This window comes from Corylus avellana, chromosome 1 (assembly GCF_965113065.1).
Source record: "Corylus avellana chromosome 1, dhCorAvel1.hap1.2, whole genome shotgun sequence".
Taxonomy (NCBI): Eukaryota; Viridiplantae; Streptophyta; class Magnoliopsida; order Fagales; family Betulaceae; genus Corylus; species Corylus avellana.
Genome location: NC_142490.1, coordinates 2,471,967 through 2,599,584, shown reverse-complemented (window position 1 = coordinate 2,599,584; position 127,618 = coordinate 2,471,967). Strand labels below are relative to the sequence as shown.

The 127,618-nt window shown below is 36.1% G+C and overlaps 10 protein-coding genes, 2 long non-coding RNA genes, 1 other non-coding gene and 2 pseudogenes across 19 annotated transcripts; 6 read left to right on the top strand and 9 right to left on the bottom strand.

The window, feature by feature from the left end:
• The first annotated feature begins 6,954 nt into the window (after nucleotides 1–6,954).
• Nucleotides 6,955–9,777, top strand: LOC132170576 (transcription factor GTE7). The gene is made up of 3 exons (XM_059581600.2): nucleotides 6,955–8,665; nucleotides 8,778–8,994; nucleotides 9,091–9,777. The coding sequence occupies exons 1-3, from the start codon at nucleotides 7,166–7,168 to the stop codon at nucleotides 9,180–9,182; spliced, it is 1,809 nt and encodes a 602-aa protein (XP_059437583.1). The 5' UTR covers nucleotides 6,955–7,165; the 3' UTR covers nucleotides 9,183–9,777.
• Nucleotides 9,778–10,794: 1,017 nt separating this feature from the next.
• LOC132168869 (uncharacterized) lies at nucleotides 10,795–17,741 on the bottom strand. 3 transcript variants are annotated; one of them, XR_009438935.2, is made up of 4 exons: nucleotides 17,704–17,741; nucleotides 16,207–17,559; nucleotides 12,952–13,075; nucleotides 10,795–11,154 (listed from the first exon to the last, which is right to left on the bottom strand). It is a non-coding gene; the product is annotated as an uncharacterized LOC132168869 (long non-coding RNA). The 3 variants fall into 3 exon arrangements; XR_015910429.1 differs by lacking the exon at nucleotides 10,795–11,154 and having other exon boundaries at nucleotides 12,619–13,075; nucleotides 16,207–16,313; nucleotides 17,220–17,559; XR_015910418.1 differs by lacking the exon at nucleotides 10,795–11,154 and having other exon boundaries at nucleotides 12,619–13,075.
• An 824-nt stretch (nucleotides 17,742–18,565) lies between these two features.
• Nucleotides 18,566–25,613, bottom strand: LOC132168868 (glycine-rich domain-containing protein 1). Of its 3 annotated transcripts, none has more exons than XM_059579945.2 (9): nucleotides 25,560–25,613; nucleotides 24,536–24,705; nucleotides 24,026–24,143; nucleotides 23,642–23,896; nucleotides 22,548–23,003; nucleotides 21,512–22,050; nucleotides 20,296–20,494; nucleotides 19,480–19,635; nucleotides 18,566–19,391 (listed from the first exon to the last, which is right to left on the bottom strand). In XM_059579945.2, the coding sequence occupies exons 2-9, from the start codon at nucleotides 24,691–24,693 to the stop codon at nucleotides 18,813–18,815; spliced, it is 2,460 nt and encodes an 819-aa protein (XP_059435928.2). In that variant the 5' UTR covers nucleotides 24,694–24,705; nucleotides 25,560–25,613; the 3' UTR covers nucleotides 18,566–18,812. The 3 variants fall into 3 exon arrangements, with proteins under 3 accessions (XP_059435928.2, XP_059435927.2, XP_059435929.2); XM_059579944.2 differs by lacking the exon at nucleotides 25,560–25,613 and adding an exon at nucleotides 25,196–25,539; XM_059579946.2 differs by lacking the exon at nucleotides 25,560–25,613 and having other exon boundaries at nucleotides 24,536–24,925.
• A 2,162-nt stretch (nucleotides 25,614–27,775) lies between these two features.
• Nucleotides 27,776–31,364, bottom strand: LOC132168484 (endoribonuclease E-like protein). The gene is made up of 6 exons (XM_088518474.1): nucleotides 31,090–31,364; nucleotides 30,503–30,780; nucleotides 29,940–30,105; nucleotides 29,443–29,687; nucleotides 28,298–28,485; nucleotides 27,776–28,175 (listed from the first exon to the last, which is right to left on the bottom strand). Exons 1-6 carry the CDS (start codon nucleotides 31,322–31,324, stop codon nucleotides 27,968–27,970), a joined length of 1,320 nt encoding a protein of 439 aa, XP_088374600.1. The 5' UTR covers nucleotides 31,325–31,364; the 3' UTR covers nucleotides 27,776–27,967.
• Nucleotides 31,365–33,324: 1,960 nt separating this feature from the next.
• LOC132168483 (ABC transporter G family member STR2-like) lies at nucleotides 33,325–36,945 on the top strand (annotated as a pseudogene).
• Nucleotides 36,946–41,836: 4,891 nt separating this feature from the next.
• LOC132172529 (nodulation receptor kinase) lies at nucleotides 41,837–49,424 on the top strand. The gene is made up of 15 exons (XM_059584044.2): nucleotides 41,837–41,933; nucleotides 42,810–43,338; nucleotides 44,181–44,677; nucleotides 44,757–44,907; nucleotides 45,053–45,124; nucleotides 45,795–45,863; nucleotides 45,984–46,055; nucleotides 46,189–46,257; nucleotides 46,347–46,528; nucleotides 46,912–47,138; nucleotides 47,232–47,358; nucleotides 47,434–47,502; nucleotides 47,859–48,048; nucleotides 48,312–48,444; nucleotides 48,783–49,424. Exons 1-15 carry the CDS (start codon nucleotides 41,837–41,839, stop codon nucleotides 49,128–49,130), a joined length of 2,832 nt encoding a protein of 943 aa, XP_059440027.2. The 3' UTR covers nucleotides 49,131–49,424.
• A 2,185-nt stretch (nucleotides 49,425–51,609) lies between these two features.
• On the bottom strand, nucleotides 51,610–52,561 carry BRK1 (BRICK1). The gene is made up of 2 exons (XM_059579909.2): nucleotides 52,157–52,561; nucleotides 51,610–51,895 (listed from the first exon to the last, which is right to left on the bottom strand). Exons 1-2 carry the CDS (start codon nucleotides 52,287–52,289, stop codon nucleotides 51,771–51,773), a joined length of 258 nt encoding a protein of 85 aa, XP_059435892.1. The 5' UTR covers nucleotides 52,290–52,561; the 3' UTR covers nucleotides 51,610–51,770.
• A 1,204-nt stretch (nucleotides 52,562–53,765) lies between these two features.
• Nucleotides 53,766–62,811, bottom strand: LOC132168847 (putative cytosolic oligopeptidase A). Its single transcript, XM_059579908.2, has 17 exons — nucleotides 62,381–62,811; nucleotides 62,111–62,278; nucleotides 61,592–61,715; nucleotides 60,999–61,075; nucleotides 60,287–60,430; nucleotides 59,934–60,164; nucleotides 59,780–59,870; nucleotides 59,406–59,527; nucleotides 58,890–58,997; nucleotides 58,526–58,771; nucleotides 57,526–57,671; nucleotides 56,965–57,082; nucleotides 55,615–55,774; nucleotides 55,476–55,507; nucleotides 55,275–55,340; nucleotides 54,357–54,428; nucleotides 53,766–54,223 (listed from the first exon to the last, which is right to left on the bottom strand). Exons 1-17 carry the CDS (start codon nucleotides 62,780–62,782, stop codon nucleotides 54,137–54,139), a joined length of 2,394 nt encoding a protein of 797 aa, XP_059435891.2. The 5' UTR covers nucleotides 62,783–62,811; the 3' UTR covers nucleotides 53,766–54,136.
• A 568-nt stretch (nucleotides 62,812–63,379) lies between these two features.
• Nucleotides 63,380–64,870, bottom strand: DIM1B (Ribosomal RNA adenine dimethylase family protein). Its single transcript, XM_059583025.2, has 2 exons — nucleotides 64,299–64,870; nucleotides 63,380–64,180 (listed from the first exon to the last, which is right to left on the bottom strand). Exons 1-2 carry the CDS (start codon nucleotides 64,701–64,703, stop codon nucleotides 63,422–63,424), a joined length of 1,164 nt encoding a protein of 387 aa, XP_059439008.2. The 5' UTR covers nucleotides 64,704–64,870; the 3' UTR covers nucleotides 63,380–63,421.
• A 728-nt stretch (nucleotides 64,871–65,598) lies between these two features.
• Nucleotides 65,599–72,261, bottom strand: SHM1 (serine transhydroxymethyltransferase 1). The gene is made up of 16 exons (XM_059581514.2): nucleotides 72,063–72,261; nucleotides 71,925–71,975; nucleotides 71,742–71,828; nucleotides 70,910–71,031; nucleotides 70,687–70,763; nucleotides 70,217–70,341; nucleotides 69,778–69,870; nucleotides 69,565–69,657; nucleotides 69,251–69,448; nucleotides 68,990–69,094; nucleotides 68,263–68,328; nucleotides 68,008–68,085; nucleotides 67,618–67,729; nucleotides 67,426–67,536; nucleotides 67,091–67,260; nucleotides 65,599–65,799 (listed from the first exon to the last, which is right to left on the bottom strand). The coding sequence occupies exons 1-15, from the start codon at nucleotides 72,150–72,152 to the stop codon at nucleotides 67,112–67,114; spliced, it is 1,557 nt and encodes a 518-aa protein (XP_059437497.1). The 5' UTR covers nucleotides 72,153–72,261; the 3' UTR covers nucleotides 65,599–65,799; nucleotides 67,091–67,111.
• Nucleotides 72,262–73,401: 1,140 nt separating this feature from the next.
• On the bottom strand, nucleotides 73,402–73,475 carry TRNAN-GUU (transfer RNA asparagine (anticodon GUU)). The gene has a single exon. It is a non-coding gene; the product is annotated as a tRNA-Asn (tRNA).
• A 6,587-nt stretch (nucleotides 73,476–80,062) lies between these two features.
• LOC132170693 (uncharacterized) lies at nucleotides 80,063–87,320 on the top strand. Of its 3 annotated transcripts, none has more exons than XR_009438983.2 (3): nucleotides 80,063–80,127; nucleotides 84,208–84,485; nucleotides 87,154–87,320. It is a non-coding gene; the product is annotated as an uncharacterized LOC132170693 (long non-coding RNA). The 3 variants fall into 3 exon arrangements; XR_009438984.2 differs by having other exon boundaries at nucleotides 80,082–80,127; nucleotides 84,184–84,485; XR_015912616.1 differs by lacking the exons at nucleotides 84,208–84,485; nucleotides 87,154–87,320 and adding an exon at nucleotides 81,928–82,241 and having other exon boundaries at nucleotides 80,073–80,127.
• Nucleotides 80,145–91,386, bottom strand: AGL21 (AGAMOUS-like 21). The gene is made up of 8 exons (XM_059581770.2): nucleotides 91,329–91,386; nucleotides 91,032–91,247; nucleotides 87,332–87,410; nucleotides 83,769–83,830; nucleotides 82,523–82,622; nucleotides 82,364–82,405; nucleotides 82,172–82,255; nucleotides 80,145–82,039 (listed from the first exon to the last, which is right to left on the bottom strand). Exons 2-8 carry the CDS (start codon nucleotides 91,211–91,213, stop codon nucleotides 81,896–81,898), a joined length of 693 nt encoding a protein of 230 aa, XP_059437753.2. The 5' UTR covers nucleotides 91,214–91,247; nucleotides 91,329–91,386; the 3' UTR covers nucleotides 80,145–81,895.
• Nucleotides 91,387–105,970: 14,584 nt separating this feature from the next.
• LOC132172535 (L-type lectin-domain containing receptor kinase IX.1) lies at nucleotides 105,971–107,899 on the top strand. Its single transcript, XM_059584048.2, has one exon. The coding sequence runs from the start codon at nucleotides 105,971–105,973 to the stop codon at nucleotides 107,897–107,899; it is 1,929 nt and encodes a 642-aa protein (XP_059440031.2).
• Nucleotides 107,900–110,115: 2,216 nt separating this feature from the next.
• LOC132172366 (L-type lectin-domain containing receptor kinase IX.1-like) lies at nucleotides 110,116–112,098 on the top strand (annotated as a pseudogene).
• Nucleotides 112,099–127,618: the final 15,520 nt, after the last annotated feature.

The window sequence follows — 127,618 nt, the reverse complement described above, 5'->3', positions numbered from 1 at the left end:
TGAGATAGAATCCATTTCTCAGGCCTCATATGATGTGGGTATATATATATGATTTTGAAGATTTAGAAACTGTCTTTCTCAAGTGTCAATTAATACATATGCTACCGAAAGTACGTACAACACTACTCCACCAGATAACTCCTACCCCTGTTGATACAATTTCCTGGGTTCCCTCTATTTGCTCCATCACATAACAATGTAGCTCATTTTCAATTATATTCCCAATCCCCGAATAAAGTTGAAAAATATTTGGAATATTATAACTCCCTCATAAACTCACGCAACAATCCACAATATTGCCACGTGGATTTTGTTATCCATTTGCCTAATAATCTTAATTGTTTGGTAGTTGACCAATGCCACTTGGTTTGTCATGTCCATTTTTTTTTTTTTTGACATGTCCACACAAGGGAAGGGGGAAGGGGGATTCGAACTAGTGACCTCCGCTTCATGAGGCGTGGTTCACAGCCAATTGAGCTACTCCTTGGGGACTTGTCATGTCCATTTGTAAAAGACTCAAAAGACAAAAAATTGTAACACCCCTATCAACACTCGATAAAATTTACTACACCATATCATAAAAGATCATTTTGTTGTCAATATTCTAATCTTATGATAAAATACATAAAGAAAACACATTTAATTGCTTATTATAAGTTTTCACATTTAATTTCCCTAGATCATAAATAGGGCCTCTTGCATGCTTAAAGCTCATGAATTTTCTTAATGTCACCAAGTGATTGTTAATAAAATAAAGGGAAAAATATATTTTACCTCCTTAAATTATTCATCAATTTGCACTTTGGCCTTCAATGTTTAAAAAATGACATTTAACCTCCCAAAATTTATAAATTGTTGCAATTTGACCATTTTAACTTCTTTTTTTTTTTTTTTCCAAAATACCCCCATCCCAAGTTTTTTTTAAAAAAAATTAAAGGGTGTACGGTCACCCCTTAATTTTTAAATTTAATTTTTTTTTTTTAAGACTTGGAATGGGGGCATTTTGAAAAAAAAAAAAATGGTTGAATTGTAACAATTTAAAAATTTAAAAAGTCAAATATCATTTTTTAAATATTGAAAGTCAAAATATAAATTAATAAATAGTTAAGGGGGTAAAATACAATTTTTTTCCCACAATAAATATTACCCATTTGATTTAAAATGGAGATGAGCATGCTTCTAAATCTAAGCTATTTTCATGTTTTTTTTTAAAAAAAAAATTCTAAAAAGCTATTTTCATTTAAACAGCCAGTCACGCCCGAGGTGGGTTTTGCTCAGCTGTCTGGGCCAAGATAAAAAGGAGTAACAATCATATTTCACGATTTGGGCACTCCAAGCCTTTTCTAATAAATTAAATTAAATGACAAGCTGTCATCCTTAGAAAATTCCAAGATCACCGTACAATCTTTCACGTGTCATGCCCGCTTAAAACTTGCCACCTATTTGATTCTGACGGCACCGCGCAGAATTCAAACGTCTAGAGCTCTGCAACGCAATAGGGCGTGTCTGGCTGGGAGCAAAAGTGCTCAATTTATAAACAAAAAAAATGCTGGACTGCCCAAATCATTTTTAAAGAAGAAAAAGACAGGGGTGAGAGAGAGAGAGAAAGAGATAAAGTAAGAGAGAGAAAAAAAAAAAGAAAAAAGACTTTTTCAAAACCCAATATATGAGAGATGCTGATGATGTATGCAGTGGGTGTGTGTTGAATTTTGAAACCAGCTCTGGGCTTTTGAGGATTTCTCTTCCCCAAAACTCTCACTTTCATTATACCCTTCAGTTTTCTTTGTTATTCAGAGGTAAAAGGTTTGGTCTGTGTGTTTGTGAAGCAGACATGAGTGACCCCAAGTATGCATATCCCTACCCTGCACAAGGTATGCTCTTTCTTTTTTTTTTCCTTCTTAATTAATCTTTTCTTTTCTATTTTCAAACAAGTTTCTACCACCTTCCTCTCTTTACCTATATATTTTCTCTTATGTTACTTCCATTCTGGGATCAAATCCTTCCTTCTTTCTCCTGATTTTTGAACTAGCTAGCTAGAGTTGAAGTAACTACAAAATAGAAAAAGGAAAATAGTGGGTCAACTTTACCTTTGGTTATTTATCAGTTTTCATCTTTTTATGCATCTCTCTTTGTAAGTATATTTCTTTTGGCATAGTATGCTCATAAGTTGCTGTTTTGAGTAATTATTGTTTGTCCCACATGGTTTTAGTTTCAAAAAAATTCTTCCCCTGTTTCTCTTAATCAATTTATTTACTTATCAGGTTATTATCAAGGACCCCCTGTAATGGCACCTCCACAATATGCTGCTCCACCGCCCAGAAGAGAAGCAGGTTTCCTTGAGGGATGGTAATTAAGTGTCTCAATCCATGCATGCGTGTGATATATTTTGTTTTCATTCTAAAAGTAAAATCTAACACAACATCTCAGTAGCTTGATTACACAAAAATTCCTTTCTTGTTTTGTTTTGTTTTGTTACAGTCTAGCAGCTCTCTGTTGCTGTTGCCTGATTGACGAATGTTGCTGCGACCCTTCCATCATCTTTGTCAGCTAATCATCCTGTAATCCCATGCACCAATAATTTCCCACTTATAAATATATATAGTATAATTGAAGGTGCATGTTCGTGTTGGATCACTTATTATTCCTGAACTTTTAAACTTATAGTTTGTATTATCTCTTGATCTTTGTGGTGGTTTGTAATTCCGTTATGATGTTGTGTTTTTTTTTTTGTTTAAAAAAAAAAAAAAAAAAAACTTATTTAGAAAGTAAAAGGAAAATTTTGTGGATGAGGGAACGACTCCATTGATAATTCTGTTTGGGAGACGAGAAAATCCAACTTGCAGGAATCTTGTGAGGCTAGTATGACGAGCAACTTTCACAATCAATCTCGGGTTCGTCTTTGACAAAGTGGCACGTATTTCAGAATGAGTTATTTATCCCAACTCACTGCAAGCGACTGCCGCGCAGTTTTTCCAAAACCGTGGGGTCCAGTTCATAGAATTCTTGCGGTGGCATTGACTCATTGAGCTACTTTTAGCCGAAAGAAAGAAAAGTTATATATTAGTTAAATGGAAAAATGATTTGTATAATTGTGGGCTGGGCTCAATTATTAATTTATTATCCTTTTGAAATTTAAATTTGGTTGATTTATTATATATGCATGTGGGTGTGTCATGGGAGTATGTGATGCTCATTGCTCCAGCGCATGCTAGACTTTATGCCACCTCAATTTGGATGGTGTTTTTGAAAATACTATATGTTATTTGAGATGGGTAATATTATAATAGTGAAAAGGAGTAAAATTAGGAATTTAGGGTCGGAAAACATTAGATAATGGTTGATATCCTCAGTTTAGGGCTTTCAAGAGTTTTTTCCTATTTAACGAATCTATGATTAGTGCTCTAACAAGTAAGATTACCTTAACTATAACAAGTGGTAACTGGGTTAAATATGAAGTACAATGGGCCTCGAAGCACAAGTACAAAGTTTCTCTCCGAAGTCAATTTAATGATAAGAGAGCCTTTATGATTCAGACTATGAGTGATGATAGAGAGCACACCTGGCCGTTAGGCGTAAATTTTCTTTTTAATTTTTTTTTATTTTAATTATAAAGAAAAAAAAAATTTACGCCCAGCATGCATACAGTTTATGCACGCTGGGCGTGCTTCCTATCATCACTCTTTAGACTATATGCAAACTATCACTTTTACAACACTCAATCAGCATGTGTTACATCGTCATTTTAAGAAAATTGGTAACAACTAAAATGAGAACAAACACAGCAAATCAAAGTAAAAAATAATACCAAAAAGATCCTTGGCCGCTAGACCCACGCTGTGGGTCTGGCTTGAGACCCATGCCGTGGGTTTGGCCAGACCCATTGGCCTGGGTCTCTTCGGCCATGACCAGATTCCAAACCTGTTGTGATCCGACGAAATTTGCCTCAAAATCTGTTTCTAATGCGTCAAAGCTTATTTTTAATGCCTCAAAACTCATTTCTAATACCTTAAAATTCGTTTTTGGATTCAAATCTAAAACCTAGAGATAGAAGGTTAATTCTTTAAAAATTTTATCACCTTAAAGGCCAAAAATCGGCGTAGGTCTATTGTGGTTCACGAAGGGGTATGGCCAAACCCCTTCTCAAGTTCTTTTAGCTTTTCTCTTTTTCTTTCCCCAACACATCTAGTGCATGTGAACTTAGGTTATTTTGGTGCAATTTTTGAGTTTTTACTTAGGTGTCAATCAGGCATTAGGGGTTATAAAACATGGGTTTTAAGGATGCTCCTGACCAAATTAAACACTAATGATAAATAGACCACATGATATTTTTTGGATTAATCTATTCTTATGTTGGCATATACTAATAACTATGAGGGCATGGAATTAGTAATTGTCTAATATGCGAGATGGTTAAAATTTCTCTCTCTCTCTATATATATTGTTTTGGAATTGCATTAATGAAAACTTATTAAAAGTTATATGATGAAAACAATTATCTTAAAAATCACTCGTAGCAAGGCCCATGTGTACATGATCAAAAAGAAAATCCGGTTCAAACCGACCCATTTTGTATATATATATATAGAAATGATTAAGGGAACCTTACATGCAATCCAAACACATGATCTCTTCAATGCCTCCTGGGTGAGGCCTAAACATCGAAAACCCTTTAACCTTTGTATCAAGAGAAGCAGATTGGGCTGAGCACTTGGGAAGCTAAATTTTAAAATAACTTTTGAGGCGTGGTTATATGAAGGAGTGAACAAATTCACTTCGTAAAATGACCAAAAGGTCCTCATTTCACCTCATTTACAAAGAAATTTCACTATTTTTGGTTCTCTATCTTGAAGGAGAAAAATGTAAATTACGCTTGCAAAATTTTCAAACAGCAATTAAGACCTATCATGTCACCTATGGTCATAACACACTTTAGAAAAAACCAAGGTCTACATCAAATTTGCAGCAAATTTGCCAAATCGTAGCACAGTGCTGTGGCAAAGCTATGTTGTTTGCCAAACATTACCTATATCTTTTCAACTTTAGCAATCTTTGTTTTAATAGAAAAAAAAGATAGTTGGAGCTTGAATATATAAAACTAAAAAGATGGGAAATAGTTAATCCGCTGAAGAGAGAAACAAGCTCTCAATAACAGTATTTGATAGGCCAAAAAATAAAACAGAAAGGGTTAAAACGTGTCATATCATGTTTTGAGAGGCTATCTAATGAATTTTCTTCTGAAAATTTTGGTGGCTAGCTTAGGAACAACTTGGATTGGGCCTAAAAATTGTATGTAGTTTGTCTACTCTAACCTTCGACATCTCAAACATTTATAAGAAACATATGTTATGGAAATGCTATTTTAACTCATAGTTTTGTTTGTGTCTCATGGGATGGATTCCTTGTGTCATCCATCCCCATAGGAGAAAGTGATGGGGATGAAGGAAAACAGGCATATAAGCTGAAACAGGGAGTTGTCTTCTACTTGATTAGACTTTTATAATATCGGCCACTAGAATCATTCTATCACCACGCCCAACTCATCACTTCAATAACTCTCACGGAAAAAAAAATAAATAAATAAATAAATTCCCAACTCTCTTCTTAAGGAGGCCTGGCAACCCAATCACCCTCCCACCCCCTCAGACCAACGACCAACGACCAAGACCAACCAAAGTCTTCCCAATAAATTCTGCTAAATCACCCAATCACTCACTTGACAAAGACTAAATAATCACTCTTAACTTTTCAATCAATAATTAAACCCCATGAAAATGATGCATCCCTCCATTATTGGTTTACCGTTATTCTTACCATTCTTATTGTTATTAATGTGATTACATCTCCAGCACTAAGATTGTTTTATTGTATTAGCTTTAATAGATCTCAAATTGCTAGTAATTCGATCGGGACACAATATGAGTCTGAAGAGTTCAAACTTTTCTACCCATTTGCTGCAGACCGTTTCTGTTTGTTTGCCTTTACATGTGTAAAGCAACATGTGATATTCAAAAAAGGCTGTTTTGTTCATTAAAGTATGAAAATGACTCTTTACTCTATACTTTTTTTTTTAATTTTGTTTTCTCCCTTCTTTCTTAGTTTTTTATTGAATCAAAATAAATGGTAACTTCCAATTGAAAGTCCACTGCTTGCCAATGCCATTAAAGCTGGGTTCAGGCATTCAATTGTAATGCCCAGATCAGATAAATTGTTTTTTGTCTTTATTTTTTATTTTTTCCAAGCTTGCGTTGCGTTTAATGGCAACTCGTCCTTTTTTTGGCTAATAAAATAAATCTGATGATGGTACTGTGGTTCGCCACGTGTACCATAGAAAAGTTCCTAGGATGCATTGCTCCCCAAACACAAACTGTGCACCCAGTATCTCCATCCACCGCACACGCACCAGATCAGAATCCCTATCCATCGACGCCACAATGCGTCACTGAGAGACACAGAGAGAGGACCATGCCCAACAACACCATCACCACGTCTAACTGTCCACGTGGCATCCAATCAAAAGCCCATTTGCGGCGCTGACCTGGCAAAAATCCAGCAGCGATGGATTTTTGGCGGGAGAAGATATTTATTTATCTTAGCGGGGCGGGGCCGGCTCTTTCCCTATCGTACCAGACGGACCCCACGTCCAGGTCAGCCCCACGCCAGGACCCCGGTCCCACCCAATATTTGTAATACGAAAATGTTTTTGTTTTGCCCTCCAAAACGAAAAACCCCCCAGATTTTAAATTCCCTCCCGCAACCCAACGGCTGATACTATCCCACGTGTTCCAACCAAGAGGCAGGAACTCACCGATGACAGATGGCACGGACTACAGATCGGGCAGGTTGAAAATAGATCTACACCGCTAGATCGAAGATCAGCGGATGAGAACCTGCCCGAGACGTGGCCGGGCAGATCTGGACGTCTTTAAGAAGAGGGCCTGCCCCTCCTCTCGTTCCTCATTCTGGCGAGGGTCTGTGAAACCCTCTCTCTCTCTCTCTCTCTCTCTTCATCTCACCATTTCTCTGCTTTTTCCTGTTTTGCCATTTTCTTGGAATTATTTTCCCTCCGGTCGTCGTTGAAATTTCCGACGTAATTCCCGGCGACCAAATCATGTCGAGGTTTATCGCCGGCGATTAGCCGGGGACCTGACGGATCTGGCCCATTCGAATGGCGTCAGCCCTTTTGGCAAGTCGAAATGAACCGTCTTGGGGCGAACGCAAGGTTTATATGAGGAAATACGCCAACACAGCCTCCAATAATCCTCTCCTTAAGCTCAACCCTAACCCAAACCCCAACCCGTATCAGAATCCGAGCTTTAGCAGGCAATTATATGTCCCAACCCGGCAGAGTAAGGGGTCGGTGGCGCCGTCCGTGTCTGACGATACGGCGTCGCCGCCTCGGAAATCGATGAGCCTGAACGAGACGAAGGATTCTGAGTCACGTGGAGGCCACGTGACCTTCAATCTCGCGGCCTTCTCGAGGCATGAGCTGGCGGACCTGAAGAAGCGCCTCATCTCGGAGCTCGAGCAGGTCCGGAGCCTCTTGACCCGGATCGACTCCGAAGACTTGGGGTCCCGGTCCGGATACCTGGCGTCTAAGCCTCCGCCTCTTCAGCTAAACGACGTTGTGGACTCACCCAAGCACAAAGAGAAGAGGACGCCAAAGGCGAACCAGGCATATCCCTCGTCGGAGTTCCTGACCGCCGGAAAGACCAAGAAGGCGGGTCCGAAGAGCTCTGGCATCAAACGGCCCAACCCGTTTGGGTCGGGCAAAGATCTGAAGCGCCCGGCGCTGGACCACCCCGACACCGAGAAGCTCAACGCCATCATGATGAAACGGTGTGCTCAGATCTTGAGCAAGCTGATGAAGCACAAGTTCGGATGGGTCTTCAACACGCCGGTTGACACCGTCAAACTGGGACTCCACGATTACCACAAGATCATCAAGGCCCCGATGGATCTCGGCACCGTCAAGTCCAATCTGGACAAGAATATCTACTCTTCGCCGCTTGATTTCGCGGCCGACGTGAGGCTCACCTTCAACAATGCCCTAGCCTACAACCCTAAGGGCACCGATGTCAATTTAATGGCGAGCCAGCTCTTATCCTTGTTTGACGAAATGTTCAACCCGGCGTACCACAAGTTTGCGGCCGAACAGCGCCGAGTTTCAACCACAATACAAGAGCCACGGCCTAGGGTTTCGACTCAACAGCCACAGAGGCTTGCATCTGGTCCTGTGCCGGTGGCGATTGCGAAGAAATCAGAGACATTACCACTGCCAGCTCCGCCACAGCCAATGCCGGCTCCAGTTCTGGTTCCAGCTCCAAAGGCGAGGCCGGTGAAGCTGCCTAAGCCGAAGGCGAAGGATCTGAACAAGAGGGAGATGAGCTTCGAAGAGAAAGCGAAGTTGGGGGTGAGTCTGCAGAATCTGCCTCAGGAGAAGATGGGGCAGTTTGTGCAGATTATTCGGAAGAGGAATGGCCATTTAGCGCAGGAGGACGACGAGATCGAGCTCGACATCGAGACCATCGATACGGAGACGCTTTGGGAGCTGGACCGGTTTGTGACGTACCATAAGAAGATGGTGAGCAAGTTGAAACGACAAGGGCTTTTCATTCAAAACAACAGCAATACCCAGGTTTCGGCTGAAACCCAGATTGGAAACAAGGTAATAATAATGATGGCATTGCAATGTTGTGCTTCGAAGGCTATGGGTTTTTTGTTTTTGTTTTTAAAGCTTGATTTTGAGTGGTATGGGCGTTGTTGGTTTTGAATTGTAGTCCCCGGTGGTGAGCGAGGCGGTGGCGGAGGCGGTTCCAGCGCAGAAGAGCAAAAAAGTGGAAATTGGGGAGGAGGATGTGGACATTGGAGAGGAGATTCCTATGGGAAACTTTCCACCTGTGGTGATTGACAAAGAGGATGCTACTGCTTGTGCCAGTAGTGGGTCTAGCAGCTCTAGCGGTTCAAGCTCTAGTAGCGATTCCTCTTCCTCTAGCGGTAATGAAACTTAACACAACTTCTCTGTTTTCGTGGTGGAACTGTTGTGGTGTGTTTTTTCCCCTTTTCAGATGCTAATTTGAGCATGTGTTGCAGGTTCTGATTCTGGGAGTTCTTCAGCCAGTGACTCCGATGCGGACAGCGTGCAGTCACCGTTTGTTGAATCAAAAGAAGCTCAGGGGAGCTGAAGTTCTTCAGTGTGCAGTAGGATTAGTTTGTGAGATGGAGAAGCTCAAGCTTACCCAGAAGAAATTGATTGTAGACTACGGTAGTGGGTGAGAAGATTAAGGAAGTGGGTTTCGTTTGCATTGTTGCTTTTTGGTGTCAATGGTGCCGGATTGAACGAGGGGCCGAAGAGGGAAAACTCGGGTTGCTTTGGTGTGTGGTTCTGTAAAAAGTAAATGACCAGTTAAGGAGCAGCAGTAGATAGAGAGGAATGAGAAAAAAGCTTAGGTGAGAGAGAGAGAGAGAGAGAGAGAGAGAGAGAGTAGAGTAGTGAGGTAGGTGTAGGTTTTTTCTTCTTTTAGTGGGGGGACTGTAACAGAGGAGGAGGGAGGAGGAGGAAGAAATGGGATAATTTTTTGTAGCATACAAAACAACCACATGATTTTCAGAGTGGTCAAGAAGAAGCAATAGCAGAAAACATGTACAGTGAAGAAAATCATCATCTAAAACACAAGGCAAATGAATAGTTTGACCTCTTTACCCTATTTTTGAAGGGCACGGCAATGCATGCTTTTTCCTTATCTGTCAACACTACTTTATTAAAGCTTTTTTACTTTACTCTTTTTTTTGCACTTTTTTCCCCTCTAGCCTTGAGCCTTCTCACTTGTTTTATTATTAACTGAATTATGCTACACGATTCATTAAGTTTAAGGTAAACCAACTACAAATCATTATTATTATGGAACCCAACCTATGGACTATAGGATACCTCTTTCGGGAATGTCCCAAAAAAACAAAAAAAAGAATGGTTCTATTGGGGGATTGGTCTCTTCTCTCAAGTCTATCCAAAAAGATTAGACTAACAAACTAGTAGGGAATATACAGAAGGATGATGATGGTCTAAGATTATATAATTAAAGTTTATTAATACCTACACTAAGTAACCAAACCACCATTTAATAAGCTTCGGTCTTCACTCAGCTGTGGGGCCAAACTTTTGTGAGAAGTATTTGACGTCATCATGCTTGGGACTGGTGGTTGATTGATTGATGCTTGGACATCCGAGGGGGAATTTGGAATTTGGTCTTGAATCTCATATTAAAGAAAATTAGCCTTTAATAGCTCAATGTATGTATATGATAGATACAAAAGGCACTACGTTTTTTGTTTTATAATATAAAATACAAATATATTAACACACAATAATACATGCTTAAAATTATTAAAAGAGCATATATTACTTAGCATCGCTAAGGGATACATGACACCTTTAAAGATTAGGTAAGAAAATCTTTAACCAAATTTGGAGAAATTTTTTATTAAAAACAAAAAACGCCATTCAAAATACAAAAATGTTGACTGCAAATTCTTTGGAATTTTTAGCACCATTTATTAAATTTTTTGTTTTCTCTTCTCAAAACAAAAATATTAATAAAAATAATTCAATTTTATATCACATCAAAACACTTTGAAACCTAAAATAATAAAAAAAAATAAAAAAACACGTCACAGAACACAGCAAAACATAGCCACCATGTCTTACTATCATTAAAAATGAATACGTCAGTGAAAATCAGCTTCTTCTCGCTAATCACAATATGAAACAAAGACAATGCAAGACTCTTCGACAAAACTGAGAAAGAAAATGTATAAAAGTTCGTCATAAAGTAGAATGAACACGACATTTGGTTGGTAACATGAAAGACGTAAGTGAGAAATGTGTCCCTCGAATCTCCAGGCTTTTACACGTATGCATGAAATACCAAAAGAGGACAATCCGACTTGATTAGAGTTTCAACCACCCAAAAGAATTTGGTTGAGTTTGGTAAACGAGCTTGATGATGTTAAAAACCAATGAAAGGTAAAGAGAGAATAAAAGCCATCGGGGGCCATCTTCTTCGTCCTATCAAATTTCTTTTAGGAAACTTCCCGGAAAAGGGCAAAGGAGTAAAGCGGTGAAGGTGATGACCTTTGGTCCACGATTAGGATCGCACCCTATCAAAAACAGAAAACAGACTTTGCTATTTCATACAAACTATCAAAAACATCAAGATTCAATGACTCGAGAGTGAAATCCTCAAAATTCCACCTAGAGCATTCACACTCGGCTAGTCAAATTTAACTGCATCCGGCTAGCTATTTTATCCTAAAAATTGGTGAGCTGCTAAAGTACATGTGCTCTCACGTTAAAAAAATAACAGACATGCACACGACTATGATGGAATGTAAGAGATTTGAATAAGAAAGAATATTTAAATAGAATGGTGAAAGTTGATAGTTAAAATAGATAGTGTGATGTTGATGCTTTGGAAAAGTGGATAATTTAAATAGAAACGTGTGATTTTTTTTTTAGTTAAAATGGATAGAAAATCCGGTTAGGTGCTAAGAAAAAGCTGAAAATGTTAACCCCATATGCATATGGATATGCAGTCACTTGACCTTCACTTAATGACAATCGCTACAAGATGGTTATGCTTTCTATAATATAAACTAAAGAACTCCAATATCCATGTGCCAAAATAGTGAATACTGTTTGGAAACAATTCCTAGTGATTAAATTACCCATTGGCATTAAAATTCAAGTAAAATCAGTGTTCATAATGTTCATAATCCCTCCATTCTAGATGTCTGGCCCTTTGGCTAAGATCAAGAGCGGTCTTCTCTTTCTCTGTGTGTGTCAATTTCCGTACTTTTAGAACATCTTGGGTAGGGGTGGGCAGATTAACCGATTACCGATTACCGACCGATTAACGACTTTAACCGAACCGATATTAACCGTAACCGATAGTTATCGGTCGGTAATCGGTTAAAAATTTTATACCGATAAGCTTATCGGTCGGTTAAAATTTTTTTATCGGTTAACCGATATGACCGATATGACCGATAAGTTATTTTAATTTTTAATTTTTTTAAATTTTATATTTATTATTAAAAGTTAAAACCAAAACGACGTCGAATTTCCTTCCAATGAAGAATTTCAATTTTGCCATTTTGAATCAGATAAAGCTTGATTTTTTGGTTGACATATTTTGTTCATTGGAACGAAATGGGCTTCCAGAAGCTAGAACAGTAGAAACGATTTTGCATTTCTGCTCATGGAGCAATCTCAGATGATGCTCCCAGTAAGAGAAAGAGTTTATTATATTAATATAAACTAAAAAAAAAAAAAAAAAAAGCCTAATAAAAAGCCTAATAAAAAGCCCACAAAACTCAATCTAACAATTCTCAAATTAATTTTTGGCCCAATTAGCAATCAGTAAAAAAGCCCAATAAAAAGCCCACAAAAAGCCCAAACCGGTTTAACCGACCGATTACCGATTTGACCGATAATTTTCGGTTAAGACTTCTTATCGGTCGGTAATCGGTTAAGATTTGGTTAACCAATAACTTATCGGTTAACCGACCGATAAGTCCATTAACCGGTCTTAACCGACCGATACCCAGCCCTAATCTTGGGACTAGTCTCTCTACCTTAACCACAAAATTATTACCCTACATACATGGTTGTCCCTTCGTCCCATCCCATACGGTGCGACAATCAACAAGACCAACTACTCAATCAATCTAACATGTGATCATCTATATCAACATTGAAAGAGGTCTCTCTATCAGTGATCACATGCGAACAAAACAGTACTATGTAGTAATGGTTTGTAAATTAGCAGTAAAGTGCCTTAACACTATTTACCATGTAAAACTTTTTTAAGTCCTTTTCACCACTAACTGCTGAACCAACCGCATTTATTTTCAATACTAGAATGACACAATGGAGCATAATGAGGATACACCTACCTTTATCATCTTTCGGATTGAACTGAACAATTTTGCAAAGGTTGATACACCGCTCCTGGTAGCAGTGAACAAGCTTGTGTATTGATCTAAATCTGGATTGAGGTTACGTCTCTGACTTGTCTGCCTATGTGTCATAAAACACAAACAAAAAGCACTTGAATTTGCAAGTTAGAAGTAAAATAAAAATAAAGTTTATTAAGATGAATCAAATCCCTTGTTAATTAGAGGTAGAAGATAACTAGCAATGGGTTCAGCAAGAGTGAGGCTTACAGGCTAGTTGAGTTACCGTTAGATAAGATGATTTCAATTTTTGAACCCAATCTTAAACTTTCAGTTCCCATTCATATGGTTCGAAGCAGAATCGTTTCCCCTAAATGATTGAAGACAGAAGCTACAATCAAGTAGGGGTAAGACCAAAAATGTTTCTAAGCAGTTTTAGAAGCTGTGACATCTCAGATGAATGACTAATTAGTGCAAAAACATAACAAGCAATCGTTTTCTAGTTTGTCAATGTAATGCCCCGCCCTAAATTCAAGGGCAGAAGTGGAGCAATTCTGCCCTTGAATTTCGGGCTGGGCGTTACAGTCGTTGCTAAGCTTTTGCAGGAAAATACAAGTGTCTTCTAATTTGCTACATCAGCAGAGAAACAAAACAGTTTGATGGCGACTAAAGCCTCTTTTGTTTGCTCTACACCAATTTGAGGCATTTATTATGCTTTCAATCCAAATGGCACTTTATGTTTAGAGATGTCAACCTAAGTCTAGTCTTAATAGTAATTAGTATGTCATGTCTGAATATAATAATCTTGATAAAATTAGTTAAGCACCTAAGAGAGTGGCATGGGCCTGCCAGTAATAACTAGCATCCAGGCCCACAATACAAAATATAATATGAATAAGCAGTAATGATGGCTCAAAGACAACCTACCTGACAGGTTATTGTTGGAGCTAAGTTTTGCGCAAGGGATAAAAGGAGGGAGACTGAGAAACAAAGGATCCTGGGAGCATAGATGATCTTCATTAACAATGGCCATTGGTTGCAGGGCACTAAATTAAAATTTTCTCTAACCAATAACGTTAACAAATGTTGCATTCTGTAATTATTTTTGTTTTTTTACTTCCTTTCTTTTTTTTTGCCACTTTTTTTTCTCACTTTTATTCCTTTCCCTTTTATTCTTCTAGCATCTAATAAAGACAGCCTGGTAACAGTTAACATGACTTGTAAGCAGTATTTGAGTCTACCATAAATATGGACACAGCTGATTCTGGGCCCCTTTCTCCTCTAGATTGGCTCTAAATATTCATGGGTGGTACAAGCTTCTTTTTTGGAAAATCCTTTTGAATAGCCTCTCCCCAAAGGGCAAATTTATTTCGGTTCATTCCTCCCCAAGATAAGCAGTCTAACAACTCAAAAAACTGCTAGCCAAATTTGGTACTATCACTCCAAAAGGATTACTTAAGTTGCAATTAGAGCTCCTTAAAATTACTTATAAAACTCAGTCTCACCTAGTGAAAAACCAATGTGACACTTGGTACCCATGAGCATTAGGAAAAGCGGTAGTCAATTTTGGGCTATCATTCTAAAATGATTAGTCAAGTTGCAATTGGAGTTTATTAAAATCACTTATAAAATGTTAGTCTCATCTAGTAAGGAACCGATATAGGACATAGCATCTATGAGTATCTTTATAATCCACCCACTCAATATATATAATTTCTAATGACCCAGAGAAAACACTAGCCACATCTGTTCTATCATTCCAAAAGGATTAGTTAAGTTGTAATTGGAGATCCTTAAAATCACTTATAATACTTAGTTTCACATAGCAAGGAACCAACATGGAACTTAGCATCCATGAGCATATTTATAATCTATCCATTCAATATGGGCAATCCACCAACCCAATGTGAGACTAATTTTCTGGGGGTGTCACAAGCAAAGTCTCTAATGCCCTCTGTCACTCGAGTACAAAGAATCTTGAGCATCTCTTCTTAGCTTGTCACTTCTCAAGCCTATCTTTGAATGGGTTAAAATCATCTTGAACCCCCCTCTACTATTAATTTAGCGGATGACCTCCATTTTAGGCTCTTTGCTGTTTCTGCTTTGGAACTTATTTGTTTAACAAGGAATAGGCTCATCCATGATAATTCTGTTCCCTCAGCCTTGCAGCTTGGCTCCCTTGACAAAAAGGTGAGCCTTTGACCATCTTCACGTGTGGGAATCTATCTCCCCTGCTCCTCAGATCATCCCTTTAGCTTTGCTTGGTTGTTTATCTTACTCACAAACAAAAAAAAACCTTACTATCCTTATCTCAAATTTGGTTTCTTCAAATCTTGAAAGACACAGCACTGAAGCTAGGAAATCCAACAAAACAACCTATATTGGTTTTTGGCTCTTGATAAAAATTGAAGATCTGAAACTGTGGTGGTTGATTTATGGAAATTTTCTGAACAACTGAGGAAGTGTTGATTTTCACTCTTCACATCCAAGCGAGGTATACACGTAGGACTGACTATAACATGCACTAGTTAGAGGGAAAACTACAGGATGCATACTATTTGATCTGCTGCTTTTTTCACTACACACTCCACAGATTGATAAATTTTTACTTTCACAATGAAGGTCATCTGCAGTATTTGCTGCATTGAAAGTTGGCCTTCCTTTTGGCACGCATTAGCAACTCTTCAAAAGATGCAACGATTTGCTACTTTCTAAATAGAAAATGAAACATACCTCATCTGTGATAAAATTGAAGTCAGCTATGGATTCTGTTAAATTGTTTATCTCAAGGCCTACAAGTATCACCAAGATCATCATGCTCACGACTCCATTATCTAACTATCAACCTTCCATGACAGCCTAGGACATGTACGACCGTCAAAGCCATCACCAGTACCGCCTCAAAAATGATTATCTCCACAACATTAGTTTAAACGTTAAACTACGCCTTAGCACCGCTATTGATAAGGAGAAACATATATTACTACTGTACAAAAGTTGGCAGAATAGGATTGCCTTTCAAGAGATGTTGCGGAGTTAAACAGTTAAGTAACAAATGGGGTATCAAAATAAAAGGCAGCAAACCTACATAAAAGATTGAAACTAAAGCAAGGTAATATAGTCACTTAGGGCTATTAAACAAAGAGATACCAAGATTGAAAATAGCAAGGTAATATAGTCACTCAGGGCTGTTAAACAATGAGATATAACCATGAATAATTAATAGAAAGGAGGCACTATATAATTTTCACATACCTTCAAATGGTTGATCGATAGTTGTTCTTTTGATGGATAAGAGAATTTTTGTTTAATTTTCCAATGTTCTATAATCTGCAATGCTGCTGCAACTGCACTACTTCACACTGATATTTATGTATTATTCAATAGCCAGATTATTGAAGAATCTTCTCTTGAGACAACCAACTAGTTTGAAACCAGCTACACTTGGTTTTAAAAAGAAAAGGAAAAAAAGCAATAAACAGACACAATATATCTTGACTTTACTTCCGCTAAGCAGAGCCAATATCTTTAGAGAAATGCTACATGTACTACTAATCTGTATATTTCACGTCAATGGTTATTTTCACTGTTACATCAAGATTTCTCATATCTTTATTACTAGATAGTAATGCTGGCCAAAAACTTGCCCTTTTTGCATAATAGGACCTCCCACAATTTGAATCTACATTTTTGTTTTGAGAAATCGCTAGCAGGTATTCATAAAGTGTACTTACGGTTGGATATTTTTTTTTCTTCTCATGATGCTTCACTAGTCTATTAAATCGGTTAAACAGATCAGTGAAATCATAAGCCATAGTAGACAGACTTTACCTGGAAATAAAGGCTTGTCATTCAACAGAACGAATTAGAAAAAACTTTAAGCCTCAAACAATCCAAGAAACAATGCCAGCCACTTAAGTTACAGTCACTGATGATATGGAGGCTATTATTAAGGTCACTATAAGATAACAATTAGCCACGGGCAGTTAGTGTAGATACATCTCTCATAACGTGAAGCAAAACTCTGGATACGTATGAGAATCGCTACGATCTCTACATACTGCGTTGGTTCTTAAGATCTCAGCCAAGTAAAGGGAGGAGAAAAGGGTTCTTCTAAAGAAGAAGTCCACCCACATGAACTGGATAATAGCCCCATAAAAAATAAAAAATAAGAAACAAACAAAAAGAGTTCTGCAGAGGTTATCTCAACAAATCCATAACAGAAAGAGCACAAGAGCCACTTGAGGATGGGAGAGTGAGGCCCATACCTGTGCTTCTGGTTCAAAATGGTATTTGCTAGCACTGGAATCAGTATTGAGGGTCAGGTAACCTGAAATGAAAGATAAGGTGGCATCATCCCTGTTTTGCCCAAATGCCCAAACCTGATGAAAACTACATTTAAATTAATACGACTTAGAAATCTGAATCAACTTACAAAAAAAGTAGAAATAAGTTGAGAAAGAGAAAGATGATTGTAATCGTGCAGGGCGGGAGACAAATCATATCATGCATCCCTCAGATTGAGACAGTGCTGTGTGTGTGTGTGTGCAGTTTCAACTCGAACCCAGATTGACAACTAGCCCGACGTCTATCTCTGACTCATGGCAGCTTCAGAGTAATTTTACACAACCCGATTGGAAATCAAGAACCCCAATATCAGATATAAAGGAAAACAAACAAAGAATTGCAGGGAATATGAAAAAAAATTGAAATATTGTTTGAATAATATGAGGTAAACGATTGGGAACATACTTGAGATATCTCTGGAACCAAAAATGGTATACAAATGGTTTTATTACCATTGATGTTCATTGAACAACAGAACAAACGATCAGTACTAAAAATGAGAAATGAACCTTAACAATCAAAAAAATTTCTTTTACCAAAAATGGACGTAAATGTCTGGTCTGTCATAAAAGTAACATATGGAAAGGCAGAATTAAATGCGTCAGATTAACAAAAGAGGAAATAAAAAAAAAAAAAAAAAAAAAAAAAGTAAATTTATAATATTTAATGTTGTGGGTTACTTTTCTTTTTTCTTCACGGTTAAGATTTTGGCGTTGAAGATTGAACGAGTTTGAACGGGTCAAAACCCACCACTCCAAAAGCAGGATTCATGAATTAAACCTAGTGGCAAAGCTGACCACTTCAGACGTTTTTTTACGGTTGGATAGAGCTCGAGTCCATATTCGGTTGAAACTGAACCCCTTGTAATTGAAGCATGGGTCTCATAATAGGACACGAAAAACACGTGTTCTAATTCCAACTAATCCAATTCTACCCCGTTATTCTCTCAATAAATCAACCTCGTCAAGTGTATTAAAATTGAACATGAAGCTTGTAAACCACTGTAAAGGGAATTTGACACAATTGCCAACCAAAACTTGAGGCATCAAATGATGCTGCCTTTTACCCTTCCCTCCTTCATTGTTCTGCCTCATCTTAGCTTGGTGATGATGCGACATTACCTGCCAGACGACATATTTACACACAAATGGAGAGTAGGATTTGCTGGTCTTACGACTTTTCATGTTGTGTGGGGGCTGCTAAGAAGCAAGGCATTTTATACTAATAATCAGTATTCAATTGAATGAGAATTTCTTGGAATGCAATCAATTCATACCAAACTCATAACAATTAATATAATAAGAGTTAATACTTCATATACATGAAAGAAATGTGCAAAGGATGACCAATGCAAGGATTTGACGGTTTTGAAGAACAAATTATTGACCAAATACACCGTAAAGAACACAGCTTTATTAGATAGCTGTAGTTGGTACAATAGACATTGTACACTGTATAGATAACTTTATATATTGCATGAGCTTCTTGCTAATCTCGCATGATGCGCGAGCACATCAAGCGGCCACTGTTTTACTGGCATCGATGGATATTTCTTTTGAGTGTTCATCAGCGCAGGAGTTACTAGCTTTATTTTCATACGCAGATTTACTGCCACACCCACCACTACCACCACACCCACCGCAGCCACCACTCTTCACCATGTTTCCACACCCACCGCCGCAACCACCACCACACCCACCGCAGCCACCACTCTTCACCATGTTTCCACAGCCACCGCCACAACCACCACCACCACAACCACCACCACAGCCACCACAGCCACCGCTCTTCACCATGTTTCCACAGCCACTACCACAGCCACTACCACAACCTCCACTAGACAAGCTGTCTTTTTCTGGTATTGCAGCCTTTTCTTCAGCCATGTCCACACTCAACTCTACTTCATTTGCTACAGAAGTGGTCAGATTGGTTCTCATGTCTTCCTCATGGAAACCATTGACTGTTTCAGTTGGGCTATCCATCTCCAAAATTTTGCAATTTACACCAAATCCATTATATCCTTCCCTCTTGAAGATATCAGTGAGTATAAATGCGGATATAATTCCAGGCATCGCCATCCATTCTTCCTTGACCTATTCAATTTTAAACAATGATAATAAGAAAAGGTCATGTATGTCAAACATTTTTAATTCACAAACTTGGTAGTTGGCAGCATTTTACCTTGAAAAGTCCTGATTTCAACTCAAGTAATGCCACTGCTTTTCCATACGGATCTTCCCTAGAGAATTCAACTGCTGTCATAAAGTCCTGTTCACTTGTATGCTTCTGACAATGTTTGGGTTCATATTCCAGCTTTCTGCCAGAGAAGAATTTTACCTGCAGCAAGAAAATAAATTCAACAGATAAAAAATACAAGTCCCTTCAAAAGATTATCTTAAGTTCAGTCCTATCCTGAAGGCAACAAATCTATCAGGCGATAAATGCCATAATAATGCTACAGTAACTCGGACACAAATGTGCAATACAGCACAAACATAGACATCTAAATAAAAATGCAAACGCTTTGCCAAAAGAATTAATACATAAATTAAAGAAATAAAAAAAAAACTAAAAGAAAAGGGCAATTTTCCCGCAACACATAACTGACATAAGGACATTGCACGTACAGATGCACTAAAAGGATGGTCAGAAAGGTATGCATGCAAACCCTGTAAAAGTTCAAGAGGAAAAATTCCCCATATGGTATATCACAATAATTTCAGCATAGTTTCATAAATTTCGAGTCTCTGGCACTGCTCTGCTAGTCTCTAGAGAGTGGGTAAGTTAAGCAAGCACTACTCTATCACCAAATCTGCTCCAATTGGTAGTTTCTTAAAAAAACTTAAAACGGTGTTAAAAGTGTGACCCACCATGTGGAAGCTACTCTTATTCAAGATGTTCTGGCTATCTGAAAAGCAAGTCTGCCATAACACGGTTTTGCAAAATCCTAAAATTTCTAGAATGATGAGGCAATGAAGAACCAGAACTGATGCATACCTTCCTACTGCCCATGAGCTCAAAGAGATGGCCATCGTCACCCGATTTCTTTTGAAGATGAAGGGACCAGCGAGAATCCATTAAAGACCATGCAGTTCCGACAAACTCTGCAAGAGTGTGTGTTTCACCAGAAAAAGTAATGCCAATCACCTCCTTCCTAGGAATGCAGTTTTCTCTCGCCCTGTCATTCTTTGAGTCTCTGAAGTGCAATTTATATAGGCAAAAATTCAAAATTCACAGCTTCAGAATATCTTATAGCATCTAAAACCACCAGTGAATCATACACTATTTCAATATTCTAAAAATAATAGCAAATCTTACAGCAACACTGATTTCAAGATATCAATTCCCTCAACTTGGAAGGGCCAATAAATTATCATAGCAAATTAGAACGGTTAAAACACTATATTTAGTCAATAATATGAGAACTTTGTTTCGAGTATATTAATCTAGTTTAATTGATTCCTTCCAGAACTGCAACTATTAAAGATCTCCAGATAACCCGTATTTCTCACTTGCTCAGATTTGAATATTATATCGAAACATTGGAAATCAAAGTCTCTGGAAGCAAGTTATTTAAAATGGGGCAATGAACCAATGCTGGCATAAAAAGGTTCTCTTCGCCAGCATGCGAAGATTATACAACAATAAAATTGTATGATTACAATGGAAGACTATACAACAATAAAGGCTCAACCTCTCTAATTTAAACCAACCATACGAAGATTATACATTATAAAGTTCAGGTTCAGGAAATGAAGATTTATAAGATGAGAGAAGAACGGTATACCCTAGCCTCAACCTCCACCCATTGAATTTTAAAACTGAGATAGAATGTCCCCACCAATATGGGAATTGAATTTTATGTCTGTTTATTAGAATGTGCATGTTTGCCCAAGGGTTCTTATTCTTAAGAATCAAATAATAATAATAACAATAATACTCACCAATCCAAGTTCTCCTATGCAATTATAAAGTGCTTAGCATAGGCTCAACCTACCTAGCAAGACTAACATCCATATCTTAACAATATAGATTACAGGGTCATTAATCTGAACAACACACACACATACATGCATGCGATCATAAATCATAAGCAATATATTTGTGCAAACATACAGAATCCTACCCATGTACATACACATACATATAGTTCAGAAGAGTTGGAAGGTAGTGTTAACCCATTGTGTAGCAGAAATTGCGGGCAAAATTGTACCTCATTTGGAGGCTGATGACCTCTGCATCAGTTTCATCAATGACAAGCGTTGAGCTCTTGGCGTGCTGAACTTTTCCCGGTAGTGGGAAGAAACAAGAACTTTTTGAAAATGGTCGAGAACGAATCATGCGAAGCACATGTGGTGCTGAAGATGGAACAGTGAAAGAGACAGCAACTCGAAGGCAGATTGGTTTTGAGATCTTATTGCTAGAACTTGGCACCAACTCCAACCATTTTTCCACTGAAAGTTTAGAGACTGGGACCAGAAATTCTTGGAGAGAGAGTGAAGTAGAACCCAATATTTTTGGAGCCCTAGTTATTGGTAAGTTGGAAGTTGAGTGGGATATGAGTTCAAAGAGCAGCTCTCCTGTCGGTTCACATTGAAAAGAAGCAACCTGTTTCTCTCCAGACTCGGACAAAATACTCAGTTTGCGCTTAGCATTAAAGAGTGCATCAGGTTGTCTCTTACAAAATGAAACAAAGAGACTTCCCTTGTGCCCCTCTGGTAAGTTCCTAACTTCGACAAACTCCAGAAGGGCCTGAGAAAGGAATTTGAAAAAAAAAATGATAGCTTTCAACAAAAATGGCTCAGGCTGCATACCCCAACATAATACATGAACATTTATTATATAGAACCAGAAGCTATAAGCAGCTCATTACTCGCGCTAAATCATAGGATTGACAATCAGGAAATACTGTCAACAGAATACCTTTGTTTTTTTTTTTAAAAAAAAAAATCTCATAATTTTGTCATAAGTGCTAGTATTAATTTTTATTTTGGCACAAGTTTTGCATCTTTAAACACAATCATAAATTATCTAAAATAATAATACTAATCCTGCGCAATGTAATGAGACTTTTTCTGTCCAAAAAAAGAAAAGAAAAAGAGTACTCCATGAAGACACTTATGACTTCTATAGAGTAACATGTTAGGCTCCAAGAGAGACAGAGGGAGAGATCCAATGACATGCAACAGATAGAAAATAAAAGAATACCAGATCTGGGAGATGGCATAAAAGAGGTGATTGGAGACTACCTCCACAACCTTCAGCTGGGGAAGCTGAATTGTATTCTGAAACTCGTTGGACGCATCTACCTCCTTGCCAATCATGTTTGATAAGCAAGGAGTGGTTGTGAGAGGAGATGGGGCACTGCCCCTATGCATTGCCCCAGCTTTCCAATACCTTGTACCAAATGTCTCTTCCCACTGCTTGGTAGTTCCAGAAAAACCAGTATCCAGTTTCTTCCCTTTAGTTCTGTCTGAGTCCATGTCATCATGCTCCAAAACCTTTCCAAGTACTTCTTTGAGATCTTTACAATAAGAAGCAGGATGCAACTGATGAGTGTGCCAGATGAGGTCAATGTCGTAGGTAGGAACGCAAAAGCGTTTTATAGACTTCTCCCTGTTTCTCTTAATTAGGTGCAAAAATCCTTTATACCTAGCAACAGCTCCTTCAAGAAAGAGATCATTATTCATATGGGGTCTGGATACCTGTCACAAATATGTGGAAGGAAACTTACACTTTTGGAAAACAAGAGATACATCATGTGATAACTGATATGTGTACGAGTCCCGGCAGGCATCTTTGAAGCAATGGTTAACAACGTAAAAAATATTAATTAGAATTATAATCAAGCCAAAGTAGATGGCCTAGAAAATACACCGTGCTATTTGACCATTCAACTTACATTGTAAGGGGTGCTGGCACTTCCATTAATTATAAAGAATTTATCACTTCACACTATTTATTAACTTGCCTTTCATCATCAATGGATTCATTGACTATCAAGTCACTACAAAGCCTCATAAAGCCAATGATCTGAGACAATATCAAGATTGAGATCTCAGAAATGAAAGTTCCTTGTAACACCCACATTATGGAGCTATATAACAACTTACTTCCAAATCATGCATCTCAAAAATGGACCATTGATTAAGGGCAATTCCAATATGAAGGCATCATATGATCCTGTCATAAACTGATATTGCTAATACAATTGAAGTAGTAAGTCCAAAAATCATCCACCTTATCTTTTAATCACAAATTGAAGACATTAGGAAGTAGGACCTCAGTTGCCCAAATTTATGGGCTACACTTCAAAAAAACAAAAGTTCATTATCACTATTACCTGGTAAAAGAAAGGACTCTGCCTTTTAACTGCCGAAACCAGATCATATTTAGTGCACTTTTGAACACCAGGAAGTGTCTCGGAGATATTTTCTGAGAATGCTTGAGTTATGTTGAAGTTGTAGGGTTCTTCTGGATACAGTCTATTCCAAATTTCTTCTGTTTGTCTTTTACAAGTGCCTTGAATGGAAGACACGACATTAGAATTGTCAAGGATTCTTCCATAAAGTTCCTCACAGTCAGATTTGTATTGTACCTGAATAACAAAACCACAAAAAAGAGAATTAAAGTTAAAAAAGAGCTTAGCAATCCGACTTCAATGAGAAAAGAGAAACTGAATAGAAAAAGAAAATGATAATTCTATGTTTTTGGTGTAGAAGCCTACTGGATTAAGCCTGTGACAATGCCAAACCCATTCACAATCAAGAGGAACAACCAAAGGCCCTTCAGAAATCCGGGACTCAGAATGCTTGGCAAGTAAGGGAAGCCAACAAGCATTATACCTGAAATTAGCATATTCATGATTCAGAACTTCTATTTGGAGTATTTATAGAAAACTCTAAATGCATGTACTAATGCATACTACCATAAATAATATTTATATAGGAATTACTATTATGGTTCATGGATTCAAACCTTCTTCTCCTTAAATTAGATAGGCATATTCAAACCTTTAGAAACGAAAGCTCATAAACTTGATCTTATTTTGCCTTGACAAATTAAGTACAAAAAGACTTTAACAGCAACAGGAAGCCCAAAACAAACAAATTTACACCACTATTCCCTAATAAAGAACCCCCCCACCCCTCCAAAAAAGAAAAGAAATGTATGTGTGATTACACATTGGATGAAATTGCGCAACAAAATGCAAAAACTGTTTGTCAGAATGCTTTACCTGTAGATGGCCCTCTTGAGGTCAGGGCCATCATAGAGGTAACGATTCCTATCAACAGCGGCAAGAAACTGAAGCTGCTGTTTGGCCGCAACCACAAGGTCAACACTTGTCAAAATCTTTTGCGCTTCATTCCACTCAAACTCTTGCTCCCCTTCCATATTCTCTCAAATCTAACCAAAGAAATACCACCTTTCAGCAACTACATGATATAATAAAAACTTACAATTCATAGTAATCTATAACACTAACAGCATGAGTTCATCCACATAGTACATCAGAACCAAATACCCAATACACAAAGATCCCAAAATCGTAACTGAATTTAATAGATGAATCAAATTCTTAGCTGTAGTTTAGTTCCAAATTGGGTATCAATGTTCATAATCAACTACACTCCTTTTTTTTTTTTTTTTGCCAAGCATTAATCACCTATAGAACAAGCGCTAATCAGAGAAGTGAAAAAATGGAGAGAGATCTTCATAATTCATAAACTTACAAAGAGCATCCAAACTATATAGAATTCAAATTGAACCCATAATTATTTAGAAACTAAATCGAATTGAAATGTCAAAGCACCACACCAGACATGAAAGAATCAAAATTTTTACATCTAAGAATTTTTAGAATTTATAAAAATAAATAAATATATATAACTCTTACCAACTTTTTGCTCGCCGAGAAAACTGAAGACAAATGAAAGAAAAGAAAACACAGACGCAAATTTCATATGAAAACGAAAAAAAAAATCAAACTCAACAACACAAAGACATCAACTATCTCAGCATACTAGACACTTTGTTTCGTTCTCCAGGATTGGAAACAACGAAAATCCCAACATGTAAATTTTATACTCATTTCTTTTGTCAACGTTTTCTTGGAAACCAAACAGAACTAAATCTCCAACTCCTTCGATATTCGCCAACACCAATTGGATTTACAACAAACACAAATATTTCTCTACAATTACATTAAAAAAATCGCAATTCAACTAGAAATTAAGAAAGTCAAATCAAAATATCAACACCTTCTTTACGTTGCTTTGCGTACTCTGTTTCTTCTTTTAATTTTCCTAATCAAAATTGTACGTCAAATCTATTTATAGTGGTCTGGGAAACGTACAAATTTTCGAAGTGACCAAATTATCCTTGCCTGAACCAACGAATTAACTGCCGAGGTTAACTTTCTTTTGAGATTTTTCTTGGTCATTAGGGTGTTACACAAGGATATATACATCCTTATAATTTTAAATAAATTGTAAATTTTTAAATTATAAAATTTAGGTCATTAATTTTTGTTCACAATTTTTTGTTACCAAAAACTTAATAAAAATATACTTAAATTCTCAACTGTAACATACCACATTTTTTATGTGTGACATTTTTCAATCATTTCAATTCCTAAAAACAGTCTAAATTTCATAATTTATTTAAAATTATAAGATCGTTTCCCAAGCATTTTGATGCCTATAAGTGACATTTCCTAGCGTTTGGATCAAATAGCATCCTTGTTGATACAAGCAAGTTATGTGACTTACATAATAAAATACAGCATCGAATGTATTATCTAAGAATGACTTTTATTTAAGATTAATGTCATCAATTATTGAAATATTTGTTATGAATGTTAGTAAAGGAAAATATGATTCATAAAGCTTGATTTAGAATGAATAATGAATTGGAAATTGAGAGGAAAAGAGTCCATATATATATATAAGAGTTGTTTTGATTACTTTAATGGATTTTGAGATAAAGATGTGATATTTGAGAGGTTGTGAAAATGTTAGATATTGTATTATAATGAAGAAGACGTCGAATTTAATAGCTAAAAAAAAAAAAAAAAAATCCGATTTCAAACAAAAAGTACTTTGAATTATTCCATATATATATATATATATATATATGTGTGTGTGTGTGTGTGTGTGTGTGTGTGTTTCTTTTTACCTACGTCTTGGAAGAAGCAAGGAAAGGATGAAACTTGTATGATGAAACATCCTCCTCACTTTCTTCATTTTCTACAATAATTATTGTAACCATGGGTAGAGGACAAATTTGTAAATTTGAAGCTGGTGACTGCCCAGTGCATGTCAAAGTGGGCATAACAATTATTTTATTTATTTATTTATTAAGAAATTAGGTGCATAATTTGATGGGTAGGGTAGGGGACAAAGGAGTTAGCTGAAGATGCTCAACCTTTTTAAACAGAAGAAAACAAGGAAGTACGTAAGCAAAACATGAACCCTCCAATCCTCGTCCTTCACGATCCACGACATACATGTGTTTCCTTTTTCGGTTTTTTGGGCATGCAACAGATAATTTGGTGGTAGTACAACAAAAGTTATCTATGTATGTATCGTACCAATATCCGCAGTACGTAGTAATTATGATTAAGTTTTTTCAATTCAATTTAGAGTAAAACCTTATCCATTCCCACATATCCCACGCAAAAGCAATTATTTTGATGAAACTTTGTCCAGTTTAGAGTAAATCATGTTGCTTTTTCTAGAAAAGGAGGGGAAAATGGTTATATCTTCATTAAAACCATTTGCCAAACTACACCAAATTGGCACTGAAGATTATCTTACCCCTCTTCCAAGTGCGACCACTTATACCTGAGTCAACTATGGAGCTAAAGATGCATGATTGTTACCTTTCAATTGTGGGATTCATGGGTCACAACTTAAAGCATAGAACTGCAAATTTATGCTTAAGATGAACTTGACAACTGATAGTAGTGTGACGCAGGACACAACTGAAGTTGTTATGAGAACTTACGATAATAAACAAAAACTAAAGATTGAAGGTGAAAGAATATTTAAGAAGAGAGGAAATAACAAATAGAGAATAGAAAACCCTGGCCGTCCCAAAGAAAAACAGAGAATAACTATGAAAAAACTAAAATTTGAATAAAACTCGAAGTGTTGAATCAAGCCCACAAGTTGGGCTTATATAGCTGAAGCAAAACAACTTTTTGCCAAAATGGCAAAAGTCTAGAGATTTCATAAAATCTAATTACATAATAACATAGAGATCGTAAATTCTGATAATAAAATTACTACTAAAATGGGAAAAGAAATATTTTCTAAGACGACAAAATATCTAAAAATCGTGATCCATAGGGAAAACAATGAATTTTGGACCCGAAAACGGCGCTCACCAAGCATAGCTGGGTGGCTACGAAGTGCACGCCAAAAGAGCTTTATAGATTGGGGTCATATGAGCGATTCTAATCTTCATAGCAAAAGTTACACTCGATTTACTGCCATAAGTGCATAATTGCCACAATTATGTCTGATTTTATAGTCTTACTGTTCTTGCACTGATCTTCTCCAACAAGATATTCTAGCACCATTAATTCAATATCTGACAACCCCGCAGCTGCCGATCCTCCTGTGTCATAGTGCTATTGGTGAAAATGAGCAGCACCTCACAACTCCTATGACTTAGTGTCCCCTTCTGTTTTAGAATCTTGAGACCTACCGTGCTCCAAATATTCTTCTTCAATAGTTTCCTTGAGGATGAACAGCCTCTGTATAACCACAGGCTGAGTCAATTGTCTGGCTTCCCTAATGTCGGTTTCTTCCTTATTGAGATTGTATGCATCAAGCATGATCTTAATCCATTTGTGCAGCTCCTTGGGAGTTCTGCTCAACCAGAGAGAAAAATGAATAAATAAATCCAAAAAAGTAGGCCGAACAAAAAATCTGATTTCAGAAACTAACTTAAGGTTAGTACTGCAATGTAAAAAAGCAAGAAGCTCTATTACGTGTATAAAGCATAAGGCTCCTTGGCTTCACGTTCATCACCCGGGGAGAAAGCTGTTGCCAGTGCTGAGAATCGCTCTTCAGGATCTGTGATGTTCAGCAAATGCTTAAGTAGCTTTATTTCTTTTGGCTCAATGCTCTTAAGACTGCTCTTTGTGGCTTTATATAAACAATACATTATTTCTTTGACCTGAAATTACATGTCTAAGCTTAACAATACAAAACAAGGAAACACTCGAGCAAAGGAAGGCATACAAAAACAGTGCAATGAAAAAAAAAATTACAAAGCAAAGCTTGATTTTAAAGCATCAGGTTTCATGGGGTTCTAGATATTTTCTGTGTGACTTAATAACTTTATAATCAACGTCAAGCATCTAACCATCTCATAGATGCGGTTATAGCCTTTATTTGGGATCTGCAAAGCAAGAGGAAGCCAAGCCTCTCAAGGCACATGTCGTGCTTGCTAAATATGTAGACTCATCTGTCACACTAGAACTGCAAAATTTGGTTTGTTATCAAGGACATATCTGGGCAATGAAGTTGAAACCATTCCACTGTCTGCACGTAAATGGCAACACAAAACAAATAATTGGGTCCATCTGGGAAACCTAGACAAACTTTAAAATGGTTCTACTTGTCGTTTTCGCCATTCTATTCAGAAACATGCTACACGAACACTTTCAAATGAGCTAAATGTTTTGTTGGACAATGACCTTGTGACAGAGGGTGGACTACTTTAGTACCCAAATAAGAATTATGCTCATTAAGTTGTTTTGGTTTTCCGGGCATGTTCATTAAGTTTTTGCTCATATGCATAGAGTGCTATCCTATACTATCTAATCTACAAAATTTCGAAGGTTTTATGCTCTAGAATATATGACGTATTTTAAAAAATGTGCTCATCATTCATAATGATGAAACATATTTTAAAACCATCACTAATGTACCACAAATGTCACATTAAACTGGAAAAAAAAAAAAAAAAAATTGAGATACCAAGCAATCAAACATTATCTATTTTAGATGACAATTCATATTGAAGCCTTGTCCATCTTGCTTAGGCATTTTGTGACCCATTAATTAGTTGGGAAAGGGATCCCCATGGTCCACAAAGAGCAATTCCTCAGCTCAAGGTGGCCACTCCTACCTCATTTTTCATAGTTGTGGACTCCTTTGCTGAAGCCCAAGCACTATTTATCAACAGGATCAAGGAGGAATCAAGTTCCTTCGCCTTGGCAAGGCTTTTAATCTTCTCACATGCCACTTCCATTGATGGAGAGTTGAGGATATCATCAAATTTGGCCTGGGCAGCATCTAATGTATCCACATATTCCAGCGTATTATCATAAGCACTGACAGCAGACAGGCATCTGGTCCCCAGTCTAGCCACCGCTGCTCGACAAAATGGGACAATAATATAAGAGACATAAAACCAAGCTACATAAAAGTTCAGGAGAGACTTTTGTAAAGAATTCAAGCAGATTTATTTTAGGCGAGACAAAATCGAAGTTGCAGTATATTATAGCTTGTTTTCATTCTTGTCAGTGAAACCTCCTATGCATCATTCAACATCCTTATTGAACATAAGTGGAAGCCAATTAGCCAATTTGCTTCAACATTTTCATCCAAGGATAAAAAGGTTACCATCACGATCCTCCAAAGTGTCATAAGTCTGCGATAGTACATCGAGGTAGCTAAAAAATTCCCCCGTGAAGTCTTTGCGCCGACGTGTAACAATTGCATTAATATCAGTTGGGTTGTCTTGGATCTCCTTAAGAAGTTCACTATGTCCTTCCATTTCATCATCAATCTGCAATGCTCACTCCTGATGAAACAGAACAGGAAAAATACCTCTACACCCAAACGAGTATCTGTATATTTAATTATTAACCCTATGTTTGGTTGTTGATAAGGTAGCAAAATTAACAAAATTACAGTTTCAATCTTTTTTGATGAGTAAAATTACAGTCTTCAATCTGAAAACTCCACTGCATAGGGAACCAAGAAAACCAAAACTGCACCGAACCAAGTCTGATACAACCATTTGGTTAACTTGGGGGTAAGTTCCTCACTTTTATGGAAACTAAAGTAACATATAAAATCAGGTTCAAAATCTCTTTTTTCCTAAGCTTTTTTCAGCAACCAAACAAACTGCAAGTAAACAAAGTATAAGTACAAATACATGCAAAATATGCACATTGTTCTACCTTTTTAACCTTTCTTCCAAGTGAAATCAATTTCTGCTTCATAGTAGGATCGCTTTCCGCTTCTGCCCGCGAACGACACCGATTGTAGAAGGTTTCCCTATACTTCTTCCACTCCTCCCTGAACACCAAATACTTCCTCCATTCCTTTGTCTTGGGCTTCTCATTCAAAAATACCTCAATAATCTTGTCACAAAACTGAGTTATGGTGTAACCCTCTGCAAGCTCAACCTCTACTTGCTCTTCCACTTGAGCGGTGGCTATGTCACTGACTTGAACACCTGAGTACCATTCTTTTATTCTAAGAGACCCACAAAATGAACTAACAAAATCTATTGAGAACACCTGTAAAAACCCCACATTCGCAAAACACAGACACACTTCTGACTTTCCTTCAATTGCTTAGAAAACCTTGAAAGTAATACAAACCCAGTCATACTTTTTTATGCGTTATTCTGTTTTGGACTTCAAGAAAGTAACAAGATTTATAAGGAAAAAGCAAAGACAAGAAAAGAAAGATTCACAGACACCAAATAGTGGCAAGAAAGTGAGAGAAAAACAGCACAGCAAACAAAGAAAGTAATACTCACTGGTGATGGGTTCGAAATGGGCATTCTGGGATTTGAAACTGTGAATTGTTGTTCTACTCCTTTTGTCCTTGGACTTAAGGCTGTGTTTGGAGTGCGGGAAAAGGGAGGCAGAGAATATTGGGGGAATTGTAGGAGAGAGGAATTCAGTGAAAGGAAAGGAATTGATGTTTCTGGGGTTGAAGATAGAGGGTTTTGCTGCGGAGGTTGAGAGCTCCATACCCAATAAGCTGCTCATGCTTTGTTGTAAACCTGCATTGCTTTGCTTGAAGCAGAGTGCGAAAGGATAGCAAATGCTCTTCGCGTTTTCCTTTGAACAGTGTATACACGCTTCAAATCGGCGTCGTTTTAGCTTATTTTGTCGTATATGGTGTAATTTTTAAATACTTTATTTTAATTTTTCTAATCAAGGAGGTAAAAACCAGACATATTAACAATTTGATTCAATTTCTCTTGTTTAGAACATGTATTCCAAGACACATGATGTTAAATAGGCGAGATCTTTTACAAAGTTTAGGTTGGTAAAGTTAAAAACATAACTAAAATATGTAATTATCATTTATTAATGTTAAGATAGTTTTTTAAAATTGGATTAGAGGGATTTTTTTTTTCAACTCATTCTATTCAACTAACATATATCATGCGATTCGCACATCATTTTTTAGATTTACATGCTTAATTAAATAACAAATATGAGTTTAATAGATTCAAATTCTTCCGGCCTAATTTTATATATATATATATATATATATATACCCGTTAAGTGTTATATATGATAGCGCTTTGAGCTGTTACCCGTACGTATATAGGAGGATGAAGATCGATATACCCCATCCCAAACAAATGAAGCTTGCAACTATAACTACCGAATGCATGTGGTGGTCTAGTGGCGGTAAGCGGTAGGTTTTAGGGTCTAATTCTATGAAAAACGCTTGTAATTATTTTCACACCACATGCATGCTTGGTGTTCACAGGTGCTTTCGGTGGGCCGGGGTTAGATTATGTCATGGCTAAATCAATATGAGGGAGCGTCTACGAACTCCTCAGCTAGACTTATTTTGTCATTAATTTCCAACAAATGAGTGCTATTATGATCATGCTAAAATATGATCCACTCTATTTTAAATGTTGTAAAGATTTAAAGTTTATGCATCTAAATAATTAATATACATAATGTTACCCAATCACGCTCAGATAAAAAAACTACTCCGATAGTGTAGAACAACACATATGATCACTGTATGAGAGAGAGAGAGAGGGAGTGGCATAATATTGGCAAAAACATCATGAGTTGCATAATTATTTAAGGAATTAATAGCAAGGACGTCTTCTTGATTTGCATCTTGAAAGCTCCGTTCAGAAGGACGTATTATTTGTTACAAAAGTATATGATCTACGCGCCAATAATAACGCAATCTTTTTCTTTTTTTTTTTTTAATTTACTTCTAAGAATATATAATATACGTATTAACTTGATTAAAACTCAATTGATAGACCTTTAACCTTCAATTCAGCCTCTTTTTCTTCGGACAAGGGTTTTGAAAGAGTCTCTTATCCGTATAGAAAGGGCCCACTCAGACAGGGGCTCTTCTATGAAACTTTTTTATCCAAATCCTAACTTTGTAATTTGTACGGCCATGCTTATAATTTGTTAATCAAAGTTTTTTTTTTTTTTATTTGACATGTTTGCAAGGAAAAGAACGTTAATCAAGAAAAAAATAATAATCCTAATATATTAGAATAATATGTTTAATTATTAACAAAACTTGTGTCATTTCATAAACATTCTAAAGAGTGGGGAGGTTCCTAAATGGACGGTCCAATATATTTGCATGCTCGGCGAAAGTAAACGTACGTCCAAAAAAATGGGATAAAGCCGGGCAACTGGAGTGCTAAAATGCACCCACTTATGTCAAAACACAGACGAACGATGATGGAAACAAGAAAACATTTCTTCTTTCGAATCAAACGACTGGAAACGGATTCTTCAATGAAGACAGTCTCGCGTTCACTTTGGAATTATCTCCTCACCAGCTGTATCCTCCTCTCCGGATCCTCCTTTTAATTCCCTCCATCAGCTCCCATCCCCGAACTTGGGAGACCCCAAAAAGAGAAAAACAAAAATATATTAACACCAACAATAGTTTTCTCTCCATCTCCCTCTCTCTCTCTCTCTCTATGCCATAAAAAAGTTGTCAAAGAATTAAGTATATACGTACGGACAATATATCATTATCAATGGCTCGTACCAACAGCGATCGTCGCGAGACGGTGATCGACATAGGGAAGCCAGTTCACTTCACCGGCAGGCTTGAGTTTGCGAGCCTTACTTACACGGTGACGAAGAAGAAGAAGATTGAAAAGAAATGGCGGAAGCAAGAAGTAGCCTTGTTGAGTAGAATTACTGGGTATGCGCCCAAGGGGTGCATCACTGCAGTCATGGGTCCTAGCGGTGCAGGGAAGTCTACGTTCTTGGATGGATTGGCTGGGCGGATAGCGAGCGGGAGTCTTCAGGGGAGGGTGTCCATGGACGGCGCGGGGCTTGATTAAAAGCACTTCCGCATGTATCATGCAGGATGATAGGCTCTTCCCAATGCTTACTGTGTATGAGACTTTGATGTTTGCTGCTGATTTTCGGCTCGGGGCTATCTCAATGGCTGACAAGGCGTAACGTGTCGAAAAGCTCATCGACCAGCTTGGATTGTCAGTAAGTTCGTTTTCATCCCACTCCTGTATGTTTAACGTTTAAATTTTGTATTAGATTCGTGTCGAGTTTGTCTACCTACAATTAATCCTTATAAAACGTAGGAATAACTTTACTTTAAACTCCTGAATTATTACGCGATTTAATAAGTCCTCATAAACTTCAGAATCTCTCAATTTGAACCCTTGAACTTTCAATTGCAATTAATTTGAACCAATCCGTCAAATTTTAAACGTTAAAAGTGAGATAATAACGTTTATACTCTTGACTTTTTTATAAAATTTCAAATTTACCCTTAATTCTAAATTAAAAAAATAAATAAATAAAAAATGAAAATCATGGATATTTTGGTATTTTTAGATATTGCCGTTAAAAGTTAATGGTTAAATCTGACGGATGAGTTCAAATTGACTGCAATTGAAAGTTCAAGGGTTTAAATTGAGAGGTTTTGAAGTTTGAGAGACTTGTCAAATCGCGTGGTAATTCAAGAATTTAAAGTGAAGTTACCCCTAAAACTTATTTGGAACTGATCAACCTTGTTAAGTCTTGAATAAGTTATGAATATTTGTTAAATCACCACTTAATTCCTAATGAGAGAGAGACAAAATTCAAAATCAGGTATTTTATTCTAATATCATATTAAATTAGTATTTATTCCAAAGGCTTAAATGGATAGAAATGAATGAATTAATTTACATTTACATTCTAACATTATTCATATACGTGATTTAATTTTTTTTGGACTGTTTATGTTATAGTCATGTCGGAACACCTACATTAGGTGATGAGGGGACCAGAGGAGTGTCCGGTGGAGAGCGTCGCAGAGTCTCCATAGGTGTGGACATAATTCATGGACCATCATTGCTCTTCCTGGACGAGCCCACCTCGGGCCTAGACTCAACCAGCGCTCACAGCGTCATCGAAAAGGTGCACCACATTGCACGCTCAGGCAGCACCGTGATCCTCACAATCCACCAGCCCTCGTGGAGAATCCAGTTGCTGCTCGACCATCTCATAATCCTGGCACGTGGGCAGCTCATGTATCAAGGATCGCCCAAAGATGTCACCCGCCATTTGTTGCGGATGGGGTGGAAAGTCCCCAAGGGAGAGAACTCAATAGAGCACTTGATCGATGTAATACAAGAGTATGATCAATCTGAACTTGGCGTCGAGGTACTAACTGAATTTGCACGTACCGGTTTGAAGCCGCTGGCATTGGCAGAGGAGGATCTATCACTATTGGTTTCAACTATCGCATCGTCGCCTACTCCGTCGCGTCTCGGCAGTCATCTCGCGGAAGGGAGTCAAAAGAAGGGAAAGTCCAGAAAGCCACAAACTAATGCTTATGACGATTATGATCACAGTTTGAGAATCCCTTATAATTCAAGGTCATTGGCTAGTAGCGACCATGGAGTCATGCAATTACTGAGGCTTACACCTTCCCGGACAAGTCAAAAAGGGCCAATCTCAATAAGGTAAAGAACACAAGTTCTAAATTTAGGGATGGCAATTTTACTATTAGGATTTTGTATACTCATATTCATGTCAATCTCGAGTCAACCCGCTACATGTCAAGTCAAACAGGTCATTCTTTTATGGGTTAGATACCTTATTCACCCATGTGGTTTAACTTCTTTATTTTTTAACCTCTAAGATTTACTTTTTATCACAGGAGGTCTCTCTGGTTTGCCTAAAGACGGAGATGATTCCTCCGCAAAAATTGGACAGAATTTTGATAGAGAGACCATCCCCGTCTTTAGGCAAACCAGAGGGACCTTCTTCGATAAAAAGTAAACTCTAAGGGTCAAAAAATAAAGAAGTTAAACCGCAAGGGTGAATAAAGTATTTAACCCTTCTTTTATTTGATTTAGTTTTTAAATCACGGGTTCAATCGGACCAATTTATTAAATGTGTTATACGGATCGAATCAACCCAATACGACCTGTTTATTAAACAGGTCATGTCATGTCATTTGCTTGAGTCGTATCAAAAACTTATTCAAAGTTCACGAGTCTAATCCGTTTAACTAAACATTTCCCTTAACGGATTGGTTGACCCTACAAGCCAACCCAGTTTGCGAGCCCAATATTTTTCATATTTTACCATATTCAAATTCTTCTTTGATTACATTTGCTCTCTCTCTCTCTCTCTCTCTCTTTGTGACACCCGGCATTTATGAATACTCGAGCGAAATCCTGCCGAGGTCCCCGACACCTCATAGCAGTGAGTACACCGTCAATGAAAATGACTATCTCACCCCTGATAATGCTCCGAAGAACTCCATGGCGCACAAGCATCTGGGCCCGAAGTTTGTGAATTCATTCTTCTCCGAGACTCTCATACTCATGTGCCGGAACTTCAAGAACATCCATCGCACACCGGAGCTTTTCCTCTCAAGACTCGTCGTCCTCACCATAATGGGTTTCATGATGGCCACCATGTTCATCAAACCCAAACAAGACTCACAAGGAATCACAAACCGCATCAGCTTCTTCATCTTCACCGTTTGCCTCTTCTTCTTCTCTTCAAACGACGCAGTCCCGGCCTTCATCCAAGAGCGCTTAATTTTCGTCCGGGAGTCTTCCCACAACGCCTACAGAGCCTCGTCGTACACCATTGCCGGTCTCGTCACTTACCTTCCTTTTCTTGCCCTTCAGGCCGCCGTCTACGCCGCCATTGTTTGGAAAGCTCTGGAGCTCCGAGGCCCGTTCTTATATTTCTTGATCTTTCTCTACGTTTCCCTTCTTTCAACAAACTCGTTTGTGGTGTTCGTCAGCTCGGTGGTGCCGAACTATATATTGGGTTATGCGGCGGTGATTGCTTTCACCGCCCTCTTCTTCCTGTTCTGCAGCTACTTCTTGAATAGCCACGACATTCCCAAGTACTGGAAATGGATGAACACGATTTCCACAATGACGTATCCGTATGAAGGGCTGTTGATGAACCAATATTCGACGAATCATACTTTTGGAATCAACCCCGCCGACAGCTACAACATAATAGGGTTCCAAATTTTGAAAAGCCTTGAAATCGATCCTGCTGCCGAGGAATCGAAGAAGTGGGAATTAGTGCTCATGATGTTGGGTTGGGCTGTTCTATATAGGATTTTGTTTTACGTGATTCTACGTTTTGGGTCCAAGAACCAGAGGAAGTAGAAGAAGATGTAATTGATATTTGCTTAATTTGGAAGCATATTGTTGTAATTGTCTTTCCAAAACTCAACTGTTTAATATGTTTCTTCTTTTTCCGTATTATCTCTGGTTGTGTTTGTAAATTGCGAGGATTTATTGTTGAATGTAACATCAGTGACTCTGGAGATCAAAAACCAAAATTTGTTGCAAATTGTCCTGCTTTTCTATTGATATCAATGAAATGGTGCCCGATTTTGAAGGCAAAAAAATCTTGATGCAATATGATTTAGTGGGCTGCAGCGAAGAACATCAATAAGCAGCGGATATATATTTATAAATCTTAAAACTATCAAGTAATCAAAGAAATCTTTTTAAAACAATGGATACTATATAAGGTTTAAGGAAAAAACACGAAACTCAACTCTGAGTATTCTTATTCATCAAAATCAATAATAAACAACAACTTATTTTCTATGGAGGTTATAAGCATATATTTATAGCATCAAACCCAAAACCTAATAAAATATGACATAAATACCTTCTAAACCCTAAACCTAATAAAATAACGAAATAAAGACTCTCAAAACTCTAACTCTAACCCTAATAAAACAACATAAAGTCAGCTAGAAAATAATAAAATGCAAAAAAATCGGTAATCATATTCTTGACATTCATTTAACATACTTATTTAATTCGTATGTCAACGACCGAAAAAGAAAGAAAGTGTTAACTGCATAAAATATGTAATATCAACTAATGTAAAACGAGTGTGAAGAATATTCATCATTACTCTGCACATCTTTGTGCCTCTTGCACACTTGAAATTCGTTATCTCAAAAGCATGTTTAATTAGTGTTTATGATTGTTAAGTGTGCTTGCTTACTGGCTAGATGAGAGTACCGAGCTTTATAAATGATTTTAATAAGCTACAATTGTAATTTAACTGATTCTCAAAAAATAAAAAAATAAAAATTGTAATTTAATTGATCAAATTTAAAGTGATAATATATAACTCAAATGTAATTAGCGGAGCCAGCTTAATTAGTTTCATTATTATCACCATTACTAACAAAAATTAATAGCAGAAAGAAAACAAAACTTAATTAGATTAGAGTGAAAAATGTTGTGCATGACTTTACTTATTCGATAATATACCACAATTAACAAAATCGAAAAATAAGTAAAAATAAAAAATAAGATCGAATAAAGGCCGATGCAAAAGTTTTTGGCCTATATGTTGTAAAGGAGTAGTGACAAATTTTGATGCTTTGAATATGCCAATGACTTGTTGTAAGCATCAATTTGCTTGTTGCTGTTGGGGCAGGCCCAGTTTTATTAAACAATACATATATTCTTTTGAGAAATGATATCTTCACGCAACAAAATGTTTCTTTCGTACTACCCACTCTACGAATAGATGTAGAAATTAATTGACAAAGACCACCCAACCCATGTACTCACAAAAAAAATAAATAAAAAGACCACCCAATCCAACCCACGACTTGATTTTGTTTTTCATTATATATATATTAAAAGGAAAAATGAAAAAAAAGAAAATTACCCCAATGACCTTTTAGCTTCTTCTTATTGGATGTTCATTCGCAAAGGCATCTTTACTTAGGGTATGTTTGAAATTGAGTTTGAGGGATTTAAAAGTATTTTTAACGCTCAAAAAATTTGTTTGAAGAAAAAAGTATTCATTTGGTAAAAAATTTAAAAGCACTTTTAAGGGTTCAAAAAGCTTAAAAATGACCAAAACGCATTTTTGACAAAAGCTTAAAAATAAAGCCTTTACCCATAAACTCTTTTTAACTTAAAAACTTTATTTCCCAAACGCAATCTCAAACAGACTCTTAATCTACATGATTTTACTTGTTTGGCAATGTTTAGAATTATGAGCTGACCAAAATGCCCTTGATTGTGTCTTGTATGACTGAAAACACACAAGGACATCACCGTCAACTTTCTTTTTCAAATAAATGAGATGGTACCATAACAAATACAACCCAAAACAGTATAAAAAAAAACACACACACACGGGCTGTCAAAAAATGGAGGCCTCAAAACATTTGCAAATGAGATGTTTTTCACTAGCGTTCCTTGGTCAAGTTTGTCGAGTTTATCTTCTAAAATTTTGAACTATTCATTTAAAATGAACGGCTCATATTGAAGTTGTTTCACCCCATACAATACCATAAGTTTTGTAGCCATAGAAAGACCATATATATAATATCTCATTACAAAAATTTTAACATTTAACGACATTTAAATAGTGACGTTTTTAGAAAACACCACTAAAATGCAATTTTTTTTTTTAATTACTGTTTAAACGTCACTATTTATAAATAGTGACGTTTGAATAATGTTACTATTCACGCGCGAATGGCGAAGGATTCAACTCTGCACAATGGGATTATAGATAAGTAAAGGATTCAACTTGTAGCCAATAATATTAATACTAGTTCAACGTGATCAAGCAATTAAGCATAATGAAAAGAATTAAAGACTATTCAGCACAATTAACTTGGGTATTTTTCAAGAACATATCTTTCAGCTTTGTATAGCACGAAGCTTCCTAGACATATATAATATAATAACTTTGGAAAGATTGAATAAAAGAAAAAATGGCTTGGACAATGTAAAGGGATTGACCCACATGATTTAGCTAAATGGGCCGCTTCCAATCTTGTTTTTGAAAGCATTCCCACAAGATCTCTCATTCTTTCTTCCATTTGGATCAAGAGTGATAAAGATCCTTCCCTGTAGCATTTTTTTCCCTTATTCAATTAAAAAAAAAAAAAGGGGATTGACCAAGTAAAACGTGCGCATATATCAGGAATATCACCATCTTTGTAATTAGCTGTAAAACAGAACAGGGCAAATAGTGACCACTTTTCAATCAAGATTACAACTCATCCTATTATTTTTAAAAATTAGTGGAAATTGACAGTCTAAACGTGTTTATTGGTAAGGTAATTCTTTTCATTAGTTGGATATTTAGCGACTCTCTTGCCTTTGCTAAATTCACATTAATTAATTAACCCACTTGAGATTTTTAATAACTGGAAAAATGTTATTATACAGCCCCCTCCAAGACATCTGATAAAATTTGATTTATTATATTCCTTGAGATGGTTAATGGGGCTGCTAAAAATATTGCCAGGATTTTTTTTCCCTCTCTCAGAGCAAACATGAAAAAGAGTAGTAGAAAACACACTTACGGTTGTTAAAATATTTATTAATTAATTAAATAATTGTTTTTTTTTTAATTTGTTTTTTTACTAATTTAAGCTTTTCAAACCCCCCCCCCCCCCCCTCCGCCCCAAAAAAAAAGAAAGAAAAAAAGAAGAAGCTTTTAAGATAATTGTTGATATGTGTCAATTCGTGATTGGAGACCGGAGAGTGTTAAATTTTTATTAGTGGCAAACGTGTAAATATTTTGTAAAAGAGTTGTAAGTGTATCATTATTAATATACAATATAATTCAGCACAATTATTCCGAATACACCACATTTCTAGACAATTCTCTAATATTTATACATTTGTATCTTCTACTAAGTACTATTAAGGGCATGTTGTACTTAGAGTGCGTTTGACCCCACGATTTTGTAGGTCATATGCGTGTTTTTAAAAATAATCGCCAAAAGTTTCCAATTTGGGAGTGTATTTGGAAAAAAAAAATTGACAATTTAAAAACGTATTAAAACTCGAACCACAATTTTACCAAATACTTTATTGTGCTTTTAAAATCGCCTTTTGCGTTTTAAAAACGATATATTTTTCCGAGTTTTCTAATGCTTGGTTTGGAATTTTGGTGGCACATAACATATTGGCTAGGTTGGGGATTCATACATTCTATACAAGGAAAAAAAGCAAACATTAAAAAAGATTACATATACACAACTCAATTTGTAAAATATCCGTAGGATATATAATATGCATGACAGTTGGTTGAAAACAATTTTTGAGAGTCCAATGGATTTTTAAACAGAATTACCGAATTATATATCAATATATCAAGATAATTTTGTACCTTTTTTTGTTAAGTAAATTGAAGAGGGACACTTAAAAAACAATATATTTAGACATAACTGCCCCAAAACCTACTTCAAAAGTAACATTCTTAAATTCATCACCCCCTGAACTATATTAAATAGATGTATTAATTAATTATAAAGATTCTTGTACGTTAACGTTGACGCAGCAATATATCCAAATGTAATTATTAGTAAGACTTGCTTCATAAGCAAGAGAGTGACTCACTGATCTTAATTAATTCCCCTTTTTACTGAAAATTACAACTATTTCTAAACCATTAATATATGTCAAAATATATATATATATATATATATATATATATATATATATCTATTGATTTAATTAGAGAAGCCAAACCCATTTCCATGAAGTTTCAAGCATGGTAAACAGACAAAGAGAGGGACGAAGGTGGACCAATGAAGGTTGCTCCACCTAATTATTTTAAAACAAATTAGTTAAATAGAGTCATGACCCCAACCAACAAAAGAAAACAACAATTATAATATCTCAAATTAAATTAATTAAACAATTACAGTGATAATCAAATTTGAATTATTCTAAATCAAGCTCTTTCATCATCTTCCTAGCTTCCCCCTATTCTCCAATGATTCCAACATTTGAAGTCAAACCCCCCATGTTGTTCTTTAGTAACCTTCTTGTGATGCTCTTTTGTCTTGGCAGCTCTAGATGATGATGCTTCTTTTGTAAAGAGCTTTCTTTGTGTACGTTAGAATGTTGTCTTCTCTGTGAGTTATAGGAATTCTTCATGGATTTCCAAAAGATTTTGTTGGTGGTTAGTGGAAGTTGAAAACTTATTCAGTTGGTCTGGACATGAGCTTGATGATCCAATGGGGAAGCTTCCATACAATATAAGATGATGATGGAGGGATCGGATAATTGGATTTTGAGACTGCAGGTTGAGTGGTTTTTCCTTTGCTTCTTCATACTTGTTCGATCAACTTGTGGACAAGAAGGTTAGTATATGTATTTGTATACATTTTTCTTTATTAGATCATCAATGGTATGATAATGACTACTAATTTGTTGAGAAGGTTTAATATTTTTATTAGATCATCCAGTTTTGATATAATTAAATACCTTAAGATCTGGGTTAAGAATCTATGTTGAGAGGGAAAATGATCCATCTCTTACTAATAATTAAGCTATACAAAAGTTCATATATATATAACATTTTGCAAGTCAAACTAATTAACTGCAAAAATTGTGACACTTAAAATCATTTTGAAGAGATTAACAACTGAATTAAGGATTATGCAAAGTCATGAGCTCAAGGTAATTGGCTAAATCCATGTGATAATGATTTTGATTATTATAAACGCAGATTCACTAGGCAAAGATGGGGAACTACTTTTAGAAGAAATCTACTTGCATATTTCAGTTGTGTCTAAGATGGATCATCTTAACACGCTGCATGCCCTAAACCACCCTGCCCTCATCACCAACCAGGGGATCTCCTCCATCATTTCCTACACACGATCTTCATTTTTTCAGTTTCCTCTAAACGGGAAGTTAGGAAAGTTAACAAAAGTGTTAATTTCTATGCTCCATCACCATATGGCAAAATGAACCGTCTTCATTTTCACGTCTCACCAGCTCCGCCTGTCTATCCTCATCGACAAGGAGAAGGATCACCCTAGATCTTTGCTTGTTCTTTGCTTGCTTTCCAAAAAAAAAAAAAAAAAAGGAAAAAAAAAAAGATGATCTAAACAAAGACTAGTTACAATATTTGACCTGAAGTGATTTTTGTTAAAATTGCTTTTATGTGCTAATTCATGCATGCTAACCTAAAAATACAAATAATTAAATCTTTCTAATGTAATTTCATGCAGAATTTGTGAGCTTAGCATGCTGTGCTGATTCAAACTTCACGGACCAAAACACCACTATAAATTGGAAACCAGATGATAGCTGGTTCCCTAACAGAGCAGGTTGCCTATATGAAGTGAAAGAAGCACTGAGCAAACATGAGGACTATGGTAGAGCCCGAATATTCGACATAGATTCAGGGAAGAGATGTTATAGATTAACAATTACTAAGGAGCAAGATTATCTAGTAAGGGGTACATTTCTTTTTGGTGATTCACTGAGGACAACTTTGGACACTTCCTTTGATGTTTTGGTCGGTGTTACCGGAATAAGCCAAGTAAACTCGTCGGAGGACTCAGAAGTGGAGGGGATTTTTAGAGCTACTAAGGACCATATAGACTTCTGCTTAGAGAAGGTGCAGGGAGATCCTTACATTTCAAAACTTGAACTAAGGCCTCTGCAAAATTTGAACTATCTGCTGGGCTTTCCTTCTACAACTGTTCTTAAAAGCATTTGTAGAATTGATGTGGGGAACACAGAAGGGAACATCAGGTATGCTTCTACTCTCTTTGAAGCTAATATATAAATAAAAATGAGAAAATGGATCATCTTAAATGGCTCTGATATAATACGAGCAAGAGTAAAAAGATAAACAATAATGTTAGAAATCACACTTTTACCCTTTTTCTTTCTTTAAAGATTGTAACTTGGTTGGAGTATTAGAGAATTATTCGAGTAGAAAAATCATGGGTATTATTGTCCTAATAAGTTGTCAAATATTGAATAGAAAGATTTAAGGATTTAGAACAACTTTTTGATAAGTTGAACAAATACTGAATGGAAAAATCAAAGGATTGATTCTATGATTTCCTTCATTAATTAATTAAAACACTTTCCATATATGTATGATATTGTCTTATATCTTAAACCTGACACAAGAACCCACATAAATGGCCATCTTCATCTCTTCCTCCTCATAATCTTGTTTAAGGGAGCCAGTTTTTGTCCTTGCCTCCTAATATAAAAGGCAACTCACATTTCTTTATGCTTATTTATATATTGTTATTATATTGTGGTAGCACATGGCGAGCAATGCACCTAAGAATAGTTGACAAAGCAAACAAAAGTCTGATAGAGATCGATCAATTTTGCTCTACAGTAACTATCAGAGAAATTTTGAGGCTTATTTGTCTAAACAAGTCTTTGACAGTCCAGTCACCTATTCGGGCAGATATCCCAATAGAGCCATGAGATTCTCATTTGCTAACGATTCGGACAGTTGAGAATCCAAATACCAAAAAGTTACAAATCACCCTCAAATTCGCTTTAATTGAAGAAACACCTAAGCAAATGCTCAGCTCACATGCCCATGTTTGACATTTGCAAAATCTCAGGTACCCATTGGACAAAAGCGACAGAATATGGAAACCAGATACAAATTCAATGGCCAATGGATCAATACTCTCTGCCAACCTTTCCAACTACAGTGCTAACAAAGTGACACCACCTCTAGATGTCCTTCAAACAGCTCTATACCATTCTGAGCTATTGGAGTTCCAAGAATCCCTCGACCAAAGGGACTATGAGTACCGTGTGTTTCTCTACTTCTTTGAGCTCAATGGGACTTCTAGACCTGGGGATAGGGTGTTTGATATTTACATTAACAATGAGAAAGTAAAGGGAAATTTTGATATATTGGCAAATGGGTCCAAGTACAAAGAGGTTGTTATGGATGTTAGAGCTAATGGGTCTCTTGATTTGAGCTTGATCAAGGCCTTTGGGTCTCTGTTTGGGCCCATTTGCAATGCCTATGAGATCTTGCAGGTGCAAGAGATCAATCAAAGCTATGGTAAGTTCGATTTACAGGTGCAGCAGACTGACGAAAAAGATGGTGAGTTCAATTTGATACATTTTATGCTTTGTTCTTTTGTGGGGATTGGACAGTCATAAAAGCTATTGTCTTTCTTCAGTGGAAGTGGCTTGGAGGGTGAGGAATGAGTTGTTGGTGTCTAACCAAGCGAATGAAGTGTTGGAGAGTTGGTCTGGAGACCCATGTCTTCCAAATCCCTGGAAGGGTTTGGCTTGTGCGCTCTCTAATGGTTCAGCTATCATCACCAGTCTGTAAGTTCTTCTGTTCTTAAAAAAAATTAAAAAAAATTAAAAAAAAAAAAAAAAAAAAAAAAGGGTCTTCTGTTCTTTTTATTCTTCTTCCCAGATGGGGTATTCAATTCCATGTGCTTCTGTTCAATATCACACTTTCTTCCAGGAATCTTTCTTCAACGAACCTTCAAGGGTCAATCCCTCACAACATCACTCAACTGGCCAACATAGAAACACTGTATGTTTCACACTGCTGTCTTCTATTGAGTTGCTAGTGTCGTTTTGTCTTTTTTTTTTTTTTTTTTTTTTTTTTTTCTAATTGATTAAGGAAAGGGTTACAGGAAAGGATCCTTTCCACTCCTGATCCAAAAGGAAGAAAGAGAGGACGATCCTAAAAACGAAAAAGGGGTGGGCTCCCCCACAATAGACCCAAAACAAACTAAAGCAGTGTGGAAATAAATACAAAACGTAGGAAATGGGACAAACAAGTGCCCCGGTCCTCTCAAGGGGCCGCACAAGGCGGTTTCAGATGCAAAAGGGGCACAGATTAAGGCGAACCTATCTGAACCCCCACTAGTAACCAGCAACAACCGCCAAAAGGAGGTTGAAGTGATAAAAGCACTGCTAGAGTCCGTACCAAGGACTGTTGTAAAGAGAGGAACCACCACAAATTCAGTTACAGAAGTCTCCACTAAACAAATAAACCAATAAAAAGCTAGGAGACAGCAACCCACAAACCTCAAAAACAACAAAAAACGACAATACATAAAAACAACAGGAAAACAACCACAAAAAGACCAGAAAACAGTAACAACGGCCAGGGAACGAAGAAAGGCGAGCACTGACAGGCGCGTGGTTGGACTATGATTTTTTAAAATATATTGATGTAATTTTTTTATGATATGTAGGAATCTGAGCTCCAATCATTTCAATGGCAGTATCCCAGAGTTTCCTTATTCCTCCATGTTGATATCAGTGTAATTTACCCTTCTTTTTAATTACTAGATTCGAGATGGTATAATGAGTAACTTCCATAGAAGTACTGCACATGGGAAATATCATGTTTCTTTTGTTGATTGATTTACGATGACTAACAGGGATATCAGCCACAATTATCTTGCGGGGTCACTTCCAGAATCTCTAATCTCACTGCCACATTTGCAATCATTGTAAGTTTTAAACCGAAGGCCTTCCTGTTTAAAATAAGGAAGCCCTTCATTTTTTTCCATTAAAAATGCTTGCCAAATCTAGTTGTATTTCTTCTCCCTTGGCCTGATTGATTAAACTATGTGCTTGCTCCAGATATTTCGGCTGCAATCAGTATCTAGACAAAGAACGTCAATCCAGCTTCAACAGCACAATACGTACAGAGTATGAATTCTGTTACCTATGAACTGGAACAATTATGTTTATAAGAAACAGAAAAATCAAGATTCTGAGATGTTAAATCTATTTTTCAGCAATGGAAGATGTGATTCAAATGAATCAACACATTCGCCACTACGCGTCGGTGTCATTGCCACTGTTGCATGTGGATCATTCCTATTAACCGTTACAGTCGGAATCATTTTTGTTTGTGTTTATAGACGAAAATCAATGTCTGGAGGAAGATTTGATGGGAAAGGACTCCAAATGACTAATAGTGAGTGTGCTGATCTTTTCTCCGCTAATTGATATCTGAAATCTTGTTGGAAGCATATACATGAAGGCATGAAAAAGGGTCTACTGCATATATGAAAATCTTATCCTCTAAATAATACATAAATGAAAGCCTTATCCTCTTTGTATGAATCATGGAGGCATGGGCATGGATGAGAATAACAAAATCCCATCTAACACCCAAGCAGATGACTAGAAACTAATAGATTCATACTATGTTTACATTGTTCACTCAAGAGTATAGATAATAGAAAATGTCACTCAGGCAAGCACATAATTTAGGTTGTCCACCTAGTTGAGCTCAGTTTCAACTGTTGTGGATGATGTTTTTTTCTCACAAAAAAATGATTCTCCTAAAATATGCAGATGTACTTATCATTCGATCCAGCAAAGAAGATGTCAGTATAAAGTCGATAACTATTGAGAGGTTTACTCTAGAATACATAGAGACAGTCACCGAGAACTACAAAACCTTGATAGGTGAAGGAGGCTTTGGGTCTGTTTACCGTGGTATTCTATCTGATGGCCGGGAAGTGGCCGTAAAGGTTCGGTCAGCAACATCAACTCAGGGGACTCGGGAATTCGACAATGAGGTAAGAAATATGGATCCAACCGAATCTTCAATTATGACTTCTTCTTAGTTTTTTGGTCAAATTATGAATTTACTCTTGATAATGTTTTGACAGGTACAGCTGCTTTCACAAATTCGGTATGAGAACCTGGTGCCTCTTCTTGGTCACTGCTCACAAAATGACCAACAAATTCTTGTTTATCCTTTTATGTCTAATGGCTCTCTACAAGATCGCCTCTATGGTATATATCACATCATTCGTTCTTCTGGCTAGTATCAATACATACATTAATGTCTAATCACCAGTTTCTTCACAGGGGAATCAGCAAAAAGAAAAACTCTGGACTGGCCAACCAGACTTTCTATTGCCCTTGGTGCTGCTAGAGGCAAGTAAAATGGGTTATTCAGTTTTTATTGTTTTCTTGTTCTAAATTACGAGAAAGTAAAGGGAAGATGCAAAGGAAATCTTAATGTTCGGAAAAGCCATGGAAAACTAGATCACAAGATTTGCTACATGCTGCTATATCTACACTACCTATTCTGAACTACCAATCCATTATGTCTGTGGAAAGTGTAGTCTATCATAGATGACAATGAAATTTCTGATTTACTGACTACTAAAAATTGCTTCAGTTGATTGTCTTTTGTTTGGTTGTTTTGGTTGTTCCACCTCTTTTTAATTTTCTCTGCTTTTTTTTCCCCTAATACCAGCATGTTTGAATGAGTGTTTTTCGTTATTCAGGTTTGATGTCTCTTCACACGTTTACTGAGGGATGCATAATACATAGGGATGTGAAATCAAGCAATATACTTTTGGATCATAGCATGTCCGCCAAGGTTGCAGACTTTGGTTTCTCAAAATATGCTCCTCAGGAAGGAGACAGTTGTGCTTCTTTGGAAGTGAGAGGGACAGCTGGTTACCTAGATCCAGAGTAACTCTCAATGTTTCTTAGGCCTGTTCTGATTTGAAATATTCAAACGTCTTTCTGTCACTTTTAGCAACAGATTTGGTTTTACTTAATCTTTTTCATAAATTTATGCATATAGAGGTTCTTTTAGAATCATAAGTAGATTGTAACTGCCCTAGAATCCAAAGTTTTTCCATCTAACTTGAAGTTGGTTTTATGTATAAGAGAGTGCAACTATAACCATATGAAATTTAACCACGGCAGTGTGTTTTTAATCTATCATTCAGGTACTATTCTACGCAGCGCTTATCTGATAAAAGTGATGTCTTCAGCTTTGGTGTGGTTTTACTTGAAATTGTAACTGGTCGGGAGCCTCTCAACATACATAGACCACGCAACGAATGGAGCTTGGTTGAATGGGTATGGTCCAATTTCATGTTCTCTAGCTTCTAAGAATTTGATATTATAATCCTGCTCTTTTAGGTGTCACATGAATCAATGACTTGCGACGCATTAAATCATCAATTATTTCAAAAGCTTAAGCTAATAGGAAATGATAAAATTTAATCAATTAATTAATATGTTATTCCCATGACGTGTGGACTCAAACTCTCCATCAATAAGTAAAGCTCAACATGTGGAACAACAATTACCTAAAGATCAGTAACTGCATGGAGTTTCTACTACACATGTAACCCCCAAGATCAAAAATATCCTAGTGAGGACTAAATCTAATAGTGGAACAACTTTGCATGCAGGCCAAACCCTATATTAGAGACTCAAAGATTGATGAAATCGTGGATCCTAGCATCAAGGGTGGGTACCTTGCAGAGGCAATGTGGAGAGTAGTGGAGGTGGCTTTGACATGTATTGAGCCTTATGCTGCTTATCGACCATCCATGGTTGACATACTCCGGGAGCTTGACGAAGCTTTGATTATAGAAACCAATGCATCTGAATACATGAGGTCCATAGACAGCATGGGAACTTCCTCTAATCGCTTCTCTATCGTCATGGAAAAAAAGATTGCTGTCACCTCCTCATCATCTCCATCGGAGCCGTCGCCTCTTATGCCACAATGCCCGTCTCCTCCACAGCCAAGATAGTAAAATGGGTGAATGTGATGTTTCATCAATATGTGAAAGATGGAACTTCTTTTTTCTTCTTTCCCTTTTTCAGTTAGGAATTGACAAGTGAATGATGATGGTTCTAGGCACATAGTATGCTAAAGATAAAAGAGAAGTTCTATTCGACACTACTACTCTTTTTGAGATTATGTATCTTGCTGTTTATTCAATTTTCTTTAGGTTATAAAATTCCGGGCATTCAATTTATGCCAAAATGCTATTGAACCATATACTATGGACAATGTATTGCATCATTTTCCCTTTACAACTTGGAATTCAGAATAACTTGCCAAAATCAAATGTGTGCTCATCTTGGGACTTGGGAATTGAGAAAACTCTTTTTATGAGACATTATATGAAATGTGATTTACAAAAGAATCTATATGTACATATGCATACATGCATATATGAGATAAGGGGGGTCGTCCACAGCTGTTTATTGAGCTGGTGGATGAGGTTAGGCATCAGATGCTCCACAGAGAAAATACCCTCTTAGAAATTAAAAGTAATCCACAAAATTGTGACAAGTTGAAATTGCAATTTGCATTATCCATGACCATTAACGAGAGTGTTTTGTGAAGGAAGAGTTTTATCCCTTAACTAGGCGGCCATGTTTACAAAAATGATGCAGACATATAGGCTTTTCAGCAACTTGTCATCATGAAGGTTGTTGGTAAACTTTAATTAGATGAATCAGATTCATCAATAATCTGCATGCGTGAAACTTGATGGCTCATAACAAAGGAATTTCAAACCAAGTTCAAAGGGCCCTTAAATCTAAGTCAGAAGTAGATCAAATTAGCTATAGCTTCCCATACAAGAAAATTCCATTAGCAATGAAATGATCCATGAACAAAAGGTGGGACACTAGAAGCCCAAATGACGGATACAGTTTAGATGACAAGATTAGGGGCGTGCAAAAAACCATACCCTCGACTTCCTCCAACCCGGGTGGGTGGCTTCGGACTAGAGTCCGGCCTGAAGTTGGAAGCCTTTACCCATTTCCAACAAAAGTCAGGTTGGGAGTTGGGGATTGGGAGTTGGAAATTGTAAAAGATTCTGATTAATTATGACCCGACCTAACTATTAAATTTGATTTAAAAAAATTACAAAATGGCGTCGTTTTGTACATAAGCTTTGAAATCATATATTTTATAAGAATAAAACGGCTTCAATTTGGTGGGGATATATATTCCTGCCATTCTCATCAGACGAAACCCTATCCCGCACTCGCAGCCCCTTCACTCAATCTCTAGTCTTTTGAATCTTCTATTCTCATTAGCCAACACCCTTCAACATCTCCTTCTCCATCTTGGAATCTCCATTGTCATTCACCCCTCGCCATCTCCATTCTCCACCACTATGTAAATTGTAAAAATAATTGAATTTTTTATTTTTTGTAGCGTCATAAAATCTTACATGAAATTTTACCTAACTCCATATATGAGATGTTTGAAATATGTATGAGCGGAGATGGATGTTTGTTGTACCAACCATTCTTGTTAGATCACCCCTCACCTTTGTAGGTTCCAAAAGTCTTCGTCGAATGAAGAGTTCATTGTTTTCAACTAAGAAATCTTTGTCTTCAAAGACAAAGAACAAAGAACATATCTTCATTTTCGAAAAGAGAAATACTACACAGACTCGCACTCCTAAACTCCCAAGTGCACATTCCTTGATGTGGTAGTGAAAATCACTATCGAATTTTGGATACAATGGTGATTTTCATTACCACGTTAAGGAGTGTGTAGAATTGCTCACTGGATAGATGGTTTCTAACACTTCTGCCCAACTCTGCTTCCAACATTTCAGAGGCAGGGCGGAAAACTTTTTCATTAGAGGTTTTCCAACTCTTCTGACTCTGGTGTAAGCAGAAAGCAGAAAAGTTGTTTCCGACTCTGACAGAACCGTTGCACAGCCCTAGACAAGGTGACACTACTTACAGACAAGAAGAGAGAATAAATTGGCAATACCAAAAGGAATGCCAACTGCCACTTATTACCATTCCTAATTGTGCAAATACCAGAAGAACCAGGCATATAATGAATAACTTGTGAAAAAGCAATCGGTAGAAAAGCAAGTTTCATGACAAATAAGAGCATGGTTGATAACTGCAACAGTATATTTCCTTTTCTCTTTTTTCTTTTTTTCGTTTATGGATAAGTTACAAACGAACCATTAGATTTCGAACCTGCAATCTCACCTTCCATCCTATTCTTATAAGGGGAGGAGGTGTTAGTCGAATTAGAACTCAGAGGTACAATGCCTTAACGACTTGACTTACATATCAATCTATTTTGCTATCAACATTTATCCACATGTTAGTGATCTCAGGATAAATTTGCACCACTGACAGATTCTAAAAATGAATTGAAGATCCTAAACATATAATATACTCTATTCAAAGTCTATATATATATATATGCACAAAGCAGCTAGATCACAGGCACAAAATTCCTACTACCTCAACCACGGATCATGTTATATAACCACGAAAACAGCCGAATACTTTAGTTTCAAACAGTGACACAAAGTAAGAAATCTATCCACGTTCACAACACAAACAAGATTATGCTTACAGAGAAGCCGTATTGCAACAACAACAACGTGTTCCAAACATCATGTGGCGAAAAGAGACGGGTTGGCTGTGGCAGTACCCACTTGGACTTCAAGGAGTTCTAGACGCCGCTCGAGCGTGTCAAGCTTCTCATTTAATGATGCCAATTTGCTCTTCGTTGTAGCCTCTGAAACAACAAAGAAGCATACTAAGTGAAAATTGTACAACACCACGAATCCACCCAAAAACTGAAACTTTGGTTAGAGTAAAAGTTACAAAATGGGTTGTGGGCATTCATTACATGGTGATGGGGTTATAATTCCCATATATTGATGCAAGTAAATCACACCCAATTCAGCAAATTGAGTAGCAAAGAAAGAAAAGAAAGCATTTTACTAGGAGCTATTACGACTAAGGAAAGGTAGAGGGAGACAACAGAAATGGGTACCGAATTGGACAAGGAAATCGAAGAGGCGGCGAACATTGAGGGAAATGTGAGAGATGAACTCTCGGTTCTCCCAATCCGCTTGCACCGCTATCCCGACGTTAACCGCGTTTGTGATCCCTCCAGCCCTTGCCATTCGTTTTTGGCTCTTCTTCTCCTTGAGAGGCGCACGGAGAGAGTTGCTGCTATGGTATTGGCTAATGGGTCCGAGATCTAGCAGAGGAAAGTGAATGGGTTTCAATTTCTAAGGAGAAAAATGCAAATATACAAGCAAGAGAATACGTGGGATGGTAGATATATGTATGTTTCTGCGGTTGGGTTGTTAGTTTGACTTGCTTTTCCTCTAAAGATCTTCAAAGGCAAGCATGCCAAGGACTCATAATTAACTCCAAATTTTCCAGGGCTGGGCCTCCCCAACTACCAGTAACTGTAGTGAGACTGTTAATTATGACTGCTATGTTTCAAGCTTTTTTTTTTTTTTAATTGAGTAATATATGAATATTATATAATTAGAATGACGTGATATTTAAAATTAGTTTTTTTTTTAATTGCAAATATTGATTTAATAATTAAAGTTACATCTCTTTTAAGATATTTTCGGTTATTAAATAATTCTCTATTCATAAGGCCACGTCGAACCTTATAAAATAGCTCAATGTATATAGAAATATCACCTCAACTTAACAAGTAGAAAAAAAAATAATAATAATAAAGCACATACAAAAACAAGACAAAAGAAAAATAATAAATAATAATAATTTCTTAAAAAAAGAAAAAAGCAAAAGAGGAATGGAGGTTAACCCCCCGTTATCCCATCCAGTCACACTGTTGTTGGCAAAAGGGACATGATAGGTCGCCTCATACATCCACGTTGAGGAGCGGCCACCTATCAAGCCACAGAGGGTGTGGGTGGGTCACCCGACCCATCCACGTTGCTATTGGCGAGGCGAAGTTATCCACGCTCTCCATAGGTAAGTGAGTCGCTCAAACCACTAATAAAGGGAGGTGAAATCGCCTTATCACGTTGTTCTTCATTGGTGAAAGATATGGATTATCTCACCCTACCAACGAAGGAGGGGATAAGGTCGCCCGACGGCCCCGACCACCCCATAATTCAATTGGTGAAGAAAGTAGGTCACAACCCACCCAACACCGCACATAGGGTGTGAGTGAGTTTCCTCTTTCATTAGTAAGCTACCCACCCACCTCCCTTCCCCACCCCCTTTCTTTTTTCTTCTTTTTTTTTTTTTTTTTTTCTTTTTTTTTAATTGCCATGTTTTAAGTTAAAGTGGCATTTTTGTAGACATGGATCCATTTTATTGGGTTTGATTTGACCTGTGTATCATTTTCTTGATAGATATCTTTAGATCTTAAGTATCATTTCATTCATTTAAATTCAATGATTCAAATTTTATCACCTTATTGAGACGTAATAAATTAAAAACAATAAGATAGTTTAAAATATGCTAAACATGACAAAATATAAATTATTTGATTGAAAAGAAATTAGTTTATATCTTAAATTTTTTGCCACAATTTAGAGGATCTTAATACATTAGTCATATTAATGCAATCCATAATATTTATTCCATTTTACATATTTCTCCATATAAGAAAATAGACCTCCACTCAACATTCATCAATTTAATATTATGTCATGTTGCACTTTTTGAGCAAATACAAAAAAACTGACCATGGGGCCACATAAATAATAAGAAATATTCCCCAAAATGCACCCCCCCAGAAAAAAACCCATGACCATGACCTTTAACCAAGAGATCTGAATAGGCAATTCATTTTTTGGCATTTATTGCATAAAATTACTTGCATGTGCTTTTACAATCAAGGTCACCCCAACTGAGAAATGTTTGCTTCAAATCTTATTCTGGGCTCTTTTTCCATTAGGGTTGGAGAAGTAAGATTGACTTGATTAGCCAGCCCAGAAGTAAACAGGCCTGCATATCCTTTATGATGTGATGAATGTTATGCAGAGGCTGGGACCTGTAATAGTCCATTGTGCCTCAGCAGTGGCTCTGGTGAAGGTTGGCGCCCACGGAATTCCACAAATACCTGGATGCAACAAAGTTCTATGTTATCGCCATTAGATAAAGACATGTTTTTAAATGTACATTCAACTAGAATGGTTGGTTATTAAATTATGTTGCAATTAATGAAGAAAACAAAAGGTTATATATATTCTAACCTCTAGCGGTGGCTTGCCACCTCCAAGAGCAAGGATGGTCTCTCGGAACTTGTGCCCTGTTTCTACCACAGCCTGTTGCAAGACATAATCACTCTTTATGTAAAATGTGGTAAAAATAAGCAGACTTCTTTACAATGTTAGGGAGCTCTGCCTGTTAATTGTTAAAAAGAGAAAGAACCCAGGGCAAATGCACTAAATTTTTCATAACAAGTAAGGTCAACAATTTTTGACATAATTTGCAAATCTAGCACAAAATTAGCGGATTAGAGTTAATGGGTCTGGCCCATTTAATTTTTTGATAAGTAAACAACACGAAATTAATAAGTTATGATTAAGGAGTCTACATGTTTAATTAAATAGATCGAGTTAAGATAGACCTATATAGTCTTATATTTATGATTCGACTCGACACGACCTGAACCCAATACACAAACATGAATTGTCACGCTTATGTTAACAAGCCTTCAAAAGCTTTTTGTTTAAGTATTTAGTCTCCAGAATTCTAATTCATCACCATATACTGTATACATACTTGAAGGCTGATAACCCAACTTTAATTTGGCATGTTTGTCCCGGACTCTTATGTGGATTCCCCCCATAAACCATGGCCTCGCTATGATCTAATCTACCACCCTTAAATTGTAGCAAATTATCAGAACTTCATATTCCATGACCAATTTGTGCAGATTCCGAAAAACAATGGACAATGTTTACCAAGTCTTCAGTAAGGTGCCCCACTGCACCATTAGTTAAACATGACACTACCAATATAGAGATCAATCAGGTGAGATATGGAGACGTACTCCAATTTAGAAACTATATTCCATATGCATAAATGAAAGTATAAGAAATGATAAATCAAGGTAAGTTGCAAGAATATAAAATGCCCGTCCTTCTGGACAGCATTTTTTGACATACATTGCTGTCATCTAGTCCAGCATCTTCAAATGCAGAGAATGCATCTGCTGACAACACCTCAGCCCACTGCCAAATGCAGAAATATGCTTTCAGAATAAAGTCTAATGGAGGAAAAAAGGGTAAAACAGGCGAGCAGTAAAGAGCATCCCAACAAATCACAGTATGAGAGATAATTATGTATACTACAGGAATAGAACATACCTTGTAGCTGTAGTATCCAGCAGCATATCCACCTGAATCACAAAATTTTTTATAAGGAAAAATATCACAAGGTAAGGCTGCAGCTAAATAAGTAGAAATGATGCTGAGAAAGTCAGTAAATCTGACAGGGAGAGGAAACCTGCAAATATATGGCTGAAACCACAAAGGAACCTGTCTTCTAGGAGCGGAGGGATCACTTGCGTCCTTTCAGAAACCCTCCTATCAACATCATAGATGGTTTCCAACCCACCAGGTACGTACCTTGAATGCAGCTCCAAATCTACACTAGCAAACCTTATCTGAAAAATTACAATAAAATGCAAAGTCCTTAGAAAGCCAGTCATCTATATGAATATCATGAAGATTTTAGTTTAGTTCCCTTGGAACCATAAGCGCCACTCATTAAAATAAAATCACGCAAAGAGTAACAAAGATTCATAATTCTAACTTCCATGAGGAAACAAAAATGAAACATAAAATCAAGACATACCAAGAGAAACAGGAATAAATTTTGTTTTGAAGTAAAAAAAAAAAAAAAAACCTTGGGAAAAGAAGTATTGGGAAAAAAGAAGCATAATAATAATCACAAGGATATGTTAACATGACACTCCATGTCCAACCTTAAATGTTTCCACTGATACAACTATTATTATTATTTTTTTGATAACGGGACAATATATCAACAACAGGAATTCATTATTAGCTATCAACTACATTAATCTACCTGCCATTGATTCTATCAGCATCAGAGCCAAAATCCCTTGATGACCTGAGATCAACCCTTTTCTAATGCCAAATCAAGCCCCATGCTTCATCATATGTCCTTTAAAATTGCATGTTAAGTTAAGAACACTTAGAAAAGGGGTGGTGACCACGGTGACAGAGCACCTTGAAACCGCACCAAGCACACCAAAATATATAACTATTTGGATTCTGTTATCTTTCATCACATATACATATACGTGGAATAAATGTTAATATCACCCTCTGCCAATCTCATATGTTATAGCTTTTATGTTTAGGAATACCCAGTCCAATAAATAAAAAAGATGGATTAATTGGAGTGATAACGGGAAACTTTTGCTTGACAGTTGAGCTAATAGACATTGCGCTTCCATATGAAAAGGCCAGGCTTGCATATTATGCAGCAATACTCTCAAATTTCATGTAAGAGCACATTCTAAAGATTTCTAATGGCTTTAACGAGCTTCTTTCTCAATGGTTCTTATTCCACATTTACTCACATCTCACCTCTGCAAGACTTGTATGCTAACGTTATGACAACATGGTCTTTCCTAAGTTACAGAAAGCTCAGATAGGTTCAGTATGCAGAACCAGAACTAGAACGTGGTATGCCACTTATCACAGCATGTGAACTGAAATGAAAACCCAATACTAAATTCACACTGGTGGCACAAAAGAATATACCAAAAATGAATGGAAACAGAGAACATGGAAGGAAAAAATAACACCAACAAAATGCACTGACCTGACGAAGACTTAGTGAGCCAGCACGAAAAGTCCTAGCTGCAAGAAGCTTCAAATATACTTCTTCAGGGAGACTCTCCCCAGTTTCATAATGCTTTGCAATGCTCATCAAAGTATCCCTAAAGATCCATCGAAAAATAAATGATGAGATAATTATAATGCATTAAAATGCTTGTAACCTGTATATTGTTACATGAATACTAGTATAATAGAGAAAAACACGGGGTCCCCATTTGGGTTCTTGTACTTCAAATTTATCACCATATGGGAAAAAGGTCAAAAATATGAGATCATTTTCAATTCCCAGTAAGGTCCAACACCGCCCCCCACCCCCAAAAAAAACCAACAAAAAGAAAAGATGCATTATGGGTAAGAACCAAGCACCTGCATTGTACATGTCACGTACCCTTAACAGATAACACGCAACATGGTAATTTAATTAAGTACGATATAGAAATGGAATTGTTTCACTATGGATCAGAGATCCCTCATTATACTGGGCACAGATGAAAGATCATAAAATTTGATGTCCCAAAGTAAGGATCTATGAAGACATAATTACCTATGGTAACACCAGTTTTCCATGAACTGAGAAGGTAATTCAACGGCATCCCACTCAATCCCCCTAATACCAGAAACTAGACCCTCATCCTGTTTGGTCAGCATATGCTGAAGTGCATGACCAAATTCATGGAAGACCGTCTCAACCTGCAAAAAGGCCATTAACAAATCTGACAACAAATAATAAATAAAACTGCAGAACCCTAAGAATTTAACCAGAATTTTCCAAGATCGCTTCTTTTTACATGGATAATCATTGCCTTAAAAGTCGGTGAATTACATGGAAATGGGGACATATCCTCGGTGGTATTACATTGAAATACTACATACAAAGCCAAAATCATGGAAAGAAGGGCAAAAATGGTAAGACATGTTTGCACTTTGAATTCCGTAATGGCACTACGGGCAAGCCCAGAACTGCTCATAGATATAGGTATTTGTCTAGGCCTCGCCCAAACAGAAGTTTTATGTTTTTCTTTTATATCAGAAGCTAAATGATTTTCTAAACCAACCATCTGGTCATATCATTCTGAGAAATTTGAGATAAATTAAGCAAGCTATCAACCAGATGAATGGACCCAACCCTTTATTCTTAACTAAATGGTCGAGAAACTCAAATGTACCAACTCCAATTCAGCCATTGGATATAAGACTGAACTGGACCATGTTCTTTAAAAATTACTGCTTTTAAATCATCACATTCTGAAGCCAGCATATACACGAAGCTGCAGGCAACACCATTAAACAACATATGACAATGACATAGTTTATAACTCCTATATTGAGATAGACATAAAATAAACAACTCCGGACAAAGCTGTGAAACACATCAAATTTATACATTTTCGTACATTCTGACAAATAGACTCTCTAGGCTCGCCCCCTTGACTTTGACTTAACACAAGCATAACAGGCTGCTGAGTCCTCTAGTGCCATTCTGTATCATCTTAGGAGCTACAAATTATAGATAATAAGCTAAAAGCCAATTTAACAGAGTTTACCTCACGGAATGTCATGAGGCTTGGTTTGTTCCCAACTGGTGGTGATTGATTGCACACCATGTGGGCAATAGGCAACCTTGCAGAGGCACCATCACGTGACAACACACGACTTCGACCAACAACCTCATCCATCCATGCACCTCCCCTTTTCTCAGATGGTCGAGAATATGGATCAAAATAGAAGTACGCAATAGGACTACTGGAGGAATAATTGACACAGTAGAATCTAACATCTTTGTTCCAAACCTAACAATAACAACCATATATTAAAGGGATGTGAAACTAATGGTCTAAGTTACAGAAACCAAAGCACAACATGATGAAGCAACTTAAAGTGGACCGTGAAGGAACTACAATATAATACCGGAGCTAGACCATCAGCTGGCTTAATATCAATTCCAAACAGTGTCTTTGCGAGGTCAAAAAGGCCATCCATAACCTTTGGCAAGGAGAAAAATGGACGCAGTTCTTCCTGTAGAATATAAAAGCAGAAGACACTTAAGTTTCTCCAAGCAAAGTAACAAGCTAGCTAGAATTGGGCAACATTTAAAGTAATACTCCTTCAAGTGCATACACACACACACACACACACACACAAACACACAGATATGCACATATACAAAATACACCTACAATTTTTCAACTATAGAGAGTATTTCTAAGAAATGGTTGACAGGCATAACATAGACAAATATCCTTATCTACATTCAGAATGAGACTGATACAATAGCAAAATCAAAGAGACAGGAGACAATTATATAACAAACTGTCTGGAAAGTGGAAGCTGAACTGTCTACTGATCTCAAACAGACATGGGATTAGAAATGCACAAGTATACGGACACATGCACACATCGTGCACACACAGAATAGAGATTGACCTCATTGATGTCAAACTTTGACTCGCGAAGCCTCTCACTCCAAAAGCTGATGTCCCAATGGTTCAAATCATCAGCTTCTAGTGCACCCTGATTCTTGGAGAAATTTTTTACGTCATCCATATCTACAAGGATCAAGTGTACAATCCAGGCCTCAGGCATTTCCAGCATAAAAAGGTATTCTTAGAAAAACAGTCGCATTAAGAATGAAAATTTAGGCATTGTTTTCAGAATAGATTACAGACATATAAAACATACAAAACTTGGGTAAACAAAAGCATCTTCTTTTGAGATCAAAATACCACTATAACTAAAATTGTAACTTTACAAAAAGTGATCCATTTACAACTATGAAGAAACTGCATACACTGCACTACCTTGAACCGCAGCATTCCAGGAAGCACTGCGAAGTTTTTCTAGCAGCTCTTCTGCTTTTTCAACAGTAGCCATTTTGGTTGCCATGCTTACCTGATAAAATATATTTCAGCAAGTCTACCATAGGAAAGTAATGTTAAACATAATAGGACATACCTCAGCATAATTATTGTAATTGAGAAGCTTAGCCTTTTCCGACCTAAGCTTCAAAATCTGGTCAATTATTGCTGCATTATCCAAATCTCCACTCGAGGCTCGAGTTACATAAGCACGGTAGACTTCCTCACGCAAAGATCGGTTTCGAGCATGTTGCATAACAGACATAAAACTTGGAGCATCCAACGTTATTATCCAAGGCCCATTCTCAGCAGTAGCATTTTCATGACCCTGGTGAGATAGATAGAGATGCATGAGTAATACTAGACCAGATAAATGCCGATTGCAGCAAGCCCGAGGAAAAAAAAAAGATATTAAATAACCAAAATAAAATGGATTTCAACAAAGAATACCTTAGACACTGCAGTTTGGGCTGCTAATCCAAGAGCAGTAGCAGGCAACCCTTCAATTTCTTTCTTATCCATAATTAATTTTTCAAACTTCTTTGTGGCATCCAAAACATTCTCCTCAAATTTTTGAGATATTCTTTCCAATTCCTGCAAATGAAGTCAATGAAAAGAAGTCAAGGTGAGAAGAAGTAATGGTCAAGCCAAGTGACAATCTAAACTAAAATGACAGGAATCATCATCACCGCTCTTGTTTGGTCCAAGTTAACAATTTTGACATCCATTGCTACCAAATTATAGATGGAGGAAGAAGCATTATCTTTTAAAAAGAAATAAGAGATTCTTTGTTACGAGCACACATAAAAGATTCTGCTATATACCCAACAAAGGCCATGGCGTACATTAGCATATCATTGTAGCCAAAGGCCTACATTATTCAAGTAAAAGCTCCCATTATCAAGAACAGATACATGAATTTATTGTAAATGGAAAACAAAGCTCCGAGAAAGGCAGAAATCAAAGAAACAATCAAGATTCTTCAGCAGGCATTATGACCCTTTCCCATCATCAGTTTGGAGACAATAACCATACCCTCATTTTTTGATGAGAGAAATAGTCAGCATCATGTGCATTTATGCGTACTATAGCATAAGATTCTAAGCAAACTGACCACTTGATGCAACAATTGACTAAATGGAGAAATAGCCTTAAAGCATACCTGCTGAATTTTGTTAAATTGGTCTCTTTTATCATCTTCAAGAGAAACACCATTAAGAATCGCTTCCTTTATCTGGGCTGCATGCAAAGTAAAGAAGTTATTGTGGAGAATCAGACAATGCAAGACCAATCCAAAACATGTAAAAATTAATTAATTAAATTAAGGGTAGCAATTACATTCTAGATGATATAGTTTCAGCAAACTAGGTTATCCAAATAAAAGCATCTTAAAAAAAATTCATAAGTAGTGGCAATCAAGTTTACAATAACAAATGTAGATGTGTACTTCAGCTAAACTGAACATAAAGTAAAGATATGTACTACAGATAAATGTAATCAAGTAGCAATCCTATTTCACCTAAACTGAAGACACATAGCACCCTTGACAGAAAAACTCCTGCAGGAAGTGCTTTTTTTTTTTTTTTTTTTTTGTTTTATGGCCAGGTAAAGTGCTCTAACCTTATAAGATTAGAACCAAGAAGAGTAGGAAAAAAAAAAAAGTAAAGAAATTATGTGCACAAATTCAACAAATGAAGAGAACAGAATCAGAAACCCTCTCTGCTAAAGATGATATAAGATATTTGAGATACTCACATTCCACAATACGTTTACGAGCATCACTCAGTGATGACCAATCAGGAGATTCTTGAATAGCTTTAAACGCATTGTAAATAGGTTTACTTTGTCCCAGCCTCAACTCAAACTTAACCTTCTCTGGCTGCAAACCACAATTAACCCACATGAGCACTAACTAAAGAGTATAACAGCGAAAAAGAAGGCACAAACTAATGGACCTGAGACACATCCAATCAAGTTCAAAGTGTTTAATCTGTGAAGAGTGCTAACAAGTTCCTGGCTCAGCCACCCTAAAGCTAAGGATACTATACTGAATTAAGTCAATAGACCAACATCATGTAATTTTGGATCCTTTCAAAATACAGGAACGTAACAAATTTCGGGCAGTCACCCACGAACTGAAGGAGAAATTGATCTTGAAAAATTGACCCCTGCCTTTTAATGATAATTTTGAAGTTGAAATTAAGAAATAAAAATCCAAATTTTTTACGTCTAAAATGGCACTGCAGGCATAAATATAGACAAAAATATAGATACCTGAACTTCTTCGATGGCAGAACGAAGCTCAGGAGAATCCTTGACAGACTTGAGATGATTAACAATCCCCCAGGCAACAGTCAACTGGTCTACAATCTTCTCCAGTGGCTCCACCAACTTCGGCCATGACGGCTCCACCGCGCGCTCCAATTCCACCAAATCACCATCCTACAAAACCCATTATCAAAACCAAACAAAATTCAATGCCCAGTCACCAAAACACAACAAAATGATTAAAAACCCAACCAAAAAAAAAAAAACACGACATACGAGGTTCTTCAAGAGCGCACGGATCCCGGGGCGAACGTGTTTGGCTTCGACGACATCGAAGGGTGGAAAGTCAAAGTCTCGCATAAGAGGGTTGGCTTCGATGGCCTCGTCCACAGCAGTAGCAGCCGCCATTGATGGAGCAGAGAGCGTAGAGCGGTAGCGAGAGTGTGAAGGGGCTCTAGAGGTAGACTTATGGAGCGTGTGGAGGCAGAAAGAGAACGAAGAGGACCAGAGGGGACAGGGATACGATTTGGGGAATTGCTTGGGAGATAAAAGGGAACGTGGAGCGCGCTTCAGGAGTGGGTGGATTGCGCAGGTGAAAGAGATGCGCGTAGCCATTAACACGTTGGCTATAAGAAGGATTCCGAGTACCCTGTTTGGCACCATCATCATAATCTTCATTTTATCTTTTTTTTTTTTCTTTGTTTCCCATGTTTTCTGTCTAGGAATAGATCATATCGCACGGTTGGATTGTAAAGTCTGATGGGGGCCACTTTGGTGGGTTTTCCACGTGGACGGTATCGATGGGTTAGACTTAGAATCACGGCTGAGATGAGTGTGATGTGAGGCGTATTTTTATGGGATGCCTTTGATGGGATGGGCTACTACTTTTGTTCCTTTCTTCTGTGTGCAAAGTCTTCTTACAAAAAAAAGACTTTTTAGATGCTTCTACGCGAGGCTTGCTGTAACTAACTGTAAAGGAATTTGTTCGTAAATATTAAATAACATGAGTTTGAATCATATAAATTCAATGTAACTTTTATTTGATTATTAAATGAATCAAAATTGATAAAAAAAAAATTTAGCGTTATTTATTAAATGGACTTAAGTTTATATAAACTTGACTCAATTCGTATAAACTAGTCTAAATTGGTCATACCCGACACTTTTCATATGTTTATGTTTTCCTTTTTCTGTTTTTTGTTTTGTCCCTTTTTTTTTTAATCAACATGTTTAGTTCCCTAATCCCGTCCACATACCAAACCAAGGGAGAGCAGAAGAACAAAAATGACTAAATAATAGAATGAGAAGGTGCCATTGCTATGAACTCAAAGCTGCAGCAAGTTCTACATTGTCTGAATCACTAGGGCTAGAGATTGAGTGATCATGAAAATATATTCCAGCTTGATTAAATAATGCTAGTAAATGCAGTAACTCCTCATTAGACAGCTTTGAAGGCCTCTTATCTTCAAAACCACCTGAGTTCAAAACTCCTATGATCTTCTTCCTGAAAACAGCATTCATCGGCATGTCTTCTTCACTGCTGTCCACTTCTTCATCATTATCAGCAGAAGCATTATTGCTGCAATCATAATTGCTGTCATTGGAGGTACTTTCACCATTTGAGAAAGGGGTTCTGGAGATCCTCAGTAAATCCAATACCTTCTTCTTCTGCTTAAATGTAGCACCCAACGTCTTATTTTTCTTACCAAAACAGGTTCTTGTGAAAGCCCACCACTCATCCAGATTCACATCAGGAACTTCGGCTTTGGGGCGGATAATAACCACGGAGGAGTCGACCTTTGGGCACGGAACAAAGTCCCTTTTGCTGACATCCATGACGAACTCTACATCAGCCACCAGCTTCACATTTACCGCCAAGCGGTTGAACTCTGAGTCGCCAGGATTAGCCAACAGTCTCCGAGCAAACTCTTTCTGAAGGAGAAGCGTGGCGCTCCTAAATGGGTTCGCCCCGTATGCTAATTTAGCCACGAGAGGTGAAGATATCCCATACGGGATGTTGGCCACCACAAGATCGAATTGAGGAAACTCGGTCTTTAATGCATCTTTGCATATAACCTGCAAAACCCATTTGGCCATTTGCAAGAGCAGCTTTTCTCAGCAACTGACTCGTTGAAAAAGCTCAAAATTTTCAGCTAGGCATTTCATCGAACACTTCGAAAGCAAGTTAACTTACAGTGAGTCGATCTTTATATCCATGCTCGGCTACGCGTTTGTGGAGAACCTCAACCATTCGCTTATCAATTTCAACGGCGACAACCTTTCCGGCAGCTTCTAGAAGCCTCAGAGTGAGATTTCCAGTACCGGGTCCGATCTCCAGGACTGTATCGGTGGGCTTTACATGTGATTTTCGGACAATGGAGTCGAGAACTCTTGGGTTGGTGAGGATGTGTTGGCCCCTGCTCTTGTATAGATGCATATGCGACTCTGGTTTCTCCTGTCTCCTCCGAATCTTCTCGTCATTGTCATCGTTGTCGCTCTTGGGATGGCAACGACGACTGGACCTTGCGTGGAGTCGACGGAGTGAGAGCGAATGTTGCCCGGGGAAGAACCTCGAAAGGGACTTGCGGAAGCGGAGCATGTGTGGTTTTTGAATGGGTATTTTGTTTCTTTCTCCGGGAACTTTACCGTTTATATTTGAATTTCAGTCGCTGGAATTTCGTCTGTGACAACTATATGTACTGCTCTCGTATTGATGTAGCTGTAAGTGCGACATAAAGGGGTTGTTAACTCGACAAGTATAGTAGCCAGAGCATATTTTTAGAAGAATGTAGACCCCCGCATGTTTGAGTTTGCGTTTAATAATAAAAAAGTTCGTTTGACAAAAAAAAAAAAAAAAATACTCATTTGATAAAAAAAAATTGAAAGTGCTTATTAAAGGTCAAAAAGTCTAAAAATGACTAAAATACATTTTTGGTAAAAGTTTAAAAATAAAAATTTTGGCAAAAACGCTTTTTGATTTAAAAGCTCAATTTCTCAAACGCAATCTCAAGCAGACTCTTAATAAGATTGATCTAAACCAACTTGATGAACTCGTTATGCATACGAGTCAACATGCCAACAACAACTTACAAAAAATACAAGATAACCAATTAAAAATGTCACGACATCCTCCGCCAGGATGCCCTTAGCTGCGAGAAACATGTACTAGGATGTATATGTGACTTGTTTAGAGCATAGACTGGGACAGAAGAAAATAACCAATTTTCCATTATCAATTCCTTAAACAAAAAAAAAATTAAAATTAAAATTAAAAAAAAAAAAAAAAAAACAATCTCTTGCATGTGTTTTGAAAACTTGGAATTTTTTTTTGACATTTTCAAACCACAATTTTTGTTCAAACTTATATAATCACCTCAACAAATTCGTCCTGTAGAGTCCCTGCAAGTGTTACCCAAGGGTTCCATATACGATTTTTCAGTAAATTTACAATTGTAAAAGAGCATATCAACATCTGCCTTGCTAATAACATCATAGGGATAAAAAAGTAGCTGCATTTCAGATCAAGGCAAGTTTATTACATGGCAAAGCCTCAGTTAATATGTTTATCTACATTAATGAAGCTCCAAATCAAGGTTTGATGGATTTATACAATAAAAGCTCTAAATGCACATCCTTGACATATGGCCCGTCCCTTTGTCAACTGGGAAAACTTGTATGATTTTTGTTTACAGTGCCTGCCCCAAAAAGAGAATGATTAGAACACAACCAAAGTAGTAATAAACAGAACAAGTTGTGATCTGCCACATACCACAGAAGTAGCAAAAGCTGTAATAAAAGATACAATAAAAGAATGTCCACAAATCGTAATAGAAGACCATAATAAGGCATTTCTTTCTACTTCTAGATATCACTGAAGTCCAAATGTATCAGAAATTAGTTTGGGGACCTGAAAATATGTGATATAAATTTGCTCACTAATGTGCAGAAAACCAGCATGTATAGATGATTCTTTCTTTGGATCAAATCAATGAGAACAAAGTTTTTCTTTAAACTGGGTTGGAAGAATTTCTTCAAACCCAGTCTAATAAACTAAGAGAAATGCTAGAGATCCGGAAAATTTTTCAGAATTTTAGTTTCCGACTGACGTGGCTGTAGTTAAGTAAACTACAGTTAAGTTTTTTTGTTTTTGTTTTTTTTAATAAAAAGTAAACCCACTCACCCACCCCACCCACGCATGCTATCCCCTTCACCTTCAGCATGCTTCTCTCTCTCCCAAAAATCACGCACAGCACATCACAGTTCTCTCTACCCAACACCAGCAGCATCAAGGTTGGTGCAAAATAATCTCTAAAAGGAATTCATTGGCTCCACAGGAAATAAAGAATACTGCAGATCTGTGAGAAGTACCATCTGAAAAAAAAAAAAAAAAAAAAAAATCCCTCTTGTCAACTGCGGGTGTCGCCGAGAGAGAGAGGAGCGTGGGGAGAGAAGCACCGGATGGTGGACGTCAGCTCCGATCTGGTGCAGTGGGTCGGCGTGGCGTGGGCCTTGTCGGAAGCCAAATGCGTGAGGGTGGGGGAGAGAGAGCAGACCTGTGGTGTTGGGGAGAGAAATTTTTTCTTTTGGGGCCGAAGGGGATAGGTCTATTTCTTTTTTTTTTTAGTTTGTTTTACCAACGCCACGTCAGTCGGGAACCTCAATTCGGGAAAACTTTCGGGACGCGCAGCAGCTCTCATAAACTAATGTGTCCAAAATGCATGTGAGAATCCAATTTGGAGAAAAAAATTTATCCAATCAATAATATCATTGTTACTTTTCCATTTTCATATTATCAAATGGACACATTTTTATACTGGATGAATATTTTCCGAAGTATCCCACCTAAAACTTGCCATTGTTTTCTCTACATATTCACACACGACTCTTCTATGAAAATGTCCCACGAAGAAAATAAACAATCATTAGTAGTTAACATTTTTCTCTTGCTAAATTATTCTTTATAAGAAAAAAAAAGTAGAAACTTACCTGACACAGAGAATCTCTTTCTCAGTTCCTGTACTTCATGGATTCTTTCTCAAACCCTATCGTAGGAAATTGCTTTGCATACTCCTCAACATCATGGCGGAGCTTTGCGATCTCAGATTGAAAGTGAGAGCCGGACTGCATTGTGCCCAAGAAGTCCTTCAACTTTGTTCCTGGTTTTCACATCACAATTAACCTGCATTAGTAGATTCAAGCGCTGGGGTTTTCCCCTGCCAACCATTCCACCGCACAAGTGTGTGTACATATCCACATGAATGGTGATCATACAAGCACAAGCCGAAGGAGCATGAAATTTTCACTATCAAAGATTTAGACACCTTTTGTTTCTGCTTTGATCTTCACTGCCAACTTCACAGCAGCATCAAAGAATTCTGCTACCTTAGCAAAATCCTCCTCAACAAATCCCCTGGAAGTAAGAGCCGGGGTTCCTGAAGTGCACAAGGATTCATCAGGTTAAATTACCAACGAAAAATAAAAGAAGTACCATCTGATCAGTGAAGAGTCTTTACCCATCCTGATGCCACCAGGAACCATGGCAGACACATCTCCAGGAACAGTGTTTTTGTTGGCTGCAATGTGAACAGATTCCAACACCTTCTCAACTCTGGAGCCATCAATACCCTGTAGAAAGAGAATAACAGTTGTGTTAACCTAATCCTACATCTCTCAGAGAGGGCCAACATCTGTAATGATTCTACCAGGATACTTCTTATTGTCTTCCAACCAAGACTCAGTAACAGATTAATTTCAAAGTTGTTGTCCAATGTAAATCACAACTAATTGGTAGAGTTGGATGATCCCATAAGACACAAACCACCGTAGCATGGAAGCTTCTCTAGTCAAGAGAGAAAAGAACAAAGAAAAAAGAAAAAAAAGAAAAGAAAAAGAGAGCATATTACCTTGTTCTTCAAATTCACCAAAACTAGGTGGTTCTCAGTACCACCAGAAACAAGTTCATAACCATTCTTGATCAGAGACTGCAAAATTTGTCAAGTTTCAACAATTAAAACACTGAAAGCAAATTAATTAGATCCATATATTGATGAGAGAACATCATATAGATTAAAATTCCAAGATATGTCAACAAGATAAAGTTGTATTTACAAGATTTTTGACTCAATAATAAACTTTGCTGCATCTCATAAATCTTATACCTGTGCAAATTTTGAGCAATTGCTGAGAACTTGCTCTTGATAGCCTCTGTATTCTGGAGTTGTAGCCTGCATCCAGACCAGATTAAGAAAATAATGTGAATTCAAAAAGATTGAAAAGCACTCAAGTGAAATGACAAGCTAATTTTGGAAAAAACATACTTTAAGATTGGGGTGGAGTTGGGAAAGGGGGAGGGAGGAGGTTTGGTTTAGAGGATATGATCCATGTATTGGTCATCTAAAAGGAAATATGACACTTGGGACTTGGGAGCCAGTTTTCCTTAAAATTGCTTTCAATACACTGCCTTTCAAACCATGCTTTTTTATTTAAAAAAAAAACAATTTGGCACTTCCAATCTCATCCTGTGAATCTCATAACAATCACACAAAACCCAATTCCTGCAATAACGCCTCAGTAACCAGTGTATGTCAACTGTTCCATTAAGCATCATGTACATTACTAACCTACAACCATTGATAATGTGTACAAGAAGAACAAAAAAAAAAAAAAAAATACTAGAGCAAATAATTTACTTCGATGGGCACTTCAAATCATTTTTATGTACTTTACTCTGCAACAACCTTTTTGGGGGCATGGTCACTATTCCACAGAACAAACCCCAACCCTAATAAATAGCCAGTGACGTGGATCCCTTTCTGCCATGAGTAATTGGAGCAAAAGCTATAATTACCCAAAAAATGATGAGAATTATCTTGTTAGCAGGCAAACCTGTTTCAGTGCAACTGCTAAGCCAGCAATTGTGTGGTTGTGTGGGCCACCTTGAAGTCCAGGAAATACTGCCTGATTTATTTTGTCTTCATAGTCATACAAAACCTTCAGGAAAAGTAAAAAGTATGAAGTTTTCATCTATGCCATATAATTTATCTCAATATCAGAAAAAAGCCTAGAAATGATGACAATAAGTAAAACTAGATTTGACACAGAAAGAGTAAATATCTTTATATAATGTGGTTTTTCAACGAAACTCACCTCATTCCCTTGTTTGTTAATCTCTTTTAACCCCTTCCTGAAGAAAATCATGGCGCCACGTGGCCCACGAAGAGACTTGTGAGTTGTGGTGGTCACAACATCTGCATACTCAAAAGGTGATGGGATGACACCAGCTGCCACCAGCCCACTAATATGTGCCATATCTGCCAACAATATAGCTTTCTGTTTGTCACAGACCTGTCAAATACAAAAGCTACGTAACCTTGGTTCCTCAAGACCATAACCTCAGCTAAAAACCAATATATAGTAATACATGATAATTTATTGCCAGAGATCAACCTAAGGGAGGTTACCTTGCGAATACGTGCATAATCATACAGTCGTGCATAAGCACTAGCACCAGCTACTATCAACTTTGGCCTGAAGAGTGTGGCACTTTTCTCCAACTGAAATTCACATCTTATCATGTCACACAAAGCTTCAACTCACAGATAGATAGGGGAATTTGAAAATTAAAAAAGGAAAAAAAAAATAAAAATAAAGAGGGAGTTGAGCTGCTAAGCTACCTGGTCATAGTCAATATAGCCAGTGCTCTCATCCAATCTATATGGCATTGTCTCAAAAAATATAGAGACTGCGGATATCTTTTTGGTGTCAGTCTGCACAACAACAAAAGAAACACTCTTAAGATCCATATACAGACAACCCAAAAATAGTGTATAAACAATGAGAGATAATAAAAATGTGTTACAACTACCAAATCCACTTCAAAAGTTCAAACCTCAAGAAGATAAATTTTATGATCACAGTGCGCTACACAAAGCTTTGATGACTTCCCAAATAAAAAAGAAATGTTATAGAAATTTGTGAAAAAGACGCCTAGACCTTCAAAGGAAATAAAATCCAATACAACTTAGGTCAATGCATGATAGATCTATAATGATCAGGAATCAGGATAAAAGAAATTATTTTGCAGAGGCTAGGCTTGATGGAAGCTGTAAGTACCTGATAGCCATGAGAAAGATGCCCACCATGAGGAAGATCAAGTGCCATAATTCTATCATGAGGTTTTAACAACGCAGTGTAAACTTGAAAATTAGATGGAGACCCAGATAGAGGCTGCACGTTCACTGCAATGTCAAAGGTGATACTAAATTTAGGAAAGCTTGTAACTGACCACATTCTAAAAAAATCAAGTCCATTAGGTTGGCAAGGTATCAGTGAGAAAAGCAGAGGTTCTAATCACGTCCATTAGTCATTATGACCGGTAATTTTCAGATGGGAATCCATCGATACATGTATTCATAGCTAACTATGTATTTGATTCAGAAAGATTTTGAGAGAGATATTATGCACATGTATGTGTTTTCAGGAAGTATCAACAGGCACCTACAAATAAAAGTAAGAAAATGAAAGCAAGAAAATAAAAATTAGCTGGAGGCTCATATTGCCATACAAAAATAACACATATTTACCTCCCCATTTCGCTGGATCCAACCGAAATGCCTCCAAAGCACGCTTCTGGCATAAGGATTCTGCCATGTCAATGTACCTGAAACATGAGAGAGTTCCATGCATTTCTTTATCAAAATTTAATCATGCAGTCCAAAAATAACAACTTAAAGGGATCAACAACAAAGCTAATTGCAATAACATCCATGACAAGCACAAGCAAGAGATGAAGAAGATCCCACGTACTCGTTTCCTCCATAGTATCTAGCACCAGGATATCCTTCACTGTATTTGTTAGTCATGATAGATCCAACTGCTTGCATTACAGAGAGGGAAGTGAAGTTCTCTGAGGGAATAAGTTCTAGCCCCTTTACCAACACAATAACCAATACCAACAAGAAATAAGATAACATAATAAAATGTGATTAGACATTCATACTCTAGAAAAGCCTGTAACCATTCACTTAATCATGGATAAAATTTAAAAAACGAAAAAGAAGTGTAACCTAATTCTTAAATTTTGTCCATGGAATTAATACAACTATGTGGCTTAGTTGAGTTTTAAACTTTAATTTAACCTTAATACAATCGGCCGAAGACCACATTTCATCTGAAAAAACAATAAGAAAAATATAATTTCCAATTATTTTTCTCAATTCTCTCAGACAGATTTGTGGATGATAAATCACGACTTATTCCAAAGCTTAAGTTAATATAAAATTGTAAATTTAAACATTTAAATTAATATTTAAACACTCCCATAAACCAGTAAGCCACATGGAATATTTAACTAAAAATTTAGATAAAATATAGAGTCGAGTTTCAAACTCAAAATCTATGTTAGAATGCCATATTATATTACTACTTGCCCCCAAAAACTTAAGACTGATAAGAAATGATAGAATTAATAATTCAAATTAACATCTTAACAGTAGAAAATAAACAGAAATTAAATGAGCAAGAAAAAAAAAAATCTTCTCACTTGTTGAAACAATTATTTATCCCATGCTAGTGAACCTAACAATCTACGACAAAAAAATTCATCCTTAAGTTTCGACACTAAATAGGCAAGTGTTACCTTCCATTGTCTAGCTTTCTCAAGCTCTATAATGTTCGCAATCTCCGGATCCACAACCTCCAGCGGAGCATTCAATTGCTTCGGCCACTGTAAAAAATCATATATATTACTACTACCAAAACAGAGCAATACATAAGTAAGTACGTATGTATGTGAATATAGAGAAAGGATTCATGAGCTCACTGTGACGCGGGTTTTCTCCTTCTCGTAGACAGCCTCGTTTGGCAAGGATGACTGCAAAACAGAAAAATCCGAACGAAAGCAAGTTGTGAGAAAATGAACTAATTAGGCACTCAAAAAAGAAAGAGCAACAGAGAGAACCATGTAATAGAGGGAGGCGCCATTGGAGAGGGGGCGAATCGGCTTGTCGACGGAAGAGGCAATCCTGCGAAGCGCCATTGCCATTGCCATCCCTCTCTCTCTCTCTCTCTCTCTCTGTGTCGCTCGCTCTGGTAATGTATCGTTGTCTGTTATGTGGGTGAGATTTTGGTGGTTGGAGAAAATTTTCTTGGTTTTCTGGATTTGTCCTTGTCCGGGGTTGGTTAATTTTGTATTTTTATTTTCTAATCAATTAAGGAAACGGGAGGCCTTGGTTGTTTGGTTGTTGATTAGAGCATTGGCATCCATCTGATTTACCCGCTTTTTTTTTTTTTTTTTTTTTTTTTTTTAATTAATTATTATTATTATTTTACATTTTCACACAAGGAAAAGAGATTCAAATTAGCGATCTCCGCTTAATGAGACGTGATACACAATCGATTGAGCTACCCCTTTGAGCCAACCTGCTTTTTAAAATACCCATATTTTACTGTTTATTTTACCTTTATATTTTCACTATTTTATTTAAATATTTTAAAAAATATATATTTTATTTTATTTATTATTTTTTTGACATGTCCGCATAAGAGGGGAGAGAGATTTGAACTAATAATTTTCGCTTCATTAGGTGTGATCCTAGCCAATTGAACTACTACCTCTTGAGGACATATATTTTATTTTTTTAATTAGACAAGGGAATGATAGAATAAATAATTCTTTTTTTATTTATTTTTAATTTTAACATTTGATGACAGAGAAAAAAATGCTATTTATTATATTATTATAAAATAAATGTAAAATACAAAAATAAAATAAAATAAATAATTCTAAGATTACTCAAAATTTTGACATAGAGATACACTACACCAAAACCAGCCATGCAAACCCTATCCGAACTTGTGATTTTCGTAGCCACAAAGCGAGTCCTCAAGGATATAACCTGATAGGATGGCATGTTTGAGAGAGAGACTTGGCCACCTAAGCATTTGTGATATGAATAGCTCGATCACCTCAAGCCTCTACCAACTCATTCTGTCATTTTCATCGAGATCGATGGTTTGAATGGACCATGGCTGGCTTGGCTACAGACAAAATCAGCTTCACGACTGGGCCGGTCCAGAAAACAGACCTGACCTGCATGGATCACAAGGATACGGTCTTGGGCGCTCTGATGTTTATTTGAGGGGCCAGAGCTTTTTAGCCGAATAATTGAGGTAGCCCATACCAGACAATCCAAGATGAGGTGGCCTTGAAATGGACTTGGGCTTTCAGCTCAATTTAGGAGTTAAAGTAGAAAAGCGAAAAACAAAAAGGCTCACTTACCAAAAAAAACAAAAATACTCGCTAGAAGGAGGGCTCGAACCTCCGACCTTGTGGTTAACAGCCACACGCTCTAGCCAACTGAGCTATTCCAGCTTGACGTTATATGTACTCAATAAATCTAATATCATGTTTAATTTACAATTGCCAACAATACAAATTCACATCAAGTAGAGAAAACCTTGCATTTCGACTTATATATAAGCCAAAAACATTACATAGAATACACACGAAACACATTTGATAGGATCTCAAAACCTATTGAAATTTTTTGTCGAGTGAGTTTGCAAAGGGTGAGACAGGAGAGGTAGACACCGGAGATGATGGGAAGAAAGCAAAGGGCGACAAATTGGAGGTTTGGGTTGGTGAAAATTTTTGATCCACAGCTGGGTTTGCCCGCGACCCTAGTGGGTCACGGCCAGAAACCCACGTGGGTCTGGCTAGACCCAGTCGTGGGTATGTTTATCCACGGTGTGCCTTTGATTGAGACTCGCCTGGGTCTTCTTGTAACCCAGCCTGTTGGTCACCAGCGTGGCTGTGGAGTTTTCGGCGACTGCATTCGGCCGGGGTGGAGGTGGTTTAGGGGTTGTTAATTGGTTCATGGGTTAGAATGAAGAAGAAAAGGATGATGAGTATGTCTGGTTGAAAAATCCTGTGTTTTCAATCCTATTCCAAACAATGATTTTAGCTTGTGTCAAATATTTATTGAATGCTGTAAATTATAAAAATTGTGTTTTACATTGGATAGTAGGGACTCTCTATATTTATAATATAGAATATAAAATATCAAGCAATGCTATTACTTGATAGCTATCAAGTAATGCTATTGCTAGGATTTTTATAATATAATATAAAAATATAGACCTTTATATTTTATAATATAATTTATATATGCTCAGTACAAGATGTAGTCTTTAAACACTTCATTAATTTCTCTCTTTCTCTTTCATATTATTGGTTCTAACATATATTTCTACATTTATGAAGAGCAGAAACACTTCTCTAGCTTTCAGACACAACACCGATCTGCGCCACCATCCCTAACTGACTTTGTCATGTGCACACAGTCTTTGTCGGCGGACATCCTCCCCTCAACAACATGTGCCTTCAAAGTCTTGTTCAAATTAATGCTCTTCGATTTGTACGAGTAGGTCATGAATCTCTTCAAAATCGACAGGTACAAAGTAACTAAGAATTCAAACCGTAACTTAGTAGTGCTAAATAACATTGCCATGAATTTAAGATCAAGAAAGAAGTCTTTTCATAATTTCATCCCATCCCCTTTTGGATTTTTGCCTAAGTCGCCGTATGGCTCGTTGTTGGCCATTCTACATTCACATGTCGCCATTGTTGGCCACCCACCAGCCTTTGTTCCTCTGGCAATGTTTGTCGTCAGTCTTTACTACCGTCTACAGCCCATTCCCGGCCTTTGTTGCCCCATCATCATTCTTGTTTTTTATTTTAAATTAAAGGTTTTAGAATCTTATACCTTGAGTTTGAGGAGATGTTAAAATATATGAAAAATATACAATATTTTTTTGCATATTCCATATTTGGTTGATGTTAAAATATTTACTGTTTACAGGTTAATTGTAATCAAATCAAGATAATTTGATTACCATATTTATATTTGCTCATCACTATTCTATAAATAGAGATATTTGTATTGTAAGTAAAACAATTAATGAGCACAATATAATTCTTACAGTTACCGGAAGTGGTGGATATACGTAAGTTTTTAACACTGAACTACTTGTAAATTCATTATGTTATTTTCTCTCTTGCTTCTAATATTATTTCTGTAATTTAGTTTTTCTCACAAACAACACATCATCAACGCCTCATTATTTCAACACCCCTCAAGCATCACCCTTAGATGGTTTACGTTAATTGACTCATATGTCAATTCATATATCATTTGTCAACCAAAGTAAGCATGCAAGGAACAACTATAAGATGGTTAACGATAATTAATAATTAATCTTCTGGTTCAAGGCTGAGGGATAAAAGGAATCCAAGAAGGTCAGAACAAGATAAGCAAAGACATGGAAGTTGGAACCGTGGACACCAAATCCTAGGGGGCTAAAATGTCAGCATTTGACCCTGTCCCTCTGCTTCAATTATCTCTTCCCTTATAACATTTGTGAAACACGACAAGTACCAAGTCCCCACAAATTTTGGTGGGGTGTGACTGCTGAAGCTGTGGTTGTTCCAAACTCACATGCTTAAATCATATATCTATACATATAACTTCTTTTCTTCATTTATCCATCTAATTTCTTATATGTTGGTAGCTAGAATTTTCAGGAAAAGAATATTATGCGTTTGCCTGGCTCACATGATCATGATCATTTTGTGTTTTGTTCTCTTATTATTGACAGAATCTTTCACATTTAATTAATAGAGGTGTCAAACACTTGTTCAGACAACTACTGCCATTAATCTTATTTAAGAAATAACAATCGAGCTGTTCAAGCAATAAATCATCACTAATATTGGAGATTCTTTGATCGATCTCTTTCTGTTATATATCTGAAGGTATATATATATACACACAGGATTGATTAATGTAGAAGAATGTTTCATGAGTTGATCACATTATTCCCACATATTTACCATAAAAAATAAAAAGAAAAGTCAATGCTGTAATCAAATCTTGCAGTTGTTTGTCTGCAGATGTGTCCATTCAACTGAGAAAGTGACGATCATTAGTATCCAAAAACTTCATTACGGTCATGATCACTTCGTGGGGTCGGCTCCATTAATATCAGTACTGATTACATACAAAGTGTGGTAAAATATCAATTACTTAACTTATTGAGATGAGACAGCATCTTCTAAACCACCAATAAACATTTTGATAAAGCTGAGGAGAAAGATAACGATAAGCAACAATCATTTCAAGGAAGAAAATTGAGATAAAGAGATATTACAAAAGTGATCGACCAAATATGTTGACGTGATAAGATGATGTGAATTGTAATCCTTTTGTAACTGTCATACCATCCTTTTGACAGAATCATGGGAAGCATTTTAATTATTACTTTTCATAAATCTATTAAGATTTTATAGTAGAAATTGTAAATGTAAACTTTGTCTCTTTTATTCCTATCTCATTTTTATTAAATATTTTACGGATTAAACTTTATTTATTAAAGAAAAATTTGATCCTATATATAAAAGAAATGTTAAATTGTTGATTAAATATTTAAATTCATAATTTCGTTATAATCTACCAGCTATTTGATTTTACTTTTTTCCTCTGAGGAATGGAGTTTGATTTTGATAAATCAAACCAGTTCTTCATAGAAATATAATCGATTTCTTAGAGAAAACTTTTAGAGTACATATGCGAATCAAAAATACTTTGGATACCATGTAACATTCCAGTCCTACATTAAAAAGATGAATAACTCACAAAAAGTCGGTAGATTATAAAGATATTTATAAATGTTAAATTACAAATTGATTTTTTACTTGGTAAAACTGAGATTTTATAAGTGTTTTTAGAGAGTCTCAAATTGACTAGTATTTTTGGAATGATATTCCGTGCATGCTTTCCTTGTATCATTACAAATTGTGTTAAAACAACCTAGCGCACTTGTGCACTATTGGAGCACTGCATAAAGTGATAATGACAAGGACGTCAGTAAGATGAACAACTCACATAGAATGGATAGATTATAAAGACACTTATTAATACTGCTAAGTATCACATTAGTTCTTTATTAGGTACAACTTGCTTTATAAGTAATTCTAAAGAGATCTAAATTGATTAGTCATTTTGAAGTAATAGCTCAAATATGAATAATAGTATTTTTTCGTGGATCGTTACATAACAACTTTTACTCTGACCTTCTTACAAACTCACATATCAATCCATAATTACATTTTTTTTTTTTAATAATAAAAGATTGTAGTATACCTAACGTACATACAAGAATTTGAGACATTCACTTCTGCCCATCATAAATCTGTGTCTTTTTGAAGTGGGAACAGACACAAAAATTATTGAGAAAAAAAAAAAAAAAAAAAAAAAAAAAAAAAAAAAAAAACACTTTGTAAGGCCCACAAAGTTAGTACAAAATGATTTACTACATAGATGCTTGGTACCTACAAGAGAAACGCATCTTCTTCTCACTCATAAAGTTATTGAGCAGAGCAACCATATGAGAAGGCAGGCCAGGCGGCATAGTTGAAAGTTGGATCGATCCCACATTTTGTGTTTGAAATGGAGAGGGATTCCAGCACCCACCGGCGATCCTCGTACTTGTCTGGCTGCATGATGTCGCCTTCGTGCTTCCCCTTGCATGAAGAAAACGGATACTCCCGCATCCATTGCTGCAGCCATAGCAAAAGAAGCTGGAGATGGCGAAATCTTCTTAGGAGGTTTGTCAGAGAAAGCAAGAACTTTTATGGGTCAAAGCCTTTGTCTTTCCATTATGATGCTGTTAGTTACTCGCAGAATTTCGATGATGGGTGTCACAATAATGAAGTTCCTGGACGCCATCATTCTGTAGTGTTTCAAGATGTTAGATGGGATTAATTTCCGTGAGTAATGAATCTTCTGTGTGATTAGTAGCTTAATTTGTAGTTTTGATGATCACTGTTACTGTTAAGATCTATCTCAGTTTAGAAATTAATATTTTTCTTCTCATATATATATATATATATATATATATATATATATATATATTATGCCTTTGATCTTTTTGGTATCTTGGCTATGGCCTTTATAAATTTCTAAGCTGTTCTCTTGGGATCTATGGCTTAAAAGAAAAGAAAAAAAGTGACTTTTCTGGTCTAAAATTTAGTGGCTGCCCATCAATTCTTTGGCTGTTATTGATCACGTACTCTGCATAATTATTCGGATGCTGATCTGCTGCAGAGTTATTCCTTGCAATGCATTGAAATCACTTGTCATTATCCTGCTCCAGCAGCACCACCAATGCTTGGGCAATGTTTAGTCTAATTTAGTGATAAATATAGTACACATTTAAAAAATTATTATTTGTAATTTGTAATATATATATATATTTTTTTATCGATAAAAAAGGTTGAGAATTAGATCAAATGGTAATTTAGTTATATACAAAGAGAAAGTGAAATTGCGTATAGTATTTTTAAGAAGGTAAAAGAAGAGAGACTGGTCTTGGTAACATTATTTGAACACGGTCGTAGTTGTCTCCTGGCTAACGGTTGAAAAATTAATGACAAAAAGAGCTTAAATGGGACCCATCAGGGTAAGAAATTCACATGTGCTAACTTAGTGATGGATTAATGGTGGACCAATATTGATGAAATTCTCAGTTCGAATTTCTTGAAATTTGAACAGGAAATGAGAGAGGGAGTCGAGAGGTCCGAGCGTGGACCAAGGCACTCAGACTTCATTTAAGTATAAATTTTGAGAAAATCCAGCTCATCCCACATAAACACATTTCCTTTTTTAAGACGAAGGTTTACAGTTTAAATGGTTATAAATTTGAGATGGTCACAAGATTAGGGATCATTCTATGTGATTTATAGGCTCCTCAAGAAGAGACCAAAAGGGGTGGGATCTGCAAGAGCCATGTAAATACAGAATAATTGCAACATGGATATGCAGAATAATTATGGTTTTCAGTGGGCGTAGGACACCCCACTTGACATGGCTGGAGAAAGATAGCCCTACATAAAGGCCACAGGAAAGCTTGCGACAGTATGGCATCGGCTTATTTTGTATTCTTCTCTTAAACTTTCTTTGTTCTCCTTTTTAGTTTTTAACGTATTCCATTGTTCATTGCATCCTATGGGCCTTCATCTCATGGATGTGACGTTGACATGATGCTACATGTACACTGTCTTATATTCCAAGGGCTTTCATCTTATGTGATGATGTACTCCTAACTAAATATTTTTCACGTTTTTATATGCTTTTATGGAGGAGGGTTATGGTCCATGGATCAATGACCATATATATATATATATTACCAGATGAAGATGGCTCCAAAGATTTAAATATATGTATGTATGTATTACCAAATGAAGGTGACTCAGAAGCTTTAAATCCCACTTCGAACAAAAGATGCACTTATAAATTCCTTTTTTTTTTTTTTTTTTCAAATTTTTTATTCGACACTTTATACCTTTGATAATATATAGAAAAAAGTTCATATACCACCTTCAAACTATCACCAAATTGACAATTCAATTGAGACAATATCTACCGAACTATCAAAAAATTGACGATATCAAAACAAACGGAGCTTTAATTATTAAATAATGCAATGCTAATGTTATTTTTCAAGTGCTTAGTACTCCTTAATGTGGGACGGGATTTAAAATTACTATTAAATACGACATGTACTCTCATTTTTTATTTAATCAAATGATAATTTTTACTGTCACAAAAATAAATAAATAATTTTAAAGTATGCTTAGCACTCCTCGAAAAAAGAAATCTCTCAATTTTGACATAAAAAGAATATAACAAAGAAAAAACAAAAAAAAAGGACTGTTCTTTTTGGGCCCAATAAAAGGAATTTGTTAGTAAGGCTCGGCTAGGCCCAACTAATCATTCATGCGTAAAGACATCAGTCTCTTAAATGGACTCTAAGCCCAATAGGAGGGGAATCAGAAAAGTAGGAAGATATTTCCACGGTTCCACCTGTGTGTATATATGTATAATTGTTTCTAATCATTTCCACCTGTGTATTTAAATCTCCCGTGCCGTTGCTCTTCCAGATACTTTCACGCTCGCTCTGTCCAGGTACGAATCAGATCCTCTGGTCTTTAATTTGTTCTCCTTCACTTTGAAAATTGAAACTCATAATCTTTCCATTCGTGATTCGTCTTTCTGGGATTAATCATCAGTGTCTGTGTCACTCAACTCGTGCTGTATATCTGAATTAGACACAACCCATATGTGTTACTATAAATTTTTGCATGTATGACCCGCACACGTGTGTATACACACAAAACATTTTGTACGTAATTGATGTGTGTTGTTGTAAGCATTTATGTTGAGATTTACCTTTACTATGATGGGTTTATTGTTTTGGCAAGTTTCCTCGTGTCTATGGACTATGCATGTGATCATTTGATGCAATTTCCTGTTGCTCGATGATTTGTTGGAAACTTGGAGGCAATTTCTATTCAATATGAAATGGGAAATTTTCTTGGCCCTCTCTGGTTTGTATCGGAAAGCTCAATTCTTCAAGGCTTTAATGAAGCTACTATTTTTTTTTTTGGTATGGAAAATATCACAGTTCGGTTTCACGGGATTCTCTAGTACTCTGCTTAATGTTTGTCCAAATTCTCAGCTGAATAGATATGTTTTAAAGGGCTGCTTTCATTCTTTGAGAATAAGGGTGCCAAATCATTCGCAGAGTTTTTCTGCTCACATGGTTCTCGAATCACATGGTCCGGAAGGAGGAAATTTTGTCCCTTGATGTGTAATAATTGGTACATGCTTATAGTAAGGCATATAAATTCAATGCCTCAACTATTGAGGTACCCCATTTTCTGAAAAAACTGAACCCATGATATCATACCTGTAAACATGACTAGAGAGTGGATGACACTAGAACAATCAAAAGTTGAAACAACACCCATGCAATAGGATTACTGTCTACTAGTATCTGATGAGAAATGGGAGAATTAAGGTACTGAAGGTTGATATCCTTCAAATATCTACTTTTATGGTCAAGGACAGTCATTATTGAGTGATATTTTAGAGAAGGGGTTCACCTGATGTATTCATGGTTTGGTTTTTGTATCTGTTGTCAATCATAGCTTTCTGATTCTGATGCAAGTTTCGGATGAGTTTTGCTTATAAGAAATTTCTGGTTCAAGATGACATTTTGTTATAGATCTCTCTTAAAATTGTCTTCAGTTCTCTGATTTGTTAATCTTTCTGATTTATATATCTATATTTGTTTTATTACCAAACTCAACTAGAAGAATGGAGTTCAATTCAAATATATTGTACATAATCTCAATCTTAGATCTTGGCTCAGGTGTAAGCCGGTGGAGTAAGGTTGTGTAGGTGACTCATAGGCTTAAATCTTACCAATAGAAAGGGTCAATAATTATAATGATGATGATGATGATAACACAACATCAGGAATATAATTTTTAGTGTCATAAGTTCCTTTTTAGAGCTGAAAAAGATTTAAGCCCCAAAAGATTTCATTCAGATTTTCCTAGAATGTAATTTACATAGATACAACAGGTATTTGCTTCCACCAATGTCATGACTGAATTTGATGTTAATTTCAGAAACAAAATGTCATACTGGCATTGTCCTGATTCAACTTATCTAGCTCATCTCACACCAAGAAGCATGTTCCTCTGTGCTTCATTATTTGTTTAGAGTAAGTTGAATAACATTTGTCCAAAATCCTCAGTGCATTTCTTTGATGAAGTTGTACTCTGTTGCAGTTTCATGTATTATATTTGGGATAAATACTGAAATAGAAAATAAATAAATCAATCTGCAATAAATTTTATGAAGGGTGTGAAATAAATTTTTACTTTTATTCTGTTTCTTTTGCTGGCGTCTCATAAGCTTGTTGATGGGGCTGGCATAGCTGAAGATGGATAGGAACATGCAAGTCCTCTCTGATGTTAGTTCCATATGGAATGAATGAATTTATGCCTGCTGCAGTCGTGCTGTAAACCTGAGACATGAGTCTGATTGTTATGCTCAAGAAGTGTACTAGTCTCATATCTTACCATTTCAAGGGGGATGTAAGGATGGTTTATAAGTTCTTGAGGGATGTTTGGAGTTCGGGTGTTATAAATCAGAATACCTTCTTGTACAATTCCCTGTTTTCTTGATGAATAAGGTTTACCTTCTTATACAGTTCTAGATTTTCCTGATGGATAAGATTTCCCTGTAATAAAAAAAAAAATAGCTTTTATAGATGACATAATTCTTAACAGAAAATTGTTACAAACGAAAACTAGTTTTTTTTTTTTTTTTTTTTTTCTGGAAAGAAGACCTTTCGGTTTAGTTCTTGTATTTCGTCAGTTAAGATTTGTTCCTGCAAAGTTAAAAGATCATGTTAAGATTCATGCAGGTGCTTCAGATTTAAACTCCTTGTACTTTACACACACACACGGGAGAATATTAAGCATTGCATCAATATTAAGTTTCTGACCTTTTTCATTCGTACACCCTGCAGACTCATTTCTAGTTGATTCTCCAGATCTTGTAGGTCTTTGACGCCCAAACCATAAAGTTGTTCTCCCATCATATGCCTGTCTTACCATGACATTATTTTTATTGTAGGTTACCTGTTAGGGGTTAGATTTATATTCTATATCTGGTATCTATTTATATGATAATTAGGTGAGATACATGAGGTCAATTCATTGTTGTTGAAGCATATGTATTATTGGCTGCTACATGGTTTATATAATTTGGAGTAAACTGCATGATTATACTGGTAATGTTGGAAAAACATAGTAATGAAACTGGTTTTTGATGTGTTTCATGTAGTGCACATTTATCTTCATCTTATGTAATAGTTTGAACTTCTGAAAAATAGAGTTTGATTGTGTTATTTACTTCATTTATTTTTGGGAAAAATGAAAAATCAGTCTTTATGGTTTACTTGATTTACAATTAACTCCTTGTGGTATCAAAACGAACTTAGAGGTCCATGAGGTATGACAAAAAACAATTTACTCCCAAAAGTCAAATTCCGTCCACTGACTTAACAAATTTCGTTAGTGTTACACTGACTTAAATAGGACATGTGTCACAATTTTATTGGTTTTAACGTGTGACACATCAGAACCAATAAATTTGACTATAAGGAGTAAAATTTTTTTTGGCATACTTCAGGGACTTCTGAGTTCATTTTGATACTATAGAGAACTATTTGCAAATCAAGCAAACCACATAGACTAATTTTGCACTTTTCCCTTTATTTTTACTATTGGCAGAACCTTTTTATTTTTGGTCTATCTTTTCTGTGTTTGACTGACTGGGTATGTGATGAAAAAGCAAGAAATTGACTGTAATTTTGTCAGCCCCTTATTTTCTCCTGCTTTAGCCTGTTTTAGCATGGTTCAACCTCCCCCCCCCACCAAAAAAAATGCCCTTATGAGGGGTTTATGCTTATAGAATTATCAATTATGCCTCATTTGTCTTATCACTTCCAGGATGTCAATGGATGCTTTTCAGTGCCAGAAAATATTTTAATATACATTTCCTACTGTGATATTTCTCTTATATTTGTTGGATTCATATAATTCCTAGGTTAGCAAGGTACAAGCATTGTGTATAGCATCCAAGAAATAGGCTACTTATGTGGATTATCATTTCTGATATTTTCAGGTTAATCAACTTTTATTTTTGCTGTGAAATTATGTAATTTAAGCCAAAGAGAAAGATGGTACCGCTGAATTTCTTGCAAGTTCTCTAGTTGTTGCCTTAAGATTGCCGCCTCCCTTTGCCAAAACTAGCAAGTACAGTAACAAAATTAAGTGCACGCAAAATTATGAGATTCTTTTCTGCATCCTGACTGAAAGGAAACAGAGATTTAAAAATGTGTCCATAAACATTAACTACTCCAAATAGATAAGCTTCCAATGATTATCAATAATTTTAACTATGACCATTGCTGATTTGAAATTGCTTAATGCCAAGCTACTAAAGCAATATTGGACTGTTTAAGAGCTGTGGCAACATATAACGTAATCAGTATATGATTCTCTTCAATATGTTTGATTTATTAATGCATTGACTATCACCAATTGGTTAGTAGCTCAAGTTTGTGGTTTTTACTTATATATATTTGTGTAATCATTTAAGGTGCAACTGTCATGTCTGATTCAGATTTCAGAGTTAGATAATGGCCTGTTGAAATGTGCTCCACTCTTCCATACTCTCGTGGGCTAGTGGTTATGCAGTACAAATAATAAGCATGGAATGAAGGACATACAAATAGTAAGCCTTAGCTAGCGATCAACTTGGACGTTGAAAAGGTTTATAAAAGCTATTGGTGTATCAGGTTCATACCTGCGTCAATGTTGATTTAAATGAAGTTTGCTGAGATGACCAGGAAAAAAAAATGAAGTTTGCTGAGACTCCATTACTGATAGTAAAAGATATAGGTATGCATTTGAATTTGGTTACCTCTTTTCCTACATATGCTGGCATTGATGGAAAGATCTCTTTATTCACACCCGTGTACATGATGAGTGCAGAAGTGATAAGCTAGTTTATTTTGAAGTTTTGAAGTTACGTTGTGCATGCGACTTTTGACCTAGGTCCACTTGGTTTGCTTTTCTATTGGATTTGTGTCAAAAATATGCGTGAAAGGCCTCTAGTGGTCGACTCTTTTGTTGTCTCTGCAATTTTCGTCTCTACACTTAAATGCCAATATCTAGGTTGTCCATTATGTTGGGCAGTTGGGACCAGATGCATAAATGGTCCAAATACACAATTTGAACAATGACGCAAAAAGATATGGTTTCATAATCATAGCAATGTGGTTGATTTAGCATCCAATTCTGTGTGTCATTCCATCACTAATTTGACATCCACATCCTGCAATATGCAAGAATAACTAATTCCAAGTTTTCACGGTTTTGACAGTACTTTTTCACACATTACTGACATAATTTTATATTCAAGTATTAATTTCTTGCAGCATATGTACTAATGCATTTAGTAATTTCTTGCAGTACAGTACTGATGCATTTAGCACAATTCTTGAATATAATTCTGGTTGATATTGCAAAAGCATCAAGAGCTTGTTTGGAAGATATATATGTAACACCCCACCTCAATGACACACAATATTGTCTGCTTTTGGCTCTCCAAACCAGACTTCCTAAGAGGTCACCCATCCTAGTACCACTCCAGTAGAAGCACGCTTAACTGCGGAGTTCTGATAGGATCATGGCCATCACGGCTTTAAAATGCGTTGTCGTCATTAAGTGTATAGTATACATTTAAGCACATTCTCATCTCCATACCTATGCGATGTGGGACGTCACAATCACCCCCTCTTAAGACCCAGCGTTCCCGCTAGCGACTCTCATGGGATTAGCCCATTCTTGGCGTCCATCCCAGCAAGTGCCTCATGGGATTAGTCCATTCATGGCGTCTAGTGCCCGCTAGCGACCTTTATGGGCTTATGCACGCTCCCCACATCTCAGGCTGGGCAATGACTCTGATACTATATGTAATACCCCACCTCAATGACACACAATATTGTCCGCTTTTGGCTCTCCAAACCAAACTTTCCAGGAGGTCACCCATCCTAGTACTACTCCAGCAGAAGCACGCTTAATTGCGGAGTTCTGATGGGATCATGATTATCACGGTTTTAAAACACGTTGTCGTCATTAAGTGTGTAGTATACATTTAAACACATCTTCATCTCCATACCCAGGTGATGTGGGACGTCACAATAATTGTGACGTCCCACATTGCCTGCGCATGGAAAATGTGATGTGTTTATATGGAATATACTTTCTCTAAATGGTATGAGGCCTTTTGGGGATAAATCCAATAATAAAATTGTGCGGGCTTGGCCCAAAGCGGACAATATCATACCACTTGGAGCAGGAGATGTTACATTATGGTATTAAAGCCATAGCCCAGCCTGAGATGGGGGGAGCGTGCACAAGCCCATGAGGGTCGCCAACGATGACGCTGGGTCCTAAGAGAGGGTGATTGTGACGTCCCACATTGCCTAGGCATGGAAAAAGTGATGTGTTTATATGAAATATACTCTCTCTAAATGGTATGAGGCATTTTGGGAATAAATCCAATAATAAAACCGTGCGGGCTTGGCCCAAAGCGGACAATATCATACCACTTAGAGCAGGAGATGTTACAATATAACAGGTAACAATTAGCGGGTGTTTATGATTTTGCAAGTGTAAGCAATAGGCAGCTGCTCATATCCTTGGCTGAGGTGAAGATTAAGTTAATATAACTAGATAAATCAATCATGATGGCACTATGATTATTAAAAATTTATCTTTGGACTAGATAAAGCTTGAAGTACAAACTTTATCTTTGGACTTGAGGGAAGCATGAGATGGACATTTCAGCATAAAGTGAGTATAATTCTTGGACAAACCATATCTTTGAACAAACTAAATCAAAATTTAGCTATTCTTTATATATATATATATATATATATATATATATATAATTTTAATGAAATAAAGAAACAAACAGATCTGCAAAAAGCAACTCCCAAACACAAAACATTAAAGGGGGACCGAGCATAAGCTACACACAAGTCTTTGAGAAGGACAAAGGCTAAATAACTAAAAAGTACCTTAGAAAACCTTCACAACCCAGTTAAATCTCCTCCCCCCTCCGAAAGAGAAATGCTAGGCTCACAAAATATTTAAAAAAAAAACTTATTACAAAGTAATGTGGCATAACATGATTGAAATTCTTAAAATTTGAATTCATCTCATTTTCAATCATGTTGTGTCACATCACTTTGTAAGAGATTTTTTTTTTTGTAAAATATTTTTTAATTAGCCTAGCATTCCTCCCCTCCAAATACCTCATAATCAATGGGAAAAACATCTTCATTTTAAGTAAAATTGAAAGGATCTATTTTACTATCAAGGTTTTGTTTTGTTGCATCTAACGGTGTACATGGTATTATGTTATTTAAAATTTTAAATGAAGTAACAACATATTTGTTATATGACAACATATAGACCATTAGATATGTGAAATCTAATGGCTAGATGTATGTATATGACCAACGTTTATGCATATGATGAACTTACACGTACAAAACAGTTTTGGCAGGTCACTAATGCGAAGTCAAGTACGACTCAGACTTGGTAGGATTTTGTTATTAGGTATCTCATTGTCGCAAATCTCCAGTGCTCATGCAAACAATATCTTCAAATAAAGCTCCAAGTTATTGTGGAAAATTTGCGAGAAGGATTGAAGGGAGAGCTTAATGTGAGCATACCTTGGCGTCTGATGCTGGATTCTGCAGTTGCTGATGTTCCTCCTTTGATTTGTGATATCTCTCAGTTACTGCTTTCATGCTGGTGAAAGTAATTAGAATAATCAGATTTTGCAGTGTTGTACTGATCATGCTGTAATATGCATCAGTGTGAAAATCTAGAGCAGCCATGCATGAGACGCCCCTTCATAGTGGAAGAAAACATCATGTTTGGTGTAAATTAAGATAATTAAGTTTTACTGCCAATCTTAAGGTCTCTCTCTCTCTCTCTCTAAATTTCCACATCCACAGGTTGAATCCTTAACCTCCTCCTTGTATTACTCAGCTAGAAGATAGTAAAGTTATTTCTATGAATTTAAGAGTAAATCTCAATAGGTCAGTTCAAAATGGATGGACTTTCAAACTTTCACTTTGGGTAGGTGTCTGAATTGAGGAAGTAATTAATTTAGGTTGTTTGAATTGCAATCTATTTTATTTTTTCTGTTTTACTTTTCTAAGACTGCTTTCGGCTATGTTGTTGCATGCTTACCTGCACATGGTCCCTCCATTTAGCTTATTAATGATTTAATTCTAGTTATCATACATTAAACTATAATGTTATCTTTTGGAGCCTTTGAATTGGGACAAAAGCTAGCTTAAGCCACCAATGGTGCATGACACATGATACACAATTACGATGTATCAGAGAGTATGGAAACTTATTCATTTATTAAAAAGAATTGAATCAACCTAATATTAGACCATAGGTTATTCTATCAAAATTGCAAAAGCAGGCTATGAAAGCTATTGGTGCATTGTAGGCCACAATGACGTGCCAAATTTTTCGGCTGCTTAATTCATAATTTTATTAGTTTTCCATGAAAAAGAGAAAACTTTTCTATAATTGGCAGAAGCTAGCTCTTGAATGAAGAAGGTTTTTCGATTGCAAATAAAATGGATTAATTCAAACATATATAGCTTCATTATGAGCTGCGCGCTGTGACAATGCATGCTACCTAACACACACAATGATTGTGTACCCATAAGGATAATGATCACTTTTGCATTCAAAATACAGGATCAGATAATTAAATGATAAAACAAATGTTATCTATGCATGCAAGTGATCATCATTATCGATCCTTATCATGTATGCACCTCGATCTCAATAAAGACATCCAAACCACTAATATTAATTACTAGAAGCAATAAATTAATGTAACCAAACCATTTACATTATTAGAAGCATCAGTACTATGTAATTGTACTAGGATTTAGAATCAGAATCATCCAAATTTATCATGGTCATCCTATTACAAATGGCAAAAGGTTAACTTTTGGATACATCAAATACGAAACTAAAGAAATGTCTTGCTAAATCACAGGCTACTCTTAGTTTAAGCTGACAGAAAATGATGAATTCATTTAATTAATATTCTCACACTCCCTTCTCATGTGTGAGTTTTAATTCTTCATCAACAAGTGAGATTGAATATGTTAAATTATTTAATTGAAATGAAAAGGTAAACTATAGAGTTAAGGTTTGAACTCAATATATCTACTTTGATATCATGTTGAAACAACTGATAACTATAGAGTTAAGGTTCAAACTCAAAATCTCTACGTTGATATCATATTAAAATAACTGATAATTTAACAGGTTTTTTGTAGAATGATTTATACTTGCTTTAGAGTGATCAATTCAACAAGTACTTCTTAAGATTGTGGTATGCTATTTCTTCTAGAGTACTTGTAGAATAATTGGCGTATACAGTAGGAGTACGTGAGTTACTAAATCCCATATTAGGTAGTAATCACAATAGTAAATTTTATATATAACTTAATAAAAAAGTTTTAAAAAGAAAATTTGAAAACCAAAGGAGGCCATGCTCCCCCTGGTCTATATATATGTAGTTCCATCCCAATATATATATTTTTGGGGCCAAACTTATAAGTTTAAACATCTGAATTAGGGTAGTGTCACAGCATATTATATCAAAGTCTCACTTGTAGATTCCCTATATGTTTATGTAGTGGGGACACACATGAGGTTAATAATGTGTGATATATCATGGGAGCTAGTCAAGTTCTCTCTCTCTATATATATATATTGACAAAACAAAAAAAACAAAAAATAAAAAAGGGAAGAAAAATGAAAGAAAGAAAGAGCTGAAACAATCTGAGTTGAGCTACATCTCATGTGGTCATTGGATGGGGTTCCTGATCTTCAAAGCCATTTAATACCAAACAAAAAAAAAAAAAAAAAAAAAAAGGAGGAAAAAAGGAAAAATGTAAAGAAAGAAAAAAGTTGAAAAGATATCTAAAGATATCTAACATTTGTTTTAGCAGCTTCCTCAAACCTTCAACCTAAAAAGAAATGAATTTTATTTTATTTTTTCAAAAGATGGAATGTAATAATGATCTAAGCTAAGATACATGTGGTTAAAACTACCCATAAATTGAGCTTAAATTAATCATGGTCATATCTTACAAATAGCTTTCTTTGTTTTGATTATTCTCATTGGTTCCATACTAGCACCTTAATTAATTAAAAATGCAAGTATCTCGATTTTTATATATTATCACATCGTTATCCTTTCATCAAAACATTCATATGAGTATACAAATTTCCTTTTAATTTATATATGTTTGATACCGGTTCATAACTACTTCTCTGCTTCATCCATGTTACTCTATTTGTTCGAGAGAAAATGTTTGAAGTACTATAATTTTTATTACAATAATCTTCTACAAATTGACTCGACAGTCCATGTGGCAGTGTCACATTAGCTACAATAGAATTTAATTATTTAGTTACTAGCATTGTTAGTGTCACATACGTTATTACATTAGTTTGTAAGGGATTTATAGTAAAAGTTTTAGTATCCTTTAACAACACTTTTGTTTGAGTAATACCCTTTGTTTTTTTAGTTTTTTTTTAATCTCACATTCATTCTAAGAATTGATCCAAGATGATGAAAATTAACATTTTTTTTTTAAAGTACTACTTTCATTCCACTGATCATCACTCCCTTGTTTTTGCTCCTAGTTATACCAAAAATGCATTTTATTTTGTCTTAATAATTCATAACTTATGATCATCAGTAAAATATTAATCTTAGATAAACAATCCAACAATTCGTGATATATATATAAAGAGAACTAAAGACACTGCAGTCCAAAATAGATGCTATATATGTTTGTTGCGTTTGAAACTTCCAAACCTAAGAGCTAGAGTAACTGGTGCGATCTACAACGGGTTAGGAAAATAGCATGCATTAATTTCATCAGCCACTTCTATTTACCTGATAACATCTGCGTTATAATTCACCATCACTTTCCATCTTCTGCCATGTTTGATTGAGTGAAATATATATTTGATATCCAAAAATGCAAAAATCAGTCCCATCCTACTATATATATAAATAGCAGGTTTATGCTCAAACCTGAAACCTCGTCTAGCTGGCTAGATTTCCTTGCCAGGGGACTACGGTATATAGGTACCTAGCTAGTGGCAAAGCAATATATATAGCTAGTCCCTTTATTCTTTTTCCAATTTGATTCTACCTTTCCCAAAGAAGATCATCCTAAGAACATTGTACATGATCCTTAAACAATAATGACAAACATATATGTATATTTTTTTAAGGAAAATAATTGGAAGAAGAAAAAAAAAAAAAATCAAATAATATATAAAATCATATTATCTGAAATTATGCTAGACCTGGTGCTTGCAAATTCATAGAGCTTTCCAGTGCTGGAAAAGATGATAAGTCCAACTTCAGCATCACACAGGATGGCCAGCTCCTTGGTCTTTTTGATCAACCCCTTTCTCCGCTTTGAGAAAGTAACCTGCCTGCTCGTTGAATTACCGATCCTTTCAATTGCAATCTTCCCTCTCCCCATCCCCCCTTGTGCTTTCCCCACACTTTTAGGGTTCCTGCAATAAAGACCCTTCATCATAAATAGTTTGAAAAAATCTCAAAAGGGTAAGACCCGAAAGGCTTCCATGAAAACTTACCTTCAGGTTGATCAGACAAAGCAAGAGTTTTGACTATTGATGATGACAAGATGGTCTTTGAGGTTTGTGTTGCATCTTCGTTTAGCTTAGCTTTATGGGATGAGAGAAAAAACGGCTTAGGGGGTGGTGAATATAATCATAATCATATATACAGAAATGGTAAATGGAGAAGAGTATTCATATTTTATCCAAGTATTTTCATGGCGGCGTCTGAGGTACGTATCATAGAGTGACACGTGCATGGGACTATACGTCCACTTGTGTTACTATGTAGGAAAGTTTTAATGGCACAGTAAACAATATTTTGTTCAGCATTTATTTTATTAATTAGATTTAAAAAAAAAAATTGAATAATGAATCATCGAATTCGAAAAGAAAAACCTAAGAAATCTGTCGTTGTAATATTAATGGTCCGACACTTTTGCCATTGAAAAAACAAAGGGAGGGATATTATGGTCTTCCTGCATTTCTCCATGTATTATAATAAGTCTGTTAATTCAGAAACCATAGCAATATATATAATAACGCAGGTGAAATTTTCGGTCCATGTGTCAGGCAAAAGGTAAGGTTGAATTTGTGGGGAGAGAGAGAGAGAGAGACATCTATTGGTTTTGAAATCCGAAAAAAGGCAAGAAAGAGACCAAAGTCATGCATATCCAAAATGCAAAGTCCATTTATTATTATTATTATTATTATTATTATTATTATTATTTTTATGAATGAATTTTTTGTATTACTCACAATCAAATACTAGAAAAGGAATCAAAACAACCGAACATCCAAATGAATTTAGAATTTGTAGGACACAATGACACATATAAGGAGGAAGATTAACACAAAATAATTTAACGTGGTTAGGGAAGATTTCCTATGTCCATGAGTATCAAGGAAAATACAATGAACCTCTGATCTCTCCCTCTCTCTTCTTATTAAACCTTAAACTATCTCTAAGATATATACAATGTATGTATATAAATTTATTGCATGGCCTTTATTTAAGGCAAAAATAATCCTGTCCTAAGGAAGGTAGGATTCCTAATAGAGAAAGACCGGAAATTAATATGAGTTTGACGTCTCAAAAATTAAGTTAATTAATCTTATATTGTGAAATTAAATTACGTGATTGAGATTTATAATTGATTTTAAGAAATTTCAATTATAACTCGACTAATCCCCTTATGATGATAGTGCCTATATGTGATTTAATTTAGATAGAACTTAATTTACACATAATTGCTTGGTTGCAAGATCGAGGTTATAGTGAATTTTGGCTTCCTAGAAAGTGTAGAAGTGTCATCTTTCTTTCAACTTCATGTTGGATTCTCCAGGCTCTCCTCTCAAGTAGCATCCCCTTGAGGCCACCCTCATTTATTCGATCATATTGTGATTCCCTCCTCTTTTCTCAACTAATCCAATTACGAAGTGTTCCTAGCATATCTTCGCTTTCTATGGCTTTCTTTCCCGATGCAAAATTCGTAGAATTTATTGTAGTACAAATAGTGCAGTGCATAATCTAGCGACATGGACCCTCCAAGTAACGAATACAACATAAGTCTTTTTATTTATTCCTAACTCTCAAGACGTACTGGATCTTTTATAACACTCAACATAAGTTTCCAGATTTTCTGCTTCTTCTAACATGGAGGATGAGGTATGGTTCTGCCACTTTGTAATTCAAACTTGGAGGCTGCAAATCACATCTTTTTAGGTTGTGTTATTGCAAGGATTATATGCAGGAATTCAAGTTGTCCTTTAAATGTTGAAGCTTTTGTTGATTTGCACATCTCTAATTGGGTTAAGACTATTGTTAATCCTTCTAAATTCTTAGCTATCCCTAAAAAAGAGTCACAATTTTCAGATCTTTGCATCTATTGCTATGGATCAAATTTAGTTTTTTTAGAAACCAAATTGTGCATAACTTGTTTCTATGGAGGTGCATTCTATTCTATGAGGTATTAGACATGCTGTTAACTCTCATATAGATAATCCAACTCTCCCTTCTCTTTAAAAGAAAAAAGTTTTCCCTCCTCATTGTGAGGCTCCCCACTGCCTCTTGTGGTTGTTTTAAGGTAAGATGGAATTAAGGAGTTTTTCTTTTTTCCTTCCTCCTCCCTTTCCCTACCTTCTTTCCAAGTCCTCTTGTTTGCTCCCTCTCTCCTTTGTTTTTTTCAAACTCTTTAATTTCTTCCTCTCTAGCAGCACCGTCCCCTCCACAGCACCTCTCTGCTCCTCCACCACTACTGAGCTGCACCATCCCCTCTCCACCACAAAACCCCCGATCTCAGCTTCCTCTCTATCCACTTGCGCCCCCTGCTACTCTTAGCCTTAGTATTAGCATTGTTTTATTGATATGATTTTTTTCAAAGTTCGATCTATCATCCTCCGCTGTCCAGGCCACCGACGAGCCTCACCATTGTTTTCCTCAGCCATTTTGCTCCACATCGACCCCCTCCATTTGACCACCACATGTTGGCGTGAGGCCTTCACGCCCTGACGCTTGGATTGTACTCACCATCCTAGCGTTGTTCTCCTCTGTCGTAGCTACTCTTGTTGTGTTTATCTTATTGCTTTATTATTTTGTTGTGTTTTTTGGATTTTAGTCTCCTTGTGCCACTGTTGTTTGATCTTGTAGTGGAGACTTGTGCAACCAGAGTTCGTTCTCCCTCTTCATCGGCTTTTGATCAGTTTTTGACGGTGTATTTCCCATTTCAACTTCCTTTTAGTGGTTGTTATTTCTTAACGAGAGTTTTAGAAGGATTGAAGGACTTTTCGAGGTTCTGCCTCTTCCTATGCCCCATCTTGGGCTACCATAACATCAACTTTTGGTGTAGTTGCCCATTATAATTGGAGAAAGATGTCGATCAACAGCGAAAACCCATTGTTGGGAAGCCATCGGAGAGCAAGCATGGCCAACCACCAATTTATTTTCTATGTAACATAGTTGATGATAAAGCAATAGTAGTTGCCTTATTATGGACTAAGTCATGAAATTTAAACTCTACTTTCTCTAGGGTTGATGGAAGAAGATTGGTGTCAATAAAATGATTGCATGATTCTCTAGGATATATAATTACTTGAAAAGAGGTTAGCGGTTAATAATTAGCTTTCAATAACTGTATAAGTACAGCTGGTTGCGGTTACTTAAAAATACTGATGCAGCGTGACTTAGTGGGCTGTAGCGAATAACAACAATAAGGAACGGGATAAATACTTCTAGACATTGAGACTATCAAAGATCTAAGAAATCTTCTCAAAACACTAGAGCCGATCTAGGGTTTGAAGGAAAACAAAGAAGAAACTCAACTCTGAAAGTTCTTATTGAACAAAATTCATATATAAACCAAATCTGCGTTTCTGGAGGCTATGCACATATATTTATAGACCCCTAAAACCCTAAACCTAATAAAATACGAAATAAAGTCGGTTATTGTAATTCTTCGATGCCCGTCTGGACGGACACCCATCCGGACGTCACTTAAGTCCGTCCGGACTGCTACTCAAAACCCTAAAAAATAACAGAGCTACGGAGGTGTCCGTCTGGAGGGCCCCAGACAAAAACTCTAAAAAACATGAAAGAAACATAAGACATCCGGACTTGCGGCAGACGAGGCTTTAGACGAGTACTCTCGGGTTGGGCTCCGTCCGGACGGGTTGTAGACGGGATTGCAGACGAGGCATTCCGATCTACATCATCCTCCCCAGGTTGGAGAGAATTCGTCCTCGAATTCGGCCAGTTCTTTCCGCGGTCCTTCAGGTGCCCCGTCAACTCATTTCATTCTCCCTTCTTAAGATTAAGACAAGGCAATACCCCACAATAAACGTGATGTTCTTCATCATCGAGATACCTTGATGAGTGTCGTGAAGGCCCCACACACCACTTGGCAATATTTCGGGCTTGCAGTACTTTTCTTGTTCCTTTTCCCTTCCACATGCCATGAAGATACTTAAGAATGGGTTAGTCGTTGTTTTCCTTGTAAATATGTAATTTTCCTCATCCGCATAAAACTCACCACAATCATTGTTAGGAGAGTTTAAAATATCTTCAACACCTAGGAAATCAGCATAATCAACCTCTTCACCATTAAAATTAGGCATGTCACCTAGAGGATCTTCATCAACCTCATGAGGTTCAGAAACCGCATCAGAATTTGCAATACCATCCTCGGGTCCTTCCTCTTCCAATGGATCATCTTCTTCAGGGTAGATACTGCCAAACATGGGAGAAAATTCATCTTATTTGTACTGTTCATTTAGGTCGGATGGCAAAGATCTTTCATTCGGATCTACCTCAATGACATCGTCATCATAGGTTGGTGGGGAATTCTAATCTACGAATCCTTGTGAAGGATCTTCAACATCTTCATGCTTGAACTCTTCATTAAGGAACTCAAATTCCTCAAACTTTTCATCCACATATGGATTTGGCTGATGAATTTGAGGTTTGCGAATAACGGTCAAGTTGTCCCTCCGCGGCATCTCCGCCTCAATCCGTGTCTCCTTCCTAGACACCTCTTTTTTGTAGGACTTTTCTATTTTCTTTGTCACAGCTATAGACAATTGTCTCAAATTATGTGATTTTTGGCCCATGCTATAACTATGGGGCAAGAAAGCGACTCGCATATATTTTAATAGTTTCTCCCAACTATTTATCTTCAATTTACCTTGCCGTACCCTATATTACTTTAGGTGCGGCTATCACGCCACAACTCTTCCCTTGAATGTATTTACCACCAAAGAGACTCGCTGTTCATTGGGCACCCCTTTGAATTCAAGAACCTCTTCAACAGTTACCACCCAATCTAGAAATTCTTCGGGTTGCAGATCCCCTTGGAATTTTGGAATATTGAGTTTGAACCCATTCACCCATTGATTGGCATGAGCTTGTGCATGGCGCTAACGTTTGTGCGTTCAGCGCTCCGCATAAGGGTTCCTGGATCCATTTTCATTGTGACCACTCATGTTGGATAATCGGGTAGTGAGGGTTTCGAATTGAGCCCTCATAGCCTCGACTTGCTCCTCTATGTGTTGCCAATGTTTAGCGATAGATTTTCCTTCCGCCTCCGTGTACCGCGGTCTTGGTTGGTGATGGTGATCGTTAGGCCCACCAGCTATGTGTCGCAAACGAATTGTCGGTTGCTCCTTACTTGCTGCCTCCGTGTGCACGTGTACTTCGTTCATGTCTGTACAACAGTTGCCCCTCCCCATTCGTTGAAAGTACTTGGGCTTTGATACCAACTGATGCAACGTGACTTAGTGAGCTGCAACGAATAACAACAATAAAAAACGGGATAAATACTTCTACACCTTGAGACTATTAAAGATCTAAGAAATCTTCTCAAAACGCTAGAGCCAATCTAGGGTTTGAAAGAAAACAAAGAAGAAACTCAACTCAGAAACTTCTTATTGAACAAAACTCATATATAAACCTCTGCGTTTATGGAGGCTATAAGCATTTATTTATAGACCTCCAAAACTGTAAACCTATTTAAACACGAAATAAAGTCGATTATTGTAATTCTACGATGGACGGACGGCACTTAAGTTCGTCCAGACGGCTACTCAAAACCCTAAAAAATAACAGAGTTACGGAGGTGTCCGTCCGGACGGGACTTAGAGCTGTCCGGACGGCCACTATAAAAAGCCATGAAACCCGTCCGGACGGGACATATTCTCGTTCGGATGGCCCCAGACAAAAACTCTAAAAAACATGAAAATAACATAAGACGTCTGGACTTGCGGCAGACGAGGACTCTCGGGTTGGGCTCCGTCTGGACTAGCTGTAGACAGGATTGTAGACGAGGCATTCCGATCTACATCAACTACCTAGAGCATTTGTGGTTGCGGTTAAGAGGGAATAACCACAATTACGACTGCAACTGCTTGTACACCCCTACCTTTAAGATCTTTAAAAGCAAACTTTGATGTTGTAATTGGAGCAAAGTTTTTTTGTGGCTTAGGCTGTGGTTTGTAATGATATTGGCTCACTAAAGATAAATCTATTGAAGTTAATGTTGGTGAGGCTATTGCAACTCTCTTAGTAGCTAATCTAGTTTTTTTCTTTGGGTGCTGACAAGCTTCTTCTAGAGTGAGACTCACTTGTTACTATTATGGATGGCTCTCAAAAAGCCAAATTTGATTAAAGATAGGAGGATTGATCCTATAATTAGAGACACCCTCCTTACTCTTTCTCATATTCCAGTATGAGATGTTGCAAAGGTTCATAAACAAGAAAATTCAACGACTCACTTGGTGGCTAAAGCCAATCATGGTTCGTTTGGGCTTTATCCTCATAATTCCCGTCTTTTCTCTTTTCTGTATGCTTGTCTGTCATTTCCTCTCTTCTTATATTGACTCGAAAATACAAAACAACTACTATAACTAATTCAACTAACAACTAAAATAAAAGTTTACTGCATTCGGCCGGTCACAAAATGCACACTACAGATCGAATATGAAACACAAATCTACAAAACACATTCTATTCAACATAAAACGCAAACGCTTTGCATTCTCCGCCTTAGTTATAAAATGGACTCCAGCTGGTTGCTTCACTTTTCAAAGTTGCGACACACCATGCAACGTTGCCTTGACATTCGTGCCTCGTCAGACGCATCAATCATCGAGCCTTGAGATTCACTCTTCATCAGACAGGTTGATTCATCGAGCTTTACAATTCTATCTCTCGCATTTCCCCACATTTTTTCCTCTTACTTCGCAAAATCACACCGAAACCATCTTCCTCTTCTATCTTCCTCTTGAAACCTTACACAAATCGATCTCTCCTTTCCCCAACTCCACACAAAACCATAACATGTTCTCTAGTTCTTTCTATATACTTTTTTTTTTTTTTTTTTAAATGGTAATTAAAGTACACCATGCTAATTAGAAGTTTGTATAGAGACACGGAAATGTAGCAGCATGTGTCATTGCACGATTGACTGACACGGGAGGACTGAAGTCACCGTCCGCCAATCGATGGAGGTCTTGCCACGCTTTATCGGGTTTAGTCCAATGGCAAACAATCTTTACCACCAAGCAATAGGTGTGCGAGTTTTTGTCTGCCCAGAAAAAGGTTATCTAATTAGAAAAGCCGTATTTTTACCATTTATGGGCTTGATGTCAGTTTTAGATGAAGACCTAGTACTTTACTATTTGCATTAACATAGTGCTTAGGCGGCTGCTAACGCACCAATAATCATAAAGGTCTGGTGTCTGTCTCTAAACACAAGTTCCTATTGGCTAAGCCCACGTGAATGTGATTTGTTAAACCAATAAGATTCGATCTGCCCTTGAATTAAGGAGACACAGATTTCAAAGATTAGACTAGAATAATCCCCCCAACCACGAGCTAATTGGCCAGGTGTCAATCATCAGAAAATCATATATCTGTACAATTGTACACACACCAAGAAAAAGGCGATTTTGCTAATATTTCCATCATGTTTATCATCCCAACAAGGGATTATGTCGCTTCACTCGGCCATAATACAATTGAAAACTACTTCTTTTTAGTTTGTGATGAAAACTACAGTGACTTAAACTATGAAGAGAGCACATGAGGTTCATCATAACTTTCATTTCCTATATATTTGGCTTTTTTTGGGAAGGAGATGTAATGTCCCTCTGATGCCTCATTAAACTCACATGCTCATGAATTGGGCAGAGTTGCTCTTCACGTAATGCTTGACAAAACGTGCATGGATGAGTTTTAATGTCTGGCTCGAAGAATGTGAACATATATATCCCTATACACCATTGCCATTTCACACTTTAACCTAGCTAGCTCCCATGTTAGGGTTAATTTGTCTTTTTTAAGGTATTTCTTTTTAACCTAGCTAGCTCCCATGTTAGGGTTTTGTCTCTTATACCTTTTCTCTTCACTCCAAAAAGTGTTTCAATTGTGCCCTATCAAGTCCAAAACATAATTGATAGACATCATGGGCATGCTGCATATATCGTCAAAGTACTTTTAGTTTTTAATCATTTTTTTCCTTCATATTATTTAATTGTGTTGGAGATTTTGTATCTCTTTAATTTCTATAATTCTTCTGTAGCTCATGTGGAAACCACGTACGGTTGTCTCAACAGAGAAGTTATAAGATTAATGTTGATAAAATTTCATCACCCATGTCATGTCTCTTTTGGTGACAATGAAAGCCAGTTTGACAAGCATATATGTGGGGGATCTGCGCTGCCAAGATTCTTCTTGCTATCTAAAGGAATATAATTAGCAGATGTAAAACGTCTTCATTCTTGCATTAATACAAGATTATGAGACAATTAGGATCACCCCACTTGGTGGTGGAGAATAAATCGTACCTTAATTTTCAAGCACATCAATCACGAATATAATTCTTTTGAAATCTTTCAATTTTGTGAACCTAACAGAAAACAAAGTTGGATCTGTTTCTCAACAAAGTGCTCCAACATCATATATTTGTCTATGCTACAATGTTTTGACGAGCTTAATGTCTCTCAATTGGCTTCCAATTGAAGTGATGCTCAAGATTAGAATGATACTATACATACTTAAATTAGCTAGGTCCGTACCATTGGGTAAAGTTTTCTACCTCAATATATCATATATTAGTAAAGATACCCGGATTTCTGCTCCAGGGCTTAATTCCTATCAGCTAGTGGGAAAAGAACAATTTCTTCTTTGTCTTTTTGAAGATCTGAATGGTATATTTGTCTTGCACAGTGCACATGCGATGAATTAATGATCTTACCTTTGCTGCAACGAACCTAGCTAGTGTTTTGGTTTTTGGGATCAAGAGACCGAAAACAACCAAAACAAAACAAGTAACAGTATATAGTTAAGAGTGAAAATTCATACCTTTTAGAGTGGTGGTTCAGTGACTCAAGAAATTTTTCAAAGTAGTTAGGTAAACATTAGGACATGGGTTCGAATCACGCAACAAAAATCTCCATGACTTGAGGGAGCGAGTGCGGTTTCTACTGTCTAAGCCTCTCATATGTGACTCCCAACGGATATACACTAGTATGGTCACACTAAGTAGAATAACTACAACTAGTTTCTTCTGCCTACTCTTTTGTTTAAAAAAAAAAAGAAAAAAAAAAAAAAGTTAACAATTCGTGTTCGCGTTCGGATTGTGTTAAAGTATAGCTAAGTATAAGACTCCATTTAATTAAATTGGTAAGACGACTCAGACTCTTAACCCTAAATTACTAATTTCATATTAAAGTCATATCAAATTTGTAAATTGTGTAAAAAAAAAAAAAATCTAACTATAAATATATACTATATAGGCCCAACTTGGCGAGAAGACACCCTTCCCTTAGATCCGTACGCTGCTGAAGCTACTAATTGAACTGGAAGTCTGGAACGCGCCATGTCTTCATGGCAACTTCTAGCCATGGGCCATTGCCTACAAAGCCCGACTAATTTAGAGGTCTTGGACCCTGTGTCTAGGTAGATTCGGTTTGGTTAAGCCTATACCATGAATATTGATGGTTCTTTTTTTTTTTTTTTTTTTGCTCTGTTCAATGCTCGGATGAGGGATTTGAAAATAAAATTTCGGGAAATTCAAATACTGATTTAATTTCTTTGTTTGGGTTAATAAAAGAATGATTTTGAGATATGTGATACCCATATTGTAAATTTTGATCACACAAGGTTAACATTGCAAAACTCGTGACGTGTGAGATTTAAGTGAAGTTTTTCCTCTGTTTTTTTTTTTTTTTTTTTTTTTTTTTTTTTTTTTTTTTTTTAAAAAAAGAATTGAATAAAAAGAATAAATAACATGGCATACTAAACAATATTACCTAAGAGACTTAATAATAATAATAATAATAATAATAATAAGTACCTAAGAGATCCACTCCGAACATTAGGGGTTAAAACAAGTCAAAAAAAAAGACAAAACTCACTGATCTTTTAAGAGAAGTTAACTTTACGCCTTAAAATATTTATACTGCCTTGACATTTTTATCTCTAAAGTTAAATTGCGACACTTTAATCTCTACAAATTATCAAACCATGACACTTTTCACTTATCGTCAAGTTTTTCCATTTGTTTGGACAAGCTTAAACGATATCTTAGCCTGTAACATTTTCGTGCTTCCAGAAACGTTTTGAAGACTTTAAATTTTTCTTCTTCTTTTTATCTATGCACATGGGCGGAGCTAGACAATTAAGATTGGGGGACAAGATGTAAAAATTTAGTTTTTGGAGGAATATTTCATAAAAATTCATAAATTTTAGGAGTAAAATTTTAAAATTTTTCAAGGACCTGAGTAGGTCCGCCCCTGTCTATGCTCCTAAGCTTGGCCTAGAACCATCAAACTTTTCAATTGTCACAAAGAAATCATAATATGCTAAACCCACTGCCACTGGACTGGACTTCGATATCTTGCAATATGGTCTCCGTCAGTCCAAGTATACTTCTTCCATTGATGAATTCTCAGAAATTCATCAGTCGCTGGTTTCTTCCATACGGTGAACAGCAACATATATAATTAATATTATATCACCTTTAATTTCCATCAATATTTTGAAAAAGGAAAATTGCTACATTAATTAAGGTTCTGATTTCTGAGAAATTTCCATGAAGAAGAGTCTTTTCTAATACAAATGCTAACATGTGCAACCAAGTACACTCTAGAATGCGGTGCATATGCACCCGACCACGATGTAGAAATAGGTGGAGATATTCAAATGCAATACTATTTTCGGTCGAAATGATGTTTCAAGGACATGCATTTAGAAAATTGTTGTGAGAATACAGCCAATTTTTGAAACTTCCATGTTAATTACTTTAACACCAAGCTAGGGTCCAAAAATCAGGACTCTACGTACCCACGGAATCTGAGGGGGGCGGTAGAACGCGGTTTTCAGCAGAATGATCGAAGTCATCAGGAAATTAATCCAAGCTAGCTAGCTACACTAAACGCCATTAATTAAATCTCCACACAAAAAAACAAAGAAAACTTATGGAAAGATCTATCACGATAGTGATCATCATGCATGACTTTGACAACAATATTGTCACCCCAATGCATGTTTGCCCATTTCTTGTCTTTCATCTTTCAATTTTTTTTTTTTTTTTTTTACTTCGGAAAGTTCATGATTTATTTTTTAGAATTTATCAATTTGGCCGGCCATTTGGGCCATTTGGGTGGTGGAACTGCTCTTAATGGTCATGGAGTGGCGGAGAATCACGCACAATGCCTTCTTTTTCATTCTTTCTATGTAAGGGTTTTTTTCTTTTTCTTTTTCTTATTTTTCTCTTATAGACATAGATAGACATTGCACCAAAGTCTTAAATACAATCAATAACTGAAATTTGCAGGTCTCTCACTTTTTTTTTTTTTTTTTTTTTTTCAATGGATAAATTTTTTCTATTATTTATGTTATAAGATAATTTTTTAATTTTTTTTTTCTTTTTGTTTAAAATTATTTTAATTATTAAACATGAAAGAAAACAAATTATAGACTTGGGACCTTTCTTCCATTGGCTTTACACAAATCTCAATCTACAAATCTAAAAGCATTAAAAATTTAGACAAAGAAGCACAAGTATGATGACACATTGACATGCAGTAAAGACACATACACACACACATATATATATATATATAACACAAACAAACATAAAGAGGAACGGTGTCAATTATCAGTCACCAAAAAATCTGATTCAGGTTGTTATAAACTTTTGGAAAGCATTCTTTGCACACATTTGAACCCTCGGTACATTTTTTAATTTGGTTCAATTGGGTTGACTTTTCTTTCTCAACACTTTTTTTTTTAAATTTTTTTATTTTTTTTAATGGGTAACACTTAATGAACTAAATTTTTTTTGCTAACCACCCAATTAAGTTAAACATAGCCTAATAATTACCCAAGGCAATACATCTTAGCACAAGTCTCTATTTTGAATTGTCTTTATCATTTTTTAGTTTAGCCCTTACAACAACGATTTTTTGGCTTTGCCACTGGGTTTGCCATCCTCAAGTCGGCTAAAGGGGACGGCTCGACCACCCCTTAATTTTATGTTATTATTATTCTTTATCATTTTTTAGTTTAGCCCTTACAACAACGATTTTTTGGCTTTGCCACTGGGTTTGCCATCCTCAAGTCGGCTAAAGGGGACGGCTCGACCACCCCTTAATTTTATGTTATTATTATTCTTTTTTTTTTTTTTTAATAATACGAATGTGACACATATGATACATGTGACAGTCGATGATAGGTTTGATGTTGCAGGTTTTTTTTTATTTTTTATTTTTATTTATTTATTTATTTTTATTTTTATAAGGCGTAAAAACAGAGTTGTATTAGTACCCATAAAGTTTAGGAAAAATGCATTTCACCTCAGGGCATTTAGGGCTAAAATATCACCTGCAATAAAATTAAATGACATAATTTCCATCCAAATTAACATATGGAAAATGTTAACGAATGGTACAAAGTGTTATAGTTTGATAATTTGTAAGTTCAAGCGTTTCTTTTTAAACTTTGGATGTAAAAATGCCAAAATAGTAATATACATATGTACTTTACGGGTGTAAAGTATAATTTTCACTTGAAATTCTCTGTGATCCTGGCAACCACTTATCATGTTATGAGATGGAGAGAATCCTCCTAAATGATGAACTCTCATTCTAACCCAAAATATGATATATCAAGATGAACGTTACAACCACTACTATGCTTCCCATTGAAAAAAAAAAAGAAAAAAAAAAAAGAAAAGAAAAAAATGAGGAGAGAAACTTATGGATTAATTGTTTTCATTGTTGCTGACGACTGAGAGTTGAAGTAAATTGTAATACGCAAGTGATCATAATATGAACGTGTGATGTGCACCTAATCTTCAACCCAATTAAGCTTAAGACCCTTAACCATTGGATACGTTATAAGGTTTAAAGTCTTTCTCTATTTTGTTTTCAATGACTATATGGCTATATAGGCTGAAACTTTAGCACCACTATGGGTCATGAGTTGGTAAATAAGCTTAGCGTCTTTTTGGGATGATTTTTTTTGTCGGTTTTCATGGCTAGTGGTCATCATCGTGGTCAGCGTAGATAGATTTTGAATGGAAAGTCACCTACCATGAACGTAGTTTACAAGACGTGATGATTAAAGACTTCTAGAAGTAGGTTGCAGAGTTAAAAAAGAATATTTAACTAAAATAGAGAAAAAGATAGAGAATTTGATTTTTTTTTTTTTTTGTTGTTGCTAAAATTGAGATAATATTAGTTGAAAGTTGAGTACCTTTTTTGAACACCTTACAAAGTGTTGGCGGAAGTTGGCCGTTGAAGTTGAAACCCTACTACAATTACTTATTAATTTACTTTGGTGATCGCCCACGCATTTATTCCGTTATCTGATGCTAATGTTAAAGGAATAGAGGGGTATTGGAAGTCATATCATATTTTTTTTATTTTTAAAGAAAAATAAGTAATTTAGAATTCAATAAAAATAAATAAAGAAAATGTATACAGGCAATGTTAAATCATCACTAATTTTAAAAGTTTAAGTTTCTTTTAATAAGTGAGATCCAATATTTAAAATAAGGAAAAATTATATTTTACCCCCCAAAGTTTGGGGTGATTTGCAATTCAACCTCCAAAATTAAGTTTCAATTTTGGCAATCCATCCCCCCAAAATTACAAATTTTTGCAATTTGACTAATTGTATCCAAAACTTTCCATATTGCCTATAATTTTTTTATTTTTTATAAAAATTTTTTTTTAAAAAAATCGGGGTGGCTACGGCCACACCTTTGGTCATCTGGTCATTTTTGCACTTCCAAATTTGTTTTTTTTACTTTTTATTTTTTTTATATATAAAAAATAAAAGTTAGTGGCAATATGAGAATTTTGGGATATTATTGGTCGAATTGCAAAAATTTAGAACTTTGGGAAGTTGGATTGCTAAAATTGAAACTTATATGATACATTAATATAGCATCGAGCATATGCACAAAATCACATTAATATTAGGGACTAGAGATTCAGAGAATATGATACATTTGAGTTTCAATCAATACCTAGAAATTAAGTATTTGAATATATTTATTGAAAGCACATGAACCATGTAATTTTCTTATGCCGGTTTTAAGATCAAGTTATAGTTATGGATCTTAAACCTATTTTTCATTGTTTTTTTTTTTTTTTTTTTTACATGTTCACACAAGAGGGGGAGGGGGATTCGAACTAGCTAGTGACCTCCGCTTTATTAGGCGTTGTCACAGTCGATTGAGCTACCTCTTGAGGACATTTTTTCATTGTTGTTGACAGATGAGAGTTAATCAAGTAGTAATGACTAAGTCATAATATGATTCAGCATGACCCACGTCATTTCTATTATTTAAGGTTGTCTGCCACCTACTACTCTTGAACCCAAGACTTCCGGGTCATAACATATCATTCACCCAATAACTTAAGCTTTACTTAACCATCATGTTATAATATATAAACTTATCACTATAATTGTTTTGATTTATATTTCATTTCAGCGTGCTGACGCTATTGTGCCGGTGAGGGATCTGCATAAAAGTCTTCCTGTACGTTATTCAAACTTTAGCATATCATCAGGATATAAACTGAAAGTTCAGGTATAATTTCCATGCAATTATTCTCTCTCTCTCCTCCCCTCCCAAGCCGTGGCCATCTCTGTCATGAACATACCTATGTTGCCTCTCTTCCTCTTCCTTCTCCTTCTTCCCACAGCTTATTCAGTTTCTTTCCAAATAACTCGCTTTGATCCCACTGCCACCGACATACTATATTATGGAGATGCAGTTCCTTCTGTTGGAGCCATTGAAATGAATAAAGTTGATTATATAAACCGAGTTGGTTGGGCCGTCTATGCTACGAGGGTGCCTCTCTGGGACTCTCATACGAGAAGACTTGCTGACTTTACTACACATTATTCCTTCACTATTGACACTCAAGGTGCTTCCTCTTATGGCCATGGGCTAGCATTCTTCTTGGCTCCTGTTGGGTTTGAAATCCCGCCGAATTCAGCCGGTGGATTTCTAGGCCTATTCAACACCACAACCAGTGATTCTCCTCAGAACCAAATTCTTCTTGTTGAGTTCGACTCATTCTCGAACCGTGAATGGGATCCTTCATTTGAGCATGTGGGGATTAACAACAACTCAGTTTCTTCTGCGGTTTACACTCCTTGGAATGCCAGCTTGCACAGTGGAGACACAGCTGATGTATGGATCACCTACAATGGTTCTACCAAGAATTTGACTGTCTCTTGGAAGTATCGAAGGACCTCAAATGTTTGGGAGAATACCAGTCTTTTTTATGAAATTGATCTCATGGAAATTCTTCCTAAGTGGGTCACAGTTGGATTCTCAGCTGCTACAGGTATGTATGTAGAGCGACATACAATTCAATCATGGGAATTCAGTTCAAGTTTGGACATTAAGGAAACAAATGGAAAGAATGTGAAAAAGAAGAGATTGGTGGTTGGTCTAACAGTTTCAGTTGGTGTCCTGATAGCAGGGGCAATAATAACGTTTGTAGTATTGTGGACATGGAAGGGAAAGAAGAAGGAAAAAGCAGAGACAGTGAACTTAACCTCGATAAATGACGACCTAGAAAGAGGAGCGGGGCCAAGAAGGTTCTCCTATGACGAGCTTGCTTCAGCTACATACAACTTCTCAAATGAGAGGAAGTTGGGTGAAGGAGGGTTCGGCGCCGTTTACAAAGGGCATTTTATTGATTTAGACATGCCAATTGCTGTGAAGAAAATCTCAAGGGGGTCTAAACAGGGGAAGAAAGAATATATCACCGAAGTGAAAATCATTAGCCGGTTGAGGCACCGAAATCTAGTGCAACTCATAGGATGGTGTCATGACAAAGGTGAGTTCTTACTTGTCTATGAGTATATGCCAAATGGTAGCCTTGATACTCACCTCTTTGGCAAGAGGAATCCTCTCCATTGGGCAGTGAGATACAAGATATCTCTTGGGTTGGGCTCTGCGTTACTTTATCTTCATGAAGAGTGGGAGCAATGTGTGGTTCACCGGGATATCAAATCGAGCAATGTCATGCTAGACTCTAGTTTCGGTGTAAAGCTTGGTGACTTTGGGTTAGCTCGGCTTATGGATCACGAGCTAGGTCCACAAACAACCGGGTTGGTTGGAACTTTAGGATACATGGCTCCAGAATACATAAGTACAGGTAGGGCTAGTAAAGAGTCGGATGTGTATAGCTTTGGGGTGGTTGTCTTAGAAATTACTACTGGAAGAAGGTCAGGTTATCCTATGGAAGAGGATTCTGATGTAGGGTTGGTCCAATGGGTTTGGAATCTTTATGGGAGAGGAGATCTTCTTTTGGCCGTGGATGGGAAGCTACAAAATGATTTTGACGAAAAACAAGTCGAGTGCTTAATGATTGTTGGACTTTGGTGTGCTCATCCTGATCGAAGTCTCAGGCCTTCCATTAGGCAAGCAATTCACGTTCTTAATTTTGATGCAACAATACCAAATCTTCCAACACAGATGCCTGTTCCTTTGTATCATATACCTACCCCATTAGTCAGTTCCGGTGAACCTTTGATAACTACAAGCCTTGAAGATGGTCGTTAAAGAAGTAAATCATTTAGGTTTGTAAGATTTGTGTGTTCGTTCGTATCATATTCCTACAACATCATTATAGTATGAACGCAACCTTGTCGATAAGATTTGTGCGCTAGCTAGTTTATTTCTTGTTTTTGTGAGTTTTCTTATCTTGTTATTTGTATTCAATTTCTTAATGAGATTTGACGTCCTAGCTTTAACTAATTATTGACAAACCCTATTTTATGCATTCAACCCTATTTTATGCATTCAGGTTACATTAGAATACCGACTCATGCAGTACAACAAATAAAGACTCAGTTTGTCTGCTAAGAAAATTGAAGAAAATTTTGAAAAAAACAAAGACATGTAATCGAGTAACATAGAGCTGATGTTTATCCGATTTCTCAGAAATAAAGGAACTTTATCTTAACAAAGTCAATCGGGTTATTAGGTTCAAATGAGTCGAAATTTCGAGTTAATTGAGCCAATAAAATAAATTTTCTTGAAACTCCATGATTTTCTTTTCCTTTCCTATGTTTTCTCAGCAACCAATTTTCAGCCAAGGCCCAATGGGCTTAATAGCTGAGCCCGGCTGGGATAGTCTTCAGCCAGCTGGGCATAAGCCCGTGATCTGCAATTCAAACCTAGGCACAAAGGAAGAAGGATTTTTAAAATATTCAAGGTAATTTTATGATTATTTTTAATAAATTAATTTAGATTTGATCATATCATAATTCATTTGGAAGTCAATGCCTTTCTGTGTTTAGGTCACTTGGTTTGCCAAGCAATGTGGTGCTGATTCATGTGTTTTTTACCTGGCCCTCTTTCTATCTCTCCTTGTCTCTTGCGTTCCTAGCTTCTCATGTGTTGTTATAACATACTGATCTCAAATGATAGGATAGAATAATTTTTCTATTTGAATTATTATTAGTATTGGGACAATAAATGTAAAATTTTTTTTATAAGGCTCACATGCTCGAACTATCATAGCAAATTGTTGGAGATTCGAATCCTACGTAGTGATTGAAAAACTCCTAACAAAAATTAGGATCCTGAAATTACATAACATATGTTACTTAAATTTAAAATATTCTCAAATTTTATAAGGCTCGTACATGCTCGAACTATCATAGCAAATTGTTGGAGATTCGAATACTACGTAGTGATTGAAAAACTCATAACAAAAATTAGGATCCTGAAATTACATGACATATGTTACTTCAATTTAAAATATTCTCAAATTTTATTTTATTTTCATCTTAATTTCATGATGACTTTTACTATTCCTCATCATGTATATTCTTTTTGATCTATTTACCGAGTTATATATAGGCTATTAAAAATAGTTTAACAATAGTCTAAATAGTTTGAAAGAAAACAAACTGTTTGATGGTCTTGGGCGTCTCTCAATCCCAAAATGTTGTTCAAGAGGTGAGGTTTTTCTCATACTTATAAATTGACCATCAACCCCTTTTACAATCGACATGGGATAACCTCAACGCAAAACAAGTGCATTGGAGTTTAGCATCGAGCATATGCACAAAATCACATTAATATTAGGGACTAGAGATTCAGAGAATATGATACATTTGAGTTTCAATCAATACCTAGAAATTAAGTATTTGAATATATTTATTGAAAGCACATGAACCATGTAATTTTCTTATGCCGGTTTTAAGATCAAGTTATAGTTATGGATCTTAAACCTATTTTTCATTGTTTTTTTTTTTTTTTTTTTTACATGTTCACACAAGAGGGGGAGGGGGATTCGAACTAGCTAGTGACCTCCGCTTTATTAGGCGTTGTCACAGTCGATTGAGCTACCTCTTGAGGACATTTTTTCATTGTTGTTGACAGATGAGAGTTAATCAAGTAGTAATGACTAAGTCATAATATGATTCAGCAGGACCCACGTCATTTCTATTATTTAAGGTTGTCTGCCACCTACTACTCTTGAACCCAAGACTTCCGGGTCATAACATATCATTCACCCAATAACTTAAGCTTTACTTAACCATCATGTTATAATATATAAACTTATCACTATAATTGTTTTGATTTATATTTCATTTCAGCGTGCTGACGCTATTGTGCCGGTGAGGGATCTGCATAAAAGTCTTCCTGTACGTTATTCAAACTTTAGCATATCATCAGGATATAAACTGAAAGTTCAGGTGTAATTTCCATGCCATTATTCTCTCTCTCTCCTCCCCCCCCCCAAGCCGTACGTGGCCATCTCTTTGATGGACAAACCTATGTTGCCTCTCTTCTTTTTCTTCCTTCTACTTCCTCCCACAGCTTATTCAGTTTCTTTCCAAATAACTCGCTTTGACCCCACTTCCACCGATATACTATATTATGGAGATGCAATTCCTACTGTTGGAGCCATTGAAATGACCAACAAAATTAACTATGTATGCCGAGTTGGTTGGGCAATCTACGCTAATAGGGTACCGCTCTGGGACCCTGATACGAGAAAGCTCACTGACTTTACCACACATTACTCCTTCACTATCAGCACCCTAGGCAATCCCGTTTATGGGCATGGGCTAGAATTCTTCTTGGCTCCTGTTGGATTCGAAATCCCGCCTAATTCAGCTGGTGGATTTCTAGGCCTATTCAACACCACAACCAGTGATTCTCCTCGGAACCAAATTGTTCTTGTTGAGTTCGACTCATACGTGAACCCTGAATAGGATCCTTCATTTCAGCATGTGGGGATTAACACCAACTCAATTGCTTCAGCCGATTACACTCCTTGGAATGCCAGCTTGCACAGTGGAGACACTGCTGATGTATGGATCTCCTACAATGCTTCTACCAAGAATTTGAGTGTCTCTTGGAAGTACCGAACAACCTCTAATACTTGGGAGAATACCAGTCTTTTTTATGAAATTGATCTCAGGAATATTCTTCCTGAGTGGGTCACAGTAGGGTTTTCAGCAGGTACAAGTCAATATGGAGAGCGAAATACAATTCAATCATGGGAATTCAGTTCAAATTTAGACATTAAGGAAACAAATGGAAAGAATGTGGAAAAAGAAGAGATTAGTGGTTGGTTCAACAATTTTGGGTGGTGTTTTGATAGCAGGGGCAATTATAACGTTTGTAATATTGTGGACATGGAAGGGAAAGAAGAAGGAAACGGAAGATACAGTGAACTTAACATCGATAAACGACGACCTAGAAAGAGGAGCGGGACCAGGAAGGTTCTCGTATAACGAGCTTGCTTCAGCTACATACAACTTCTCAAATGAGAGGAAGTTGGGTGAAGGATGGTTCGGCGCTGTTTACAAGGGGTATTTAACTGATTTAGACATACCAATCGCTGTGAAGAAAATCTCAAGGGGGTCTAAACAAGGGAAGAAAGAATATATCACCGAAGTGAAGATCATTAGTCGGCTGAGGCACCAAAATCTTGTGCAACTCATAGGATGGTGTCATGATAGAGGCGAGTTCCTACTTGTCTACGAGTTTATGCCGAATGGTAGCCTTGATGCTCCCCTCTTTGGCAAAAGGAGTCCTCTCCCTTGGTTAGTGAGATACAAGATATCTCTTGGGTTGGCCTCTGAGTTGCTTTATCTTCATGAAGAGTGGGAGCAATGTGTGGTGCACCGAGATATTAAATCTAGCAATGTTATGCTAGACTCTAGTTTCGGTGTGAAGCTTGGTGATTTTGGATTAGCTCGGCTTATGGATCACGAGCTCAGTCCCCAGACAACGGGGTTGGCTAGAACATTAGGATATATGGCACCAGAATATATAAGCACTGGTAGGGCTAGTAAAGAGTCAGACGTGTATAATTTTGGGATGGCTGCATTAGAAATTGCTACCGGAAGAAGGTCAATGGGTTTGGAATCTTTATGGAAAATGATTCCAAACCCATAGTAGAAATTGCTACTATGGAAAATGATTCTGAAATTGGGTTGGTTCAATGGGTTTGGAATCTTTATGGGAAACGAGATCTTCTTTTGACTGTGGATGGGAAGCTGCATATGGATTTCGACGAAAAACAGGTAGAGTGCTTGATGATGGTTGGGCTTTGGTGTGCTCATCCTGATCGAAGTTTCAGGCCATCAATAAGGCAAGCAATTCAAGTTCTTAATTTTGAGGCAACAGTGCCAAATCTTCCTATGAAGATGCCCGTTCCTTTGTATCATATAGTTACACCGTTAGTCAACTCTGGTGAACCTTTGCTAACTACAAGCTTTGAAGATGGTCGTTAAGCAGGTTAACCAACTTGGTTTGTAAGATTTGTGTGTTCCATTGTATCATTTACTTACACAATCATTATGGTGTGAACGCTCCTTGTTGATAAGATTTGTGTGCTAGTTTATTTCTTATTTTTCTGAGCTATCTTTCTTATCTTCTTGTGTGACATACACAAATGAATGTAGTCCTTTTCTGCTTCTCTGTGTATATATATAAAGTGCTTTCAGATAAAAGCTTAAGAACTTTAATTTACTGTAGTTTTCAAGAAATTAAAGCTACAAAAAAGGGTCAGTTGAAAGCTACTAAACTTCTTCTTCTTTTTTTCCTGTTCGTTCGACAGCGTGTTTTCATTTCACATTTCTTTTTCTTTATTTATTTTTATTTTTTTAAAAAAAAATCATTCATTCATTCATTCTTTTTTCTTTATTCTTTTGATTTCTTTTAATTACAAAATTATAATTGATTTCTTGAGAACAAGTTCTATGAATTAAATAATTTTGTGATAAATAACATTTTGCTCATACCGGCCAGCTAACTATTTGATGTTGTCTCTGCAATTTTCGTCTCTACACTTAAATGCCAATATCTATGATGTCCATTATGTTGGGCAGTTGGAACCAGATGCATAAATGGTCCAAATACACAATTTGAACAATGAAGCAAAAAGATATGGTTTCATAATTAATCATAGCAATGTGGTTGATTTAGCATCCAATTCTGTGTCATTCCGTCACTAATTTGACATCCACATCCTGCAATATGCAAGAATAACTAATTCCAAGTTTTCACGGTTTTGACAGTACTTTTTCACACATTACTGACATAATTTTATATTCAAGTATTAGTTTCTTGCAGCATATGTACTAATTAATGCAATTAGTAATTTCTTGCAGTATAGTACTAATGCATTTAGTACAATTCTTGAATATAATTCTGGTTGATATTGCAAAAGCATCAAGAGGTTGTTTGGAAGATGTATAACAGGTAACAATTAGCAGGTGTTTATGACTTTGCAAGTGTAATCAATAGGCAGCTGCTCATATCCTTGGCTGAGGTGAAGATTAAGTTAATACAACTAGATAAATCAATCATGATGACACTATGATTATTAAAAATTTATCTTTGGACTAGATAAAGCTTGAAGTACAAACTTTATCTTTGGACTTGAGGGAAGCATGAGATGGACATTTCAAGATAAAGTGAGTATAATTCTTGGACAAACCATATCTTTGAACAAACTAAATCAAAATTTATCTATTCTTTTTTTTTTTTTGTAAGTATATATAATTTTAATGAAAAAAAGAAACAAACAGATCTGCAAAAAGCAACTCCCCAACTCAAAACGTTAAAGGGGGACCGAGCATAAGCTACACACAAGTCTTTCAGAAGGACAAAGGCTAAATAACTAAAAAGTACCTTGGAAAACCTTCACAACCTAGTTAAATCTCCTCCCCCCCCCCCCCTCCAAAAGAGAAATGCTAGGCTTACAAAATATTTTTTTAAAAAAACTTATTACAAAGTAATGTGACATAACATGATTGAAATTCTCAAAATTTGAATTCATCTCATTTTCAATCATGTTGTGTCACATCACTTTGTAAAAGGTTTTTTTTTTTTTTTTGTAAAATATTTTGTAAGCCTAGCATTCCTCCCCTCCAAATACCTCATACTCAATGGGAAGAACATCTTCATTTTAAGTAAAATTGAAAGGATCTATTTTACTATCAAGATTTTGTTTTGTTGCATTTAACGGTGTACATGATGTTATGTTATTTTAAATTTTAAATGAAGTAACAACATATTTGTCATATGACAACATATAGACCATTAGATATGTGAAATCTAATGGCCGGATGTATGTATATGACCAACGTTTATGCATATGATGAACTTACACGTACAAAACAGTTTTGGCAGGTCACTAATGCAAAGTCAAGTACTCAAGACTTGGTAGGATTTTGTTATTAGGTATCTCACTGTCGCAAATCTCCAGTGATCATGCAAACAATATCTTCAAATAAAGCTCCAAGTTATTGTGGAAAATTTGCGAGAAGGATTGAAGGGAGAGCTTAATGTGAGCATACCTTGGCGTCTGATGCTGGATTCTGCAGTTGCTGATGTTCCTCCTTTGATTTGTGATATCTCTCAGTTACTGCTTTCATGCTGGTGAAAGTAATTAGAATAATCAAATTTTGCAGTGTTGTTACTGATCATGCTGTAATATGCATGTGTGAAAATCTAGAGCAGCCATGCATGAGACACCCCTTCATAATGGAAGAAAACATCCATGTTTGGTGTAAGTTAAGATAATTATGTTTTACTGACAATCTTAAGGTGAGACATGGCCTAGATTCTCTCTCTCTCTAAATTTCCACATCCACAGGTTGAATCCTTAACCTCCTCCTTGTATTACTCAGCTAGAAGATGGTAAAGTTATTTCTATGAATTTTAGAGTAAATCTCAATAGGCCAGTTCAAAATGGATGGACTTTCAAACTTTCACTTTGGGTAGGTGTCTGAATTGAGGAAGTAATTAATTTAGGTTGTTTGAATTGCAATCTATTTTATTTTTTCTGTTTTACTTTTCTAAGACTGCTTTCGGCTATGTTGTTGCATGCTTACCTGCACATGGTCCCTCCATTTAGCTTATTAATGATTTAAATATTCTAGGTATCATACATTAAACTATAATGTTATCGTTTGGAGCCTTTCAATTGGGACAAAAGCTAGCTTAAGCCACTAATGGTGCATGACACATGATACACAATTAGGATGTATCAGAGTATGTATGGAAACTTGTTAATTTATTAAAAAAAATTGAATCAACCTAATATTAGACCATAGGTTATTCTATCAAAATTGCAAAAGCTGGCTATGAAAGCTATTGGTGCATTGTAGGCCACAATGACATGCCAAATTTTTCGGCTGCTTAATTCATAATTTTATTAGTTTTTCATGAAAAAGAGAACTTTTCTATAATTGGCAGAAGCTAGCTCGTGAATGAAGAAGGTTTTTCGATTGTAAATAAAATGGATTAATTCAAACATATATAGCTTTATTATGAGCTGCTGTGATAATGTATGCTACCTAACACACACTATATATGATTGTGTACCCATAAGGATAATGATCACTTTTGCATTCAAAATACAGATCAGATAATTAAATGATAAAACAAATGTTATCTATGCATGCAAGTGATCATCATTATCCTTATCATGTATGCACCTCGATCTCAATAAAGACATCCAAACCACTAATATTAATTACTAGAGGCAATAAATTAATATATCCAAACCATTTACATTATTAGAAGCATCAGTACTATGTAATTGTACTAGGTTTTAGAATCAGAATCATCCAAATTTATCATGGCCATCCTATTACAATGGCAAAAAGTTAACTTTTGGATACATCAAATACGAAACTAAAGAAATGTCTTGCTAAATCACGGGATACTCTTAGTTTAAGCTGATAGAAAATGATGAATTCATTTAATTAATATTCTCACACTCTCTTCTCACGTGTGAATTTAAACTCTTCATCAATAATTAAGTGAGATTCAATATGTTGATTATTTAATTGAAATGAAAAGATAAGCTATAGAGTTAAGGTTCAAACTCAAAATCTCTACGCTGATATCATATTACAATAATTGATAATTTAACAGGTTTTTTGTAGAATGATTTATACTTTTCTTTAGAGTGATCAATTCAACAAGTACTTCTTAAGATTGTGGTATGCTATTTCTTCTAGAGTACTTGTAGAATAATTGGAGTATACACTAGGAGTACGTGAGTTACTAAATCCCATATTAGGTAGTAATCACAACAGTAAATTTTATATATAACTTAATAAAAAAGTTTTAAAAGAAAATTTGAAACCAAAGGAGGCCATGGCTCCCCTTGGTCTATATATATGTAATTCCATCCCAATATATATATTTTTGGGGCCAAACTTATAAGTTTAAACATCTGAATTAGGGTTGTGTTACAACATATTATATCAAAGTCTCACTTGGAGATTCCTTATATGTTTATATAGTGGGGGACACACACATGAGGTTAATAATGTGTGATATATCATGGGAGTCAAGTTCTCTCTCTCTCTTTCTCTCTCTCTCTCTCTCTCTCTCTCTCTCTCTCTCTCTCTCTCTCTATATATATATATATATACATATATATTGACAAAACAAAAAATAAAAAATAAAAAAGGGAAGAAAAATGAAAGAAAGAAAGAGCTGAAACAATCTGAGTTGAGCTACATCGATCTCATGTGGTCATTGGATGGGGTTCCTGATCTTCAAAGCCATTTAATACAAAAAAAAAAAAAAAAAAAAAAAAGGGAAAAAAGGAAAAATGTAATGAAAGAAAAAAGTTGAAAAGATATCTAAAGATATCTAACATTTGTTTTAGCAGCTTCCTCAAACCTTCAACCTAAAAAAAATGAATTTTATTTTATTTTTTCAAAAGATGGAATGTAATAATGATCTAAGCTAAGATACATGTGGTTAAAAGTTAAAACTACCCATAAATTGAGCTTAAATTAATCATGGTCATATCTTACAAATAGCTTTCTTTGTTTTGATTATTCTCATTGGTTCCATACTAGCACCTTAATTAATTAAAAATGCAAGTATCTCGATTTTTATATATTATCATATCGTTATCCTTTCATCAAAACATTCATACGAGTAAACAAATTTCCTTTTAATTTATATATGTTTCATATTGGTTCATAACTACTTCTCTGCTTTATCCATGTTACTCTATTTGTTCGAGAGAAAATGTTTGGGGTACTATAATTTTTATTACAATGATCTTCTACAAATTGACTCGGCAGTCCATGTGGCAGTGTCACATTAGCTACAATCGAATTTAATTATTTAGTTACTAGCATTGTTAGTGTCACATACGTTATTACATTAGTTTGTAAGGGATTTATAGTAAAAGTTTTAGTATCCTTAACAACACTTTTGTTTGAGTAATACTCTTTGTTTTTTTTTTAATCTCACATTCATTCTAAGAATTGATCCAAGATGATGAAAATTAACATTTTTTTTTTTAAAGTACTACTTTCATTCAACTGATCACTCCCTTGTTTTTGCTCCTAGTTATACCAAAAATGCATTTTATTTTGTCTTAATAATGCATAACTTTGGAATCTATTGAGGTTAATGTTGGTGAGGCTATTGCAGCTCTCTTAGTAGCTAATCTAGTTTTTTTCTTTGGGTGCTGACAAGCTTCTTCTAGAGGGAGACTCACTTGTTGCTATTATGGCTCTCAAAAAGCCAAATTTGATTAAAGATAGAAGGATTGATCCTATAATTAGAGACACCCTCCTTACCCTTTCTCATATTCCAGTATGAGATGTTGCAAAGGTTCATAAACAAGAAAATTCAACGACTCACTTGGTGGCTAAAGCCAATCATGGTTCGTTTGGGCTTTATCCTCATAATTCTTGTCTTTTCTCTTTTCTGTATGCTTGTCTGTCATTTCCTCTCTTCTTATAGGCAATGTTTGCCATTGGCCTGGGCTGGTGCTGTACCAGGCCCTCCCTCAATCCAAAAAAAAAAAAAAAAAAAAAAAATCTTTTTACCTGAAAATTAATCATAACATCTTTACTTTTTATACCACATCAATCATTTTTTTTTATTATTATTCAAATAAAAAAATCACTACAAAATAAATTTTTTACATTTTTCCATATCAATTTTTTTTTTTTTTTTTTTTACTTTACTTTTTCCCATAAAACATTTTCACTAAAACCAATCAAACACATATTCCATATTCCTAAAAAAGTGCTACAGTACTGGCCCTGGCACAGTACCAGCCCAGGCCATTGGCAAACACTACCATATTGACTCGAAAATACAAAACAACTACTATAACTAATTCAACTAACAACTAAAATAAAAGTTCACTGCATTCGCCCGGTCACAAAATGCACACTACAGATCGAATATGAAACACAAATCTACAAAACACATTCTATTCAACATAAAACGCAAACACTTTGCATTCTCCACCTTAGTTATAAAATGGACTCCAGCTGGTTGCGTCACTTTTCAAAGTTGCGCCACACCATGCAATGTTGCCTTGAGATTCGTGTCTAGTCAGACGCATCGATCATCAAGCCTTGAGATTCACTCTTCGTCAGACAGGTTGATTCATCGAGCTTTACAATTCTGTCTCTCGCATTTCCCCACATTTTTCCTCTTACTTCGCAAAATCACACCGAAACCATCTTCCTCTTCTATCTTCCTCTTGAAACCCTACACAAATCGATCTCTCCTTTCCCCAACTCCACACAAAACCATAACACTTTCTCTAGTTCTTTCTATATACTTATAAAAAAAGAAAACAAAAAAAAAACAACAACAACAAAGTAATTAAAGTACACCATGCTAATTAGAAGTTTGTATAGAGGCACGGAAATGTAGCAGCATGTGTCATTGCACGATTGACTGACACGGGAGGACTGAAGTCACCGTCCGCCAATCGATGGAGGTCTTGCCACGCTTTATCGGGTTTAGTCCAATGGCAAACAATCTTTACCACCAAGCAATAGGTGTGCGAGTTTTTGTCTGCCCAGAAAAAGGTTATCTAATTAGAAAAGCCGTATTTTTACCATTTATGGGCTTGATGTCAGTTTTAGATGAAGACCTAGTACTTTACTATTTGCATTAACATAGTGCTTAGGCGGCTGCTAACGCACCAATAATCACAAAGGTCTGGTGTCTGTCTCTAAACACAAGTTCCTATTGGCTAAGCCCACGTGAATGTGATTTGTTAAACCAATAAGATTCGATCTGCCCTTGAATTAAGGAGACACAGATTTCAAAGATTAGACTAGAATAATCCCTCCAACCACGAGCTAATTGGCCAGGTGTCAATCATCAGAAAATCATATATCTGTACAATTGTACACACACCAAGAAAAACGCGATTTTGCTTATATTTCCATCATGTTTATCATCCCAACAAGGGATTATGTCGCTTCACTCGGCCATGATACAATTGAAAACTACTTCTTTTTTAGTTTGTGACGAAAACTGCAGTGACTTAAACTATGAAGAGAGCACATGAGGTTCATCATAACTTTCATTTCCGATTTATTTGGCTTTTTTTGGGAAGGAGATGTAATGTCCCTTTGATGCCTCATTAAACTCACATGCTCATGAATTGGGCAGAGTTGCTCTTCACGTAATGCTTGACAAAACGTGCATGGATGAGTTTTAATGTCTGGCTCGAAGAATGTGAACATATATATTCCCATACACCATTGCCATTTCACACTTTAACCTAGCTAGCTCCCATGTTAGGGTTTTGTCTCTTATACCTTTTCTCTTCACTCCAAAAAGTGTTTCAATTGTGCCCTATCAAGTCCAAAACATAATTGATAGACATCATGGGCATGCTGCATATATCGTCAAAATACTTTTAGTTTTTAATTATTTTTTTCCTTCATATAATTTAATTGTGTTAGAGATTTTGTATCCCTTTAATTTCTATAATTCTTCTGTAGCTCATGTCGAAACCACGTGCGGTTGTCTCAACATAGATGTTATAAGATTAATGTTGATAAAATTTCATCACCTATCACTACAAGAAATTAGGTCTTTAGGGGCGACTCAAAGTCGCCCCTAAAGGTCCTAAAGTGGACGCTGTTGCCAACAGCGTCGACTTTTCGACCCTAAAGGTGTCGACGCTAATAGTCCGACCCTAATGATCAAATGTCTAATTATCAGGGTCCACTTAAAAGTCGACCCTAATGATCACTTTTAGCGTCCACTTTATCGCCCCTAAAAGTCGCAATGTTTTGACCCTAAAGATGATGTAAACGGAAGCAAAAGTCGACCCTAATAGTCAAGCATTAGCGTCCACTTTTAGTTAACCATTAGGGTCCACTTTATCGACCCTAATGGTCCTTTAAAAAAAATGATAATAATAACTATCAGCGTCCAAACCAAAGTGGACGCTGATAGTTAACCATTAGGGTCGACTTTTGTCAACCATTAGCGTCCACTTTTGTGGACGCTAATGGTCCAAAATTTTTTTTAAAAAAATTGACTATCAGCGTCCAAATTAAGGTGGACGCTGATAGTTAACCATTAGGGTCCACAAAGTCGACCCTAATGGTCCTAAAAAATCAAAAAAAAAAAAAAAATCTGCGATCGATCGCACTTGAAGTGCGATCGATCGCAACGTCAGTAGGTTTTCTACATTTTGAGATCGATCGCACTCCAGTGCGATCGATCGCAGTACCAGTAGGTTTTCAGGTAGGTTTTTTATATTTTGCGATCGATCACACTCCAAGTACGATCGATCGCAAAACCAGGAAACAAATTCATATATTCGTGGAACTTAGATTTATCTTGGCTGCCTTAGAATCCATTTTGGGCTCTATTTTATAATCATTATATGCTGGTTTAAGAGATCCATTAAACTGAAAAATGGTGTGCATGTTTGGCGGTAAGGATATCTTTTCCAACTTTCATCCTTGTTCAATTCGGTAGCTTACTTGAGAAAAGACAATATAAAGAACATGGAGAGTTAATCATAGATTATGGTTATCTCATTCTGTTTAGGTAATACGTTTTTATTCCAATAACCTAAGCTAAGTGTTTTGGGTTAGGCAATTCTCCCACAGCTTCCCTGTATGTGTAAAAGAAATTGTAGCCGAATGAACTAACTTTCAGTTGCTTAGCATTTCCTTGGTCTAGGCAAAAATTAATAAATATGGATTTTGGCTGTGGAAAAATATGAAGATTGAGAGGAGAATATTAGCATTTCCTTGGCATTCAGTTTGCTGGAATTTTGACAGAATATTGATAGCTAGTGCAGCCAAGTGCAGGATTTACTCATGAATTTAAGGCTGGAAATTTCGAAACTCTATAAATGTTCCCCTAAAAACATTTATAAAAAGGAAATCTTACCAAGCTTAAAATACATACACAAACATATTTAGGCTTTCATAACACTAACCTTTTTATAGGGATGTCCAAGTCAGCAATATAATGGAGTGTAAAACTGATAAATTCCTGCACATTTTCAATCCATCAGGACAAGGAATTGATAAATATAGTATGCTAGAAAATGTTTTGTACAGAGTTTTGGTCTACCATACAACTCTATAACCTACACCCATAGCCATTCTCACTATCCATTATTACTATAGGCTCGCAGAAGAACAACTAATAAGATGCTTTATGAGCCACAAGACCATTCTCAGAAAATACATAATCGTAGTCATCAATAACTGCAAAGAGAAAAGAGACACTTAATAGTATAGTCATGTACATATGAAAAATTGTGAAGTAGACAACTGCATTTGGCCCTGATTTTGAGAACTATTGAAAACCAATCAGATAATGCTTATAAAGGTTAGACTTGAAACTCATTTATAATCCATAGAAAACATAATGCTTGATTGTCAAGGTTCATGACGAATATTCACATGAAAAATACATTTGAAAGTTAATAACCAAAGTATATTTTTAGATCATGTTGAAACAAATGGAATAATCAAACAGATTTTGGGTTCCTAGCTCTTATAGCTAAGCAATTACCTTTCGAAGTTCCCGCATGAATTCTAACAGCATTGGAGTGACCACCTAGCATTTGAGTGGAAAAAGTTGCATCAAAGACAATTTCAAGCGGATACATGGAAATGTTACTTCCATGCAATAAATCTAAGAAATAACAACTTGCTTACCTATATCCTATGCTGCTGTGACCATAATAATATAAACAATACAATGGAACAAAATTAGCAAGCAAAATGAATCAGAGAAGAAAATTGGTACCTTTCTTGGAGCAGTAAGGGTCCCATCCACATCAAATAAAGCAATTAAACCAGGATTCGTAATGGCCATTTCGCTCAACATATTTTTCTGCAACACCAAATCCACAATATCACAACATCAAAATTATGTAAGACACCACCATTATACCACTAAAACTTTAATAACTAGACAACTAACCGTATCCACAATAGATCGATGACCAAAACACATAAGACCCAACTTATTCTAAAGCCAGCGCACCATCCCAAATAAAAAAAATTAAAAATGCATCTTCTCCACTGTCACACCACCAAAGCAAGCTTTAGCCAAAAAGCTAAAAAAATTCAACACAATCACTCAAAAAACCATAGCCTCATGTATGTTTAGTGTACATAGTTTTTATTAGATGCATTCTCTTGCTAGCGGCAGCTGAAATTAGCTCACAGTACAATTTCCAAATGGGAATTTCAAGAAATGGGCATTGTGCTGAAAACAGAGGAGCAAATTCTCAAAGGGACTGATTGGGAAATCAGGACTCGAGTAATGCGTGCAGGGAAATTCAAGAAATCTGAAATAAATAGGAATCTGTGTTGCAGATCGGGGCTTCAAGATAGAATTCTATGTAAATAAAGCTGTTAATCAGTTTGATTTGAAGGAGTCTCTAATGTCTTTGTAGTTTGTTGTTTGTCTGTAGAAGGTGGTCTAAGTTTGTAGCAGTAGTAAATCTGTGCGCAGTAGCAGTAGGTAGTTGTGTCTCACAGGTGGTAAGTTTGTTTTAGTAAATTGATGCTCATTCATCCAAAAACAAATTTCTACAAATGGGGTTTATACAAGAACAAAGAGAACATGGCAGAGGACAAGAAAAGGCAGAAATTTGAAGATGAAAAATCTCATAGAACAAGAACCCAAAAACTTAAATACAAAAACAGAGAAAAATAAAAATAACAGAGAGTGAGAGAGAGACTTGATGACCAGAAGACTGATGAACGGCAGTGCGGCAGATATCGCCAGCCTTCTTACCGGGGCACACGGCATCAACAGAGACTCCAAATGCCTGCAACGCTTGAAAAGGAACCATCGCCTGCAATCAAAAATCACACTGCAAGACATTAATCACATACATCAATTCAAAGGTGCGCCGGAGAGAGAGCTGTCGGAGACAGCTTAGTGCGCCGGAGAGAGAGAGACGAGCGCCGGAGAGAGAGAGAGAGAGAGAGAGAGAGAGAGAGAGAGAGAGAGAGAGAGTGAGAGTGATGAGGGAGGTAAGTGAGAGGGAGAGAGAGGCAGAAATTTCAGAAATTTGAGGGATTTTGGTGTTTTTGAGGTTTGGGGGAAAAAACAGTGTCTGAAATTTTTGGTTCGAAAATTTCAGACACCGCGCGTGCCACTTGTTGGCGCAAATTAAAATTGAGCATAATCAGCGGCAACAAAATTGGTCGCCGCTATTTAGGATTTTTTTTTTTTTAATTATACTTACAATATTTTTAGAATAATTAAGCACCTTTATATATATATATAGTTACAATTTTTTTTTTTTTTAATTATACTTACAATTTTTTTAATTTTTGTTTTTCTTTATTTTCTCTTGTAATATGTTTTTTTTTTTATTATTATAATATTAACTAATAATTTCCGTTTAATAAATTTTTATGACAAAGATCATTAAGTTGATATTTATCTTATAATTAATTATAAGATCAATACAAAATCCAAAGATAATATAAGATTAATATAACTAATGCACTAAGATAATATAAAAAGCTTATAGTTCAATTGAATGTTCGGTTAACCTTCAATTGTATCCAGTTTGATCAATCAATTGATCTTATCGTAATCAATATAATTAATTCACTAGAATCTATCGGATGTTTGATCGATCAATTGATTCTATTACGATCAATCGAACTAATTCACTAGGATCGATTGGATTTTCGATCAGATGTTTGATCTTATCACGATCAATCGAACTAACTCACTAGGATCGATTGGATGTTTGATCGATCGGATTTTCGATCCAACATTTGATTGATCATTTGATTCTATCACGATCAATCGAACTAATTCATTAGGATCGATCGGATGTTTGATCGATCATTTGATCCTATTACGATCAATCGAACTAATTCATTAAGATCGATCTCAATCGAACTAATTCATTTGGATCGATCGAATGTTTGATCGATCACTTGATCCTATCACGATCAATCAAATTAATTCAGTAGGATCGATCGGATGTTTGATCGATCATTTGATCCTATCACGATCAATCGAATTAATTCAGTAGGATCCATCGGATGTTCGATCGATCATTTGATCAATTAATTATATATATGAATATATATTATATACATACTTGTTAGTTACTATATACTAACTTAGTATTACTATTAAGTTAAGTGGTAGATCACATGATCTAAAGATGATGTGAATTGTAATTAGAAAAAAAAAAAAGATTATGTGAATTATTATATCATATGATCATATATATCACAAATTAAGTGATTAATATTAGAATCAACAATGTGTTTGTTTAGAGATATATGTTGTTGTTATGTTTAGAGTATTATGCTGTAGATATCATTATAAGTTAGATGTTTCGTCATATGGTCTACCATTATAATTTATATGATTATATAAAATGATCAATTGATGATTAAATCATGTGATTATATAATAACAAAATATACATATATAATATGACGTAAGTCAGAAGTATTTACAAACTTATACAAATACAACAATTAAGTACCCAGAGACTTAATAACTAGTTACTTAATAAACTAACATATTAACTAAGTTAATATATTAAATTACTAACCTAGTATAATTTACTATAGGTTATTTTGACAAAAACAAATTATATGTTACTTAATATATATATATATATATATATATATATATATATATATATATATATATTATACATACTTGTCCGTTAATATATACTAACTTAGTATTACTAAGTAAGTTAACTATTTTCAAAAAACAATGACATGATGATGTGTATTATCATTCTAATTACATTAGATCATAGTTAATTAGTTAATTAAGTATGCTCTAGTGTAATTAGAATGATAATACATATGAACTTGATCTAATAATGTTTTTTTTTTTTTAGAAAACTTTGTCCTATTCTTCATGAATTAAGTTTCATAATATTTAAGTATAATGTATTATCACTATAATTTATATGATTATATGACATGATCAACTGATTATTAAATCAACTGATTATATAATAACAAATTATACATATATAATATGATATAAATATACAAATATATACTAATACAATAATTAAGTATCTTGAGACTTAATACAATAATTAAGTATCTAGAGACTTAGTTTCAATGTATGTTATAAATCCATCTATGTTATACATTACGTTTCAAAAAGCTTAATTTTTTTTTTAATTCTTCTAGGCACTCTTTAGGGTCGACAAAAGTCGACCCTAATGCCTAACTATTAGGGTCGACTCTCAAAGTCGACCCTAATAATAGGTCAATAGCGTCCACTCTTAGTGGACGCTATTGGTCATCAAATTTATTTTTTTAATTTTTTTTTAATTCTTCTAGGCACTCTTTAGGGTCGACAAAAGTCGACCCTAATGCCTAACTATTAAGGTCGACTCTCAAAGTCGACCCTAATAATAGGTCAATAGCGTCCATTCTTAGTGGACGCTATTGGTCATCAAATTTATTTTTTTAATTTTTTTTAATTCTTCTACGCACTCTTTAGGGTCGACTTTTGTCGACCCTAATGCCTAACTATTAGGGTCGACTCTCAAAGTCGACCCTAATAATAGGTCAATAGCGTCCATTCTTAGTGGACGCTATTGGTCATCAAATTTATTTTTTTAATTTTTTTTTAATTCTTCTAGGCACTCTTTAGGGTCGACAAAAGTCGACCCTAATGCCTAACTATTAGGGTCGACTCTCAAAGTCGACCCTAATAATAGGTCAATAGCGTCCACTCTTAGTGGACGCTATTGGTCATCAAATTTATTTTTTTAATTTTTTTTTAATTCTTCTACGCACTCTTTAGGGTCGACAAAAGTCGACCCTAATGCCTAACTATTAGGGTCGACTCTCAAAGTCGACCCTAATAATAGGTCAATAGCGTCCATTCTTAGTGGACGCTATTGGTCATCAAATTTATTTTTTTAATTTTTTTTTAATTCTTCTACGCACTCTTTAGGGTCGACAAAAGTCGACCCTAATGCCTAACTATTAGGGTCGACTCTCAAAGTCGACCCTAATAATAGGTCAATAGCGTCCACTCTTAGTGGACGCTATTGGTCATCAAATTTATTTTTTTAATTTTTTTTTAATTCTTCTACGCACTCTTTAGGGTCGACAAAAGTCGACCCTAATGCCTAACTATTAGGGTCGACTCTCAAAGTCGACCCTAATAATAGGTCAATAGCGTCCATTCTTAGTGGACGCTATTGGTCATCAAATTTATTTTTTTAATTTTTTTTTAATTCTTCTACGCACTCTTTAGGGTCGACTTTTGTCGACCCTAATGCCTAACTATTAGGGTCGACTCTCAAAGTCGACTCTATTGAGCTTTTATGTGATTTTTTTTTTTTTTTTTTTTTTTTTTCCATCTTTCAGCGTCCACTTAAGTGGACGCTATTGGTTAAGTATTAGGGTCGAGTATTGTCGACCCTAAAAGTTTTTTTTTCGCCGCTTAAATTTTTCCCGCCCCTAGGATAATTCCCGCGCGTATATTAGGGTCGACTTATTAGCGTCCACTGTAAAGTGGACGCTAATAGTCAACTTTTCGACCCATTATTAGCGTCTACTTCGAGGTGGACGCTAATACGGAACTATTAGGGGCGACTTTGAAAGTCGCCCCTAATAGTTGAGTATTAGGGGCGACTTTTGAGTCGCCCCTAATAAGTCGCCCCTGATGAGTATCTTTCTTGTAGTGTATGTCATGTCTCTTTTGGTGACAATGAAAGCCAGTTTGACAAGCATATATGTGGGGCATCTGCGCTGCCAAGATTCTTCTTGCTATCTAAAGGAATTTAATTAGCAGATGTAAAACGTCTTCATTCTTGCATTAGTACAAGATTATGAGACAATTAGGATCACCCCACTTGGTGGTGGAGAATTGTTAGGAAATTAATCATATTTTCCAAGACCCGTGAGATGCGAAAAATAAGAAGAATGCGGAATAACAAAGATAAGCAATCACACACGACACAAAGATTTAAGTGGTTCGGCTTAACAAGCCTACATCCACTGGCGGAGACGACCCGGAGAAAATCCACTATCAAAAGATGGAGTACAAAAATAGTAGAGAGAAAATCACTTAGATCCCAAAATCCCAATACACCCAAATCTCACTATCACACAAGAAAGATTATTCCCAAAATAGAATACAAAAGACAGATGTACAAACTCTTCTTTTGCTGGAACAGATGGCGGTTGATCTCTATTTTCTTCTCTCACTCTGCAGCACCCTTTTTCTTCTAATCACTTGTTTTTGGCTCCTCCAAAAACCACCAAGAAGAAAAAACCGTGGCAGCCCTTGTACCTCCTTATCTCAAAATTCTCTCTTTTTCTCCTCCCTTTGGTGCTTCACGTTTTTGGTACACACAAAGCTATTTGGCTTGGCACACATTAAAACCAAGCTGAAGCATGCCTTTTATAAGGCTCAAAGTCGGTCAAAGGAAATCCAAAAGCAAGGTGGACTAAAACCTTCTCCAAGTCAATCTCAAACTCCTACACCTAGGAGGAC

What these genes read in the sequence shown, in the direction of transcription:
- LOC132170576 (XM_059581600.2), top strand. Translation starts at nt 7,166, where the DNA reads ATGGCGTCAGCCCTTTTGGCAAGTCGAAATGAACCGTCTTGGGGCGAA. An exon ending in AAACCCAGATTGGAAACAAG is followed by an intron (nt 8,666 to 8,777) that starts GTAATAATAATG and finishes TTTGAATTGTAG; the next exon opens with TCCCCGGTGGTGAGCGAGGC. An exon ending in CGATTCCTCTTCCTCTAGCG is followed by an intron (nt 8,995 to 9,090) that starts GTAATGAAACTT and finishes CATGTGTTGCAG; the next exon opens with GTTCTGATTCTGGGAGTTCT.
- SHM1 (XM_059581514.2), bottom strand. Translation starts at nt 72,152, where the DNA reads ATGGCAATGGCAATGGCGCTTCGCAGGATTGCCTCTTCCGTCGACAAG. An exon ending in TGGTGAATTTGAAGAACAAG is followed by an intron (nt 67,730 to 68,007) that starts GTAATATGCTCT and finishes CTCTTTCTACAG; the next exon opens with GGTATTGATGGCTCCAGAGT. An exon ending in TCCTGGTGGCATCAGGATGG is followed by an intron (nt 67,537 to 67,617) that starts GTAAAGACTCTT and finishes TGTGCACTTCAG; the next exon opens with GAACCCCGGCTCTTACTTCC.
- LOC132168484 (XM_088518474.1), bottom strand. Translation starts at nt 31,324, where the DNA reads ATGAGCAGCTTATTGGGTATGGAGCTCTCAACCTCCGCAGCAAAACCC. An exon ending in CCACAACTATGAAAAATGAG is followed by an intron (nt 28,486 to 29,442) that starts GTAGGAGTGGCC and finishes ATGTAATTTCAG; the next exon opens with GTCAAAGAAATAATGTATTG. An exon ending in GAGCCTTATGCTTTATACAC is followed by an intron (nt 28,176 to 28,297) that starts GTAATAGAGCTT and finishes CTGGTTGAGCAG; the next exon opens with AACTCCCAAGGAGCTGCACA.
- AGL21 (XM_059581770.2), bottom strand. Translation starts at nt 91,213, where the DNA reads ATGGGGAGAGGGAAGATTGCAATTGAAAGGATCGGTAATTCAACGAGC. An exon ending in ATCCAGCATCAGACGCCAAG is followed by an intron (nt 83,831 to 87,331) that starts GTATGCTCACAT and finishes TGTACTTGCTAG; the next exon opens with TTTTGGCAAAGGGAGGCGGC. An exon ending in TACAAGAACTAAACCGAAAG is followed by an intron (nt 82,256 to 82,363) that starts GTCTTCTTTCCA and finishes TTTTTATTACAG; the next exon opens with GGAAATCTTATCCATCAGGA.
- LOC132172529 (XM_059584044.2), top strand. Translation starts at nt 41,837, where the DNA reads ATGATGGAGGGATCGGATAATTGGATTTTGAGACTGCAGGTTGAGTGG. An exon ending in CTGCCACATTTGCAATCATT is followed by an intron (nt 46,056 to 46,188) that starts GTAAGTTTTAAA and finishes TGCTTGCTCCAG; the next exon opens with ATATTTCGGCTGCAATCAGT. An exon ending in CTCGGGAATTCGACAATGAG is followed by an intron (nt 47,139 to 47,231) that starts GTAAGAAATATG and finishes ATGTTTTGACAG; the next exon opens with GTACAGCTGCTTTCACAAAT.
- LOC132172535 (XM_059584048.2), top strand. Translation starts at nt 105,971, where the DNA reads ATGAACATACCTATGTTGCCTCTCTTCCTCTTCCTTCTCCTTCTTCCC.
- LOC132168868 (XM_059579945.2), bottom strand. Translation starts at nt 24,693, where the DNA reads ATGGAAGGGGAGCAAGAGTTTGAGTGGAATGAAGCGCAAAAGATTTTG. An exon ending in ATTGTCACAGGCTTAATCCA is followed by an intron (nt 23,897 to 24,025) that starts GTAGGCTTCTAC and finishes TTTGTTATTCAG; the next exon opens with GTACAATACAAATCTGACTG. An exon ending in AGAGTCCTTTCTTTTACCAG is followed by an intron (nt 23,004 to 23,641) that starts GTAATAGTGATA and finishes TATTTGTGACAG; the next exon opens with GTATCCAGACCCCATATGAA.
- DIM1B (XM_059583025.2), bottom strand. Translation starts at nt 64,703, where the DNA reads ATGCTCCGCTTCCGCAAGTCCCTTTCGAGGTTCTTCCCCGGGCAACAT. An exon ending in GATATAAAGATCGACTCACT is followed by an intron (nt 64,181 to 64,298) that starts GTAAGTTAACTT and finishes TGGGTTTTGCAG; the next exon opens with GTTATATGCAAAGATGCATT.
- BRK1 (XM_059579909.2), bottom strand. Translation starts at nt 52,289, where the DNA reads ATGGCAAGGGCTGGAGGGATCACAAACGCGGTTAACGTCGGGATAGCG. An exon ending in CGATTTCCTTGTCCAATTCG is followed by an intron (nt 51,896 to 52,156) that starts GTACCCATTTCT and finishes TTGTTGTTTCAG; the next exon opens with AGGCTACAACGAAGAGCAAA.
- LOC132168847 (XM_059579908.2), bottom strand. Translation starts at nt 62,782, where the DNA reads ATGAAGATTATGATGATGGTGCCAAACAGGGTACTCGGAATCCTTCTT. An exon ending in AATTTAACAAAATTCAGCAG is followed by an intron (nt 60,431 to 60,998) that starts GTATGCTTTAAG and finishes CTTCATTTGCAG; the next exon opens with GAATTGGAAAGAATATCTCA. An exon ending in GCCTCATGACATTCCGTGAG is followed by an intron (nt 57,672 to 58,525) that starts GTAAACTCTGTT and finishes GCCTTTTTGCAG; the next exon opens with GTTGAGACGGTCTTCCATGA.